Source organism: Suillus plorans, assembly GCF_016647745.1.
Source record: "Suillus plorans strain S12 chromosome Unknown HD556scaffold_20, whole genome shotgun sequence".
NCBI lineage: Eukaryota > Fungi > Basidiomycota > Agaricomycetes > Boletales > Suillaceae > Suillus > Suillus plorans.
Genome location: NW_024537404.1, coordinates 179,236 through 307,155, shown reverse-complemented (window position 1 = coordinate 307,155; position 127,920 = coordinate 179,236). Strand labels below are relative to the sequence as shown.

General features: G+C 47.6%; 30 protein-coding genes across 30 annotated transcripts; 16 read left to right on the top strand and 14 right to left on the bottom strand.

Moving 5' to 3' along the window:
• Positions 1 to 7,680: 7,680 nt before the first annotated feature.
• On the bottom strand, positions 7,681 to 8,121 carry HD556DRAFT_1362275 (uncharacterized protein). Its single transcript, XM_041302666.1, has 2 exons — positions 7,811 to 8,121; positions 7,681 to 7,737 (listed from the first exon to the last, which is right to left on the bottom strand). The coding sequence occupies exons 1-2, from the start codon at positions 8,110 to 8,112 to the stop codon at positions 7,719 to 7,721; spliced, it is 321 nt and encodes a 106-aa protein (XP_041161659.1). The 5' UTR covers positions 8,113 to 8,121; the 3' UTR covers positions 7,681 to 7,718.
• A 9,472-nt stretch (positions 8,122 to 17,593) lies between these two features.
• HD556DRAFT_1234915 (uncharacterized protein) lies at positions 17,594 to 18,107 on the bottom strand (the record flags this gene model as incomplete). Its single annotated transcript, XM_041297702.1, has 2 exons — positions 17,594 to 17,806; positions 17,859 to 18,107. Coding segments are annotated over 2 exons (462 nt in total), but the record flags the coding sequence as incomplete, so codon positions are not given.
• Positions 18,108 to 31,372: 13,265 nt separating this feature from the next.
• On the bottom strand, positions 31,373 to 32,203 carry HD556DRAFT_1362265 (uncharacterized protein). The gene is made up of 3 exons (XM_041302665.1): positions 31,817 to 32,203; positions 31,706 to 31,760; positions 31,373 to 31,652 (listed from the first exon to the last, which is right to left on the bottom strand). Exons 1-3 carry the CDS (start codon positions 32,051 to 32,053, stop codon positions 31,441 to 31,443), a joined length of 504 nt encoding a protein of 167 aa, XP_041161657.1. The 5' UTR covers positions 32,054 to 32,203; the 3' UTR covers positions 31,373 to 31,440.
• Positions 32,204 to 32,906: 703 nt separating this feature from the next.
• On the bottom strand, positions 32,907 to 33,375 carry HD556DRAFT_1362261 (uncharacterized protein). Its single transcript, XM_041302664.1, has 2 exons — positions 33,062 to 33,375; positions 32,907 to 33,008 (listed from the first exon to the last, which is right to left on the bottom strand). The coding sequence occupies exons 1-2, from the start codon at positions 33,250 to 33,252 to the stop codon at positions 32,978 to 32,980; spliced, it is 222 nt and encodes a 73-aa protein (XP_041161656.1). The 5' UTR covers positions 33,253 to 33,375; the 3' UTR covers positions 32,907 to 32,977.
• Positions 33,376 to 37,450: 4,075 nt separating this feature from the next.
• Positions 37,451 to 39,734, top strand: HD556DRAFT_1526464 (WD40-repeat-containing domain protein; the record flags this gene model as incomplete). The annotated part of the gene is made up of 5 exons (XM_041309312.1): positions 37,451 to 38,413; positions 38,466 to 38,582; positions 38,635 to 38,721; positions 38,770 to 39,129; positions 39,185 to 39,734. 5 exons carry the CDS (start codon positions 37,451 to 37,453, stop codon positions 39,413 to 39,415), a joined length of 1,758 nt encoding a protein of 585 aa, XP_041161655.1. The 3' UTR covers positions 39,416 to 39,734.
• A 719-nt stretch (positions 39,735 to 40,453) lies between these two features.
• On the top strand, positions 40,454 to 41,547 carry HD556DRAFT_1307220 (uncharacterized protein; the record flags this gene model as incomplete). The annotated part of the gene is made up of 7 exons (XM_041300012.1): positions 40,454 to 40,484; positions 40,508 to 40,564; positions 40,658 to 40,777; positions 40,854 to 40,972; positions 41,078 to 41,153; positions 41,326 to 41,405; positions 41,431 to 41,547. 7 exons carry the CDS (start codon positions 40,454 to 40,456, stop codon positions 41,545 to 41,547), a joined length of 600 nt encoding a protein of 199 aa, XP_041161654.1.
• Positions 41,548 to 42,877: 1,330 nt separating this feature from the next.
• HD556DRAFT_1307219 (uncharacterized protein) lies at positions 42,878 to 43,374 on the bottom strand (the record flags this gene model as incomplete). Its single annotated transcript, XM_041300011.1, has 3 exons — positions 42,878 to 43,096; positions 43,147 to 43,182; positions 43,261 to 43,374. 3 exons carry the CDS (start codon positions 43,372 to 43,374, stop codon positions 42,878 to 42,880), a joined length of 369 nt encoding a protein of 122 aa, XP_041161653.1.
• A 5,944-nt stretch (positions 43,375 to 49,318) lies between these two features.
• HD556DRAFT_1535572 (uncharacterized protein) lies at positions 49,319 to 52,401 on the top strand (the record flags this gene model as incomplete). Its single annotated transcript, XM_041309605.1, has 8 exons — positions 49,319 to 49,454; positions 49,559 to 49,687; positions 49,742 to 49,864; positions 49,914 to 50,064; positions 50,149 to 50,255; positions 50,309 to 50,427; positions 50,480 to 51,263; positions 51,320 to 52,401. The coding sequence occupies 8 exons, from the start codon at positions 49,319 to 49,321 to the stop codon at positions 52,399 to 52,401; spliced, it is 2,631 nt and encodes an 876-aa protein (XP_041161652.1).
• An 805-nt stretch (positions 52,402 to 53,206) lies between these two features.
• HD556DRAFT_1234828 (uncharacterized protein) lies at positions 53,207 to 54,793 on the top strand (the record flags this gene model as incomplete). The annotated part of the gene is made up of 4 exons (XM_041297692.1): positions 53,207 to 53,530; positions 53,629 to 54,276; positions 54,322 to 54,523; positions 54,603 to 54,793. The coding sequence occupies 4 exons, from the start codon at positions 53,207 to 53,209 to the stop codon at positions 54,791 to 54,793; spliced, it is 1,365 nt and encodes a 454-aa protein (XP_041161651.1).
• A 2,816-nt stretch (positions 54,794 to 57,609) lies between these two features.
• Positions 57,610 to 58,615, bottom strand: HD556DRAFT_1441827 (uncharacterized protein; the record flags this gene model as incomplete). The annotated part of the gene is made up of 4 exons (XM_041306359.1): positions 57,610 to 58,009; positions 58,064 to 58,427; positions 58,476 to 58,543; positions 58,593 to 58,615. 4 exons carry the CDS (start codon positions 58,613 to 58,615, stop codon positions 57,610 to 57,612), a joined length of 855 nt encoding a protein of 284 aa, XP_041161650.1.
• Positions 58,616 to 61,676: 3,061 nt separating this feature from the next.
• HD556DRAFT_1191412 (uncharacterized protein) lies at positions 61,677 to 62,122 on the top strand (the record flags this gene model as incomplete). Its single annotated transcript, XM_041296180.1, has 2 exons — positions 61,677 to 61,917; positions 61,977 to 62,122. Coding segments are annotated over 2 exons (387 nt in total), but the record flags the coding sequence as incomplete, so codon positions are not given.
• A 3,820-nt stretch (positions 62,123 to 65,942) lies between these two features.
• HD556DRAFT_1526462 (CHAT domain-containing protein) lies at positions 65,943 to 66,994 on the top strand (the record flags this gene model as incomplete). The annotated part of the gene is made up of 2 exons (XM_041309311.1): positions 65,943 to 65,951; positions 66,020 to 66,994. The coding sequence occupies 2 exons, from the start codon at positions 65,943 to 65,945 to the stop codon at positions 66,992 to 66,994; spliced, it is 984 nt and encodes a 327-aa protein (XP_041161648.1).
• Positions 66,995 to 68,697: 1,703 nt separating this feature from the next.
• Positions 68,698 to 70,324, bottom strand: HD556DRAFT_1307214 (uncharacterized protein; the record flags this gene model as incomplete). Its single annotated transcript, XM_041300010.1, has 8 exons — positions 68,698 to 68,871; positions 68,959 to 69,060; positions 69,273 to 69,332; positions 69,503 to 69,649; positions 69,999 to 70,037; positions 70,077 to 70,104; positions 70,202 to 70,233; positions 70,274 to 70,324. The coding sequence occupies 8 exons, from the start codon at positions 70,322 to 70,324 to the stop codon at positions 68,698 to 68,700; spliced, it is 633 nt and encodes a 210-aa protein (XP_041161647.1).
• Positions 70,325 to 73,808: 3,484 nt separating this feature from the next.
• HD556DRAFT_1471324 (uncharacterized protein) lies at positions 73,809 to 75,195 on the bottom strand (the record flags this gene model as incomplete). The annotated part of the gene is made up of 5 exons (XM_041308441.1): positions 73,809 to 74,175; positions 74,229 to 74,399; positions 74,457 to 74,626; positions 74,681 to 74,764; positions 74,823 to 75,195. 5 exons carry the CDS (start codon positions 75,193 to 75,195, stop codon positions 73,849 to 73,851), a joined length of 1,125 nt encoding a protein of 374 aa, XP_041161646.1. The 3' UTR covers positions 73,809 to 73,848.
• Positions 75,196 to 75,728: 533 nt separating this feature from the next.
• HD556DRAFT_1362181 (uncharacterized protein) lies at positions 75,729 to 76,691 on the top strand. Its single transcript, XM_041302663.1, has 2 exons — positions 75,729 to 75,816; positions 75,878 to 76,691. The coding sequence occupies exon 2, from the start codon at positions 75,884 to 75,886 to the stop codon at positions 76,337 to 76,339; it is 456 nt and encodes a 151-aa protein (XP_041161645.1). The 5' UTR covers positions 75,729 to 75,816; positions 75,878 to 75,883; the 3' UTR covers positions 76,340 to 76,691.
• Positions 76,692 to 76,767: 76 nt separating this feature from the next.
• Positions 76,768 to 79,169, top strand: HD556DRAFT_356851 (uncharacterized protein). The gene is made up of 17 exons (XM_041310368.1): positions 76,768 to 77,080; positions 77,138 to 77,237; positions 77,291 to 77,300; positions 77,361 to 77,380; positions 77,446 to 77,478; positions 77,528 to 77,624; positions 77,681 to 77,703; positions 77,762 to 77,786; positions 77,843 to 77,875; positions 77,936 to 78,012; positions 78,069 to 78,129; positions 78,181 to 78,267; positions 78,325 to 78,441; positions 78,499 to 78,539; positions 78,597 to 78,622; positions 78,678 to 78,917; positions 78,965 to 79,169. The coding sequence occupies exons 2-16, from the start codon at positions 77,196 to 77,198 to the stop codon at positions 78,847 to 78,849; spliced, it is 864 nt and encodes a 287-aa protein (XP_041161644.1). The 5' UTR covers positions 76,768 to 77,080; positions 77,138 to 77,195; the 3' UTR covers positions 78,850 to 78,917; positions 78,965 to 79,169.
• A 651-nt stretch (positions 79,170 to 79,820) lies between these two features.
• HD556DRAFT_1362158 (uncharacterized protein) lies at positions 79,821 to 81,174 on the bottom strand. The gene is made up of 6 exons (XM_041302662.1): positions 80,973 to 81,174; positions 80,884 to 80,901; positions 80,574 to 80,831; positions 80,314 to 80,511; positions 80,157 to 80,262; positions 79,821 to 80,098 (listed from the first exon to the last, which is right to left on the bottom strand). Exons 3-6 carry the CDS (start codon positions 80,829 to 80,831, stop codon positions 79,929 to 79,931), a joined length of 732 nt encoding a protein of 243 aa, XP_041161643.1. The 5' UTR covers positions 80,884 to 80,901; positions 80,973 to 81,174; the 3' UTR covers positions 79,821 to 79,928.
• A 136-nt stretch (positions 81,175 to 81,310) lies between these two features.
• Positions 81,311 to 82,566, bottom strand: HD556DRAFT_1362154 (uncharacterized protein). The gene is made up of 5 exons (XM_041302661.1): positions 82,416 to 82,566; positions 82,022 to 82,353; positions 81,769 to 81,963; positions 81,607 to 81,712; positions 81,311 to 81,558 (listed from the first exon to the last, which is right to left on the bottom strand). The coding sequence occupies exons 2-5, from the start codon at positions 82,316 to 82,318 to the stop codon at positions 81,356 to 81,358; spliced, it is 801 nt and encodes a 266-aa protein (XP_041161642.1). The 5' UTR covers positions 82,319 to 82,353; positions 82,416 to 82,566; the 3' UTR covers positions 81,311 to 81,355.
• An 83-nt stretch (positions 82,567 to 82,649) lies between these two features.
• HD556DRAFT_1307210 (uncharacterized protein) lies at positions 82,650 to 83,319 on the bottom strand (the record flags this gene model as incomplete). The annotated part of the gene is made up of 4 exons (XM_041300009.1): positions 82,650 to 82,700; positions 82,760 to 82,861; positions 82,972 to 83,134; positions 83,183 to 83,319. The coding sequence occupies 4 exons, from the start codon at positions 83,317 to 83,319 to the stop codon at positions 82,650 to 82,652; spliced, it is 453 nt and encodes a 150-aa protein (XP_041161641.1).
• A 761-nt stretch (positions 83,320 to 84,080) lies between these two features.
• Positions 84,081 to 86,470, top strand: HD556DRAFT_1535567 (Acetamidase/Formamidase family-domain-containing protein; the record flags this gene model as incomplete). Its single annotated transcript, XM_041309604.1, has 11 exons — positions 84,081 to 84,086; positions 84,169 to 84,295; positions 84,434 to 84,508; positions 84,865 to 84,879; positions 84,940 to 85,110; positions 85,160 to 85,194; positions 85,239 to 85,275; positions 85,305 to 85,399; positions 85,445 to 85,733; positions 85,990 to 86,095; positions 86,374 to 86,470. 11 exons carry the CDS (start codon positions 84,081 to 84,083, stop codon positions 86,468 to 86,470), a joined length of 1,053 nt encoding a protein of 350 aa, XP_041161640.1.
• A 5,332-nt stretch (positions 86,471 to 91,802) lies between these two features.
• HD556DRAFT_1441819 (uncharacterized protein) lies at positions 91,803 to 92,584 on the top strand (the record flags this gene model as incomplete). Its single annotated transcript, XM_041306358.1, has 2 exons — positions 91,803 to 91,967; positions 92,027 to 92,584. 2 exons carry the CDS (start codon positions 91,803 to 91,805, stop codon positions 92,582 to 92,584), a joined length of 723 nt encoding a protein of 240 aa, XP_041161639.1.
• Positions 92,585 to 95,889: 3,305 nt separating this feature from the next.
• Positions 95,890 to 97,693, top strand: HD556DRAFT_1362097 (uncharacterized protein). Its single transcript, XM_041302660.1, has 3 exons — positions 95,890 to 95,975; positions 96,028 to 96,229; positions 96,282 to 97,693. Exons 1-3 carry the CDS (start codon positions 95,942 to 95,944, stop codon positions 97,225 to 97,227), a joined length of 1,182 nt encoding a protein of 393 aa, XP_041161638.1. The 5' UTR covers positions 95,890 to 95,941; the 3' UTR covers positions 97,228 to 97,693.
• Positions 97,694 to 98,178: 485 nt separating this feature from the next.
• HD556DRAFT_356418 (S-adenosyl-L-methionine-dependent methyltransferase) lies at positions 98,179 to 100,380 on the bottom strand. Its single transcript, XM_041310367.1, has 12 exons — positions 100,253 to 100,380; positions 99,860 to 100,177; positions 99,629 to 99,809; positions 99,347 to 99,570; positions 99,277 to 99,291; positions 99,158 to 99,218; positions 98,966 to 99,105; positions 98,813 to 98,917; positions 98,663 to 98,759; positions 98,545 to 98,606; positions 98,372 to 98,487; positions 98,179 to 98,314 (listed from the first exon to the last, which is right to left on the bottom strand). Exons 2-12 carry the CDS (start codon positions 100,100 to 100,102, stop codon positions 98,233 to 98,235), a joined length of 1,326 nt encoding a protein of 441 aa, XP_041161637.1. The 5' UTR covers positions 100,103 to 100,177; positions 100,253 to 100,380; the 3' UTR covers positions 98,179 to 98,232.
• A 3,555-nt stretch (positions 100,381 to 103,935) lies between these two features.
• HD556DRAFT_1290262 (uncharacterized protein) lies at positions 103,936 to 105,702 on the top strand. The gene is made up of 3 exons (XM_041299380.1): positions 103,936 to 103,951; positions 104,004 to 104,715; positions 104,765 to 105,702. The coding sequence occupies exons 2-3, from the start codon at positions 104,091 to 104,093 to the stop codon at positions 105,655 to 105,657; spliced, it is 1,518 nt and encodes a 505-aa protein (XP_041161636.1). The 5' UTR covers positions 103,936 to 103,951; positions 104,004 to 104,090; the 3' UTR covers positions 105,658 to 105,702.
• A 1,794-nt stretch (positions 105,703 to 107,496) lies between these two features.
• On the bottom strand, positions 107,497 to 108,585 carry HD556DRAFT_1234785 (uncharacterized protein; the record flags this gene model as incomplete). Its single annotated transcript, XM_041297688.1, has 5 exons — positions 107,497 to 107,653; positions 107,702 to 107,936; positions 107,986 to 108,209; positions 108,260 to 108,453; positions 108,499 to 108,585. The coding sequence occupies 5 exons, from the start codon at positions 108,583 to 108,585 to the stop codon at positions 107,497 to 107,499; spliced, it is 897 nt and encodes a 298-aa protein (XP_041161635.1).
• A 1,241-nt stretch (positions 108,586 to 109,826) lies between these two features.
• HD556DRAFT_1471270 (uncharacterized protein) lies at positions 109,827 to 111,026 on the bottom strand (the record flags this gene model as incomplete). The annotated part of the gene is made up of 3 exons (XM_041308440.1): positions 109,827 to 110,427; positions 110,479 to 110,670; positions 110,730 to 111,026. The coding sequence occupies 3 exons, from the start codon at positions 111,024 to 111,026 to the stop codon at positions 110,311 to 110,313; spliced, it is 606 nt and encodes a 201-aa protein (XP_041161634.1). The 3' UTR covers positions 109,827 to 110,310.
• A 4,196-nt stretch (positions 111,027 to 115,222) lies between these two features.
• Positions 115,223 to 117,966, top strand: HD556DRAFT_1234872 (beta-glucan synthesis-associated; the record flags this gene model as incomplete). The annotated part of the gene is made up of 10 exons (XM_041297696.1): positions 115,223 to 116,016; positions 116,103 to 116,478; positions 116,558 to 116,634; positions 116,683 to 116,820; positions 116,939 to 117,178; positions 117,268 to 117,344; positions 117,393 to 117,553; positions 117,607 to 117,634; positions 117,689 to 117,850; positions 117,905 to 117,966. 10 exons carry the CDS (start codon positions 115,223 to 115,225, stop codon positions 117,964 to 117,966), a joined length of 2,115 nt encoding a protein of 704 aa, XP_041161633.1.
• A 596-nt stretch (positions 117,967 to 118,562) lies between these two features.
• Positions 118,563 to 121,027, top strand: HD556DRAFT_1526449 (uncharacterized protein). The gene is made up of 5 exons (XM_041309310.1): positions 118,563 to 118,777; positions 118,830 to 118,986; positions 119,045 to 119,217; positions 119,270 to 119,978; positions 120,031 to 121,027. Exons 1-5 carry the CDS (start codon positions 118,601 to 118,603, stop codon positions 120,918 to 120,920), a joined length of 2,106 nt encoding a protein of 701 aa, XP_041161632.1. The 5' UTR covers positions 118,563 to 118,600; the 3' UTR covers positions 120,921 to 121,027.
• A 740-nt stretch (positions 121,028 to 121,767) lies between these two features.
• HD556DRAFT_1362015 (PTR2-domain-containing protein) lies at positions 121,768 to 124,592 on the top strand. Its single transcript, XM_041302659.1, has 12 exons — positions 121,768 to 122,137; positions 122,193 to 122,227; positions 122,279 to 122,285; positions 122,344 to 122,360; positions 122,417 to 122,544; positions 122,602 to 122,929; positions 122,980 to 123,045; positions 123,092 to 123,431; positions 123,494 to 123,630; positions 123,683 to 123,897; positions 123,957 to 124,108; positions 124,162 to 124,592. The coding sequence occupies exons 1-12, from the start codon at positions 121,921 to 121,923 to the stop codon at positions 124,317 to 124,319; spliced, it is 1,800 nt and encodes a 599-aa protein (XP_041161631.1). The 5' UTR covers positions 121,768 to 121,920; the 3' UTR covers positions 124,320 to 124,592.
• A 1,298-nt stretch (positions 124,593 to 125,890) lies between these two features.
• On the top strand, positions 125,891 to 126,725 carry HD556DRAFT_1307200 (uncharacterized protein; the record flags this gene model as incomplete). The annotated part of the gene is made up of 2 exons (XM_041300008.1): positions 125,891 to 126,482; positions 126,538 to 126,725. 2 exons carry the CDS (start codon positions 125,891 to 125,893, stop codon positions 126,723 to 126,725), a joined length of 780 nt encoding a protein of 259 aa, XP_041161630.1.
• Positions 126,726 to 127,920: the final 1,195 nt, after the last annotated feature.

The following is a 127,920-nucleotide window of genomic DNA, read 5'->3' as shown; positions in this document are numbered from 1 at the left end:
TCCGTGCGCATATTACTTCCTATTTAAGCACGTGTACTTTACCTAGAAACTTCACTTCAATCTTACTAGGTTTCATCCTGAACTTCCTTCGCTTAAGACCTCCAATCTTAAGTCGTCTGAACCGATCTCTTAGTCAAAGCACCCCTTTGACCAAGTCTAAGAACCTCTTCTATTGAAGAGCTCTACGAATCTCAGCAACACGAACGCTCTATCGAGCCTTTGCTGTTAGAACTATCCTAGTTCGTAACAAAAGATTGAAGTCCTGAACAGACACCTATATCCATACGTGTCACGAACGAACTCGAAGAAACCAGAACAGAAAATCCTGACTGAGCAAGACAGCTAGTGCAGGCGAACAAGGGGCAACAATCTGACTTCACTCACCCCTACCTTCCAAGCCCTGAACCTTGGAACCCCAGTACCACCATTGAACATGTCGACCTTACCCAAGATGGCAACAGAATTCAAGATCAACCACCCGCCCGAATTCGATGGCGACAGAGACAGATCCAAATCGTTTTTGCTTTCGTGCAACGCCTATATTGATATCAACTCAGAAATCTACAAGACCGACACCCAGAAAGTAATCTTCATTTCCTCGTTCATGAACGAAGGAAACGCCCTATCCTGGAAAGAAGACTTCCTCGCCGACGCCCAAACCATCGATTCTAGCGGACAGAAAAAGGGCTATGGAACCCTGAGAAATTTCTGTGAAAGCTTTGAAAAAGCCTTCGGACCAATTGATCCAGCTGGTACCGCGCTGGCACGACTCCTGGAGCTGAAACAAGGCCCAGAAGGCCTCCAGACGTACATTGCAGACTTCCAGAGGCTGCTTACTCAAGCAAAGATCAAAGAAGAACATATGAAGATCTATCATTTTGAGAATGGCCTCAACGGAGGTCTCTTAACCAAGATGTTCAATGCAGGAGGCGTACCCAAGAACCTTGACGACTACATCACTGCAGTAATCGACTTAGATAACTGTTACGCAAGGTTGCGAGCCCGCAGGAACAGATTCCCGTCACAAATCCGCAGGAACAGCCGCGGGGATCAAAGATTTACCCCAACCAGAGATAAGGACGCTATGGTTATCGATCGGATCACCGACGAAGCCAAACAAGAACACATGAGAACAGGAAAGTGTTTCAACTGTCATCAAATCGGACATCGGGCACGGGAATGCCCACAGAAGAAGAAGATCCCCTACCCTCCGGTTAGGAAAGTAGAGGAAGAAGAAGCTAGGAGGATCAACGAGGATTTTTAACCAGGAGGCCTATATCGACGATAGTACCTCCAGAAGAACCTGTACGACTAATACAAGCAGTTGGTGAAAGAAAAGAACTTCGCGTTCCCATAACTCTTGTATCACGAACACGTCAGAAAAACGTCGAAACAACCGCGGTAATCGACTCCGGAGCCGCAGGAACTTATATCTCCGAGGACTTCGTAAAGAAGCATAGCATCGGAACCAGAAAACTCGAAAAACCTTTTTACATCAAAACGGCCGATGGAAGCTACTTCAGCAGCGGACCGGTAGAACGATATTGCACTTTGATTGTCCAAATCGACCAAAGAATAATGATCGGAAAATTCAATATCACCAAATTAGGACCGAAGGATCAGATCCTGTTGGGAATCCCCTGGCTCCGGGCCATGAACCCCGCTATTGATTGGACCAAGCAAACAATCTCTCTCCCTGCAACCGAAAAATCCATCGAAGTAGAAAAATACGTCAAGCAAACTTCTCGACCTCAGAAAACCTTCTTCACAAAGAAATTCGACACAAAGGAGGATGTCTGGAGTACGTCACCATCATCGTTAACCGAACTAACAGATGAAGGAGAGTACCTCCGACGAGTTGAGGAAACTCCCAAGTTTAGTAACAAGGCACAGGAGTTCGCCTCAGAAGAAAAAGAAAAGAAGAAGAAAACTTTTGAAGAACTGGTACCGGAATACCTCCGCGACTTCTCAGACGTATTTGCAAAAGATGGCTTAAAAGAATTACCCCCCGAAAGACCTGGCATCGATCATCGGATCGAAACAAAACCCGGATTTATCCCCAAGACGTCCAGAATCTACCCCCTTTCCTACAACGAACGAATCGCAGTAAGAAAATTTATTGAAGAAAACCTTGCCAAAGGGTTCATCAAGAAATCCAAATCCCCCCAAGCAAGCGGGTTCTTCTTTGTAGGAAAGAAGAGCGGAGAACTCAGACCATGCCAAGACTATCGCTTCTTGAACGATCAAACTATCAAGAACGCGTATCCCCTGCCACTCCCATCTTCCTTGGTCGAACGGTTATACGGTGCAATGATATTTACCAAGATCGATATCCGATCAGGATACAATAATATTCGAATTCATCCTGATGACACGTGGAAAGCCGCATTCGTTACCGAAGAAGGACTCTTCGAACCCACGGTTATGTTCTTCGGATTATGTAATTCCCCCGCCACTTTCCAAGATTATATGGACGATACGTTCAGAGATGAACTCAATCAAGGATGGCTCGTCATCTATATGGACGATATGCTTATCTTTTCCACAACGGCCGCAGAACACCAACAACGTACCCGCATCGTTCTAAACAAACTACGAAAAGAGAAGTTGTTTGTTAAACCGGAAAAATGCACGTTTGACGCCGACGAAGTGGAATATCTCGGGATGATCATCAAACCCGGAAGTGTGGAGATGGATAAAGGAAAAACGGCCGGTATCAAGGACTGGCCCGTCCCCAACACCGTTAAAGATGTCCGCTCCTTTTTGGGCTTTTGCAATTTCTATCGAACCTTCGTCTCTCATTACTCGGATATAGCTCGACCGCTTATCGACTTAACGAAGAAGGACGTCCCATTCTCTTGGACACCCTTGTGTCAACAAACGTTCGAGAAACTGAAAGAATGCTTTAGTTCGCACCCCGTCCTTCAGAACCCTGACCCCTGCCACCAGTTCGCTATCGCTACGGATGCCTCCCTTGTAGCGTCAGGAGGAGTACTACTGCAAACAGACACCAATGGCGTTTATCACCCGTGTGCATACTTATCGCAATCATTCTCCCCTGCCGAAAGAAATTACCCTATCCATGATCGCGAACTATTGGCTATCATCCGTGCTCTTACACACTGGCGACACTACTTAGAAGGACACCCTCAACCGGTCATCGTATTCACGGATCATATGAATCTCCTCTATTTTTCAAAAGCAGAACGCCTATCCAGAAGACAGGCCAGATGGCAGCTGCTTCTCACGTCCTTTGATTTACAGCTTTATCACGTACCGGGTACGAAGTTGGCGGCCCCAGACGCCCTTTCCCGTCGACCGGACCACGGCACCGGGTCCGGTGATAATGCCGATGCAGTTCTCCTCCCTGATTCTATGTTTGTCCGCCTAATCGACGACGAATTACGGACAGCCATTGCTTCTTCCACACCCCTCGACGATCCTCTGTTCTCTACTGCACAGGATGCCCTGAATGGCTTGTGTTTGCCCCCTATGAAATCGTCCCTGAACGACTGGTGTATCATCGATGACATTTTGTTCTACAAAAATAGGGCTTATATTCCCCCCGCTCAACGACCTCAGTTGTTACGGAAGCATCATGATCACCCTTCTGCCGGGCATCCTGGGCGTTTTAAAACCGAGGAACTTGTCAAACGGGAAGCCTGGTGGCCTAGCATGGGCACCTATATCAGGAACTATGTCGATGGTTGCGCCATCTGCCAGCAAATGAAGGTGGACACGCACCCCGTAACTCCCCCACTGCACCCTATCGGTACCATGGCTACCCGCCCCTTTTCTCAAATCTCCGTAGATCTGATCACCGATCTTCCCATATCATCGGGCTTTGATAGTATCATGGTCGTGGTAGACCACGGGCTTAGTAAGGGGGTGATCATTACCCCTTGTCATAAAACAATTACCTCCGAGGGAGTAGCGAAGCTTTTTCTGAAACACGTCTTCAAAAGATTTGGTCTCCATGACAAAGTAATCTCCGACCGTGGACCCCAATTCTTATCTAGGTTCTCTATCGAACTCGCGCGACTCCTGGATTATTCCTTAGCCCCTTCCACTGCCTATCATCCACAGACTGATGGACAGACCGAACGATTAAATCAAGAACTCGAAACATATCTTCGAATGTATTGCCAGAACAACCCCTCCGAATGGGTGGAGCATCTCCCCATGGCGGAATTTGTTCATAACCACCGAAGACACTCCGCAAAAGACGCGTCCCCCTTCTTTATTATGATGGGATATGAACCAAAAGCCCTCCCACATTTACTTCCGGAATCAGATGTCCCCGCTGTCGAGGAACGGGTTAGAACTCTACAAAAGATAAGAGAAGAAGCCATCTCTTGTCACAACATCGCTATGCAACGAATGGCGGAAAGATCCTTCGGACAGAAGTACCAACCATGGAAAGTTGGAGATAAGGTGTGGCTATCCGCTACCAATCTCAGACTAAAACTCCCGTCCCGGAAGTTGGCGCCCAAAAGATACGGCCCGTTCACCATCAAAACCGTACTATCTCCCATCACCTTCACACTCCAATTACCGCCGCAATGGAAAATCCACCCTACGTTCCATGCTTCTCAACTATCTTCCTATCGCGAAAATGACGTACACGGTCCGAACTTTCTAGAACCACCTCCTGATGTTCTTGAAGAAGAGGAAGAATATGAAATAGAAGCGATCCTAGCGCATAAAGGAACCGGGAATCGACGGCGATATCTGGTATCTTGGAAAGGATATTCTTCTGCCAGCAACGAGTGGCTTCCCGAAAAGAACCTGGAGAATGCCGAGGAGACCCTCAGAGCCTATAAAACCAGAAACGCGCTTTGAAATCACTCAATACCTTGACGACATCGTTCTCACTCAGATACGGAACCTACAACCAATATGCCCTTCCCCACATCCACCTACACTCTGCCATACCACTCCACCTTCGAAGCCTCCACCCTCGACTCCAATGACGAACGATACGAAACTTACATCACCCAAGCCGAAGACCTCACCCTTATTGAGGCAGCACTCCTCTGCCCCCAGCACGCCATTGAACTCACCAGAGTCCTCTTTGGAAGAAACGCCCACTCCATCAACCTCCTCATCAATATCATTAGAGCCACTGAGATCATCGAGCGAGTCTGTCGTCTCGTTGAAGACAACGCGGTTCGCCACAGTATCATGCATATGCAGAGGCGCATACGCAACTTTGCTCTGCGCCTTATTCCTGAAGAAGTTAAAGACGATATTAGAACGGTCATCCACATCGTCTCAGAACAAACCGCAGGGGTTGCGCGCCCACCTTCCCCCATGGACTCCACTAGAGGAGCCCCTCCTCCCTCATACCAAGACGCTGCTCCTACTCTCTCTTCTCATATTCCTAATGAGCTACTGGCTGCGGTCAATAATCTCGCACAGACAACGGAAGCCATGTTAGCTTCCCTCAGAGAGGAAAACCGCCAAGCGGTCCCCGTACCAGCTCCTACGGTGGAAACTATCGAACATCCTCCCCATCTTTATACTGCGTTCTCTGCTACCCGCGAAGAGATCGCTGCAGACCCAAACAACCAACACCTATCCCACTATGAAGTACAGGACTTGGCCAACGCATTGGCCTCGCTCCATATTCACCCCCCACTCGTCATTCCAGATTCGCTATCTTCACACACCTTCACGGATGGGATCGTACCTATGCAAGCATTGGGAAGAACTCAACCCGCCACTCCTGCTGAGCTAATCGCGGAGGCGGAGCAACGAGGTGTAGCCATTACGCATCCTATGCAACGAACCAATTTAACCAGGAAAAGAACACGAGCTCGGCGCATTGGTAAAGATAAAGGAAAGAAGCGCGCCACCAGTGCAGATGAAGCACTTAGCCCTAAGCCGGGCCCATCACCTCTACGAGCGACCTCCTCTAATCCCGATGAAAACCGCGTATGCAGATACTGCAAAACGCTCGGGCATAGGCAAGTTAACTGCCCCGAATACTACTGTCGCGTCTGTCGAGAATTATCTCCAGGCCATCTTTCATTTTATTGCCCGCATTATACTGGAGAAACCCCTACTTCTCTAACCTGGAAGGACGAAGGATTTTACCAGGCACTCGCAGCTTGGGAAAACGACACCGATGACGCATACGCAGCCTTATGCAGGGAAGAAGAGATGCTCTACGCGGAGGAACGCATGAAGGCTGGGCCAGAAGACGACTTAGAGTATTCTGATGATCCCATCTACTATGCTAACCAGGATGATTGAATCCGGTGGTTTCAACCCTAGTGAGGGGGTAATGTTACAATCAACTTACTCTTTACTTATCTATCGCCATGTACCATATTGACGCTTCCTGTCTTGACTTCCCTTTCTTGGTCTCACTTCCATATTCGGCTCTTGTACTATTATCCCACCATAGCCTTGGTCCGTGCGCATATTACTTCCTATTTAAGCACGTGTACTTTACCTAGAAACTTCACTTCAATCTTACTAGGTTTCATCCTGAACTTCCTTCGCTTAAGACCTCCAATCTTAAGTCGTCTGAACCGATCTCTTAGTCAAAGCACCCCTTTGACCAAGTCTAAGAACCTCTTCTATTGAAGAGCTCTACGAATCTCAGCAACACGAACGCTCTATCGAGCCTTTGCTGTTAGAACTATCCTAGTTCGTAACACACCGAGTTGGTAAAAGTCAAATGCAAGTGAAATTGAGCCAGTGGGTTTAGGGATCAGCAGGGGTAAACCCCTGGGTATCATAAGCCCAACCCACACCCCTACCCCTGGAGGGTCTTACCCCTCAGACCAAGGGTCAGGGGTAACCCAGGGGTATTATAAGGGTACAAGGGTATCACAAGGGTACAGGGGTATATCACCATCTAGGCTAGAAGATATAGCAGGCTGACTTTAATTTATGCTTCTTGAGTCCTAGCCAAGTGTGTAGATGAGACTCAAACCATGGGCAAGTAAATCTTATACATTATGAACCATCTAAACTAACTTAAATGTTTCCTTTGATTGTATTTTACTTATATCATACTCAAATAAGAGCTAACTCACAATATAAGATCACAATAAGCCCAATAACCATTATATTGTTGAGAACTTCAAAATTTTATACTTATCAATCACTCCTATGGTAATCAATTTGGGGATGTATTATGCCTAGGCCCAGGGGTACTACCAATTGTCCAGGGGTACAGGGGTCTCCAAATCCAAACCCATACCCCTACCCTCAAGTACCCTTACCCCTGACCCCCAGGGGTTACCCATACCCCTGCTGATCCCTAAGTGGGTTACAGTAATATGTTGCAGTGATCGCGGGAAGGATAATTTTTGGCAACTTAACGGTCGACCATTTTTATTTATTTTGGACATTCCTCACCGAAAACACATATCCGGGAGTGCCGGATGTGTTCGAGCAAGTGCCCATGCTTCATGAACAAGCGCGGCCTTCTCCAAACACAGATTATAATGCGCTATACACCCCTTCCTTCAATCAGTATAATGAAACCCCTCATCTAGCATGCTGACACTCACCACACCAGCTTGCCAATCTCATTTCTATACTGATACGACCTCAGGTCTCCGTCAGTCCTCTCGAAAAACACGGCCGCTGCATGGTTATACTACTGTTCTGCTTAAGGGGCTGGCATCAGAGACGTCGTAGACGTGCCATGACATATGATACCAGGCTATACTGTTAAAATTAAGCATAATACTCACTGACTAGAAACAGTATGGTTTTGTAAGTTTGTTTGTAAACTATCAATCCCCTATAATTAAGCTTAATGGCTTCTGATTCCTTTGGTGATTCTCAGGCTTCCAAGAATAGCGCTACCACCAGAAAAATTACCAAATTGGGATATTCCAATAATCTCACTATTCCCACATACCTCCCTGGCTCTACTGCTGCACCAGAGCTTTCCCCTTGCTCACTCATGTATATAAGTAGTAGAATGGCATGTACATACATAAAATGATACAATAGACCGCTTTTTTCATTGTCTGAGAGCTTGTACAGCAGTCTACAGTACTGACTACAATATGTGCATCCCAGGACTAAAACATATTCGGTTTTTTGCCCCTTTAGCAGGGAAGCAATTCTGACTGTATATATCATATATTAGAGTGTTAATGAATATATTACACCACTTGTTTGAGCCTCTGTAGTGTCCTACATCAGTAGATATGTTAAATTCATGAATACCTCTCAAAAAACATAAACCAGTTCGCATTTTTTAGTGTTTAGGTATATAGACTGGTGAATATTATTTCTAACATCTCTTTACTAGTATATACATCATATCAAGAGTATAGGTCAGCAGGATCAGTCCCTAGGGTCATATGTATTGTCATCTTCCTGGTGGTTCACTCCCTGAGAAAATTTTTCCTGCAGCTCCGGCCCTCTAGGATGGTAGGTAGTCTTTTACTATGAACATATGGAATATATTTATCACATAGGTATACCAGAACAATACCAGGATCCTTGTCTACAATCCAAAGTCACTTTTTGCCTACAATGTACCATATTTTTGCATTTTTGAGGTTTTTCACTACATTCTCACTACATAGACTATACCAGCTGTTCATATATCACTTATAGTACATATATGAAGCCTTCCCAAGGCCATTATCAGGCAGAAATATGTCAGAGTAATGATATCAATGATATAGGGGCAAATCCCACAATCATGCAAATGTTATATTTCAACCCTGTCTAGGGCGAAGATTTCATTAAAAATGTATAGAATACATTGTAAACTACTTAAATATACTATACTAATATATGTTGTGAAGGTAAAGGTGATGTGGAAGTGTTGTGGTCTCAATTTGTTGCATTATTATGGTCAGACCACCCTTGCATAGACTGTTGGTGCATAGTACTTTTTCGATGTTTGGACTTTTTGACTTCCACGACCTATTTCTTATCTATTGGATTCCCCTGCTGTCAATTATTCATGGATCCTTCTGGTAGTCGAGGACTGTATTACTTGGTATATATAGTGTACTCCAAGATAGTCTGATCATAATATTTTACTATATTCATGTCTGGGAATTCTTATCAGTGAGAATAGGAGATATGTGCTTGATATCATTACTCTGACATATTTCTACCTGATAATGGCCTTGGGAAGGCTTCATATATGTACTATAAGTGATATATGAACAGCTGGTATAGTCTATGTAGTGAGAATGTAGTGAAAAACCTCAAAAATGCAAAAATATGGTACATTGTAGGCAAAAAGTGACTTTGGATTGTAGACAAGGATCCTGGTATTGTTCTGGTATACCTATGTGATAAATATATTCCATATGTTCATAGTAAAAGACTACCTACCATCCTAGAGGGCCGGAGCTGCAGGAAAAATTTTCTCAGGGAGTGAACCACCAGGAAGATGACAATACATATGACCCTAGGGACTGATCCTGCTGACCTATACTCTTGATATGATGTATATACTAGTAAAGAGATGTTAGAAATAATATTCACCAGTCTATATACCTAAACACTAAAAAATGCGAACTGGTTTATGTTTTTTGAGAGGTATTCATGAATTTAACATATCTACTGATGTAGGACACTACAGAGGCTCAAACAAGTGGTGTAATATATTCATTAACACTCTAATATATGATATATACAGTCAGAATTGCTTCCCTGCTAAAGGGGCAAAAAACCGAATATGTTTTAGTCCTGGGATGCACATATTGTAGTCAGTACTGTAGACTGCTGTACAAGCTCTCAGACAATGAAAAAAGCGGTCTATTGTATCATTTTATGTATGTACATGCCATTCTACTACTTATATACATGAGTGAGCAAGGGGAAAGCTCTGGTGCAGCAGTAGAGCCAGGGAGGTATGTGGGAATAGTGAGATTATTGGAATATCCCAATTTGGTAATTTTTCTGGTGGTAGCGCTATTCTTGGAAGCCTGAGAAAAACATTTCCAGTAGCATCGAGATCACAAGAGAAATCCCGATCTTTAGAACCAGTGAGGCATCGTGCCTGTTAAGCTTCATGAAGCTTCATGTTGGTGACTCCGAGACAAACTTACAAAATGTACTGTGTATAGTTAGACATGGTTAAGTATCACCCTGCCATGAACAGGTGATGATACATTGATGAGGTACTGGAGACAAGTACTAGCATCCCCATGTTCGCATTGTCGAAACGAGCGCAGAACAACATACCTGCAGTCCAATATATCATCTTACTTTTTGTTCCCCACAGCAATATACACTCGTTGAGTTGTTCCCTACTAAAAGCAAATGAGGAAAAAAATGGAATTGACTCCGGACAGAAGCTTGAGCGCTCAGTTCCAATTAATCGGGGTTAAATTTATTTAACCAAGTTGAATCAACACGCGACGCTGGTTCAATTCTGGACCTCATGACTCAGCGTCACCCCTAGAGGCCCCTTTCGAACTTGGACATAAGTATCTTACTGACGTGACTCCTTTCCGCACGTCGCTTACTTGTCCTCAGAGCACCGTCTGCTCGTGCACATCCTGCACCAGTTGTTTTTCGTCTCTATTGAATTCTATAATATTGAATTCGGTCATACTTCCATTTTATGTCAGACCAAGCTACTTCTAGTCAAAATGCCACCAATACGTTGCAAACCCAATCGTCTCTTAGGGGACCCGCAATGCGAGGGTCTTCACTTGATGCCGAGTCTAATGGAGCGCATTTACCCGAACAATAGTGATGGACAGGTCCGGTTCGGTCCGGTTCTCTAGGAAATTCAGAGAACCGTGGACCGGACCATCGGTTCAGTTCTCTCAGTAAGCAGAACTGTGGACCGGACCATCGGTTCGGTCCAATAATGGTCCGGTTCCGGTTCAGCAAGGGTTTGAACCGAGAACCGGACCCAAAAAATGTCAAACTTCATATACATATCTTAAGTACAAACATTCCGTCCCATAGTCTCGTATGTAAGTTGATTTCTGTCTCGACTCGATGTTTCATATAACTCATGCATGTTTAGGGCCATTTGGCTCGCGTTCTCAGCCACTATTGCTATGTCCATTCAACTCTCGACAGCGCCTCGAAAACTTGCTCTGAATAATCAGCCCGATTGTTTTTGCATTGCTATACTAGGTCTTGTACTGCTACGAGCATTGAGTAAATCTTCAACCCCCGCGAGCTTCCTAACATCTGCTTGTTCAAGTCAAGGAATTCGGGCAAGTATTTGTTTGAAATGTCTATTAAGGTGCGTGGTCTACTTAGCATCATCTATTCACTGCAAATGACATGTTTTAGTGCTGATGTCAGTGCCCAGTCAGGTCCGCGTCCACTATGTAGGGAGTAGGTGAGGTTGACCTAGAGGTGGTGAGTCTTTCTACCCTTTTTGTCTCATTTGCTAACCCACTGAACGTTAGTATATCTAGTATGAATGCTGTCGTTATACACCACAATTCCGCACTCGCTCACCCATCCCTCGAACATGACCTTCGCCTCCAATGATCCCAGTTACTGGCTGTATATCGATTTGGATATTTTTGTCAGCTATTTGACAGGTTTGTCCCATCAAGAGGTCTGGATCCAACATTGACTTGCCATTTCACAGTTGCCGCCAGCGTTGTGGTGGTATACGATTGGGGTGAGCAGGACAGTGTTCGAAAATTGCTGATTTTCTTGTCATCATCATCGACGATGAGCACAGCCGTGTTACATAATATGCACTCTGCACTGCGCCTGGCCCATGTAAGTCTGGAGATCGAAATTTTTGTACCATCCCTTATTACTTGACAATCGGTTCGAACCTGTTCGGACCTGTTCGAACCAGGTTCGAGAATTCTGCAAGTCCTCGAACCGTGGACTGGACCGACGGTTCGGTTCCCCCTATTGCCCGAACTTTGAACCGGACTTTGGTCAGGTTCGAAACGGTTCGGGTTCGAACCGTGGTTCAGGACCGGACCTGGCCATCACTACTGAACAAGTCATGGCGAAAAGATGCCTTGACATCATCAAGGACTTCAGATCATCCAAAGTCACTAAGTTTGATGCCGTATACACCATCTCATGTAATGTCAGGGAAAGTTTACCCGGCGACTCAGGCGAAGATCCTGCTACAGTTGCGGCTATCTACCTCACCATGCTTGATGAATGGGAGTCCGAAGAAGATCACGCCAGACAGAGAAGGGCTGGAACGGTTAGAGAACGACATTCGGATGAACCAACGTCTACCTCACACTGTGAAGAAGTCACTTCTGCACAGACTGTCAGGAGTCGGGAAGCTACCCCTGAACCAGGAGAGCTCACTCGCAAACGAGCAAAGCTCGATTTCTCAAGCCTGGACCTCAAACCGGAAGTACTTGAGGAGCCGGCTAGACCCATATCCGCAAACCTTAAACGAACCATTCAGATCCTTCAGAACTGGGCGCAGGATCAAAAGCAGGCCAAACTCATGCTCATGTATCATGAACGAAGCCCAGAATTCTACGAGTCCGGATGGGCAGATATTGTCGCAGGACGAAGCCTTAATCTTGATGCAATCCACACCATCATCACAACTCTCGCTCCATCGACAAACATAGAGAGTCCATTGGAGATGTCGAGTTCACATACGGGGTCGCGGAAACATCTATGAAAAAGATTGCCACCCAACACCATTGGAACGCAGCATGGAACAGAGCGGCTAGAGCCCTCAAGTTCGCTTTCCCTTATCGACAGGCTGAACTTAACGCCTATTCGGAACATATCAATGAGCAATTCAACCAACAACTTGAAAGCTTTCATGGACGAGTCCTTCGGTACGACAAATCGGTCCGTTTCAGGGTTGGGAACTCACAGAAGTATGAATTGTCCGATTTCGAATGTTTCAGAGACCTTTATAGCTCACACTTCTCAGCCGGAGGGAAGTTGCATAATGATGGAGGAGAATCCACCAAGTCCACGCCTGGAGGATGAGACTCAACCGTTTGGCGAGATCCATGTCAAAAGTGGAATAACGGAGAGTGCACCCGCAGCGCAGCCTCCTGCCGTTACGCCCACGTCTGCAATGTCGAACAAGACGGCCGAGTATGCGGTCGCCGACATATCAAAACAAAACATATTGACGAATCAAAATCAAAATCAACTTGAAGGATACCTACCGCGTCCACGCTTTCGCCGAGGATTGATATGGTCTCCATTGGACCCCTCATTTAGTCCAATGGCTCGTTCGACTGAGTACGCAGACCCTGTTCCGTCGGCTCCAGCGTATCTTGCAAACAGTGACTCAGCTTGCACAGTCACAGATCATCCTCACCTCTTCAAGATAGTCACTCCAATTAATGTTAACCGTTTTCAAGACCTGTTACTCGATCATCCGAACCGAGCCTTCGTCAGTTCGGTTTGTCGTGCCTTGTGCGAGGGCTTCTGGCCATGGGCTGATTGTTCAGACGAATCCTACCCGTCCATCAACGATAATTCAATGCGCACATGCGCTAAATCAGAGGAGCAGGAGAAATTTATAGAGGAGCAACTCAAAGATGAGATTAGGCAAGGTTGAGTCTCTCAGAGCTTTGGTTCAGATCTTCTCCCTGGGATGTATAGCGTGCCTATGCACACTGTCCCGAAGCCGAACTCAGACAAGCTGCGGCTTGTCGTCGATCATACAGCCGGGGATTTCTTGCTGAATTCCATGATCGCTTCAGAAGATATTAAAGGTACCAAGTTGGATGGCCTACATTCGCTTGGCACTTCACTCCTCGAGTTCCGTCGAAATAACCCTTCTGAAAAGCTCGTCATGTTTAAATCTGATGTTTCCCAAGCCTTTAGACGTCTACCGATGCATCCTCTATGGCAAGTGAAGCAAGTGCTTACGGTACGGGGTCAGCGACACGTGGATCGCAACAATAACTTTGGCGGGCGGGGATCTCCCAAAATTTGGATATCATTCATGTCCTTGGTCGCTTGGATCGCCATTCATTGTGCCTTCATCGAGGCTTTAAAACTCTACATGGACGACTCGTTTTCATTTGACGTTGCCGGACGCACACGCTATTATGCACCTTACAAATGTGACTTCCCGGAGAAACAGACGCGCTTACTCGAACTATGGGATGAGATAGGTGTTCCGCATGATCAAGCTAAACAGCTTTTCGGATCAACTCTAACAGTGATCGGGTTCAAAATCGATCCTAATGCTATGTCGGCGACTCTACTGTCTCACAAGAAGAACGAGCTTATTCAACACTTACGACAGTTCTGCAGAAAGAAATTCTGATGGACGCTTTGTGAGTTCCAACAACTCACTGGCTGGTGTGAGTGGAGTTTCAACATTTTCCCGCTGTTGAAGCCAGGACTTTCAGCGGTATATGAGAAGATACGAGGGAAAGATAAGCCTCTTGCCCGTCTTCACATCAATAATCATATCATCCACGAATTAACTTGGATGGCCAACCACATGGAGAATTTGCCAGGTCTCTTATTCTACAAGTCCCTGGACTTTGACCCACGGTCGGATGACGTGGTCGTCGCCTATACGGACACATCCGGATTAGGCCTGGGATTGTGGTTTCCTAACGACAACTTCGCAGGCCAATCAGAGTTACCTATCGCACCACCAACGGAAACTATCTTCTTTGCCGAAGCTCTTGCTGTCTGCTCTGCAATATATGCCATCCCAAACATGTCAGAGCCTCCTGCGCAAATGCTGATATACACAGATAACGCAAATACTGTGGCAATGTTCCAGTCCTTACGTGCTCACCCTCCATATAACTCTATCATACTCGCAGCAGTCGACGTCTTACTCAAATTCAGTGTCGACTTGTGCGTTGAATTCATTCCCGGTTGTGAAAACGGGATCGCCGATGCCTTATCACGCTATCAGAACGAGAAGGTGTTGGAATTGGCTCCAGAAGCCAGCTTATACGACTTTGAACCCCCTCGAGAAGCGCTGGGGGCAGCCAAAAAATGATTACAGTGTCCGCTGCATCCAGGCAACCCGATAGGGTTGCCTGGACAAGAGAGCGTCTCCTATACGAACACTCTGTTGCTCTCGGATTCGCTATCGACTCTACCACGGCTTCAGCTTACAATTCCCACCTCAACTCCTACATCACTTTCTGCCGACTTCATCACCTTCCAATCGACCCCACGGTCGAGACTTTGTCTTTTTATGTCGTCTGGTTATCACACCACATCGAGCCACGCTCGGTGGATTCATATTTATCGGGCATCGCAAACCGACTGGAGGATACGCACCCAGCCGTTCAGGAAGCCAGACGTTCTTCAGTCGTAACACGGACGCTGAAAGGGTGTAAAAGGAGGATGTCAAAACCCATCCAACGAAAGTTACCTCTTTCGTTACTAGTGACGTTCCGGCCCGGCTTGGGCTCAAAGCCCCGGCTTAGGCTTGGCCTGGGGGGGCTTAGGCTTGCCATATTTTAAGCCTAGGCCGTGAGCCCAAGCCAGCCCAAAGCTGTGGCTTGAGCCGTACTAGGCCGCGGCTTGGTGGTATGCAAAGTTGTAGATTCGTAGTATAGTAGCACAAGAAAATACATGAAGTAACGCTACTCAGAAACCTCGTCATCATCTGAAATCAAAGCATCCCAAGCATCCTCCTTGTCTGCAATAACATCTCCGGTCCTCTCCTCACTGTCAGCTTCCAATTCAGAGTCGTCAAATTCCTCCGATTCCACAAGAGAGGATGGTCCAGGCTCGCGAAAGATAAGGTTGTGTCGTATCACACATTTGAGACATTGGAGAGCTTCAACAATGTCTCCTTTAAGCCGGTTCCGTCGTTTACTGATGGTTATGCCACCTTGTGAGAATGCATGCTCGATTGAGACTGATGACGACATGATGGATAGGTAATCTCGTGCGAGCGAGGCCCATACTGGATATCTTGGTGCATTTATCTTGAGCAAAATTGACATCAGTACGAATTTTCCAAGTAGTGCAAGCCATAGAACGTACCCCCCACCAATGAATAGCAGATACACCTGCTGTTAGAGCTGCCTCAACAGTCTCCAAATAGCTCATAAATTTGGCCCTCCATGGCCGTGATGGATCGCCAATGGAAGTAGGGGTGGGGTTCATAAGTAAGTCGTCCTCCGAATCGCTGATGACTTCGCGGATGAGTGACTTGAGACCACCTGCCTTGCTTTTCTTGGATGTGGGCTGGGATGACGACAAAAACGTAGTGTCTTCATTCAGCTCACGATAACGAGCTTTGAACTGGCAGCAAAATCAGACTATTGTGCAAAGCCAAAAAAAAGCTCGACTCACCACTTCCTCCGCAGTGCTTACCACGTCATCATGCAAATTTTCTGGCCAGTGGCGCTTGAAATAAGTCATTTTCCCTACTGGATCAAGCACTACATTTGCAAGCATTAGAGTGATTATTGAACAATGAATAACAACTTACAGATTGCCATTATATATGCAGGGGACTGCATTGTCTTCTCGTAGTACTCGTCTACCTTGGCAGCAGCTGCTTGAAGGGACGTAGCGAACGATGCATACTTTGACCTTTCGGCGCACGAAGACCAAGCCCTGTAGAGGGTTTCAAGCGCTGGGATTGCGAGATGCAGAGTCGAGCCACGTTCAGATGAGAATGCTTGCTGTGCGACATCGGAATACTAAACAAATTAACATAAGAAGTTAGTACACATAAATTAGAAACTCTCGTACTGAAAGAAGATCAGTGAATTGGCCGACACGTGTCCATTCACCAGCTGAGAGTTGAAGAAAGTCGATCTTGGCACGTTTTGCCAAGTCACGCTCTTGACGACCTATCTCGTATACAAAAGTATCAATGTGCTAGAGCCGATAATAAGCATCAATGAGTAGAAGTATGACAATATGAAATATGTACCTCCTTGTTTGTCTCGGCACAATTAAGCATAATATATGTCGAGGACCAACGAACTTTCATGTCAATCAACAGTTGGGTTGGTTGAGACACTCCTGCTTTGGTCTGCACACTCCGGTACATTTCCTTTCGCTTCGCGGATGACCGTTCCTGCAGGACATCAATATATCTTAGTAGTGTCATATGATTCTAACGAAAATGAATGTACCTTGACACAAATACTTTGAACAAGGGCTATTTCATCCCGAGTGGTCGGTTCATGACTTTTTGGTTCGTGTGGGTTGTAATACAGCGATTTGCTGTACGTGCTGATCAGACTCTGTGTTGCAAGATTAATGACGTGAGCCAAGCAGCTGCACAAATAATGAGTGTCATAGCGAGTTCGGACAATGACAGGACTTACTTGATTTTGCGCTGGCGCCAGGGAAACACTTTGTTATATTTAGCCTCGTATAGGCGTGCAAATTCTTGTAGTGTCGTCCCATTGTTTGCAGCATTGTCGCAGGTGACATGCCCAAGCTAAGTTATATGAGCGCTGTAGGATGTCATAGTCAAATAAACTGATTTACCTTCTGTGCAATCCCAACACGATCGAGAATTTTGAATAAGGCCCCGCCCAGCCGCTTGCCGCTATGTGCATTGTTGACTTTCGTGAACCCGAGGAGTGAGCTTTCAATTTCCCATTGCATGGGCACCTTCTCTTCAATGCCCCGTGACAGCAAAATAACCATCGATGTTCTCCGCTTGCCATGCGCCGCAGGTGGTATTAATGTTTCCCTTGACAGCAGCACTCTATGAAGCCCAATGAGACAAAATACAACAAACAGACATCAAACAGACATCACTCACATTCAGCGTGGTCCTTAGCCTTGTAAGGTGGTTTTTAAACATTCTCATAATTTCGGCACGAGTGCCCTTCCTACCCGGAATCTTGACTCCGTTGGTTGCGCGAGAAGCAACATGAATCAGCTCTTGAAATTTAGGGTGCTCAAGCGCTTGTATAGGCTAGAAAAATAAGCCGTCAGTCGTGGTTTTGAATTGAGGAAGGCAGACATACCTGATCAGTCGCCACAAGCCATTCAATGGCAGCTTGTCTGAACAACTTGTCAGAATACGGTACGACTCGTTCGGCCTTGTGTTCAGTGAGATGGGCATTGATCCTCTGCTGCGCAGCGTTCTCCTTGCGAGCCTTGACGTCGCCAGGTAACATTGATTCAAATGAATGTTGGTTTGCCCATTTGCGATACTTGCCGGAAAAATGGGCCTCAGCGTGGCGACGAAGGGTGGTGATTTCATTGACAAGGACACATTTTTTCCTACAAACGAGTGAGTGAGTAGTATGAGAGTACAAAGGTAGACTTACGGGCAAACACTGCACTTTCGGTGTTTCTTCACTTTGCCATTGGCCCTGGTTTGCTCAAATGTCGCTCCAAAGAATGCGTCGATATCAGTAGTTTTGCCTTCCCGAGACAATCCTGGGTCCGCAATAGAGACATCAATGTCGATGAGAACCCCATCTCCATCAACCAACTTGGGGGACTGCTCTGGGGCCTTCTGTTTCTTTCTACGAGGCTTAGGGTTGGTACGAGCATTCTCGCGGACTGAGTCGTGGTCTTTGTCAACAGATTCATCTTCGATGTCGACAAAGGCATCATCAGGATGCAAGCGTTTGTTGGATGAGGGAATAGGTGAGGGTGGGGGAGGCACGTTGGACGAGGAAATAGCTGTGGGTGGGGGAGGCACGGGCTTGGGTTGGGCAGAAACCTCCAAAGCACGCTTGGCTGCCTCTGCGGCACGGAATTCATTGATGGCTTTGGTTTGGGATGGAAGGGCGGCCTTCTCCGAGTGTTGGAGGAGAGCAGCAGTGGGTTTGATCCTGTGTATGGGACGAGAATGCACGATAGGTTCATCTTCACTATCTGTGTGGACTGTGCTGGTCATTGCAGGCTGCTAGGTAGATACAACACATATACACGTACCACATATAAAAAATCGAACGTGATTCAAAAACAGATTAAGTTTGCGAAGGCAGCGAAGTTGAAGCGCCAGGCAAGACTGTAAAGGCGCATGGATTGCTGAATGTTTGCTTTTCAAGACCGGGGTAAATATCAGCGAGCTTTAATAACATGACAACGGCGACTCACTGTGATCTCATTCTGACATACCTCATGGTATGATTGACTGAGAAGCTGATACCGATCGCAAGATGGCAACATAAACATAAACAGAAACTTACATACCGAAATAGATAGTGCACTGCTAAGCCACGGCTTGGGCCAGCGGCTTAGGCTTCGCAAAATTGAAGCCTGGGCCAAAGCCCTGGTCAGGCTGTGTCCTGGGCCTGGGCTGGGCCTGGCTCAATCAGGCCCGGCTTGGCCTGGCCCGGGGCTTGAAGCCGAGCCGGAACATCACTATTCGTTACATAACCTGTTGCGCATCAATGCGTCCATCAGGAATGATGCAGATCATGACGACTGTTTGTTCCTCGTGCTACTATTCACAGGGTTCATCATGCTGCAAAGGTTGGGTGAACTTACTTGGCCAGACGCAGCCCAACATCAGTCCTATCGCAAAGTCGCGCTGCGCCACATGCTGTCCTTGACGTCCACAGTGTTTTCTTATCTCCTGCCTTATCAGAAGACCGACAGTCTAGGGAGTGGGACCACCATCCTTGTCCTGTCGGATTCAGTCGTAGGTTTCGACGCACTGCCATTGCTGAAAAGATATTTGGCTCACCGGGATCGGGCGTTCCCATTCAGACCGGCCTTGTGGTTGACTAGTGCTGGGAGGATACCAACTCAGAGTTGGTTTCTACAACGGCTACATCAACATTGCGGGTCAGAGATGTCGGGACACTCGATGCGTGCAGGAGGTGCTACTGCTCTCGCAATCGCAGGAATGACTCCAGATCTGATTCAGGCTGCCGGTCGATGGTCCTCCAACGAATTTCAGAAGTATGTGCGGCTGCACCCCTTTCTACTCAACGCCCTATTGCATGGCTCAGCACGAGCGCCATGATCAACTATTGATCTTTCTCATTCATCCCTCCTATTTTCAACTTCACACAATGAAAAGGCACCAAGACCAGAAAATAAACGACAACATATATATATATATATATAAAAATTAGCCCTTTAGCATGTCCATCGTGCCTTTCATCACTCACGTTTTTTCCTTCTTGCCATAGTATTAGTTTGCTCGCTCAAGTTTCCCCTTTTCCGTTCGCTCACTCGAGCTTTCCCTTTTCGGAGCCTTGAGCTCTTCGTCATCGAGCCTCGCAGCTCTTCGTCATCAAGCCTCGCACCATTTTGCTTTACGCCGCTCTGTATTATATTTGACTCGTGGTTCGCAATAAAACTTGTTCGAGCCACTTGGCAGTGTCAGCACCCACCTTGTCTCCGCCATCTCCTTGTCTCAAAACAACCGCCTTCTTGCAAGTGCATCATATTGGGATAAAACAGTGCGTCTATGGAATCTCAATACCAAACTCCCAGTCGGACTACCCCTCCATCACTGGCACCAAAATCATTTGCGCTCTGCAGCCATTTCCCCTGATGGAAAGTCGCTAGTCACAATAAAAATGCTTACACATGGAACATTTATGCCATCCTCAAAGAAGCTGGCCTTGAAGACTTACTTCTCATGGGTACAAATATTGTGAGTGGCAAAAAATCATCTGCTCTCTCTCTCACTAACAATGTATGCTGTTAGGCACCAAAAGACAGACTCGAAGACAACGCATCTCAATACAGTTCAGAAATTCAGCACACACCTAGCTCTTCACTCAATGGCAAGTCGAAAGTATGTACTGTGTTTCGCATCCTTCTCGTCCATTGTAACAGTAACATTCCAGGCTGATGCTACGCGTTGTCCTGACCAGTTTGGCGATGTCGATGAGTTTTCATCAGCATTTTTTGCCAGTATGAAAGTTTATGTGCGTGATCAGTATTTCAATGGTTTAGTTCTCATCTAGACAAATGTGCTCTCAGTCCTCCCCAGTGGGTGGTGCACACCCCCACTCCTCTGTAAATGCACTTTTCGCTCTCCTTTCCTTGCTCCTCCACCGCTTTCGACCCCAAAATGATGCACCAGATGGGCTCCAGCAACCCTCCACACCTTTACGGTTGAATCCGCATGTGCTCCTAGCTCGCCTTTCCTCACTTTTACCTCAATCTCCACTCAGCCCTGACGAAGAAGCCAAACCTCATCCCACAATGCCTTTCAGTTCGCGTCCAGATGCACTCATCAGCCAGCTGTTCTCATTCTTCCACTCTCAACCCCGCACCAATGAGACAGTCGAACTCCCACAACACCCAAGCAGTCCTCGTGTTGTCAAAGTAGCTGCAGTACGGGACAAGCAGGTATGCCTCTCCTGAGTGTCTTTATCACCACTGTGGTTTAATGCTGTTTAGTCTTTGGTTGTCGCTCGGGGGCCAAATTTCATGAAAGCAAAACGAGCATATGACCAAAACCAAATCGCACGGCCAAGCCCAGGCGCTGTCATCGCACAATCAGCCTGCCAATGCCTCAATATCTGTGACACCTCCTACTCCAGGTGCTAGCCATGTCTAGGGATCAGCAGGGGTAAACCCCTGGGTATCATAAGCCCAACCCACACCCCTACCCCTGGAGGGTCTTACCCCTCAGACCAAGGGTCAGGGGTAACCCAGGGGTATTATAAGGGTACAAGGGTATCACAAGGGTACAGGGGTATTATCATCATCTAGGCTAGAAGATATAGTAGGCTGACTTTAATTTATGCTTCTTGAGTCCTAGCCAAGTGTGTAGATGAGACTCAAACCATGGGCAAGTAAATCTTATACATTATGAACCATCTAAACTAACTTAAATGTTTCCTTTGATTGTATTTTACTTATATCATACTCAAATAAGAGCTAACTCACAATATAAGATCACAATAAGCCCAATAACCATTATATTGTTGAGAACTTCAAAATTTTATACTTATCAATCACTCCTATGGTAATCAATTTGGGGATGTATTATGCCTAGGCCCAGGGGTACTACCAATTGTCCAGGGGTACAGGGGTCTCCAAATCCAAACCCATACCCCTACCCTCAAGTACCCTTACCCCTGACCCCCAGGGGTTACCCATACCCCTGCTGATCCCTAGCCATGTCACAGCAGGTACAGCAGCCAGGCTATGCTGTCATATTTATGCATAACCATGGCTAACTACAGGTATTTTGGTTATGCATGGCTGTTGCTAATCCCCAGACCCATGTATTTTATGCATAATGGTGCCTGCACCTCATTGATCCTTCCCACAATATTTCCACACCTCATAGCTTCGCATTTTTGGCCACCTGCCATGGGAATTACCCCACAACACCCAAAACATTACCCAATATGTTATACCCCACAATTTCAATTATTCCCACACCCTCCCCACTTCACTGCAGCTTCACCACCACACCACAACAGGTCCCCCTTTATATACAAGTAGTTTAGTATATATGTGTACAATATAACATAATAGACTGCTTTTTTTGTTTGTTTGTGTCACTGCTCCTCCTCCAGGAGCAATTCAACATAGGGTAGGGTACAGAACACTTTCGCATTTTTGCCAATAGATAAGAAATTGAGTGTGGGAAAGTTCAAAGACCCAAAACATCGAAAATGGTCAGTTGGGTAGTAGTAGGACTTTAATACTGAGTTAACTCAGATATACACCACATCCCTTCCACCACCCTCCAACCTCAGGGCAGTATGTAGTATAGGTTTTTTAGTAGTCTACCATGTATCCTACATATTTTCAATGAAATATCTGACCTGTACCATATATAAATGTGATTTTGTGTATAAAGATGTCAATTGTCACTTTTCACACATATGTCATTTTACTTATCATTCAGTCAGTCCTTCATGGATCTTTCTAAAACTTCAGATTCATTATCAGGGACATATAAGAGAGGTATTACAGGTCTCTGATTATTTATCACAGGCTTGATTACTATGTAGGATTCTTATCAGTAGAAATACCCCCTATACATCAGATATCACATTTGCGCCCTATGTGGGGCTGATCCTTGGTATAGAACATATGTGAGAATGTACTACTAATTATATATGAGCAGAACTGGTCATTTATGCAAGAGTAAGGCACTCAAAAACATCAAAAGTATCAAAAGTGGGATTTTCTATGTTTTTGTTCCTGTAGCAAGATCCTATGTGTGTCCTGGGCCAGCTATATGATGTATCTACTCCAAGTGTACATAGAAATAGAGCCCTCACCTCAATTAAGGTCCGGTCCTTCAGGAAAAATTTTCACAGGGGGTGAACCACCAGGAGAGGGGGGATGCACCACACAACAAGGTCTTGTCCTATGGTCCTGGGCTTCTGATACATTGTTACTATTGTTTAATAGATTCTGGGAATCATTTTTCCAAGTCTGTCCACCCAGAAATAATTAAATGGGAACATATTCTGTGTTTTCTTGCATATGTGCTATATCTATTGATGTAGGGCGCTTCAGGGGGTCAAATAAAGATGGAAATATCTTCATATATACTCCTAAACATGTTCTGAATATAATAGAACACTTCCCCACCAAAGGGGCAAAAATGCGAAAGTGTTCTGTACCCTACCCTATGTTGAATTGCTCCTGGAGGAGGAGCAGTGACACAAACAAACAAAAAAAGCAGTCTATTATGTTATATTGTACACATATATACTAAACTACTTGTATATAAAGGGGGACCTGTTGTGGTGTGGTGGTGAAGCTGCAGTGAAGTGGGGAGGGTGTGGGAATAATTGAAATTGTGGGGTATAACATATTGGGTAATGTTTTGGGTGTTGTGGGGTAATTCCCATGGCAGGTGGCCAAAAATGCGAAGCTATGAGGTGTGGAAATATTGTGGGAAGGATCAATGAGGTGCAGGCACCATTATGCATAAAATACATGGGTCTGGGGATTAGCAACAGCCATGCATAACCAAAATACCTGTAGTTAGCCATGGTTATGCATCACCCTGCCATGAACAGGTGCAGCAGCTGCACAGTCACTACTCAGCCAATGGTGTGTCCAGATCGTGCTGTTTTTCTGCTGTGTATCTCCGTCACATGCCAGTGGTCATGAATACAACTAGCGTTGCAGCATATGCGCAACTACTTCATCTTCGCTTCTGGTGATTCTGCACTTATATCTTTTGATTCATGCCTTTGATATCATCAATCTTGTCCCCTCGTCGTAAGACTCGCGCAATGCATCAAGCTCGATTATGCTAATTGTAATGAGTGAAGGACAGTGTGTTTCTTATTGGTGCACGAGTGCACGTGACGACGCGACGCGGAGTGCAATTGATAGGATTCCAAACTGAACCATATATTATCGTTTGTCTTTGTATCGTCTTTCCCCTCAGTCTGTTCCATCGAGACTGAGGGTACATTCATTTTATTATCTCGCCACAGTAACTAGACACTAACGCATATCTGTACTAGTGGTTACTGTGTCTAGGTACTTAATCTCAGTCTGTTCCATCGAGACTGAGGTGTTTACTGTGTCTAGACTTAACAGGTTATGAGCCCTGCTCACTTGTGAACGAGTGGCAGAACCAGCTAGACCAACAGATCACCCAGGAACTAACGTACCAGGTTATAACACCTCGGGCGTGCAGTGCTTCGCGCAAACTTCAATCTAAGTTATTGAACTGTCTCGTTGTTTCCGTTTCGAGCGAGAAGCATCGAACGCGTTATTTCAAATCATACGCTTATATATCTAGGGGGTCTGTGAGGATTTCTCCCATTATCACACTTTCTCCCCAACTTCGTCAATCTCAATGCCTGTGCATACTCGTACCAAAAGTAATACAAACGCAACCTCGTCGATGTTGGCACCCGCCCCTACCCCGGTCATGCCTGCTGTCACGGCTATAACTCTTAGTCAGACTGATTTGGAAAAGATCGAGGTATTAGACCGCGGAACGAATAACTGGGGGATCTGGTCCGACAAAATGCAGAATTACCTCCTTTTGAAACACGGAGGCGGATATATCCTCGGGCTCATCATGCGTCCCAACCCATCTGCCGATCCGGCGAGCGCATCCCACTGGGACCTCAACAACCTTTGTATCATCGCAGCGTTACGCACACGTTCCAGTTCTGAGGAACAAGAATTCCTTCGCCCTTTCACTAATGCGTATTTAGCCTGGAATGCGCTGAAGTCCCGTCATGAGAAGGTTGGCCCTATCGCCCAAATCCTCCTCATACAACAAGCTTTAGCGATCCGATACCGTCGTTCCGAACGCCTCTCTACTACCAGCACCCAACTCAGTGAACTGGTCAGGTGTATCTACGCCATCGGGATACCTAAGGAGGAGGACTTCATCACCATAATGATGCTTAACGCTATGACAGATGACCTCCCGCATGTTCGGAATCATGTCGCCGATGCTCTGTCCACCAGTACTTCCACGAGCGCCACTGTTAGCGCTTACGGCCCTTCCAATATCCGTGCCCATCTGGATGTCGAGCAACAACTCCTCGACACCGAGAGGAGCAAAGGGGGGGATGTCGCATTACTTGCTAATGGTAAGGGCAGTGGAAATACCTCTGGTGGGCGGTCCAAGACCTGCACAGAATGCGGGCGTCAAGGACATTCCTTCTGCTGCACCAATTGCAACAGTTGGGGGCATCTCGCCAAAGACTGTTTCGCCAAAGGCGGCAGCATGGAAGGGAAACGAGAAGAGGTACTTGCTCGAAAACGCGCTGCCCGGGGAGCCAATACTAGCAAAGGAGGAGCTACTGCGAAGCCCGCCACCAAGCCCGCGTCTACGGGTAATCCAGGTGGTGTATGTTATGACATTGGGGGGCGCGCATACATCCTTGATGGTGAGACTCATGAAGCCATCTATATCGCCTCCCCTTCTGCTACCTCTGCTTCGTCACCTCCTGCTCCCACTGACACAGTGTCACATGAATTCGCTGGACTCGCCTATGATACTCTCACCCCTGCCTTTATTCGTGAGGTCTCTGAAGTGGACGATGATGAATTCACAGCGCTTTACTCCGCACTAGACACTTTGCAGACTAGCATCGACTGGCGTCAGCACAGCCAACCAGTCGACTTTGCGGGCATTACCTACAAGGCGCCCAACCAACGCCAGCGCACGATCGTGGATCCCTCTATTGTCCCTTTCTTCCTCGACAGTGGAGCTTCTGTTCATATCAGCAATGCCGAATCTGATTTCTTTAGTCTGCGTCCTATTCCCCCCCGCACCGTCAGTGGCATTGGGGGGTCCTCCATTCAAGCCATCGGCGTTGGCACACTCCGACTCGTTGTAGCTAAAGGGATCCATCTCATGCTCGACCACGTCCTTTTTATCCCGGCTGCTACCATACGACTCATCTCCGTGTCAAGTCTTTGCAGCGCACACCGCTGTGTCGCCTCTTTTGATGCTACCAGCTGTTGGGTCCAGGCCCGCAGTGGCACACGCATGCTCTCCGGTACCCTCACATCCCGTCGCCTATATGCCCTATCTGGTGGGCAGCTCTCTGCAGATCACGCCTTCCTGGCGCAGCGCCTCCCCACCCTACAATCCTGGCACCACTGTCTTGGTCACACAAACTACCGTGCTGTCTATGACCTCGCGCGCTCTGGTAACGCCACCGGTATGCCTATTACCCTTTCTACCAAACCTCCCATTTGTGATGCTTGCATTCTTGGAAAGCAGACCAAGTCTAGTGTTCCAAAAGTTCGCGTTGGGGAAAAGGCTACTAGAAGGTTAGGAGTTGTACATGTGGATCTCATGGAGCATCCGGACACTGTATCAGCAGCAGGCAATAAGTACATGATGGACATCATTGACAATTTTTCGTCCTACGCATGGTCAATCCCTCTTTCGGCTAAATCTGACGCCTTCCCTGCACTTCATGCTTGGGAGAAGGCTCGTGAGCTCGAAACCAACCTGAAGGTCAGTATATACCGATCAGACAATGGCGAGCTCAAGTCTGAGGCCATGCGAGAGTGGCTCCTCTCGCGTGGTACTCAACATCAGTTCACAGCGCCATATACCTCGGCGCAAAATGGTAGAGTTGAATGTTTGCATCGCACCTTAATGGGTAAAGCACGTGCCATGTGTATCGCTAGTGGAGTCCCTGTGAATTGATGGGACGAGTTTGTTTTAACTGCTTGTTACCTGTCTAATCGCACCCCGGTCTCCTCCCAAGCTGGCCACACCCCCTATGAATGATGGTACGATCAGAAACCAGACCTTACCCATCTCCGTGAAATCGGCTGCCGTGCTTTTGTTCTGATACAGAACCGACACAATCCGAAGGTCTATGAATGATCAGTTGAATGCGTGCTTATCGGCTATTCCCTCAACTCCAAGGCTTATCGTTGTTATCATCGGGAATCCCGCAAAGTATTCGTCTCTTATCATGTATCATTTATTGAATCGCACAATTCTGCTGATACCCCACTCCACCCTGGTGTAACTATTGAGAATGCTTCTGTCCCGCTTGCTCTTTTGCAATGCGCCTCCATCACTGACACCCCAGATGAGGAGATCCTTCCCTCTGCTGCGTCACCTATCCTCCCACCTAACCCAGGACCAGCCCCCAATCCCCCTGCTACTGACTTACCTCGTCGGTCCACTCGAACACCCGTGCTGTCTGAGCGCCGTTGCACAGCAGAAGGTATTCCTTACACTAATGCGACTCAACGCAATGCTCTGTCCTCATTGGCCTCTGCTGATCGACTTCGTACCCTACCAACAGTGCATGAATCTGACGAATCTGCACTGGCGGCGCTTGCTCATGAGGACATTGCCGACCTGGAAGCTGAGTTGGCTCATCTGACTGAGGCCTTTGCAGCCATCCCAGATGACTTCGACAACGAACATCCTTCTGATCCTGTCACTTACACTGAGGCAATGAACTCTGCACACGCAACCGAATGGACTCAGGTGATGCGTGCTGAGTTTGACTCCCTGCGCAATCTAGGTGTCTACAAGCTCGTACCCCGTTCTACAGTACCCACCAGCCGAAAGATCATGAAAGGTTGCCCCGTTTTCAAGCTCAAACATGACCAAAATGGGGATCCTGTGCGTTTTAAAGCACGCTATGTGTGCCGTGGCTATTCCGCAGTCTGGGGACAAGATTATACGAAGACGTCTGCACCTACAGCCCGCCTGGAGTCTTTCCGGATCTTAGTGCACATTGGTGCTGCCCTCAATTGGGAAATCGAGCAACTTGACATCAAGACGGCCTTTCTCTACGGTCTTCTAGACTCCGATGAGGTCTGCTACATGGAACAACCCAAGGGTTTCGTGGAACCGGGATATGAGAACCACGTCTGGGAGCTACAGAAAGGACTATATGGGATGAAACAAGGCGGTCTCATCTGGAATCGCACTCTTAATGAGGCTATGCTCGCTTGGGGTTTTGTCCGACTTAAAAGCGAGCACTGCATCTACTACCGTCGTAATAGCGCCGGCATACTCCTCGTTGCCGTTCATGTTGACGACTTCTTCACCGTAGGCAGCTCAAAGGGTGTTATCTCAGATTTTAAGACTCAAATCAAGACCAAGTGGCAAGTCTCTGAACTCGGAGACGCCCACTTCTGTCTAGGTATCGGCATCACTCGTGACCGAGTCCTTCGCACAATTTCTCTATCTCAGACCGCTCTCATTGATCGTATTGTCTCCCAGTTTGGCCTCAAGGATGCGGTGCCCGTCTCTGTTCCTATGGAACCAGGCCTCCACCTATCCCGCCGAGACCATTCCCCTCGCAATGACACTGAACGCGAACTCATGCAACGTACGCCTTATCGTTCCCTAGTCGGATCTCTCATGTACCTGGCTATTGGTACTCGCCCAGATATCTCCTATGCAGTCCAACAACTATGCAAATTCCTCGACTCATATGGCCGAGTTCATTGGGAGGCTGCAAAACGCATTGTCCGTTATCTCAAGGGGACCTGTGACTTCTGTCTTGTCCTTGGCGGTGAACACACTGCTCGCCTCATTGCATACACCGACAGCGATCTCGGCAGCTGCATTGACACACGCCGTTCTGTCAGTGGTTACTGTTGTTCCCTTGGCAGTGGCTTTGTTACCTGGAGTGCACGTCAGCAAAAGACAGTCACATTGTCAACCTGCGAGGCTGAATATGTTGCAGCATCGGAGGCAGGCAAAGAAATAGCCTGGTTACGCATGCTGCTCAATGAGATCGAATTCCCACAGGCAACTGCATCCCCGCTGATGTGCGACAACAATGGCGCGATTGTCCTCACCGAGGACTCCTCTTTCCACGCTCGTGTCAAACACATCGACTTGGCACATCATTCTATCCGGGAACGCGTATCATGTCGCCAGCTCAAATTGCACTACGTCTGCTCCAAAGATAACATCGCAGACATATTCACTAAAGCTCTACCAAGGAAAGATTATGAGTGTCTCCGCAATTGTTTGGGCCTACGGTGATTCATTCGAGGAGGAGTGCTTGTCACGTCTAGGGATCAGCAGGGGTATGGGTAACCCCTGGGGGTCAGGGGTAAGGGTACTTGAGGGTAGGGGTATGGGTTTGGATTTGGAGACCCCTGTACCCCTGGACAATTGGTAGTACCCCTGGGCCTAGGCATAATACATCCCCAAATTGATTACCATAGGAGTGATTGATAAGTATAAAATTTTGAAGTTCTCAACAATATAATGGTTATTGGGCTTATTGTGATCTTATATTGTGAGTTAGCTCTTATTTGAGTATGATATAAGTAAAATACAATCAAAGGAAACATTTAAGTTAGTTTAGATGGTTCATAATGTATAAGATTTACTTGCCCATGGTTTGAGTCTCATCTACACACTTGGCTAGGACTCAAGAAGCATAAATTAAAGTCAGCCTACTATATCTTCTAGCCTAGATGGTGATAATACCCCTGTACCCTTGTGATACCCTTGTACCCTTATAATACCCCTGGGTTACCCCTGACCCTTGGTCTGAGGGGTAAGACCCTCCAGGGGTAGGGGTGTGGGTTGGGCTTATGATACCCAGGGGTTTACCCCTGCTGATCCCTAGTCGCGTCGAGGAGGAGTATTGGTGCACGAGTGCATGTGACGACGCAATGCGGAGTGCAATTGATAGGATTCCAAACCGAACCATATATTATCGTTTGTCTTTGTATCGTCTTTCCCCTCAGTCTGTTCCATCGAGACTGAGGGTACGTTCATTTTATTATCTCGCCACAGTAACTAGACACTAACACATATCTGTACTAGTGTTTACTGTGTCTAGGTACTTAATCTCAGTCTGTTCCATCGAGACTGAGGTGTTTACTGTGTCTAGACTAGTGATGGAAAAGTCCGGTTCGGTCCGGTTCTCCAGGAAATTAGGAGAACTGTGGACTGGACCATCGGTTCGGTTCTCCTAGTAAGCAGAACCGTGGACCGGACCATCAGTTCGGTCCGAAAATGGTCCGGTTCTGGTTCAGTGAGGGTTCGAACCGAGAACCGGACCATCCAAACTAATAAAAATTTCGTCAAGAAAAATTATATTGAAACACATACACGACCTCCGGTCCAACGACGTCCACCTGCTCGCCAGGTACCCCATGGTTTTTTCAATGGAGTCTCACCAGCTTACGTGTGTCATCACTATCACTTCAATTTCATTTTCTTGACCTCTTTGTTCTCAGTCCTCTGCACAAGGCCGTTCCCACTCCTCAGAACCGCAAAGATAAAACTACATACTGACTTGCCATCGGTTCAAACAGGTTCGAACCTGTTCAGAACCGGTTCTGCAATTCTGCAAGTCCCTGAACCGCGGACCGGACCAACGGTTCGGTCCTCCCTATTGCCCGAACCTTGAACCGGACTTCGGTCAGGTTCGAAACGGTTCAGGTTCGAACCGCGGTTCAGAACCGGACCTGGCCATCACTAGTCTAGACTTAACATTTCTTACTTACCTTTTCCTTAATCTGTTTTTTTTCCATTCTTTTTCACATAAAAACTTGAATTAAACAAGAGTCTGTCACAACGACCCCAGTCATCGGACAATGACATTACGATTGTGAAACAAAATGCCTGTGATCAAGGGCTGTTAAACACCATCTCACAAGTCTAGCCCGAGGGTCCGGCAGTAACATCTGTTACAAATATTGAGGCCTGGTCTTTCGAAGAGTGTCAATTTTTATGTAACTATAACCTAGCCACTTTCTGGCGTCTTCTTTTCTTCCAAGTTCTCCATCTCTCTTAACTAACTCAACCTCAGGCGGCTGGTCTTTTCATGCTTGAGCTCATTGTGTATTCCATACCACCATGAGAAATATTCGTGGCAATTTAGTGGAGTTCCTGACTTGGATGATAAGTGTTGAGTTACAGCTTTTACGACTCGACGATTACGATGAACAATACCGACGCCAGCTATGTGGACCATGACTTTGAATCAAAGCACAGCCGTCGGCCATCTCTGAGCAGAGCAGAGGGTCAGTGGTCAAGCGACGCACTGAAGTCTTGGGAGGTTGTTGGGGATGCGGGTCAAAAGAGAGCTAACGGTGCATCTCTGTTTGCGCTTCACAGAGGGATCTTATCGATGTTAAGTACTCAATATTTTTGGAGAACGATGTGACACATGTTGCTTGTATTGAGAGCAAAAATGACCGAGAGGTTCAACTAATTTAGGTACAGCACGACCAGCACCCGGGGCCCACAAGGTAAGGCGATGTCCCTACATATTGCTCGCAGCCCAAAGATTCTGAAGAGGAGGCACATGGGCCGTCGCAGGTTATACTCTGAGGGGCTCTTGCTCTACTTACCCCAGTGACACCAGCAGCGACACTGGAAGCGGCAAGGATTGTGAGGTAAACGATTTGAACGAGCTTCATGGTATCTGGTATGACTATGCGTCAGCCCATGATGCGAACGGGTGAGCAAACCACATACTGACAAAGTCTGACTGCAATGTGCGTGACGTTGCTATGAAAAAGTCGTAGAAGAGCTAAAACATATCGGTTCAATAAAGTGTGCATAGTGTGGCGCAAGAGGGCTACTCACTACAACAGGAGGCGTTCGTCTCTGAGGCCTTTCCAACCCAACCACATTGATTTTATACTTGTTCTCGTGAGCAATAAAACTGCACTCGGAATTTTTTTTACCAAGATATGCAGCTCTGTTAACTAAATCCATCTCATCGGTAATACGCATGCAAGCCTGAGACGTGTCAAGTTGCTGGCAGCCAAATCCAAGTTGAACCGAGCCAGCGGGTTGTAGTGATCCAGCAGGAAGGATCATCAGCAAATTAGTGTTTGCACAAGATGAAATCTGTTGAGCGCTGAACGTTCTTGGAGCCTCAACATGGCCATCTCTGAGTGGAGCGCAAGGGACCTGGTCTGAGTCAAGTATCAGCTTTAAGTTGTCAAAGCTCGTCCAAGTTGGCAGCCGTGAATCAGAAGGCTACGCAGCGTGACGTACATGTGCCACGTGCCAAATTACATAACACGCGGACGTCAAACAGCGTACTATTTTTCTTTCTTTTCCTTCAGACTTGTGTGTATGATGACTCGGCTCATTTCTCCATACGCACGTCCTACCACAAGAAATATGGGCCAAAGCCCATAATGACGATGACCAACTTCGTTTACCACGGTGATCGACCTACTGTATAATCCAGATTCATCTTCCTGCTAACATCGTCACTTGTCTATAATCCCCCACCTGTATACTGCCCCACCCACTCACAGACCTATGCAGGTTGGCTGGTGCTTTCCAAGTGGTAGTGTCGAATATGATTTGATCACTGGGAAGCTCCAACCCATCGAGCCTGTTTAACGTCTCCTTGCAACACGTGCTTCCATTGACACGAGTCAAAATTTTCATGCTTGATTCCCATCCCAACTCTATATTTCTGCTGTTCCATCTTAATTAGTATCCGGCAGTATGAGGATTCCGTACTCATCCCAGGCATTACTTGCCTATACGAGCCTCGAGGGCCAACCTCAGGCATTATTAAGGAGCTTACTTATCACCTTCGGCCTGCTGTATTCCACAATAATCTGTATACATGCTTTGCTCTGTTCTATATGGATTATCGTGTTAACCAGCGCCTTGGTACCTTCAATGGAAATTGTCGAAAAGAAACTCCCGCGCCTCATTTTATCCGCCGTGTCTGTATCTGAATTATCAAGTTCGACTGACTTTTTGCGATGTAGATGCAACTCAGCCAGCACTCAGGGACCCAAATGATAAGGTACCATTCCTGTCGAACAGTTCAAAAGTCATTTTCAATTGAGCTGCGAGCAGCACTGCCAGCACGTAGGGCCTATCTGGTAAGGCGACGTCCCTGACTGGCACGAATGCGGTTGAGTGGAGCACTCGTCTACGCAGCGTAGAGTTGGTTTGGCCAAAGGTGCTGTCACCACCATACTGGCACTACTAACTGTGACACTGGAAGCTGCAAGGAGTACGAGGTAAGCGATCTGAACGAGCTTCATAGTGTCTAATATAACTATGCTTCAGTCTGCGATGCGACCGACGAATCTAGGGAAACCACACACCAACAGAAATTTTGATTGTGCGTTGTGCGCGGCGTTGCTGTGACAAAATCTCAGAAGAGCTATTATATGTTGCTCAACGAAATATGCATTAGTGTGGCGTAAGAGTGCTACTCACTGCAACAGGAGGTGTTCGTCTGAGGTCTTTTAAACTCAACCGCATTAATTTTATACTTGTTCTCGTTAATGCTGGGACTATCCTTGGAGAAAGTTTTATACCCAGCTGATGCACACTCCGATAATGAAATCCATCTTCCTGATAATTCGCACACAGTGGCGCAAGACACCAAGTTGGTAAAAGTGAAATTCAAGCCAGCGGTTACTGTACAGTATGTTGCAGTGACCACGGGAAGGACTATTGGTGGTAAACTGACGAGTATTTGCGTAAGGTCCAATATTGGTCACCACTAAGCGTTCTTGGAGCCTTGACATCGTCGTTTCTGAGCGCCGGGTGCACAGGTATTTGCAGGGATGTGGTCGAGTAACACCTTTATTTGGCCGCGCGGGTCAGAAGTAAATCCTAATATTTTAGCACGGCGTGGTGCACATGGGACGTGCCATTATTGACACGGAAAACTTTTGACCGAGTACTGGCTCGTCACGACCGTATCAATTATACAGCGAGTCGTGTTTCTGCTTCCCCATTAGTGCAGTGTGGTTGATTGCCGCACAACATTCAAGTACTTTGTTGCGCTAGATAACGTGCTTACTCCACAAATTTCCATCAGCAATTTGCTGCCATGGCAAATGTTATCTGCTCTGTTATAAGTTCTGCGCAGAATAGTGTTAGGACATAAACGCACCCCGTCTTCCTACCAATTCATTTTCGAGATTCCAAATCATATCTCATAAATAATGCATATCTCCTTCCGAGTTGTCCTCGCCGTTGTTGCTGCTTTGACAGTGTCTATGACTGTCAGTGCTGACAGTGAATGCCATTTAATCGGCGGCGATTGCAACACACAGGCAGATTGCTGTCATCCCTATAAATGCGTGCCAGTAGTGGATCTGAAGTTTGATGAGGTGAGTATGAGTAGTTCCATCCAGAATTTGTTGACTCACTGGCGTGGTAGCCTTACTACGTACTTATGTGTGAAAGCGTTGAATGAGCTACAGTGAGTCATGTTTCTGTTTTCCCATTGGTGCCGTGTGATTAATGGCACCAACGTGTAAGTAGTTCGTTGCGGAAATGCTTGTTTCTGAACAAATGTTACTGCTGCTGGAGCAATGGAGATTTTAGGATAGATAAACATCTCAAAACTTTGAATGCATAACTCGTGACTGAATTTTTTACGTCGCATTGTTTTCTCCTCGTTGTGAACCTCAGGAATCTGCGCGGAGGTCAAGCACGGCTTTCTGGAGCGTCAGTCCTTGACATCTGTTGAATGTCATGACGTCACGGCGTAAGCCGGTCGGAAGGAAAACTATTTGCGATCAACAGCCCAGCTAAAACGCGTTAGGCTGAAGGAAAAAGCTATACGAGCAGGCAAGGGCGTGTTGCATCGGACTGTTATAACGGCATTGAGTAGAGCAGTGTGGGTGAATAGTTGGTCACATACATTGAGTAAATCAGCGAGGCGAGGATTTTTAGCTGCACTTGTCTGAAAGAGAATGTTAGCGCACGGACAGATAAATATATGCACGTGGATGTATACATTAGGCTGCACTTGTAATCTACATAAATACTGTCTGCGATACTGAAACATAAGCTTTCAGTGTCACTGGCTTTTGGTGTAACGGTTGAGCGGACGACAGTCTTGGCCAGTGTCGCAACCACGCTAAGAAAACTACACACTGATAGAATGTTTGAGTGTGCGTTGTGCACGGTGTTACTATGACAAAATATTAGAAGAGCTATTATATGTTGCTCAATGAAATACGCATCATAGTATGGCGTAAGAGTGCTACTCACTGCAGCAGGAGATGTTCGTCTCTGGGGCGTTTAAACTCGATCGTGTTGATTTTATACATGTTTTCGTTAGTGCTGAGAGTATACTCGGAGAAGGTTTTATACCAAGCTGATGCACTGCGATAATGAAATCCATCTCCTTGGTAATTCGCACGCAGTGACGCAAGACGCACCAAGTCAAATTCAAGTCAAATTAAGCCAGCGGGTTACAGTATGTTGCAGCGACCACGAAGAGAATAAATTGACGAGTATTTGCATAAGATCCAATATTGGTCACCACTGAGCGTTCTTGGAGCCTTGACATCGTCGTTTCTGAGCGGAGTGCAGGTATCTACATGGATGTGGTCGACCAACACCTTTATTTGGCTGTGAGAGCCACGTGGGTAAGAAGTAAATACTAATATTTTGGCACAGCGTGATACACATGGGACGTGCCAATATTGACGCAGAAAATATTGACCGAGCACTGTCTCGTCACGACCGTGTCAATTTCGCCCGACAGTATTCTTTTTCTTTCGGACTTACGTATCATGACCTTGGCTCAATGCACGGCTATCGGCCATCTCTGAGCGGAGCACAGAGATAATGTTCAAGCAACACCTTGAACTTGTCAGAGCTTGTCAGGGACGCAGGTCAGAAGAGAGTCAACGCTGCATCTCTGTTTGTGCTTCACCGAGGGAACTTGTCTGTGCTAAGTACTCGTTCATTTTAGAAAATGGTATTACACACATTTTACTTGTATTGAGAAAAAATGACCGAGTTAACCCAAGGTTCGACTCATTGCGCTCTAGCTACTACAGCACATCCAGCAGGTAGAGCTCAAAAAGTGAGGCGTCGTCCCTGGGTCGCAGTTCGAAGGCTGTTGAGAGAAGCACAGGCCTGGACAATGTAACTTAGAAGAGCTGTGATATGAAATGCGCATAGTGGGGCGCAATAGGGTTACTCACTGCAACAGGAGGCGTTAGTCTAAGGCCTTTTCAACTCAACTGCGTTGATTTTATACTTGTTCTCGTTAGTGGTGAGACTATATTCGGAGAAAGTTTTATACCGAGAAGACATGCAGCTGTGACAATGAAATCCATCTCCTTGGCAAGGCGCACCAAGTTACCAGGTGATAGCCAAATCCAAGTCAAATAGAGCCACTGGCAGCCAGGAAGGATAATAGATGTAGAAAATTAGCGAATATTTGCATGGTCCAATATGAGCCACTGCTGAGAGTTCTTGGAGCATGGCTGTTTTTGAGCAGAGCGCAGGGATAGTGGTCAAGTGAAAGGGACGTAGCTATTTTGACGCAGTGTGACGCGCATGTGACGCGGCATTGACGTGGCACTGATGAACCTTGTTGGTGCTTTCTATGTGTTGGTATTCCAGGACTCCGTTACTGAGACGTTCGAGCTTCAGCCAAGAAAGTTCTGCACATTTTTTCCACCGTGACTATCACTCGTGTTGATCAACATCTATAAGCACCCAGCCAGAGTAGAGGTTTAGCATCCATGTATATAGATAAGCATTCGGACTATCTGCGTGATCGTATCAGCTTGCGATACCTTCTCGTACCCAATTAAAATGCCATTGTTGATATCGGAACATCCAGTGTATGCTATAGTTCGGACATATAATGTGCGGAGTGGCAAGATGCTGTCAAATATTTGTTAAAAGCATGAGCGTACTCCTTAGATGCACAGCACGTAGCACTGGCCGCAGACCTGTGCGCTTCATCTACACAGCAATGAAGCTGTCCCACAGCAAACATCAAGACACCGCATGGGACACACCTTAAACGACCTGAACGAACGTCTGCCCTCAACTCCCAACCAGACACCCATTGATCGCTGGTGGTAGAGCACTGGGCTAGCATGAACATTGTTTTTCGTGAGTGATGCTCTAGACTCTTCTGCCGTTTAGAGCTGACCACTTGCTTACTAGCAACTTCGGATACCCACTAAGATCTATTGCGTGTTCTCGAATTTTGCTGCACATCCATACACTGTCTCGCGAGTGAGGATCGAATCCTGTAAGCACGCTGTCTCGTGAGCAATGGTTTGCGTGGTGCTGACAAGCATCAAATTGAAAGGAGATAGGCCTGGACTCACTAGCAAACTTTGCCACTGCCAGATTATCTGATCTCGTTCTAAGATCTCGGCAAACTTCTCGCGTACACAGTCCACGATCTTCCAAAGTTTGAGATTCTGAGCGCGGAGCATGTATTACTCTGCGCCATGCCATATAATGCAAGGCCATACCGACTGGATAAGCGGCGTTGTACACTTGCGGGGCGGACGACACATCGTCACATGTTCGTTGGATGGCTCACTCCGACTATGGAGCTTAGAGAGCGGTGCACAGATAGGCGAGGACTGGCGGGACGGGAATGATGCAGTGCGGTCCATAGCATTGTCTCCAAATGGAAAGACAATTGCAAGCGGAAGCGAGGACGGGAAAGTGAGGTTGTGGGACGTCAAAACAAAAAAGGTCATTGCAAAATGGGCGAGACACACCAATGTTGTGTGTGCATTGTGCTGGAGTGCAGATGGCGAGCGACTAGCGAGTGGATCCTGGGATGGGACGACAAGAGTCTGGGATGTTAGCAGCAGCAAAACTGTCCTGACAATCGAGACCGGGCATGATTGGGTGTATGCGGTAATGTACTCGCCTGACTCTTCAAAACTTGCGACGAGCGGTTATAAGGAGAACGCTGTGCATATCTGGAATGCGAAGACAGGCGAACGTCTCAAAACACTTGAAATTCAAACACACAGCTGGGCTTTCGGCTTGGCATGGACGTCGGATGGAAGCAAGCTTCTTTCCAGTTCATATAGCCTGATTAGGATATTCGACACTGCCACTTGGCAGCAGATTGCCACGCTTGAAGACGGTCACAAGGACGTTGTCTTCGCCATCTCCTTGTGTCAGGACACCCGCCTCCTTGCAAGTGCATCATGGGATAAAACAGCGCGCTTATGGAATCCTCAAACCAACCTCCCAGTCGGACCACCCCTCTGTTACGAATGGGGTTTGCGCTCTGCAGCCCTTTCCCCTGATGGAAAGATGCTAGTCACTACTTGCGAAAATAAGAACGTGTACACATGGGACGTTTACGCCATCCTCAAAAAAATTGGCCTTGAAGACCTAATTTTCGAAGATGATCAGCGCATATCCCGCTCTTCGCTCGATGGCAAGACATTTTTGGAAGTACGTGCCGTGTTTCCAATACCTCTCATTCATTATAACAGTAACATTCCAGGCTGATGCTACGCAATATCCTGGCCAGTCAGGTGGACTCGAACACAACACATCTCAAGGCGGTTTAGATATACAGCACACATCACGCTCTTCGCTCGATGGCAAGTCATTTTTGGAAGTACGTGCCGTCTTTCCAATGCTTCTCATTCATTATAACAGCAACATTCCAGGCTGATGCTACGCAATATTCTGACCAGTCTGGTGGTGTCAATGAGCTCTCACCAACGTTTTTTGCCGGCATGGAAGCCGATGTTACTGTACGTAATCAGTATTTTTATTGCTTAATTCTTATCTAGACCTCTCAGACCTCTCCCATTGGTACACACCCTCATTTCTCTGTAAATGCACTCCGTTCATCGTTCCTCCGCCGCTTTCGACCCAAAAATGATGAAGCGACTGAACTTCCGGAACCCTCCACACCTTTGCGGTTAGATCCGCATGTGCTCCTAGCTAGCCTTTCCTCATTTTTACCTCGACTTCGACCTGGCACTGATGAAGAATCTGAACCTTATCCCACAATACCTTTCAGTTCGCGTCTAGATGCACTTTTCAGTCGGTTGTCCCCACCCTTGCGCTCTCAACCCCACACCAATGAGAATGTCGAACCCCCGCAACGCCCAAGCTGTCCTCGTGTTGTCGAAGTGGCTGCGATACGGGACAAGCAGGTATGCCTCTCCTGAGTGCCTTTATCATCGCCGTGGTTCAATGATTTCTGTTCAGTCTTTGGTTGTCGCTCGGGGGCCAAATTTCATGAAAGCAAAACGAGCAAATGAGCAAACCCAATCGCACAGTCAGCCTACCGATGCCTCGAGACCCGCGACACCTCCTGTTCCAGGTGCTAGCACTACCACAGCAGGTACAGCAGTCGCACAGTCACTACTCATCCAATGGTGGACCCAGATCGTGTTATTTCTCTGCTGTGTATCACCATCACACGCTAATAGTCATTGATACAGCTAGCGTTGTAGCATATGCTGAACTGTCTCACCTTTGCTTCTGGTGATTCTGCACTTATATTTCTTTCGTTATGCCTTTCAGCACATCATCAATCTACTTTCCTCGTCGTGATTCGTTGTCTATGCGATATTTTTGATATTCGACGTTTTCGCCTTCAAACAAACGCGTGTCCTTCTGCACCGAAGGCCACAAGGTCACACTGCAGGAAGATTGTGACTTTGGCAAACACCACACCCACTGAATGTACGTTGTCAGCACTTTGAATATATTGCACCGTTAGTATGCTCCATACCAAGAGCAGTCCCTATCTGCCAACCGTGATATTAGGCGTTCATCCAAGCTACAGCAACATAACCTGTAGAGGGTTGTTTAGAAGTATTTCAAGAAATACTCACAGTTGGTGTCGCTGCTTTTCGAACAGATAACAGAATTGCTCTTCGAAGCTTCACTCTAGGTTCGTACCTTTACTTAGATGCCCTTCGAACATTGTTGATATTCTTCCAAAAACATCAATGTTCCTTTCGCTTTGAGAGCACCTCAAATCGGAGCTGCAGTGCCATCGCCTGGTCTTGTTTTCCTCGACTGACATGTGAGGAAATTCTGGCAGGCGATGGCGCTGCATTTTGAGCAGGTTGCAGAGTTGTTTCGCAGAGTTGAGTTTCACTCTAGGTTCGCACCTTTGCTTAGTTGAGTGATCCTTTGAATGCTATTGATATTCTAGCGGAAAAATCAAATGGAAGTACCTGAATTGAGTCGCAGCGTCACCACCCTCAAATCTATTTTGAAATATGAAGAAATTCTTGTAGGTGGCAACGCTGCATTTTGAATTGCATCATTGCTCCGTTCTAGGTTCGCGCTGTACCTTGGTTGTTGGACACAGCACTCACACTGACCACGTATCCCTGGCAGTTTTGCTATCTCTTTCACCAGTACCCCTCCTGGTACAGGATAAATGCAGCGCCACCCAGCACCACTGCGAGATGATTGTCTTCAGTCCACTTGGACTCGTTGCAGACCCACGCAGTAGCCCCAATGTCCAGCACCACCACTTGTTTGATCAATAGTCATTTCCTTTTTTGTTCGCAGGCAACACTCTGCCGCCTCCTTTGAATCTTGACGCTTTGATCTGCAACACCAAGGTAGGTCTCCAGCTGTTACAGTTGACATCCTCTCACAATTCTGCATATCTAGACTGTCTCTAAAGCTCAACAAGATCTCAAATCATATCTAATACAGATGGCGACACCTTCGTCCTCATTTCAAATTCCTTGTTCGATTCGGGTAGTGACATTTCAAAAAACCTGATGCACGACCTCGATAATATGGAACTAGCGGGAGAAGAAAACCAGTTACTATGTAAGTCACTTTCTGGCGTTACCGGTGGCTCATTTTCTTCTAAATTTTCCGTCTCTCTCAACCAACTCAATCATAGACGGCCGGACCACCTTGGTCTTCTCACGCTTGAGCTCGTTGTGTATTCAATACCACCATGAGAAATATCCATGGCGATTGAGTGGACACATGGAGTTCCTGACTTGGATGACGTGGCTGGTGTGTGCGTGCAGTGGGATTCGGAACGACAGGGCGATTTAGCAATAAGAAGAAGTACAAACGAGCATGGCCGGAAGTGAGAGTTGATCTGCCCGGCGCTTGAAGCTTGAAGGTCCAGGCTCGTCATCTGACTCGGAGATCTCTACAGCCTTGGATTTCCTCTCGCGCTTGGTTGGCGTTGGTAAGATGCCAATTCGTCGACATTGGTTTACATTGTGCACAGATGGCACAGATCCACCGTGCTCAAACGATTTCTCGTGCTGTGAACTCAATAGCTAGCCAGGGATTGATTGTACATATCGTTCTCTAGAAATTTATAGTGGTGAATTGTAGCGGCGCTGTCTGCTTTGCAGACCAATACATCCGGAGAGCAAAAATGACAGAAGATTCAACCAGTTTGACCACAGCACTGCCAGCACCCAGCCTGCGTATAGTAAGGTGATGTCCTTTCTATGCAGTCCAAAGATTGTTTAGAGGAAACGCATAGGCCTTCGCAGGTTATTAGAGGAGGCGATGCTGCCATCGCCCTAGTGGCAATGGCAGCGGCACTGGAAGCAGTGAGGAATGTGATGTAAACGATTTGAAAGAGCTTCATGGTTATGATTGATATCTGGTATAATTATGCATCAGCTGATGTGACCTTGTGAGGAAACCCCACACCGACAAAAGACTGATTGTCCAATGTGCAGGAAGTTGCTATGAAAAAGTCTTAGAAGAGCTATTACATGTCGGTTTAATGAAATACGCATAGTGTAGTGCGGGAGGGCTACTCACTGCAACAGGAGGCGTTCGTCTCTGAGGCCTTTCAATTCAACCACGTTGATTATATACTTGTTCTCGTTAGCGCTGGAACTATATTCGGAGAAAGTTTTATACGATAAGACGTGCAAAAATCCGTTTATAAGATCCATCTCCGCATGCTACCTGAATTGCACCAAGTTAGTTACAAGTTAAACCGAGCCAGCACAACAAGAACGATGAAGAGCAAATAACAGTATTTGCATAAGAACAAATATTGGCCACTGCTATGGGGATGCTGACACTTTTAAGGGGTTGTCAGCCACGCGAGTCAGCAGAGAATTTGACGCACATACGTGACATAACGTGGAGTGTGCATATCCGACTAGTCCTAGTGCTGTTTTCCGTGACCGTCTGGCTTATCGCGCCAATTGCCAATACCTCCAGGGTTCCAGTTTATCGGCCCAGGTTGTCACGATCCTCAACTCCTGGGCCTTTCCACTTGATAGTGTTCGTGAGTGTGAGTGTTTAGACATTTGGTATCTGAGCGAACAGGTTGTGGATGATCGATGAAGTACTCAACAGCTAGCCGGGGATTGATTGTACATATCGGTATCTGGAACTTGAGTAGGTGACTTGTAGCGGCGCTGTCTCATATGCAGACCAATACATCCTGGGACCTATGCAGCGAGGGAAAAAGTGGAAATACCAAGCAAACAGTAGAGCGAAAGTCAAGTGGGAGAATAACGAGCTCAGCATGCAATCAGCATTCAAACAGACATTTATGAATCGGTGAAGCATGAACTCAACTTAGCAAGTAGATCCCGGGGGAGGGAGGTCAAAGATGCCCGACACCCTGGAAAACGAGTATACCTCGAATGAATAGAATTGGATACGGAGTAGATAATTCTGAAGTTGCTTGTGCGAGTGCAATTACGATGAACGATACCGACGCCAGGTACGCGAACCATGACTCCGCCGGCCATCTCTGAGCAGAGCGCAGAGATAGTGGTCAAGCGACCATTCAATTCATCAAGGACGTGGGTCAGGGAGCTTGCTGTGCAGCTCTGTTTTTGCTTCACTGAGGAATCTTGTCTGTGTTAATTTTTGGAATACGGTACATGATATACATGTTACATGCATTGAGAGCAAAAATGACGGAGAGATTCAACCAGCTTGGCCACAGCACCGCCAGCACGTAACCATCCAGGAAGGCGATGTCCCTGATGGGCAGTTCAAAGATTCTTTAGAGGAAATGCATGGGCCTATGCAGGATATTTGAGGAGGCAATGCTGTCATCGCCCTAGTGGCACCGGCACCGGCACCGGAAGCAGCGAGGAATGTGATGTAAACGATCCGAAAGAGCTTCATGGTTATGATTGATATCTGGTATAATTGTGCATCAGCCTATGATGTGACTTTGTGAAACCACGTACCGACAAAAGACTGTTTGTGCAATTTGCGGGAAGTTGCTATGAAAAAGTCTCAGAAGAGCTATTGCATGTCGGTTTAATGAGATGCGTATAGTGTGGCGCAAAAGGGCTACTCACTGCAACAGTAGGCGTTCGTCTCCAAAGCCTTTTCAATTCAACCGCGTTGAATTTATACTTGTTCTCGTTAGCGCTGGAACTATACTCGGAGAAAGTTTTATACCGATAAGACATGCAGAGATCCGTTTATGAGATCCATCTCCGCATGCTACCTGAAGTGAACCAAGTTAGTTATAGTCAAATACAAATTAAACAGAACCAGCACAACAGGAAGGATGGTTAATGATTAATTAGCAATAACAGTATTTGCATAAGAACAAATATTGGCCACTGCTGAACGTTTTTAGAGGCTCCATGGGGACGCTGATCAAGCAACACTTTTAAGTTGGCAGACAGGTTGTCAGCCACGCGAGTCGGAAGAGAATTTGACGCACATACACATAACGCGGAGCGTGTGTATCCGAGTAGTTCTAGTACTGGCTTATCGCACCGATTCCCATCCTCCTGTTCGATTTTGTAGTTTTGTAATTCCCAAGGAAGTTCAAGTTTGCCCACCATTGTTTATGGTTCCACTTCATTGGCCTGGGTTTTTGCGATCCTCGACTCCCAGGCCTTTCCACTTGATAGTGTTCGTGAATGTGAGTGTTTAGACATATGAGTATGCTGAGCGAACGGGTTGTACATGATGCAGATGCATTCAGAATTTAATTTCAGATAATGATTGGCTCGGTAGAAGTTCGCCAGGCTGTGCGAAATTCCCACCGTGTGGAATATGGCGCAAAAACCCAACCTGGGAGTTGCAACATCAAGAAATGAACTGGGTTCCCAACGCGCACATCCCACCACAAGAAATACGGGCCATAGCCCATGGATGATGACGACCAACTTCGTTCACCACGGTGATCGGCCTACTAGTGATGGACCAGTATCATCGGGCCGATTAGTATGATCATCCAAATGCATCCTCTTGCTAAATATCACCACCTGTCTATAATCGCCTGCCTGCAAACTGCGCCGTACACCCACGGACTTATGCGGATTGATTGGTGCTGCCCAAGCGATTGTCGAACTCCAAACCATCGTGCCTGTGCAACGTCTCCTTGTAATACTTGCCTCCATTGATACAAGTCTGCTCTTTCATGTTTGAGTTCCTATACCAGCATTGTATTTCTGCTGTGCAATCCTAATTATTATTCTGCTAGGATGAAGATCCCATACTCGTCCCATGGCCCGGTCCGCCTGCGTTCCTTGCCTGGGGTTCCTATATGAGGGCCAACTTCAGACTTCTCGAGTATCATCGAGGTGCTAACTTATCACCTTCAGCCTGCTGTATCCCACAATCATCTGGTACTTACTCATTTATTGCGGTGTACAACACAGCCAGCACCCAGTCCGCTCAAGGTAAGGTCGTGTCCCTGGCCATTCCTTGCACTCCAAGGATTGTTCGGAGGATTCACATGGGCCTGCACAGGATGTACGAGGATCAGATGCTGGCTTTACTCTAGTGGCACCGGCAGCGGCAGCGGCACTGGCAGCAGCGAGGATTGTGAGGTAAACAATTTGAACGAGCCTCATGGTATCTGGTATAACTATGCACGCATCAGCCTATGATGTGACCATGCTAGGAAAGCCACACGCCGACAAAAGTCCAATGTACGAAAAGTTGCTCTGAAAATGTTTTAGAAAAGCTATTATACGTTGGCTCGATGAAATTGCATAGTGTGCCGCATTAAGAAGGCTACTCACTGCAACAGGAGGAATTGATCTGAGGCCTTTTCAACTCAACCGCGTTGGTTTTATACTTGTTCTCGTTAGTGCTGTGACTATACTTGGAGAAAGTTTTATACCGAGAAGACATGCAGCTATGATAATGACTCATGATAACCATCTCCTTGGCAAGGGCCGCAAGGCGCACCGAGTTGGTGACAGTCAAATGGAAGTCGTATCGAGCCAGCGGGTCGCAGTGATCATATCATGTACTCCTTCCACCCAATACTGCCTCTGCTCATTTCTCATTCAGCAGTGTTCTGCATATTGCTATATTAACAACAGCACCAATACAAATGTAAAAGTACTCACCAGTTTGTCGCTAGGTTTTTGGTTGGGCCCCCCGCACGTAAGAACGCAGTCCACATTTTTATCGCAACAGTCGCTAGCCGTCTTGCAACTCTCGCCTTCAGGACTACAGCCTGGGACTTGCCTTGCTGTAACAGACATCATAGATGCGGTCAACGCAATAATAATGGCGGGGAAGAAGAAACGCATTGTCTGTTTAGGGTGGTATGATCTACTGAGGTACTCGAATGATCTCTTTGAGTCTGAGATGGGTGGACGCTGGTGACAGTAGGAAGATGACTCGCTTTTATATTATCAACAAGAAGGTTTGGTAAAATGGTTGTGCCCGGCGGATGATACTGTGGGACTCGGGAGAACCTGTTCCTTCTGGTCATTTAGTGGGTATAGTGATTCCGGCGGCCATGGAGTTCTACCTTTGTCATGATTCACCAGTGACGCGGTTGTGATGAGGCAAAGATGCCGCGTCAAAGCTATTAGCAGCATACCCAACTAGCCTACAATATTAATTCCTGATATTATCGTCTACTCTTCCTGTCTCCGCATGGTTTGACGCAGCCTTGGCATATCATGGAGTAAAATTGATGCGGCATAGCCAAAGCTTTATGCAGTTTTGCTGAGGTATGAGAGGGAATGGATACGAGTCATACAACATGAATGAGGCTCGCCGCTCGATACAGCGGGGACAAGGCTTGACACGCGAATAATGGTGAACCATACGTGATCATCATATCCAAGCGTCTCAGGCTGGTTGGCCAATGTTCACTGGATGAACGTTAGTGCTACTAGAGGCAAATACAGAACGCGACATACTGCAAGGTGACATATCCTGGTATAAGTCCATGCATGCATGATTGGTCTGCACTGGTGAACGTGGACACTTAGTTACTAATGGGACTCAAAAGGGCTGCTCAATTCTCAAAGTTCGCGTTCACTTGGCCCTTGGGATCCGAGCAAGTTACGACACTTTACTAGTAGAGTCGTTCGTACTAGTGTCGTGGGCAGAAAGGAATGACAATTGCAAGTGGAAGCGAGGAAGGGAACGGCCACCTCTTCAATTCAATCGCGTTGATTTTATACTTATTCTTGTTAGCGCTGGGACTATACTCCGAGACATGGAATTGTTGGTACTTGCAATTAGCAGAAGCTCGAAGCCAAAGTAAGTGGCTATTTTAATTTTTGAAGCGGCGCCTCGCACACTGCTGACTCAACGATCCACCTGCCCCCCGTTCATGGGCATCCCACCACGAAACATGGTCCATGCACATGGATGACCAAATTCGTTCACGGTGATCGGCCTAATGGTGGATCAATATCAAATTTTCTACGATCAGCATAATCCTTTTACTCCCCGTACACCCATGGAACTATGCCGGTTAGTTGGTGCTTTCCAAGTGGTTGTGTCAAATATGACTCGCTTACTGGGAAGCTCCAACTCGTCGGGCCTGTGCGACGTCTCCTCACAATATTTGCCTCCATTGACTCTCCCTCTTTCATGCGTGGAAGTTTTGACCTATCGGGTCTGTGCAACTTCTCCTTACAACGTGTCCGTCGACTCTTCTGTATGTGAGTTCCCATCCGAACGCCACACTTCTGTCGTGCCATTCTAATTGCTACTTTGCAGTATGGAGAACCCGTGCTCATCTAGGTATTATGTGTCTCCAAGCGCCTTCTCGAGGCGTGACATTGCAGTATCATCGAGGAGCTACACATACATCACCTTCGTTCTTCCGCTTTCCGGGTGCTTCTGAGGTCACTTTGATGACCATGTGATGTCGAATGCGCTGAATCCACTCTAAATAATGCTGTGTTCCTGTCTGATGCCATTGTCGGAGTCTGTCACAGAACTGAATATAAACTCTCCCCAGAGTCAAGATACTGTCGCGTTCGCTGTCCCGAGGCGTTCAGCTAATTAAGATCTGTACTCGCTGCAGGACTTGCATAGTCGTCCGAGAACATTTCCTCAAAGAAGAACGGTCCCATCGCTTATCTAGATATACGAGCTCCACCTTTTTTGTGTTTGTGCTGATATTACATAGTCCTAGAACTTTCCCTTGACGATAATACAAGGATCCGCTGAAGACATCAAGAGTTATCAATATTGTGGGGATGTTTCATCGCATAATGCCCATGCTATGCTTATTGGTTGATGCTTTCTAGGTGTTGGTGTTCCATGACTTCAGCCCCCATCACGCTGGCATGGAGACGTCTGAACTTCAAGCTTCAGCCAACAGTGAAACTCGGACATGATCGTTTCCACAAGTAGACTATTTTTGCTTCGACTTAGCTTGATCATCATACGAAGTGTCATAGCCACAGTAAACCTGCACGTGAAAATGGCTATATCCGATTTTCGCTGGAGTTGATAGGTGAGAGATCATGTAGGCCATCCGAATACTATATCCATCGACGCTATAGATCAGCTTGCATACCCAACCGAAACGTGCGGAATTGAGAGGAGCACGAGACGCTGTTGAATGTTTGTTAGGAGTATGGATGTATAGGAGGGTGCACGGTGCGTAGCGCCAGTCGCAGACCTGTGTGCTGCATCTACGCAGCAATGAAGCTGTGCCACAGCAAATACGAGGACAACACATAAGACGCACCTTAAAGTGGCATAAACGAACGATTGCTCTAAACTCTCAATAAGACCAATTGATCACTGGTAGCTGGACACTCAGGCTGGGCTGGCACGAACATTGTTTTTCGTGAGTGATGCTCTAGACTCTTCTGCCGTTTAACGAGTTGCTTACCAGTGACTTCAGATACCCACTAAGATCTTTAGCGCAATCTCGAATTTCGTAGCACTTGCATACGTTGTTGTGGGCAAGGATTGAATCTTGTAAGCACGCTGGCTCGTGATCTATGGTTTGTGTTCTTCTGATAAGCATCAAATTGAAAGGAGATAGCCCCCCGGACTCACTAGCAACCTTTGTTTTTACCGGACAATCTAGTCTTATTCCAAGATCCCGGCAGACTTCTCTCGTATACAGTCCACGACTTCCCGTAGTCGAGATTCCGAGCGCGGATCATGTCTTCGTCTACCAGTGAGATGCCAGTTATCAGGCCACGCCGGATGATGCGAGGTCATACTCACTGGGTAAATGGTGCTGTACACTGGTTCTTTTGTAATTATTATCATTGCTTTGTCCACGTCGAGTGTCATCAAACTCGGACAAGTTAGCATGGTATTTGATATATAACAAAGACCGATCATGAATTCTCGTCTTGCAAATTCCAAGTCCGGCGTTGATTGAATCAAACTTGGCACCTGCACAAGGTGCTGCACACTCACTACATGTAGACCAAATTCACTGGACTGACGAGACTCCGATTCGGACACTTCAATTTGTACCTCCTAGATCTGCGGTGACACGGCCTAAGCTTCTATTACATAGGTGCACGAGATAGGCTAGCCTACCACAGCTAGAAACTATAGTAGCGGCAGTGAAGCAATTCGATGTGATTGATGCCTGCAGGCAGAAAACGAACGAAATGATGCTCCAGCTGTGGCAGCACAGCGTCTACACATATTTGGCCGTGGAAATTCATTACAGCTTGATCCGGTGGCCTCCTTACCGATTACTAATAGCCGCATGACTCCCTGCTTTGACATACAACTTAAGTTCTTCTCAGTTCCATGCCTTCTCCCACAATCATATCACAGCAGTAGGATTCAGGCAGTAGTAGTCCAGCTTCGCAATACGTGAATTCTCGTGAAAGCGTGCAATGCCCTGCTCCGAGTCTTCAGCCTCGCAGGCCGCAGCCTTCTCCGAGTCGTTTCGGCTGCTTTAATCAACATCGCACCCTACAACGTGCCTCTGCTGTACAAATCTCATGTAACTAAATGAGGCTCATGATGGGTCGCTCTATATCCCGCGAGTCACTTACGTCTCGACATTAGCGCTGCACGGTGTGGATGCCACATGCATCCTGTGAGTCTTTCACTTATAATCTATGAAGACCTCCCGTGATCTGCAGTATTTTCGTGACCTCCAGCACACATCTTATTCTCAACTATTATTTGAATTTATCCTCCATTCGCATGTCAAGATTCGTCCCTGGACATTTCAGTGACTGCCCTCCACATTTGGAAGAGGGCCCGAGCCACCCAGAACACCCCCAGGACACTGGGCAAGAAAACCTTGTGCTCAGCGAAATGCTACAAGTTTTTGTCTTTAGTATGTGTCACATCTATTGTCATTTAGCACATACCAATCATTTCCCAAAGCAATTCTGGCGACACTTTGTTTCGTCATTAATATCTTGTTTTGTTTCGCGACAGACTCCGCGCCAGACTCACCCGGTGATACCGTCCAAGCCTTAGGTGAGAAGTCAGGCCAACTGGAACAACCCCAGGATCTGGGAGACACAAACTCGGTGATCAGTGAAGTGCTACAAGTCGCCACCAGCAGTATGTGCTATCTACCTCCACTCAGTAGGCGGTGCCTATGATTTTCCATGACAGATTCTTTGTCAGACCAGCTTCATGACACCCTCCCGGCCTCGGGCGAAGAGTCCAGCCACCCAGAACACACCCAGGATCCAGGACAGATACACTTCAGTGGGGTGCAACAAGTCGTCATCACTTGTATGTGTTGTTTGTCTCCGCTCAGTTCGTGTTGACAATTTCCCTCAAGCCATTCGCGCAACCGATCTCGCTCTTGGTCTCCGACGTATCCCTGCCGGCTTTCATGCGGTGGTCAAGGCTGACGGTGCTGAATATCAGACAAGTAATCAATCTGTACACGTAGACCAGGCTGTCGTCGAATGGCACGAGCGCATTCTTCTGTAAGTGGTCTGCAACCTTGTCTGTCTTGCAGGTATTGAGAAAGACTCTAGACCGCGCGATCCATCATCTAAAGTTCGGGTCAGCGTGTATGCCTCATTTGAATTGGGTCCCATGGTCTGTCACGGAGAACTCCTCCGCACATTCGAGATCTCCGTCAGAGAATTACTGGATCGCAGCGAAAGGTCTCATCGTCAGTATTATCTATTGCAAATAACAGCTCACGGATGCTAACGAGTATTACAGCCATAATGTTTCAGCCAAAGCAGGAGGACGTCGTATCCGCTTGCACTTCACTGTTCATGACGGTGGAGCAGCGACTTCCTGATCAAAATGATGGCGGTGTTCTGTGTTCCTTTATTACCGTGAGCGATCAATGCAGTCTTGCAGTCTGATTCTGATCGTCGTAACATGTAGCTTACATCTCGCGATATGGATGGGTTAGCAGTAAGGACGGATGCCGGACATAGTCTTTTCGCACGATACCGCAGGACGCAGAACAGTACCGATCTGGACCAATCCATAAACCACTTTGAACGGGCCTCGGATCTCTGCCCTGTGGATCATCCCTATCGCCCCGCAGCACTGTTCAATCTAGCCACGGCAAATTTTATCAGTTGCCAAGCTAACGGAAGATACCTCGACCTCGACAAACCCATCTCTCTTTTTCAAGACGCACTGGATTTGCGTCCTGCTGGTCATCCAGACCGACCCACGACCCAACTCCATCTCGCTATTTCTCTGCTCTCTCGCTTTGCGAGGCGGGGATTTCAAACAGATGTCGACACGGGTAAAGAGCTACTGAGCGATGTACTTGATGTTTGTCACGCCAACAGCCACATTTACAGAGCAGCTTTGACTGCAATGGAAACATCCGCTGTGCATGGAAGCATGTATGCAAATTATCTTCAGCAGGAGGGGCCTGCCACATCCATGCTTCCGTTGTCGCCGAATCAACTTTTTCATCGAGCAGAGCGATGTTTGCAGAGAGATGAACCGCGTGACTTAGATGAAGTGATATCCCTTCATTATGATGCACTGGTGTACTACAAGACCGGACATGCTTACCGAGGGCAATTGCTATGCAATCTGGCCGCAATGCTGCACACTCGCTTCGAGCGTCGAGGCAATGACAAAGACTTGGATCAAGCCATCGCACTTCAAATGGAACAGCTGGCCTTGTGCCCGGTCGATGACCCAGGTCGGTCCACGTCATTAACCTCGCGAATCGACTCTCCTCCCGCTTTCAGCGCCAAGGCAACGACGAAGACTTGGATCAGGGTATCGCACTGAGCAGGGAAGCGCTGGCCTTGTGCCCTGTCGGTCACACACATCGGTCCTTGTCATTAAATAACCTCGCGACTAAACTCTCCTCCCGCTTTGACCACCGAGGCAACGACGAAGACTTGGATCAGGGTATCGCACTTCACAGGGAAGCGCTGGCCTTGCGCCCGGTAGGCCACCCAGATCGGCCCGGGTCATTACATAACCTCGGGAATGAACTCTCCTTCTGCTTTGGCCGCCGAGGCAACCGAGAAGACCTTGACGAGTCACTAGAGAACCTACGCTGTGCATTGACTCTATTGACGCAACATGATCCTCGTCAATTAGTTGTCCACAAGACGCTAGCTGCGGTCTACCTATCATTCCATCATTCAAGGCTTGACGGCACCGGCGCGGGCGAAGATCCGGAGTGTCTGAATGTTGCCATGCATCATTTCAAGGCAGCAGCAGATGTTGTCTCTGGAGGCTTGCTATCCCGCCTGCAAACAAGTCTACTTTGGGTTTGCCGTGCTGATCAACACAGACATCATACTCAACTAGAGGCTTATACGACTTCCATGCAACTTCTCGATGCTTACATGTCTAACACGGCTGCAGTATCATCTCGTCACAATATCATGAAGGACTTCCCGAGTACACTTGCCGTCAATGCTGCATTGTGTGCTCTTTGTAGTGGTGATGTGTGTCGCGCTGTTGAGTTGTTGGAACAGGGCAGGACCATCATCTGGACCCAGATGACACGACTCCGCACCCCTCTTGACAGCCTCCAGACCCGCGGTGATTATGCAGTGGCCCTGATGAAGAGATTCAGACACCTCAGTTCCCTCCTTGATAAACCTCCCGCGAGCCGTGCAGAAGGGACTCCAATAGTCAATCCGGAAGCAGAAGAAACCAGGTACAGACGTGTAGTAAAGGAGTGGAATGAAGCTGTAGAAGAGATCCGGAAGATCGAGGGCTTCTCCCGCTTCCTCCTTCCCCCCTTATTCTCAGATCTTCAAAATGCACCTCAGGCAGCACTTCTCGGTGCCTATAAAGGGTCTAAGAGACCCGGTTAATATGTTATGGGAAACTAGTCTCTGAGACATACCCTCCCACCATCTATTAATAACTCGCACCTCTCGTCCCTCTTGCACCACCCTCCTGCACCACCCTCCGATACCTCCAATACCTCCTGCACCACCCTCCAATACCTCCAATACCTCCTGCACCGCCCTCCAATACCTCCGATACCTCCTGCACCACCCTCCGATACCTCTGATACATCTTGTGCCTCACTTGCACTTAGCTTGGCATCCGCTACTCTCTGATTTTTCAAGTGGTATGTCCTTCTCTTCTTTCCACCACTATGTCTTTCTCAACACCCCATCCCACTTGTAAAGCTCAAGTCGCAACTTTTGGCCTAGGCCACCACTTTGTGAGCCCCAGGAAAGCTCGAGATAAACGGAAGACTCAAACATTGGTGGAGTTACCAGGCGCAGAGGCGAAACGCCGCCGACTTTTGGCTGAAATGAAGGAACTTATGAAGCCACGGTATGAAGAACAAAGCTCGCAGGTGTTGTCTCCTCATCCATCACACGATGATACTGCCAAGCACCCTCAACACATAGAGAATGATGATACCACAGCACTTCACTTTGAAGATGTGGAAACGTTCGACCAACCATCTCTCGATACCTCAGCAATCGACACTCCAGTCAAACGACGGATTGCGTCAGACCGATCGGCTAGTTTACTGTATAGTCACTGGAGCGACCTCATCCCAACTCTCATCGATCCTCTACTTCTCTACTTAGGGCGAACGCAGGGAAAACCACTGGAAACCACTCATTCAGTCATATCTGCATGTACTGGGACACTACCATGTACACCAAAACGAGCAACTTTGATGTGTTTGTTTTTTTGACCGTAAGCTTATATTTATCTATCACAGAAGCGGGCACTGATACTTGCTTAGGATACGCGTCTATAGATGTGCTAAGCTGTACATGCTCCACTCTCCCGCAGGTACTTCTCCACCATGGTCTATTCCCAACTGCACCTTCACAGCCTCGAATGGCTGTATCTGTTGATTTACTTTCATTCTACCGTGCACTGTTTGAACGCTCATGCGACGCGATTAACGCTCTCGCATCAGCGCTGAAAAATCATTACTCTCGTCGGGGCTTCCAGGTGACCGACGCACAGGTAAGTTTCAATTACATACTCGAATTACTACTGACAAGCTTTGGAAGGGTCAACTTATTCAAGACCCATTTCGTCGGGGTCTCGGTTATGCTGTTCAGTGGTTCGACATCCTGCAAATTCAAGTCGAACGACAACTTGAGATGCTTCTCCAACAAAGTCGCGATCACATAACGAAATTCCAGGCCTCCTTGCACGGCACCAATTTCCCTCCACCAGGTCGATGCGTGCCACTTCTGGTCCAACGATGTCCCGCCTGCTTTGGGGGCGTACTGCATGGCAGGCCCACAGATGAAGGAGGCGATGTACACGTTGCAACAGACGGGAATTTCCACCACCGTCATCGCTGCGCTGCTGGTGATTGTCCTCCATTCTATGACCCTACCTACTTTATCCCGAAAAACTTTGTTGATGAAATTGGTCGCCATATAGACACCCAACGTAAGCACCCCCCAAAGGCACATACCCCCATTGTCCCTGATGAAGCTGTCGACCAATGCGAGACTGCTTACGAGGCTGCTGACGGCAAAAAACAGAAAACTGCAATGGATAATTTTGATGACACCGGGATCATGGCGCTGATCTGTCGTCATGACATCCCACTTTTCTTTGCTAACATTGATTCGCCTGGAGAACAACAAAAATATTCTGTAGCCCTTCTTCAGCATTTGTTTTCACTTCTCCCACCGGAGGCTACCGTTGTTGCCCTGTATGATGTTGGGTGTGTTCTGGCCAGATCACTCGCAAAGGTATGCTGAGACTTATGTTCTATTTACACACTCACACCTCTCTAGTATAATATTCTTCCTGAGACCGTAACCAAACGACTTCGTCTCGCAACCACAGCAATGCATGCGTATGGCCATGAGTGGGCTTGCCAGCTCATCTATAATCCGCGAATGTGCCTTGGCCTTGGGTTGTCCGATGGGGAAGGGACCGAACGACTTTGGTCACGCTTTGTCCGGCTGATCGGTGTTGAGAGGACTTCTTCTGTGTGTGCCACCTCATTTTAATTACGATCTTACTCACACAAGACGTTAGCGCCAGCGCCGCCTGTGGCTTATTGATCGACAAGCAGCAGCCATAGGATCCGAGATGCAAACAGATCTCGGTGACTGGATTAAGCGCCGCCTTAGACGAGGAATCAAAGAGCAAGGTTCAGCAGCGCAAGCTATGCTAGAACGATGTGGAATTCCCATCGCTGAATTGAAGTCTGAGTGGTCCCACCAACGTCAATCGCAATTATCTATTCGTGCTCGTAAGTAAGATTTATTAGAAATTGATCAGTGTTAATAGGTGACCTTGCAAGATGCTCCTGCTCGTCTTAAGAAAGAGCTGGACACCGTATTGGCTCTCCAGGCAGACCTGGACACATCAGATAGAGCACTACAGACTACGAGAGCCATGTTGGAGAAAGAATTTGCCTCTGACGACACATTAGAGGCGCTGGAGAGCCTCGAGAGGGGACATGACCGACTGATGGATAAAGTCGAGGCCCTTTACTCATCACTCAATGTTCATGAGAGGTTCCCCAAGCTTCATGATGTCAATCTTGAGTTTGTCCGCACTCTTCTAATGGCATGCGATCTCAAGATGAACGTTCGTAAGCGCGCCATTGCTAGTTTCTTCGAGTGGGACAAGCTTGACCGAGCAGTTGGTGGCGCACAGCAGGCTTTAGGTAAAGTTCTTCCCTTTTGCCACATTATGCTTTATTAATTTTTTGCAGGGACTAAATTACATCAACACACACGTAAAGCTATAGCTAAGCGTCAACCTGCCCTCATGACTGCTATCCGAAAATTTAATTCCTACTGTGAACGACTGGAGTCATTGTACGACCCCACTTGGGGGATTCCACTTCCTGCCCCACTTCCCACAAAACTGACTGAACTACGCTCCGATCCAAGATTGATGGAAGACGTATGGATCACACCATCAGTCGGAGAGGTTCCCCGATGGTTGGAGGACTCAGACGTGAGAGATGGTATCCGTGCGCTACTAAAGCAGGAACGCTGTCAAGAGGAGCAGATCCGCCTTGGCATTGAGGCCGAGAATCTTTGTCGCTTCTTCGGAGATGAACTTGCAGCACTTGAACTTGCAGTTCGGTTGCCGGAAAGTAAGTTAATTTAATTTTTCTGATGTAAAGTTCTTTTTTTGATTCATTTGTACTAGGTCAACCTTTTGCTGTTCCATTGCGACAACGGCTTGTTAATTTCCTCCGGCTCCAATTCCGATGGTCCAATCCCCTAGCTTCTTCGGCACGCTTCGCTAGCCAAGTGGACCGAGCACTAGACCTTGCTACCACCCTCTCAGGAGGCTCACGAACTATAGGATCTCACTGGAACAATACTGGCACGCTCACACTACCTGATCCTGAGGTTGATGAATTCCCTGTTGTTGATCCTGACCATGCCCCACAGGTTGACTCTGAGCAGGCTGCACTTGTTGATGTTCTAGAGGACGAGATGGGCACCCTGGAGTTAGATGAGGACGACTCGACTAATTATGGGCGCGAAGCTAATGCCGTCATCCATTGGGATCTTCCTGAGGTACGTATATGTTCAATGTCAGGAATATGGTGCTAATAAATTGTCGTAGAATCTCCTTATGGATGACTTCCGTGTTCCGTCACGCACCCCACCATCCGCGCCAGGCTCTCAGCCTAGGAAGGTTGCTGCCCGAGTAAGACCTTCGCACAATGGAATCCCTCCTCAGGTGTTTGAGCCGAAAGACATTGATATGCTTAGATCTCCGACGGCACGCCTCAATGACGTATGTATTAACAGTTGCGCCATCCTTCTGTGGTACTCTCAGTGGGATACATCGACACAGATCGCAATGTTGTCAACTCACGATCTTCCCCGTATTCGTTACAATGCGCCAGATGATGTCATCTGGCGCAATGCATCGTGGGTCCGCTATTGGGACAAGGATACATGGGTGCTTCCAATCCATCGTCCATCAGTCATTGGGCACTGGGTGTTATGTGTCATCCGGCTGTCGCACAAAGAGCTTCACCTGTTTGATAGCCTTGGCGATAGGAAGCCTTGGCCAAGTGATGTTAAAGTAAGTTGATTTTAATTGCGTATTTTGGTTTAACTGACGTGCGTCATGCAAAAGGATATAATGAAACTGATTGCTCGATTTCTGGCAGTGGCGCGTCAACATGGCCATCACGTTGATATTGACCTTGAAGGGTGGGTAGCACGACCACTGAATGTAAGCTCACTTTGTGTTTTTATCAGGATTCTGACAGTTTGTATTATTTAGATGGAACACCTTCAAACCAATGGGTATGACTGTGGTGTATGGGTTTTAGCTACCATTTTGGCCATTGTACGTGGTAGATATGTTACAGGAATGCATGAGCGAGATATGGACAATATGCGATACTATCTCCATACTATGGTTTTTGCCCTACCAATGATGTCATAGTGTAGTTCAATATCAATGATAGGCATTGCCCCACCAAGATGAGAGGATACGGGAGAGTAACAGAGGGGGCAAATGATGTTGGTGCATTACTCTTCAACGAGGTTCTGTGTGTTCAGAAATATATATTGCTGCATTTACACTATTTTACAGCATGATAGACGTTGAATGACATTGGATGCTTAATGTAGCAAGTCGCGAGTGACCAAATGTATTCAAAAATCGAGTCAAAAGGATGGAAAGTCAAGGGAGCAAGCCATGCAGCTTTCTGAAATTCATGCAAAGTAAGACAAGCATCATGGCCCAGTTAAACACACTGCCATTTTGCCCGTTACCTATTATAAGGCGTGCTCAATTCTTAGGATGTCAAGTTCAAGATGTGTCAAGTTCCTGCCATAAGCCAAATAAGATAGCCATTTGGGCTGCCGAAGCCACCGAAGTGCTTTAGACACTGTCACACCGATGGACTTACAAGTTTAAGTGAACATAGAAACTTCGATGTAGTCAACTGACTAATGATGGGCTATCCAGCGCAGAATGTAGTACAACACTATTAGGAAGTCTTCACCGCAAAAGTAGCATTTCTATAAGATAACTCCCAGAATTCTAGCACCCTTCTATCACGCCATAACAAGAAGCACCACCTCTTCCTATCGGGTACCATCAGTGCTCAACATCCCGTTTTCTTCTGAAACGCATGATACGATGTTGGAGAGAGAGAGAGAATTGAGCTCGATCATTGCACATAACTTCTCGTGTGGGGACAGTGCTGAGAGTCGCTGGTTATCGTTGGGGGGCTCTTGCTTGTGCGGACTGAGGATAACATCTGCCAGAGAATCAAAGCTGCCATCGCCGATGGTGGCTGGGATCTCCTCGAGCTCTTTAATGTGCTGTTGGATGCGTGCTTCGATGAAGCGATCGCGCTCGTTGATGATCTGGTGCACGTCGAGACCTACAGGCATTATGGAGGGAATGAGGAGGCGCTGGAGGCGTGTTGCAACCATAGTTGGGTCGACGTTCGGTGGGCGCTCAAGGTGGGAGAAGGGAAGCCTGAATGCATTATACGGGTACACACCCGAGTTAACAGCTTCCTCGAAGAATTACGACTTCAACTGGCACAGGTGTTTCGGTGGGTGGGGGCAGGACAATGTGGCCTTTCTGTATTTTAGCAGCACTGTTGACTGTACAGGGTACACACCTGAGTTAACAGCTTCCTCGAAGAAAGGGCCTTTGGGAAGATCAGCAGGGTCGATGGGAGAACCATGCTCTTCTCCATTTATGACTTCAACTGGCACAGGTGTGTCGGTGGGTGGGGGCGGGACAATGTGGCCTTTCCGTATTTTAGCAGCACTGTCGACTGTACAGGAGGGGATGTCTGGGCCCTGGAGAAGCTTCTCGAGATCCGGGACGGCAGTGTTGGAAATGTGAATTGCATGCTGTATGTGGTCTGGGATGGGAGAACCATTGACTTGGGAGGTGAATCAGTCACTGGGCGTGAAGATGATGTAGAGCTTACTGGATAATGGTATCAAGGACTCATCGCGCCCTGCATAGCGCCACTTGCGAAATAGGCCTCCCAAAAGGCTATGAAAAAAATTGCAACCCTCTCGAGCCTCCAGAAATGAGCTGGCACCAGGTACCAGTCCCTTGGGTCATAATTACTGTTTCAGGTATGTCCTGGCGCTTGAACCGTTCTTCCTCTTCGATTTCAACGTTCCAGTTTCGCTTCTTCAAACTTACTACAATTATCCAAGTTCCAAAATTTTCATGGTTTGCACATTATCGTTTGATCAATCAGTACCTACCGGTACTTCTGTACATTAATTGTACGTTACCTCCTGCAAAATGGCCGCATCCACCGGCACATCAAGATCATCCTACCGGCGTGACCTTATTGATGTTGCCATGCTCACAGACTCACAGTCTTTTTTGGTTACTCGGATTGTAAGTACTGACTGTACTATGGTTGTATTTTCGGATTTGCTGATATGCTTCCAGATGGTGGATAAGGTGGTGTCGACAGCGGACGCTGAACTTAGTGAAGTCACCGAAGGCTCCCAAGTCAGTGAAGGATGGAAGAGCCTCGATGGGATACCTTGTATCATGGGTGGGATAAAGGCGCTTGTCGGTAGGTTCGTCACAACACATTTACACTAATCTTGACATCATTGTAGCATCTCTTGGCGGGACACTGCGTGGGCGCACAGGTAGTGACTTCCCCTGGAAAACACTTCCAAAAGAATTAGCTCGCCTTGGGTATGTTCTCGTCAATTATCCTGACGAGACCTTGATGCCTGGCGAGCTGCGACCCACTATCTCTCGTTCTAAAGGCATCCACGATCTGACCCAACAGCATCGCGTCAATCTCATCAATTGCCTCAAGGCAGGTACCCTCACCATTCGAGCAGTTACGAATGATGCTGCTCGCATGCGTCTCACTACTTCAAAGGACCCTGTCATCATCGGAGATGCCCCCTCAGCCTGCTCCATGTATCCCCGTGGGCGACGTGCATTTGCTGATGGCCACATTGACCAAAAGGGTCTTCGTCGTCTACAACGGCTTCCTTCACCTGTTCTTCAACCGTCTCCTTCACCTATTCTTCAACCGTCTCCTTCACCTGTTCTTCAACTGTCTTCTTCACCAGTCTCTCATCGTCGCGTCCAAGTCATTGTGGAGATCACACAGCCGCCTCCCCGCCCAGTTTCTATCACACAACCGCGGATCACACAGCCGCCTCCCAGCTCAGCTTCTATCACGCGACCGCCACCCTGCCCAGCTTCTCGAGCAGTTCACAAACCATCTAGTACGCGCACCGAGCATCTTATTCCCCCAATTACTTCCGTCAATGGGGCTGAATCAAGCTCTGAACATGACAGTACTGATGATGAAAATGATTGTGAGGATGAAATTTGCGAGAGTGGTCGTTACCCTGTGAAGCGCCTTAGACGCTGATTGAGCCTATCTCTATCCTGAGACCAAACGTAGATAGGACGTGTACGTAGCCCAACATAATCTGTGCTCATACCTCTAACCTGATTTTGATATCCCGCTGTATTCGGGTACAAACTAAGGTTTCAGCCTCATTGTCCTCAACGTGATCTTTAGTAATAAATCTGCTTTTATGCCGAACCCTCTCTGGAGCCTCCGGAGCCTCCCAAAGACCTGGCTATTCGACGAGTCGCCCTCTACACCCTCTTCAGCCACCATTCTTAGACCTCCGTAATATTTTGCACGTTGAGTTTCGCTTCTGTACTCCTGCCTGTTCTAACTTATTTAGTCTGAATGAAATTAAAGATGGCCTGCAGAAACAGAGACCCTGTACCGACTAAATCTTCCATAAGTATGAGGCCTTGTGTCCGTTTTTTTCGCCCACTTTCAGGACCCCAGCTGCCCACCTAGTATCTCGTATAATACGTTCAAAGGACAGTGCCAATTTCACCCCCTCTGGGCAGGTAAGCAACGCCCTCCTGCCTGCATCCAATCTTCTTAATATTCATATACATTTTGCTAGATATTGCAGATATGACCCAGAACACCCGTGATAATCCTGCCAGTGACCAGTGGTCGACCCAGAACACCCATGATAATCCTCCTGCTAGTGACCAGTGGTCATATCCTAACCCCTTCATGGACTCACCTCCTACATTCGACTACACTCAAGAGCAGTTAGGCGGAGGACGATATCAAACACCACCTGTTGAGTTGACACCCTCCCGCCTCAGGAGCAAGCTCAAGCCTACGGCACGGGACGTTGGCATTATCAGAGGGGCCACTCTCCGTCGCCAGGCCTGTCAGCAACCCTCTGAGGACAGCGCACAGTCTGATCCACCAGGCTTTAACCACGAGGGGACTTCAACAAGCGACACGTCATTGCTTGCGCCTAATGTTGCTGAACGTCATCATGCCTCACCAATTCCACCTGCTTCACCTGCCCCTCCACAATCAAGCGATTTGTCGTCGCTTACGCTTAACGTTGCCCATAGTCGTCAGGCCTCGCCATCTCCATTTGCTCCTGCTGCCCCCACACAATCAAATGATGCATCATCACTTACGCTTAATGTTGCTCACAGTCGTCATGCCTCGCCGTTCACACCTGCCCCTGCACAATTGCCAGATCTATTTTATGGCTCTAGTATGAGCCACCAAGCTGCTTGGATGGAGCAAAACTCTGGCGCTGACACCTATAACATGTTGGGAGGTGACACCTTCCCAGCCGGGTTACTTGAGGATCAAACTTTAGACGTGGTTGGAACGTCTGTGCCTGCTAATGTGCAAGGCGGCCAGCTCACCACGCAAGATGTGTCCCGCCTACCACCTCAGCCCTCGTTTCATTTTCCTCAAAGTTCAATGGGACCATCGATGGCACTTCCTCGTGGATGCTCGCAAGGCCCTGCGGGTCAACAACCTTCAGGTTTTCCCCAGGATTTGTCTCATCTCGCCCCATTTGTACTCCGTCCCGTGCCATCCTCGTCTCGAGACCATGTGCTCCCCCTGCCAACCACAAATATAATCCCACCAACGCCGCTGCAGCATGGCGCCAGCAAGACTAACAACACCAATTCAATGAACACTGCCGCGACTCAGGCACTCCCTATTGTGACGAGAGATCCCAGTCCACGGTTGGACCTGGGGCATTATCCTTCTGCTGCTGTCTCCAATAGTCGGTTTCCTGAGGAGAATGAGCCAGTCACGCATAATGATGGTCCCACTGTTACAGGACGCAGGTCTACAGAACTGAACGCAACCCTTGATGCCGGGTTTGCAGAAGTTGAACATTGCTTTCTCAATCTGTCAACATCTACCACACTCCCCGTCAACCAGCTGATCAATTCATTCTTGAAGAGCCGTGGACGCACGGTGGTTAGTACCAATTACTGGAATCTTTACGCAAACTACTTTAAAGATAACGTCCGGCAAGAACTTGCTCGCATTGGCAGAGTGGCACCTGAAGGAGGTGGTACACCTAGTGAGTACAATTTCACTGGAATCATGTATATCATGTTTATCGTCTTGCAGGTGCAACCGTGCGAACACAATGCTACGATAAGTTCAAGGAAGCCTACCCCGACACATATCAAGACATCCTGTCGATGCACGAGGAGGCATCTCTCCTAGGGTCATCTCCCCAAACCATTGCGCAGCGTGGCCAAACTTTTCAAAAACAATATCGAAGGGTTATCAATATTGTATGTTATTATATTATCTACTGACACCACCTGACTCTTTTTGTCGTAGCTTGAGTCTGGTTCCGTTAAATTTGGCTTTGAAGCAGCTATCGTACTCTGTGGGAAGGTGGTTAATGAGGACGGATCACTCGGTCACAACTATAACACACCTGGCGCTGCGGGGGTAAGCTTATTCATAGGTATATGTACTGATACACACTCAACAAGTAATAGTTTTGGCAGACACGGTGCCGCGCCAGTAATGATGCAATTATAGGTCATCTTAAGGCACATGTGTAGTAAGTCGAAGATCAGTTATGTTTACGCAAATCCTCACGTGGCTCTAAACAGCAATACGACATCTCTATCCACAGTCGATGACGCATTTAGGGACGACGTTGATGATAGTCATGATGACCCAACCACCACCACCAACCTGGATCAGTCTTCTGACATCATTGAGGGACGCGACGATGGTTTGAAGTGGGTGAAGAGCCAAATCATCAAGGCAGTCGGTATGTTTGATTATCGTCTGTCTTTTCATTCACTTAAACTAATGTGCCATACGTCACACCAGCCCGAGTTGGTATGTTTGATTATCACCACTATTTTTTTACTCACGTTAACTAACATAATCTTATCATGCTAGCTCGACCTGGCGCTGGGTTCAATGACAAGAACTTTCCTTGGAAACTTATGCCGTCGGCCCTTGTGGAAGCCAATCTTTGTATCAAAGGATACCCCGCTCACAAGTGTCTCTTACTGGGCGAAACTCACAATGAGATTTCCAAGAAGAAAGGTATTGCTGCGCTGACACAGAAGGAAGTCACAGCACTTGCAGATGCTTTGAAGGCAGGAACTATGGTAATTTGCAAATCTGAGCATGAGCGATGTACGTGTCAACTACGCTATGCTAGCGAACTGATGCGAACTGATTTTTATGACATGTAGCGGTAATGATTGCCTCTGAGAAGCCTGTAGTCGTGGGCGAAGCGCCTCCATCAGATTGGCCGCATTCTGGTGCCCGACAACTCTATCTTGATGGCCACACGGATTACAACGGCCCTGCTCGCCTCAAGCCCAGCACTGCGACCACAAAAATAAAGAAGGGTAATAAAACACTCAAGGCCCCTCTTCCTCCTCTACCTTCTATCGATGAATCGGATGATGATGATCGAGCTGGACCTTCTGCTTCAAAGCGCGCACCTCAGGCGATCCCCCCGAAACCAAAAATGCGTGTGGAACTTGATCTACTTCCACCTCTACCCTTACGTCCTTTCAGAGTCGTTCCTAGGTCGGCTATCCCCCAGGCTCGGAACGAGCCATCTGTCCCTCAGAATCGGAGTGAGCCAGCTGCCCGTCAAGCTCAGGGTGATGTTATCGAACTAACGTCCACTGAAGAGAAGCCCTCCGAAGAACCTGACACGGAATACGAAGAAGCAGCACTGTGGGAAGAGGAAGCTTAAGTCGACAAATACATCGCGTGCATCAAAGAAGCTTGCCTCATCGACAGAGAAGACTGACGCTTCGAAAGTGGGGAAGAAAGGAGTAGGAGCGAAGAACAATCCCCAACCCAAGGGTCCTCCCTTGCAGACGTCAAACCATTCTCCAACAAAGGGCGGTCCACTATCCCCATTGACAGTGGGTTCATCGAGCGTAGCAGCCTCGCCGGAAAGTGAGTATTATTTGCTTCTATTTAAGTCCTGCTTATTTCAGATTTTACAGGCACAGCAATGCGACTTCGAGATGGGCCAGATGGGCCAGATGGGCCCTCAAACTGTCTCGGAGGGAAAAAAGAGTCAGTTTATTTTATTTGTTTCTTTATTTCTATGTCTCATTGTCTACACTCTAGAACATGTCAAACCACGACCAGTCACCAAAGGCTCTAAGCAGTCCTATGAAGCGTGCTCTTCGTATGGTATATAACGACTCGGACTCTGAATCCGAAGAGGATAAGGACGCGAAGGCAGCTACTGAAATCTGTGGCAATGTCGAGTCCTCTGGTGCGGTCCATACTCAGGCAGATGATGTTCCAGAAGGAGGGGCACTACACAATGAAGTACCAGTGGGTAATACACACGAGGAAGAACAAGTTCCTGCTGTCGCACCTACTGTTCCAAACCAACGGCCTCTTCATGTCCCTCGTCCCCAGGTTCCGCCTCTTCGTGATGTGCCTCGCTCCGATAGTCCTCATGACTCAGAACCTCTTCGTGATGTCCCTCGCTCCGATATTCCTCGTGACTTAGAGCCTGACGTCCCTCATCCCAATACTCCTCGTGATCCGGAACCTCTTCAGTGATGCCCCTGGTACCCAGATTCCTCGTAACTCGGATCCCTTGCATGACCCACCGCGCAACCTTCATGAGCCTTCACACAACCCTCGTGAGCCTCTCCAGTACCCTCGTGAGCCTCTCCATTACCCTCGTGAGCCTGCTTGGCACGACCCTCGTGGTGCCCCTCCTGACCCACGGGATGATATTCAATATGACCTTCGTCATCCTTCCCATGGCAATTCTCGTGACCCTCTGCACCCATACGACCAACGTTACCGTGTGCGTCATCGCGAGGTCCAGAGTCAGCGTGAAGTCACTCCAATTACCGACCATGACTCCCTTCACCCCCACGATACCTTTTACCCGCGTGATTCTTGTCATCCCCGCCACCTTAGTGGTTACCCACATCCGGAGAGTGATTTCAATACTCGGGATAGCTCTCCTGTATCGGATCTTTTTGGTCACGGTGAGCAGGAACGCTCATACCCAAGCAGGTATAGCCCTGTATTTGATCCAGGCTATGCTCGCGAAGCTGAATATAGTCGACGCGAGGACCGTGATGAGCGTGGGCACTTATTGGCTCCCTATCGTCCAGTTGGTGCAGGTGCTTATCGTAATGGAGGATACCCCCAAGACAGAAGATACTACGAGTCGAGGTGGACAGACCGTGAGGATCCCTATGTCCGTGACGCCGTGCCACGATCCATTCGTGATGCAACTAACCCCCCGCGAGCACCTCCCCCTTAACCAACGCCCACCTTACTTCTTAAATTCATGTCTATGTTTTCCCTGTCGTTATGGTGTCCTGTCATATTTTGCTCATGCCTATCCCCATCATCTTGTTGCTGTGTCGTGACTCCCTGTTATACCTCACATTGGTAGCTACTATGTTTTGTAATCTTTTATGTCAATATCAGTATAGCGGCTGCACAGCCTGCTTTTGTCTCGTTCGTAATGTTCACCTGATCACGAAGAATGTTGCACAGGAATGAAATCCTCAGACAAATGATCACACTGCCAAGACTTCTTATATCTCAGAAAACTTGAATCAACGGAGATTTCATGATTCTCATCAAACATAAGCATTAGATGGAGGGAATAACCTAACCCAACATAACATAACATAAGTAATGACATAAACAATGGGAGGCTACGAGAGGGTCGTTATACCGATGACGGCGGGACAGGTTTATATAACACGTTGGGCTCTCAGAGAGGCCTCTAGAACCGGAGAAAATACAACATAAGTAATGTCATAAATGATGGGAGGCTACGAGAGGGTCGTTATACTGACGACGGCGGGGAGGTTTGTATAACATGAAGTTGAGGGCTCTCAGAGAGGCCTCTAGAACCGGAGTGGACTACCCTCCAGCGACAACGGACGAGTCCATGGGGTGACCTGCGAGGGTGTTGTTGAGCCTCTTGAGGGGGTTGAAGGGGAGGCCCCGGGGAGAGGCAGGTCTCAGAGATGGGTTTCGTCCTACAACGAAACCAGGTCTAACAGACCGTGAGAACAGTGCAAAAGTGCTGCCAAGGGTGTCAAAATGCAGCTCGTGAAGGGCCTATCATCGTGCTCATCGCAAGCCGGTCATCCTGCCACGCCATTATCATCCCGCACAAGCAACCTCCTACTGGCATTCAACTCCCTACCGATTGGCGGAAACTCGCTGAATTGGTGATCGCATTTCTAGCAGCAGTTGGAAAAGAGGCCGGTCCCAAAGGGAACCAGACAGCGCTGATAAAAGCTTTGAGAGAGCTGTGGGACGCCGTCGTCTGTCCAGTGGTTGAGAATTTGGAAGGATTTGCAGGACGAGGTTCTCGCATATGGTGGTGCCCGACGTCTCTATTCAATTTCTTGCCGTTGCATGCTGCTGGCGAGTATAGAGCCAAGGGAAAGTCCGTTTCGCAGCAGTACATATCTTCATACACGCCATCTCTCACCGCGCTGATCAAGGCTCGTGCAAGTCATGACAAGTCCCCGTCGGTGCCCTTCGTTGCCATTGGTCAGGATTGCCCAGCCGGTGCCGAATCCATTTTGGATGCTGTGGAGCCTGAGATAGAATTGGTGCGGGGACTTTTGCCCCCTCCCCCAACTGTTTCGTTCTCCAAGATAACCAGCGTTGATGCCACTAAATCGAGGGCACTACGCGCATTTCGAGACAATACTTGGCTCCATCTCGCGTGCCACGGGACACAGAAATTTGACGAACCCTTTAAGTCGGCCTTTCTCATGCGCGACGAGCCGCTCTCGCTCCTCGACATCACGCAGACGGATCTGTCCCGGCATGAGTTTGCATTTCTTTCTGCCTGTGAAACCGCAGTCGGCGACGTTAGTACGCCTGATGAAGTGATACACTTAGCGGCTGGCCTGCAATTTGCCGGGTTTAATAGCGTCGTGGGGACAATGTGGAAGGTCACAGATAGCACCGTGCAGCACTTGGTGGAGGCATTCTACAAAAACATGCGCGGGGATGGTCCAATGAATTCTAAACGAGCTGCTTGGGCGCTGCACCGAGCGGTCCAGTCGTTGGCTTCTGACAAGGATATTCCAATGACCTTGGACCAGCGCATAGTCTTCGTGCATATTGGCATATGATTCGTTCCGTGCGTCCTCCTACCTTGATTAAAGCATTCTTGAGACAATCTGACGGCTTCTCATGTAGCGTCCAGTTACTATGGCCACGCACAACCTGTTACTTGCCAAGGACTTCGATATTGCGGACTTTGAGACTACGATATGCACATTCGATTTAGACTTCAATTTGTATTTTCCAGTTTGTTGCCTCGGAGTCGAAGGTGATCGTTCCTGTGCACTGAAGTACCGATGATTTGTGGATAAGATGAAGTTGCACAACGCTGATCTGGCATGACACCTCAGCAAGACAGAATTTGCGATGGACAATTGAGGGCGTTGAATGCACTCCCACCCATCATGCTGCAACGAAATCCGGTGCTTATGCCAAGGAGCCTAGCCCTAGCACGGTAGTGAGACCATAGACGAACGAAAATATGTAATTTCGTTCGTTCTCTTTTCAGAATAAATGCTCTGGCCTGCTGTGTCTGATGTGTCGTGGTGTATGGACAGCTTTCCTCGCCGAGGTCCCACAATGGATATCCACGTCATCAAGCCAAGATGATCGGAGTCGTGCATGATCAAGAGAGACAGGTTAATGAATTCTATTTTTGTAATCAAACTCGGACTGCTTTTTAGACTCTTCTACCGTTTAGAGCTGACCACTTGCTTACTAGCAAGTTCGGATACCCACTAAGATCTTCTCCGCGTTCTCGAATTTCGCTGCACCTCTATATACACTGTCTCGTAAGTGCTAGTGAGGATTGAAATATTGAACCCTGTAAACACGCTGTGTCGTGAGCCATGGTTTGCGTGGTTCTGATGAGCATCAAATTGAAAGGAGATGGGCGTGGACTCACTAATGCGAGGCCATACCGACTGCATAAGCGGTGTCGTACATTTGTGGGGCGGACGACACATCGTCACATGTTCGTTGGACGGCTCACTCCGACTATGGAGCTTAGATAGCGGTGCGCAGATAGGCGAGGACTGGCGGGACGGGAATGACGCAGTGCAGTCTATAGCATTGTCTCCAAATGGAAAGACAATTGCAAGCGGAAGCAAGGACGGGAAAGTGCGGTTGTGGGATGTCAAAACGAAAAAGGTCATTGCAAAATGGACGGGACACACCAATGTTGTGTGTGCATTGTGCTGGAGTGCAGATGGCCAGCGACTAGCGAGCGGATCCTGGGAAGGGATAACAAGAGTCTGGGATGTTGGCAGCAGCAAAACTGTCCTGACAATCATGAGACCGGGCACATATGGTTGGGTGTATTCGGTAATGTACTCGCCTGACTCTTCAAAGCTTCAAAACTTGCGAGCGGTTATAAGGAGACCGCTGTGCATATCTGGAATGTGGAGACAGGCGAACGTCTCAAAACACTTGAAACCCACCTGGACTTTCGGCTTGGCATGGACACGTCAGATAGAACTTCGCCTCATGTTAGGTAAGTAGTGGCTATTTTAATTTTTGAGGCGGCGTGGCGCCTCGTGGCACCTGACTCAACGATCTCACCTATGTACCCCCGTTCCTTTTTTTTCAGGCCTATCATGACCATTAAGACTTGGGCGAGTTTCACGACGCACACATCCCAACACGAAACATGGTCCATGGCTACACGGCACTCTGCCGGTTAGTTGGTGCTTTCCAAGTGGTTGTGTCAAATATGACTCACTTACTGGGAAGCTCCAACTCGTCGGGCCTGTGCGACGTTTCCTCACAATGTTTACCTCCATTGACTCTCCTCTTTCATGGGTGGAAGTTCTGACCTATCGGGTCTGTGCAACTTCTCCTTACAACGTGTCCATCGACTCTTCTGTGTGTGAGTTCCCATCCGAACGACACACTTCTGTCGTGCCATTCTAATTGCTATTTTGCAGTACGGAGAACCCGTGCTCATCTAGGTATTATGTGTCTCCAAGCACCTTCTCGAGGTCTGACATTGCCGATTCCACAAGTATCGTCGAGGAGCTACACATACACATACATCACTTTCGTTCCTCCTCTTTCTGGGTGCTTTTGAAGTGACTTCGATGACCACGTGGTGTCGAATGCGCTGGATCTGCTCTAGATAATGCTGTGTTCCTGCCTGATGCCATTGTCGGAGTCTGGCACAGAACTGAATATAAACTCGCCCCAGAGTCAAGATACTGCCACGTCCACTCAAGAGATGCATGGACTACTTATTTTTGACACTTTCACTTCTCCCCGCCCAGGATAAATGCGACTTGAGCGAAATCCGCAAGAGCTGCGACAGGTGAGTGCTCGACCACTGTATTCAGACTTGTTGCAGATACTCACCGGTACCCAAGCTACACCACTTGTGCAACCGTGGTAGTATACGCCAGGCTGGTCATGAGCCTACGAGAACACCGCATAAGACGCACCCCAAAATGGCATAAACGAACGATTGCCCTCTACTCTCAATTGATCACTGGTAGTTGGACACTCAGGCTGGGTTGGCATGAACGTTGTTTTTCGGGAGTGATGATCTGAATTCTTCTGCCGTTTAGAGCTAACGAGCTGCTTACCAGAGACTTCGGATACCCACTAAGATCTCTGACGCACGCATTCTCGAATTTTTTAGCACTTGCATACGCTGTCTTGTGCGTGAGGATTGAATCCTGTAATAACTTAGGGCTCGTTCGCCGACCGCTCGTTTGCGTGTGGTTAATATACTATTACTTTCAACCAATTCATGACAATCGATTGGAGTGTACATGTGGTTCGTCGATGATTATCTTTCTTACCAGGACAACTGCCGTGCTGAAGACGAGTCCCCGCGATCAAGAACGGCTCATAGAACTGTTTCTTTAGGTCCACTCAGAATCCAAAAAGGTCATCCTCTCCTTCGTCAACACCACAGCCTCCGACTTGAACGCTCAGTCGAAATTCTAGACCCGTGACCCATCTCTAACTCAAGCTTGGTAGACCACGAGCAAGACTACGCACGGTCGATCATTTTCAGACAAGTTCAAACATCCACATTGCTCGAGCAGCACGAAAATTTGTCCGAAAACAACTTACAGGCACTAATTGACTCCGAACTAGGTATTGCACCATCAACTGGCATGATACGAAAGCGAAAGCAGAAACATGACTCACTGTCCCGACGTCCTGCTCAGGCTGCCGGCTCGATTTTCAAATGCAGGTGGAACCTCCTTTCTAAGACGCGCAGGTGAGTCTGGTTGAATCTCGGTTTCACAGCGACATGTTCATGCCGTACTCACCTCAGGAGCACAAACCATATCTTCGCAGCAATCTACAGTTGTTACGCATTTTGATGTGCTACATGCACTGACAGACATAGATACTGTCAGAGCAACAACAATAGCGAGGAAGGAGAAACGCATTTTCTGTGCGAGGTGATATAGGATCTTCTGGAGGGGATCTTGAATGGTATCCCTGAGGATGGGGGAATACTACAGGATGACGGCTAGTTTTTATATTCTGCATTCACTCTTGGGCATGATTCTGATCGATTCGACAGAATTTGTTATTGCTATCAGATGGCAGAAATTTCGGTAGAACCTGCAGGAGGGTGTTCAATTGTCACGACCCTTTGTATCACAATCCGCTGGCAGGCATCGACAATTCTCTTCTTCGTCGTCACAGAACGCTCGAACGATTGAATAACCGGTTCCTCATCTCGATCTCTCACCCATCGCTTCATCATTTGAACATGCAGTGACCCTGCGCAACGACGAAGTTGACAAGTTGATATTCATTCTCATCGACACTTCCGATATGTATTCGGTCGATATTCCGTGTCACTTTCTCTCATGCATCCGTTGCTCCCTTACATGGGGTACGTGCAATTCGCCTATGCCATTAGTAGGCCGATGACTCTGCAACTGCTGCACAGAGATAACGGGTTATCTTTCGGACATGGATACTCATTCTCATTCTTGACATACGCTTGGTCAAAGGCCCCGAGTACTTGTCTTTGTCGCAGCCATCTGTAAGCGTACTAGCTTGCTATAGTTTCCATAATCTCATGAATATTGTCCGCGACACAGGCTTTCGTTTGACTACCTTTTGGCGTAACAGTTAAGTGGACAATCTTGATTAACTTACACTATCACAGTTCACTTTCAAGGTTTTAGTCTTCATCAAACAATCACGATGATATCAAGTTGGTCCATGGCATACCCCGATGACGCTGTGCTCCCTCGGAGACAAGGGACGGCGTTGACGAAACTAGCGACCATCAGCCAGCGCTCTACCAAGTTCCTCTTCCTCGTCAACCGCCCCTTGTACCCTATCCAACACTCGCTCGATGAAAATCACTCTCGAGCTCCCCACGGTACTCTGTTGGAAAGTGTCGCACAGTCAGTAGTATTTGTATTTGTCCTCTATCCTCATATCTGTCGATTTGTCCACTCTCATCATAGCGCACCCTCCTGTATGACCTTGGGCTTTGATTGCAGACCAGAAAATAACACGTCTGTCACGAATCACGAAGTGGCGTCTCGTTAGCGCCACCACACCGGAGAGGGCTAGCTTTCGAGGCCAACATTAGACGAACGGGTCCAAGATTGTCTGCACAGTGCGTTGCATCCTCCCAATACTAATCATCAACAGCAACAGTTGCTCGTTTCGACGGCCTCTCGAACTCAAGATTAGCGGACCACGAGAAAGACTAGGCACGGTCACATTTCCAGTCAAGTTCAAACATCCACATCACTCGAGCAGTACCAAAGTTTGTCCAAAGACAGCTGTGCTAATCGACTCCGGACTAGGTATTGCACTATCAACCATGATAACAAAGTGAAAGCAGAAACATAACTCGCTATTGCCACGCGCCACTCGGACTGCCGGCTCAATCATGATGTAACCCATATGTGCAGGCCAAAGCTGCCGTGGTCTAAAGCGCGCAGGTGAGTCACGTGGTTGAAGCCTGGTTCCACTGTTCATACTCACGGCATTAAGTTGACAGACCCAGTATAGGCAGCAATCTTGATCTGTTATGCATGGTGTTTCGCTACATGCGCTGACAGACATAGACGTTGTCAAGGCAACAACAACAGCGAAGAAGAAGACACGCATTTTCGGTGCGAGGCGATATGTAATTTTCTGGGGGGATCTCGAATGATATCTCTGAGGATGGGGGAACACTGTAAGACTTTGTATACTGATGGGCACGATTCTAATTGATTTGGCAGAATCGTTATTGCTATCAAATGTCAGAAATTCCGGTAGAACCTGCAGGAGCGTGTGTAACTGCGACCCTTGTGTCATAACTGGAATCCTATTGTGTTTTAGGGGTATAGTTTATGAGAGTTCCCGCATGAATTACTGATTTGAACAGTCTGCTATCAGTTGACGAGGCACGTTATCGTCAAGCCTAATAAGGCGCGCTATTCAGGTGCAACACGAAACTTCAAATGTAGAAAATCCAGGCCTAGAACACGGTCGATCATATTCAGATAAGTTCAAACATCCACATTGCACGAGCAGTACGAAAGTTTGTCCAAAGACAATCCTACTAATCGACTCCGAACTATTGCACCATCACCATCAACCATGATATCAAAACGAAAGCGAACCGTGGCTTACTGCTGCGACGTGCCGCTCGAACTGCTGGCTCAATTTTCAATTTTCAGAGGTCAAATGTGCCGTATTCTAAGGCGCGCAGGTGAGTTACAATCCTGGTTACACTGCTCATACTCACGTCATCAAAGTCACAAATCCAAACGAAGTTTACGCAACAATCATCATTTGGTGAGCAAGGTGTTTCGGCATGTGCACTGACAGACACGGATGCTGTTAAAGCAACAACAACGGCAAGGAAGAAGAAACGCATTTTCAGTGGGAGGCGATATGGAATTTTCTGATGGGGATTTCGAATGATATCTCTGAGGATGGGGGAACACTGTAAGACGACAGCCAGCTTTGTATACTGATGGGCACGATTCTAATTGATTTGGCAGAATAGTTATTGCTATCAAATGGCTGAAATTCCGGTAGAACCTGTAGGAGCATGTGCAAACGTCGTCACCTGCCCGCATTTGAAATGTAGGAAATCCTGGCAGGTGGCAGCGCTGCGTTTCGAACAGATCGTATAATCGCATTTCAAAGCTTCACTCCAGGTTCGCACCTCTGCTAGATGCTATTGATGCTCTCCCAGAGATGTCTTTTGGCAGTTCCTAGTAACATCAGAGCCACAGCAACACCACCTGCTCGTAGCTCAATCACATGAAATACGAGGAGTTCCTTGTAGGTGACGGCGCTGCATTTTGAACAGATCATAGAGTTGTTTTTCCAAGCTTCACTTTCTAGATTCATACCTTGACTTGGTTGGATGATCATTTAGGCATCATCGCTATTCTCCCAGAGATATCAATATTGGAAGTGTCTAAAATTGGAGTTGTAGCATGAAGACGAAATATCGTTTGAAACCCAGTTGACTGGCAATCTGAGCAAACTAATATCCCTTCAATGGCTCTCTCCTCATCTCGACGTCTTTCAAAGATCAATATCAATGAAGGGACCCACTCGAGATCGAGTTCTTCTCTTAGTCACTGCTACTCGACGCCAGACCACTAGGTCCGGTTCACCGATGCTAGTCAAACAAATTACATAGTTCAGAGCTAGGTGGACCGCATCAATGCAAAAAATCGTACTAGTACTGTTGATCCCACCACGTACGTGTTACTGCATATCTATTAAGCAGAATTGGCCCTCATTGGCGGTGCCGAACCGAGACTACAGCAGGGAGAGGGGAGCAACCTTGCTATGGTTTCCTTTGATTTTATTAGCACTCGGTGCTGGTACGACTCGTGCGAGCAGCTCAGACGTCAGACAAAAATGGTGCATGCATTTTCAAACTTACGCTTATAAATCAATGCACCGAACTTCATGTAATTGCGAGACACTAAGCAATCAACGAGGCGCATATAGACAAGACAGTCATCATTGAAGATAGTTGATGCACCGGATCTCCATTGCATTTCAGACTTCCGACATTGCCTCCTGCTGCTCCATCGTATTTGTCCAATATCTGCGCAAATGCCTCGGATGCGCCGCTCATATACAAAATTTGGGAGATACCTGCGTGTAGTGCGATGAGATGAGGGTTAGGTAATGGCAGGTCTTCCGTAGGGGCGTCGTGATTCTGGAAGGTGATAGTTTTACCGAGAAGCTTGCGAGGGTGCATCCACGGCCTGCCCCCAACCTCCTTGACCACGTACTCATTTTCTCGCTGGAGCATTGATCATTATGAGGCATTGCAATGATGCAAGACTACAGGCTCACCTCCGTCTGCTCGAGGTATACTTTCAGCTTGTCAAAATTATCGTGGGTATTCCATTCCAGCATCATGCCATTGGAAGGGTCGTCTACAAGCCTTTCCATGTTATCAATAGTTTCTTCGGACAGTCCTGAGTAATGCCGAATGATATTCCACGTTGCAGCCGCGGTATGTGTCTGCATAATCCAACTTGAGGGTCGATATTAATGATAACCTAACAGAGACATCCTTACCCGGTCCATGGTGAAAACCCCGACAGCCCGTTTCAGGATGTGCGTTGCTTGTAGGTTCACCCAACCCTGTTCGACACCTGCGGGTCTGTGTGCTCCATCCCATATACCTGAAACAACGCATTTATAACCATCTCGTCGATTAACCTGTTGGAAGTTAACGTCAATAGCTACTTTTTAACTAGTAGAGCGTGCATCGGTCCTGAATTTGCTACTCCGTTCCGTACCAGCAAGGCTGCCATAGGTGTCGTCAATAGTCGACGTGAACTGACCAGAAACCAAATCTGATGGTTGGTGGGCCCCGGCTGTGACTATCAAGGGAAAAACTGTGTTAGTGTCCGTGGCAGACATTTCCAAGTTCTAACTTACATGGCCATAGCAGATACATGAACCAAGTCCTCGCGAGGTTGACTTGCTCGTGGATCTTTTGGCATGCGCAAATAGCGCAGGCGGTATAACGCTGGGAGCTTTCGCCACCAGTCCCGCGAGCGTTCCTCAACATCGCGTCTAGAATCCTGGATGCATCCACATCATGCACGCTTGGTGGAGTCGTGATCCATCTGTTTTGATTAGTCGCTAGCTGTTCTATTATTTGTCGAGCCTGCTCCACGTAAGTCGCAGTGGATATAGTAGCGTTTTGCATGACCAAATACACATCCTCATTGAAGCTGATGACGGATTCAGGTTCGCTGATGGTTTCGTCCAAGTCGCTGATGTCACTCGCGTTTAGTGAATGATGCATGTGAGACGTTAGAACAAGTAAGATGCCGGGGTTGTTAGTCATAAATTTGCCTAGTAACGGGGCTATGATCACGATTGATATTTTTTTTGACAAGATATCTTCTTGGGCTGTCTGTGCTCACCGCTTGATACTTACCCTCGGGTTGAGGGTGATTTTTTTCGAACTAGATCTTCAAGGGTGTCGCACTGCTAGCCACTGGTTGCGAAAACAAAACGTGTATTACTGGTAGCTATGATAGCAGTACGCGTCAGGTATGCGTGGGATGTTCCGAGTCAAAGAAGCTGGCCCTGAAACCATACTTCTCATTCTCATTGGTACCAATACTGTCAGTGTCGACATATCACTCACTCTTTCTCACTGATAATGTCTGCTGTCTGAGACACCAAACGATAGACTCGAACAAAAGGCACCTCGAGATGATGATGATTCAGAAATACAGCACACATCCCGCTCTTCGCTCGATGAAAAGTTGGTTTTGGAGGTACCTGTCGCATTTCCAATTCTTCTAATTCATCATATCAGTGACATTTTGCAGGTTGGTGCTCACGTTGTACTAACCAGTTTGGCGGTGTTGACAAGCTCTCACCAACGTTTTTTGCTGGCATGGAAGCCAATGTTGATGTGCGTAATCAGTATTTCAGTATTTCTATTGCTTAGTTCTTATCTGTACCTCTGCTCTCAGTTCTGAATGGGCTGTGCACACCTCCGTTCCTCTGCAAATGCACTCATCGCTCGCCTTTCCTCGTTCCTCCACTGCTTTCGACCTAACAATGATGAAGCAACAGAACTTCTGCGAACCTCAAGGCCTTCGGCGTTTCATCTACATGTACTGCTCGCTCGCCTATCGTCATTCATTCACCACTCTCCACCTGAAAGTGACTCACCAGACAAAATTCACCAACTCGCCATGTCTTCGCAGTTAGATCCACGTGTGTTCCTAGCTCATCTTTCCTCATTTCTGCCTCGACCTCGACTCGGCACTGACGAAGGAGCCGAAACTCATTTCCCACCGCCTTTGAGTTCGCGTCCAGATGCACTCATCAGCCGTCTCCGCTCTCAACCCCACACCAATGAGGAAATCGAACACTCAAAATATATACACAATTATACAAGCTACACCAATGCACCAATCGGGTACATATAATGTCGCTGGGCTACTGTAACCAGAACGACAAACGATCATTCGAAGTTCAAACACCATCACCATCACTCCAGGCAGTGCTTGCTGTCTTACCGACTGAACCTGACCCGTCCAAGTATCAATGTTTTGTATATCCTGTTAGCCGCCCAATTCTTTAGGAAATTGCAAAAGGCCGTGGTCAGTTAACTCTAGTTGCATGATCGGTATTGTATCGGATACTAACGGTAACATAGGACGGTCTTCGGCATGTATTTTTTGACGATTGCAATACGTGGCGGAGTACCTGCGGTAAGCTGAGCGAATCAAAACTGACAATTCAGGCGTTTTGGTAAACCTGGCCAAACGCAACAATTGCAATACGTGGTAGAGTACCGGCAACCAGCAAGAATCCAAGCGAAGCAAACTGATAAGATATCGGTGAGGACAGGCCGGGCAGGCACTTTGAGAAAATATTGCAAGATACAATCATAGATGTATTTGAATCCGAGGATGAAGATGTCCGTGGAGTCTGACGCATGATGGTTCCTTACTGAGCCCCAGTCACTGGGCCATATAAGGAGTCATAAAAGCTATGCATAGCACTGTCCGCAGCGCCAATGAAGCTTTGAAGTAGCAACCAGGGTCACGAACATATGCAGTCACCAATCACAAGGCGCTCCGGTTTCCGTTTTTGTCCTATTTTGAATTTTGCGTGTTATATCGATTCAACAGCGCCCGTTCAAGATGATCACAGATGTTCAGAATGTGTGGGAAGCTCGGTCACGCGTGTGTCAACAATCGTACTTAAAGTGAGGTTTGCAGTGGTTCTGGACCTTTCTGACTCGCAGGCGAGTCTAGGCATAACATTTTGATCTTTGAGATGTCTTATGTTTCAGAGGTTGCGGATTTGCAGATATCCAAGGTATGCAAAGATTGCAACTTGATAAGTTCGATGCTGACTGGCATTTGATTCAGTACACCAATAGTAAGCACTTGTGGATCGTTCGTGAAGCAGGTGGAGATACTGACTATGTTGTATCCTAAGTTGGTAGTCTTGCAATTCTCGTGAGTACCGAGCACATTCGTCATGTTACTATCAGCTCAAATGATGACTCTTTTCGGTGTCTTAGGTATTTGATTACTGCATCACGTTTCAGGATGAGGTCAAGAACATGATCTGTCTATGACTGTGATTTTAATCACTCTCTACAGGTACACTGGACCTGGTCCAGGCCATGGGGTTTAATTCGTGTCGTCTTCACCATTTCTCGATATCTCCCTTTCGTTGGCTCTGGATTGACTGCATATGGTGAGTCACCCACTCTGGTGATCCTTATCTTTGCGTATAGTTAATGGCTATCTTAGCTGCACTGCGTGTCAGTGGTCCAGTAAGTATACGCAGGAAACAGCTTCTAATGATAGGCTGATTGTACTTATGGCACAAAGTGCCCCCCTAGTTTGGCGGAAAATGGTAAGTCATCTCACCCAGTGGTTAATTTTGTCTCAGCCTATCAACGCAATCTTCAGTTATTCATATTTTAAGTATCGTTGCTGCGGAAGGTGCGAGTTGCATACCTCACGTCCTTGCCAAGAACAGGGTAGATCATGCTTCTGTGACAGGCCTGCTAGTTATTCGGACCTGGGCATTCTGGCAAAAGAGCAAAAAAATGCTGATTGGATTATTGATTTATAGCACCGTGCGTGTTCCACAGGGTTGGTTTAAGGGCATACTAGATCTGACTTTTCTCGGTAGGCCACAGTAATTGGCGCCGTTGCTATGAATGTCCTTCCTAATCACCAGTTGATTTCAACAGGCGAGTTCGTTCATATTTGTCAACACGTGTTTTTTTTAATATGGCCATCAGATGTATCTATGATACCCGGGCCATGCGGCTTTGAGTCGTCAAGAAACTCTGCACTGGTATATGCTATATTGGCACTTTTCGAATGTGGTCAGTGGTTATGCAGGCACACCGTTGGGCACCTGACCTACAAGCAAAACTTGGCAGTGATACTGGCCCTTACTGCGTATAAGTGGTTCCACGATTACCGAGACTCAGAAATTCAGAGCTCGATCGTAACCACCGTCTACGGCGGTAGCATGCTTTATATGTTGTGTATCATCGGTACGTGGAAATCGTTGGCTTCAAAGTTAACATTGTTGTGTATTTCGTTTCGTAAAGCCATCACAGTGACCAATGTGGTTGTCGACGCAGCATTTCCGGTGCGTGTACATGTCTGTCAAACTATAGTCACTTATCTTCTGTTACTCGGCTTGCAGGTTGGCTTCACAAATCTGTTTGATACGTATGTCTCTGGTTAAATTGAGATTGGCTGCCAACTACGAACTCACTGCGTTTAGGCTACAACTTGTCATCCATAGCGTCCTAGCCTCGCGGATTCTATTCCACCTTCGGAGCAGCGACAGTCGTGCCCATGAGACAGATATACCATTGATGGTTTCGGCTCCCCGCTACGGACGACCTTCGCAAATGCAGACGAACGAGATCAAAGATGAAACTAATGAATTTTGAGGCGACTCGGAGCTTAGCAGTTTGTGCTTGGAATTGGACACGATTGTGTTGAGTAGCCCTCTTTGATTGTGACTACGAATGCGCAGTATATGGACAATTTTATGATGATGCATAGGCAGGAGCCAGCCCATGAACAGGCTCTAAACATTATTCATGTACAGCTTGGTAAGCTTCAAGTTCATTCACCTCAGCTTGCTTGGCCGTCGCAGGCCGCTAGCTCTGCTTCAACGTTTCCGATCGTCATCAAGTCATTTACGTCATAGTTTTGCGATCTTGTTTCGATCACTCACTTGCTCCAAATGTGCGTCCAAGCGTGCGCACTGCGATCGAAGAACCCTTTATGCGGTGTAAGCTTCGTGATGCGCATGTGTGTATGTTGATGTAAAGGTGGCTTCAAACCATGAGGAATCAAACATGAGCGCTAGCGTGTGGAACTTACAAAGTCTAACGCATGTCGCTGGTGCCATATCGCTCTAGAAACTCACCGTCGCGTTCAAATTTCGGCGTTTCATTTCTATACCACCTAGAAATGAGAGTGATTGGGTGAAGGATTGGAACAGCTTTCCTGCAAGTGAGATTTTGGATGGTTGATAAAGCGGGTTCGAGCTGTAAATCTGATAAGAAGGACGCAGATAGAGATACTTACACCCTGATGGCAGCTTCAGTCCGCGGGCCCTGACGCTTGTGATGTATCGATACGTACTATAGCTTGACATCGTCAGTGGCTGGCAAATTAATTCATGATCGAGCAGAGCTGACAGTCATGATGTAACATGAACAGAACAATCGTGTTGTCTTTTCGAGTATTGGGTTGGCCATAAAGGCCACCTAGCGGTCGCTACATATCGAGTCGCTCTCCGAATTGAGAGAGGAATGAATAGCATTCAAGCCATCATATTCTGTGTTGAATACAGCAAGTAGTGTCTTGTTTGAAGACGTCGACAGGGCAGGCTCCATCAGAAGATCGAATGGTTCGGCACAAGTCGATTAAAAGTGTAGAAAAATTAGATAAACAAGCACATAGGTATTAAATATCAAGAGTTCTACCAGAAAAGCAAAACACCAGAGGTATATCACGATTATGTGAAAAATTTGGAATAGGCGAAAATGCCAAACCATACACTAGCAGACAGAAGACATACCAAACTGACACGACGCTGCATAAAAAAATCGTCCAAGAATTTGCCGAGAGTCACAACTCCTGTAAGAGAGTTAATGTAATTAGCCCCCAGAAGGATGATGGAAAGAGCTGCCAGGTAGAATTTCAGCGGGTCAACACCGAAACTGAAACCAAGAAATATGCATACCGCCCAGGATAGATGCCACAGAGTAGGCAAGACAGAATTGCGACATACGAAACAAGCCAACGTGATACAAGACATCGTAACGCCCCAACCCAAACGGTTTCTTGTCCTGAGTATTATTTGGGTCAACGACAGCTGGACGAATCGAAAAATTTCCTACCTTTTTACCAATTTCATAAAGCTGTATCATCAAGTTTGATCTGAAAAAGTACACCTGGAAAAGTAGTCCTATGACAGAGAAGATGGACGACATGTGTAGCAGCACAAAACAATACTCGATAGAAGTGGCGTCGAAATTTTGAGCGTCGTGTGGTATATTCCAGATGCACGCCATGCTCGCAAGAAAAACCAGTGCTTGCTACGAATGTGAATCACGTCAGTTTTGCAAAAAAAGAAAGATGGAATGAACGGTAAACTCACGCCCACATGGAGACCTACTGCCTCGTGGTGCAAGTGATCGTTATACTTCTGCCAGCCCGTTTCCTTTTCCATCTCGCGCCATAATTTCTCGAGATTAGGCTGGTTAAGAATGAGAGCGCAGAGAAACGCAAAGGTCTGCTGAGCGCGGGACCCCAAGGGAGGTTTCCAATCTTCAGGAAGTTCTTGGAGTTGCTTCTTGACACTCCCTGACTTTGTGTTGGACATGATTGGAGGTGGCTGTTGTTGGGTAGGAGTCATCTAAATGGAGAACGTTCGTGAGAGAAGGTCGATGGGAACAGCGTATACTTACCTCAGAGTTCAAGTTATACTAACTCACAAATACAAAGTGAGTTGCAAAGGCGGGGAACACGCGAAGAAGACAGAGAAAAACCGACTTACAAAGCCCCGAAGTGCAGATTATTTAAGGGGGCGCACGGACCTAGTATGTAGAAGCATCGGAGTAGACGATCTCCGAGGAGGCGCAGCACCAGGACCGGGTATGAGCTGCCTATGAGCAAAAAAGGAAATTAAGTGTAGTTATACTGACAAGGATATTACTGTGCATGCACGGTACACACAACAAGGAGCGCGCAACTCACGATCACCCACCGGTAATACCCGAAAAACCGTCGCGCTTGTCTGAGTGCTAGATCGATCGATCGACGCGTCGCTGTGTCACTCAATGTTTCCTACTGAGAGTCAAGTGATAAGATGAATCGACATGAATGGTACAAAATGTTTGAATATGTAAAAGAAACGGCTTCAGTATACTACGTATTCCACTAGGGAATAGTATGAATTGCTATTGAATGCCATAGAAGATAATGTACCAAAATGCCGAACCACACGTACCCAAATCGTCGATAGTACAACAAAGTAAGCTTTGATTGATCCTTCATAAAGGTGGCGTCCAAGAATCTACCAATTGTGACAGTCGCCATAAGAGAGGCAAAAATATGTGTCCTGGGAACAATAATGCAAAGAGCTGGAAGACAAGTCAGTACCGAGATGAAATAAAACGAGGTATGCTTACCGCCCGCGAGACACCCGAAAGAGTAGGCGAGAAGAAACCGTGCCATGCGAAACTGGCAAACGTGAAACAGGACATAGCAACGCTCCACCACGAACGACTGTTGACCCTGAGTAAACAATTTTGGTCAATGATAGAGCTGAATGCTTTGGGAAAAAAACCTACCTCCTCACAATTGTCGCCTGACTCCAATAACGTGGCGGATGACCCAAACAACACCTGGAAAAGCAGTCCCATAGAGGACAATATAAACGACAAAATTAAGGACACGAGATAAAATTCCAGGGAATATCCTTGCAGATATTTAGCAGCCCATGAACTCATCAGGCATGCAAGACTCGCAAATAATACTAATACTTGCTGCAAAAACAAATATGTCAGTCGTACAAGTCAGAATGGTAATAAACGGTATACTCACGCCTCTACGAAGACCCGCCAACTCATCATACATGTGGTTGTTATACGTCTTCCAGCCATTTTCCTTTCTCACCTCCTGCCATACTTCATCGAGATCGGGCTTGTTGAAAGTGAATTTACATATGAAGGTGAAGAGATCCTGAAAATAGGGATCTGAGGGAGGTTTCCAGCTATCAGGAATGTCTGGCAGCTGTTTTTCGCTCTCTCCATGAGTTGCGGAAGGCGAGACGGCATCCGCCGTTGTCGTGTCGAACGAGGAAGGAATATCAACCAAGCTATCTGGATCTGTGTTATACATGGTCACAGGGATCTTGTTGAGCTTTAAAGATTGGCCTGTTCAATTTAGAATGATTATGATAGGAAGTCAGCGGGAACAGTGCTTAGGTTGTACCTACCTAGCGTGTTGAAGTAGCAAGGTTGAGGTTCTAATCAGGGGACGCGGGAATGGATGTGGGGTGTGCGCAGCTAGAAGAGAAACAGGGGAATTGCAATTGTGAACCCTGAGGCCTGAAGCTTGAAGCGGGGATCCTTTGAGGTAGTCGAACGAAAGGGGGCTATATGCAAAAAAGGAAATTATTGTTAATGAGTGACGTAAGTTACACCGACCATGCTGGGGAAGCACTCCTATCTTAGCCACTACGCGCAAATGCAATCTCCTCTAGACCACATATGTTGTATGCCTGTCGCAGCCCAAAATCGTGACATTGAAATAAGACTCGGCTCTGTCACGCTCGCCTACCATGAGCTCGATACATGCTGAACCATAATATTGGTCGAGCACCTTGCTATACTGATTGTCCCATTTCTTGAGCAGCATGGATGGAGACCAGCCTGCATGTTGCTATGCAGCGTTTGCGAGTATGTTGATGGAAAGAGGGCGAAAATTGACAAGGTCCTCTGTCTTCTTTGGCTTCGCTATGACTGATGGTGTGGCGATGAATTTCAAAGAACACTCAGCTCGTTGAGGATGGCATTCATAAGAGAACTCTTTCCCATGCTCGCCGGACCAATCAATCCAATATGCTTGTCATTGGCGACAATGTTCGTCACCACCACAAGATCATCGCGGTCACACAACATGGCCGGCCGCAATGGTGGCTCAGCTGGGCGATACCTAGTTGTATTTAGAGGGCATGCACAACCCGCCAAAATGGCAGCTTACTTTGGATCATTGACATTAGTAGTATTGAGTCCCCAAACGAGCTTGTCCACACTTATTACAATGCGAGTAATCACTTCAAGCTTGATATCAGCGGCAAATTTGAAATCGTGACAGAGAAGAGCCTCTACCAAAATCATTGCTCCAGCTTTGAGGCTGCTTCACTAGTCTTGGAGCCAATCGAGCCGACTGGTATCGTCAGTTACTATTGACAACCTGGTGTCATGGATCTTAAGGTATCGGCAGGCTGATTGTGCGATGACCTTGGCTGTGCAATCGCGTTTGTTCACATACTCATTTTGCCTTCTTAATTGTGGCCCCCGAGTAACAACCAAAGTTTGAACGAAAATTATTGAACCACGACAATTATAATCGCACCAAGGAGACATACCTTACTCGTCTCACGCTGCAGCCACTTCGACAACACAAGGACGGCTTGGGCATTGCGGGAGTTCGAAGTCTTCATTGTGTGGGGTTGAGAGTGGAAGAGCGAGAACAACCAGCCGAAGAGTGGCATATGGACGCGAACTGAACCTAAGTTCACAAGTACAATTCACAGGAGCGCAAATTAATGACCATCGGCAAACCGGTAATCTGCAGGTGACATGTCTCACCAATAACATGTCTATATAAACTCAATCCTCGGATTCGGACATCCGGTTAGCTAAGTAGAGTTAGTGTGTATATACCTGGAAAAAAACTAGCGCACCGTAACACCAGCCCTGGAGCTGACAAGTGTTGGAACACCATTTCTCCTCCGCTCTAGTCACGCCGGGGCCCTGTATTGGACCTTTGTTCGCCTGACTCAGGCCCTGAACAGCCTATCTGCGGTAAATGGGACCCGGCTCGTTTGTCCACTAGTAAATAGAAGGTGAGATAAAAAAAAAACTGATCAGTCGATATGAAAGTAAGTGTAAATTCCTGTGAATTCATGGTTTCTAGGTAACTTACTAGTAGCATTTCGTTCTCGAGTCCGTAAGCAATCCTAGACTATCCCAAACCGAAAAGTTGTACTAGTAGGTGCAACAGCGTCAATTCTAGGGTTCTGGGAATTAGGGTATGGCGTCTGGTTGACCGGCAAATTAGCATGGCCCTCGCAGAGGGCCAAATTTACAGGTGTGAATGACACAAAATTCATGCAAATTTACTGACGGGGGTTCGGGGGCAGAGCCCCCGAAAGCTCTAGCTTTTTGACGCTAATTTGCGTTAATTTGCAGGTGAATTTCACCTAATTGACTGTAATCTACTCCGCAGACTCCCATATCTCCCACTCGCCATCCATCGGTGTCGTCGACGAAGTCACAGCGTCAGCTGTCAGCTTGGATGGAGGTCCGTGACTCACGGGAGCCGGCTCAAGCTGCACAGGCTGGTCTGAGAGAAGATCGAGAAGGAATCCTGATGCTAAGTTAATGTGATCACCAACATCGAACCTGTCGCTGTCTTCTCCATCGAGGCTCACATCATCATCATCATCAGGCCACTGTCCCTCACTGGTCTCGTCATCTGAGTCGCTCATGGCTAGTGATGTGCACGGCTCGGCTTGAGGCCCTGGGCCGGCCCAAGCCGGGCCCAAATAAGCCGGGCCCAGCCCAGGCCTAAGTCACGGCCTGAGGAAGGCTTGGGCCCGGGCTTGAGTTTCGAAAAGCCTGAGCCGGCGGCCTAAGCCGCGGCTTTGGCATGTTCAGTGGCACTCACCGGAGGTACGTTTCCCGACTCTATTTTTGTCTTTCTAAGCTTCTGACTCCCATCACCTTTATCAGCTTCGACTCGAATCACCTTTATCAGCTTCGACTCAGATTTAAGCCCACTATTTCCGACAGCGAGCGATGATATCAGAGATGTGGACCTGACTAGCGTCCATAATTTGTCCGGTCCAATCGCTGTGGAGGGCGCCGAGCCTAGAGACTGTCTTGTAGTTGATATTCTTGATGGTATGTCGTACCTGGTTGCTCTTTTGTGTCTCTTTTCATTTGTTCGTAGTCAGACCGTTTGATAAAATGCCCTGGGGCTACACCGTAAGCACCCTCACAAATTCAGCCAAACGCCTAAAGTGCAACAGGGTATTTTCGAACTCAAGAACGGCGGCAGATTGTTTGGTGAGTGAAGCCTACAATTGGATCCAAAGTCGGCGAGTGGTTCGTCGACCGTTCGAAATACATCCCTCTTCGACTCACGTACTGCGAGCGCAAGTACCTACGCCTCCTCGACGATGCACTTCAGGTATCTGAGTTATAGTATTCAGTGCTTACTCTTCCGGGCGTGCAGAATCGAAGCACTCGAGTGCTACCAATCGTCCATCTCCTCTCTCTCGTTCTCATTCTCCTCCTTGTCTTCTTCCCTTCTCCTGCTCTCGTCCATCGTCCGTATTCGTCTGAGCCACGTCAGCAGTTGCTGATGTGTGCTGGGCGTTTGCGCATGGTGTTCGTGGTGTTGGGAACAGCATGGTGGAGCTCAGACATCAATTACATGCAATTCAGCATGTGGGCCGCGGCTTGCATGGGCCTAAGCCCCGGCTTTGGGCCGGCTTGGGCTCACGGCTCAGGCTTGAAATCTGGTGAGCCTAAGCCCCCCCCAGGCCGAGCCTAAGCCGGGGCTTTGAGCCCAAGCCGGGCCGGAACATCACTACTCATGGCAATATCTCGTTTCATAGGTGGTCGGGCAGGTGGTGGAACAACTGTTGGCTTCTCAGGTCGTTGATCACCAAGGATGTCATATTTAAGCTTTTCAGGTGTTCTGGGTCCAGTAGACACAAATTCACCCAAATTGACACTATGTTTTCGAGGGTGTGAAATTGACACTGTCATTCACAGTAAATTTGCAGGGTAAATTTGCCGGGCTAATTTGCCTGGTGCAAATTCCCGGAACCCTAGTCAATTCATCGGGTCCCGTCTATGCGATTGACAATTTGAGAAGTTGGTCTGTGTGTGAGCCTTGGACATGTTTCTCCAGTAATAAATTTTAAGTTGGATATTGATGTGGGACAGTGAACTCGGGTTCTACCGCAATTATGCGATATTGACGTACTGCCTCAATTCGACTCAATTCGCCTTAGCAGCAACACGACAAGGAGGCCGAGTCGACTCTGGAAGGCTCTTGTTTCTAGATTTTCGATTTTCGGATGCCGTGAGATAGCAAAAACAGCAAAGCTCAGCCCTCAGAAATGTTAACCGTGACACTTTTTGAACTTTATCCAGGTTTTGGTCAAGATATAATGTAACCACTCACCTGGTGAAACGGTTTGGATCGGGTACCGTGAGCAACAAGACCCGAACCGAGGATACGTCGGCCTAATATGTTCAAGTACACCGTCCGGCCCCCCTGAGGTAAGAGTAGGTATTTATGGGTAAGCCACTGAGCCCAATCCAATATAAAAACCATACCGTCCTCCTCCTTGGATTCAATCAGTTCCTATCAACATCTTCGTTCGTCTTTGCTATCTGCGACTGATACCAAAGCTCGCAGCTGCAACCATTCTTAACTTTGATAATGCAATTCTTCCTATTCTGAAATAGTTCAGCTCCGGATTTCAAAGTAAATGAGGTATAGTGAGTCAAGACCTCAATCACCACTCATCAAGTAGTACTATATCTTCCAGTCAGTTAAGGAATAGTTTGTGACTCGTTATCTAACTCCGTTGGACCTTCTTTGCGCCCGGTGATGCTGTTTACCTGGAGAATCACCTGCTCTGCCTCTACTCGCTCATCAACATTACCTTTCTCGACAACTCCCGGTCCAGAAAGTTCCCTCCTGGTCCACGATTTCTAAGCTAGCCTGTCTAGGAAACTTGGCTTTGACAGTCTGTGGCGAATGTTCTTACTTTAATAAAACCCTAATCATCTTTGAATCTATACTCAATTAGCATGTCCGATGTATTATTTATACAAGAGAGCACCCGCACTCTATCTGCGAGCCCATAACAATACTAGCGTTTTGATCACCGTTGCTGGTTCGCTGATACAGTGCAGAGATTTGGAAGTTTTGATCGCCCTTTTCCCGACAAAGCTTTTGTTTACTGTAGGTATTAGTTCGCATGTATGCGGATTGATTCGTGGTTCTCAATCACAGTGACTCACCTCTTACTCACAAGATGGGCCACGATAGCAGCGCCAGAAACGCCTGCATCTGAGAAGACATCCCCTCCTATTCAATATACGAAAAGCTTTTGTCAGTCTTCACACGGGCGTTGAGCGTTGAGCTCGCCCATACTCCCTATCATGAAATCACATTTACACTCGGCGATAATGTGCAATGCATGGGCGAAAGGTTATTCGTCCAACATTTAATGTAGTAGCGCTGAAAAAACAGCGTCTCCCCTTGGAATGCATCTCAAGACTGGTCCAAAGTTACAAGATTAGGATACGCAGAAACTGGATGGTGGGGTGGGCGAGAGGGCTACTAGCAAGTCATTACTTGGGGGATTGAGGGAGAGGGTGTGTATAGTTGGCCGTGAATATTAATTGAGACTGCAAAGCCTGAAGACCATCGTAATGGAAATGGTTGATTAGTGATTCAAGGTTTGGGGCGAGTAGTCGTACAGATGCTGCAACGCTGGCTGTGTTAACGACCATTGGCATGTGGTGGAGATGCACAGCAGAGAAACAGCACGATCTGAGCCCACCATGAGATGTATGGTGGTTGTGCGACTGCTGTACCTGGAGCAGAAGGTGTCGCAGATGTTGAGGCAGTGGCAGGTTGAGTGTGCGATGACGACGCATGGGCTGGGCCGTACAATTGTATTTGTTGCTCATCATATGCTCGTTTTGCTTTCATAAAATTTGGCCCCCGAGCGACAGCCAAAGACTGAACAGAATCACTAAACCACGGTGATTGTAGAGGTGCTCAGGAGACACCTACCTGCTTGTCCCGTATTGTAGCCACCTCAACAACACGAGGACGGCTTGGGCATTGTGCGAGTTTGATTTCTTCATTGGTGTGGGGTTGAGAGCGGAAGAGTGAGGACAGCCGGATGATGAGTGCATCTAGACGTGAACTCGAAGGGGTTGTGGGATCTAGTAGCGAAGGCGTGGATTGTTGCTGAAGTGCGCCTCATGGATATCAAGTCTGGCTGCCCGGGCTCATGCTGGTGCATCATTTTCAGGTGAAGAGCGGTGAACGAATGACGACAGGCGAGCGAGAAGTCCATTTACAGAGGAATGAAGGTGCGCACCACTCATTGGGGAAGACTGGATACAGAAGTCTAGATAAGAATTAAACAATAGAAATACTGGCTACGCACCTCAACATCGGCTTCCATGCCATTAAGAAATAAGTGTTCGTCAAGACCACCAAACTGGCCGGGACATCGTGTAGCATCAGCCTGAAATGTTACTGTTATAATGAGTGAGAAAGATTGAGAACACGGCACGTACTTCCAAAAATGACTTGTCATTAAGCGAAGAGCAGGATGTGTGCTGTATTCCTAATTCAGAATCATTATCTCGAGATGCGTTCTGTTTAAGTCTGTCTTTTGGTGCCTAATAGTCGATATTATCAGCGAGAGAGAACGGGGAATATCTGAACACTCACAATATTGGTACTAGTGGAAAGTAGGTCTTCCATGCCAGCTTCTTTGAGGATGGCGTGAACGTCCCATGTGTACGCATTTCTGTTTTCGCAAGCAGTGATGAGCACCTTTCCATCTGGGGAAAGGGCTGCGGAACTCGAATCCTTTTGGTGCCGGAGGGGAGATCCGACTGGAAGGTTGGTATCGAGATTCCATAGACGCGCTGTTTTATCCCATGATACACTTGCAAGGAGGCGGTTGGAGATGGCGGAGACCTGGTCCTCGTGACCTCCCGATCTGCTTCCGAGTAGCGATGTCGAATATCCTAATTAGGCGATTTGAACCGGAGATGGGCCGTCCGATGCCCATGCCAAGCTGCGAACTATATCGAAATTATAGTGTTTGAATGTTTTGAGAAGCTCGCCGGTTTTTGCATCCCAGATTGTTACAGCGTCCTCCTGGTCTCCACCCACCGCAATTTTTGATGAGTCAGGCGAGTACATCACCGCATACATCCAGTTCTTCCCAGTTTTGATTGTCAGGACAGTAGTGCCGGTGTTGACATCCCAGACTCTTACCGTCCCATCCCAGGATCCACTCGCTACTCGCTACTCGCTCACCATCTGCACTCCAGCATAATGCACACACAGTTCTGGTGTGTCCTGCCCAATTGGTAATGACCTTCGTCGTGTCAACATCAAACAACCTCACATTCCCGTCATCGCCTCTGCTGGCAATTGTCTTTCCATCTGGGGACAATACCACGGACCACACTGCGTCATTCTTGTCCCGCCAGTCCTTGCCTATCTGCGTACCATTCTCTAGGTCCCATAGTCGGAGTGAGCCGTTCAACGAACATGTAACGATGTGTCCACCATGCAGGTGCGCAATACCGTTTATCCAGTGGGTATGGCCTCGCATCGTCTGGTGTGGCGTGATCACTGGCGTGTTGCTGGTAGAGGAAGACATAGTCTGCGCTTGGAGTCTCAACTACGGCAGATCGTGGACTGCGTATACAAGATAAGTCTGTCGGGATCTTTGAATGACTAGACCGGATTGTCTGACAATGGCTATGATTATCAGAATCACAGAAGGCGTGGTTCATGAGACATCGTGCTTACAGGATTCAATCCTCACTCACAAGACGGATGACGTATGCCGGTGCTGCGAAATTCGAGAATGTGTCAGAGTATCTGAAGTTGCTGGCGAGCGAGTCGTCAGCTTCAACTGCATAGAGTATCATTCACAGGAAGCACCGTTTGGAGGAGCACAGTGCACAATCACCAGCAATCAATGAATGTCTGGTTGGGAATTGAGGAAGCCGGGGGGTCGTTCATGCCGTTTCTAAAGCTGTGTCTCATCCGGTGATCACTTCACAGCAATGACCCTGCTATGTAGATGAAACGCTCAGGTCTGGACCGCCTTCCTCGACATAGTCTCACTTCCTGCATGCTCGCACCTCCGTGATTTTTTTATCATTGTCTTTCCTTCGTTACATCGACTTCGTCCTTCACCCATGCTTGTGTTTCATTAGTCAGACTACTGCTATTGCTCTATAGGACTGTAATACCTCGAGTTTTCCTATCATGGTGTCAAACGTCCTTTGCAAATCTGGCTTAACATTGCGATATAGACGTCTTTCGAAGCATGTGTTCGAAGCACAGGCACATTCCGCTCGAAATTGACGACGCATAGACGGTAAAACCGGCGACGATGATCATAGGCGTTAAGTTGGTATAACTGGCGTCAGAGAGGTGAATCTTATACATATTGTCATCAAGTGTGGATTTGTTACAGTGTTAATGAAGGATAGCTAATATGCTAAAAGTTCGAGAAAGAGATAAGCTAACATGTCGAAAATGTATATCGAACCGACAAATCTGAAGGCAGAAGAGGAGAAAGAGAAGGGAAACATGCGAGAAGTGAAGATATGTTGAGGCTACCGCTCGATGATGTGGTTGCAACTTGAGCTTGAAGCTTGAATGTCGAGTCTGGGGTCTTTTCATTGTGAATGCTGTGAAGAGTGTTCGGACTGTGTTTGCTCAGGGTCCAAAGTTGTTAGATAACAGGGGACCGACCAAGTGCATTCTAAAATTTTAGATCAGAGTCTAGCGTTGTTTTAGTTATATAACTCCTTTGGACATGTCCCATAAGCGGCCTACTACCCTTCAAGTTGGAATGACGTCCAGGGGGTCACTGATGCGATGCAGCCTCCCGCCGGTACGGAGCATGCATCCAGCGATTGCGCTATTCGCTTCCTCATTCGTTTTCCCTTTCCGCACTCCTCCCTCGGCGCTCTAACAATCTTTCTTTAGACCTGCTGCCCACCACTCCCTTATAGATTTCGTCGTGTCGTAGTAATTAGTAATTACTCCTGATACTTCGTTAGTCAAGTGTATTATAGTTTTTGAATGCATCAATTTATATTTTACCGTCCCCCATCCCCTCGCTCAGAGTCATATAGAGCGGCTCCACCTGCTCGCGTCCGTGGACTCCCGGGCTAACGCTCGGTCCAATTCAACCTACAGTATGTTTTTCAAAACTCGGCCTCGCCACCGGAACCAGCACTTTTACACCCTACTCATTGATGTGACATATTACCCCAGCCAGGGCCGCCGCTTGATGAAACGAAACCTCAGTCAGTTCGTTATGCGACCATTCACTAGCCAGTAAATGCGCCAGAATATCGTATTCTGGCGGTTTGAACGGCACAGGACAGCTCTTGAAATATCTCAGCTTGTTCAGTGCTCGGAGAGGACAGTATACAAAATGACACATCCCTTGACCTAGTAATTAGGGTGTAAAAGCTTTGCCGGTTCCGTTAGCGAGGTTATATTGTAAAACTTCGAGACGGATGTACATCATGTATATTCGTCATGGTGTTCGGTCAAACCCGAGTTCGCCGCGACATTAAGTTCTATGAGAAACCCTAGGTGAGCTATAATAATTTCGGGTGTTCGTGCACAGAAAGACCGACCCGAAGATACTCCATCCTGCACTAGGTAAGAATGAGTATCATATGCAAGTAACTGAGACTGTTACAATATAAAAATCATACCTGCCCCCCGCGAATTGATCAGTTTCTATCAACATCTTCATAGCACCTCCAGGCCAAGTACCATGAGTTTATTGAAGATCCCCTTCATCCTAGCTTCGGCCATTGGAACTCATGTATCGTTCACTTCCCCTTCTCCGTCACCGTCATCTAAAGAGAGTGTCGTGCCATCCTTGTTCGAATTCATCATTAAATGGTGTATAAAACTTCGCTGCCCGGAGTTAATGAAGGTGGGTCAACCATCTAAATACCTGTCGTTGTTTGTATTAATCTGTGGAAAATATAACAGATCAACATATGGGCAATATCGCTTGTTGAAGTGGCAAACATCTTGGCCACGCGTATAGGCCCCTCAGATATTCCAGAAGGCATCAGTGGCACTAGAGCTGTGCAGCTTTTGCATGCCCTCCACCCTACACCAATCACCCCCGCTTTCCTCGTCGGCAGTATTGCGATCGCACTTGGTGGCGCATTAAGGTTTTATTGTATGTCGACGTTGGGAAAATTTTGGAGCTTCAATCTCAGCGTCAGAAAAGAGCACAGGCTTATGACAAGCGGGCCGTACTCGGTGGTGCGCCACCCAAGCTACGCTGGTCTCCTTCTCCAAAGTGCTGGGACCGTTGTCGCGTACGGAAGCCAAGGATCATGGATGAGGCAGTCCGGGATCTTGCAAGTGCCTTTCATCAAAGCATTAACGAGTATCACTTTCGTACTTGTCATAATCCACACCTGGATTTCCCTCAGCCGTCCTGCACCGGAGGACCAAATGTTGCAGGGTGCCCTGGGAGAAGAATGGGAGACTTGGGCAAAGGAAGTAAGATACCGGCTTGTTCCTGGAATTTATTGATTACACACATGTGGGTACTAGCTATAGGCGCTGTGCGTTTGTTGAAAATTAACCTGTTTCAACAGTCCATCATGATATACGATTTTCTTTTCGTTTACACACCTTCGCTACCCTCGTTTGCTGTTTTTCCCAAGTCTCTTATATTCAGCTTTCCCTAACGGCCCATTATGCTGTAACATTTTATAACTTTACTTAGTTCCTTGCTCGCTCTTCATTGCAGTTGAACCTGAGTTGTTATTATGTAACACTGTAACTGACAAGAGTGAGAATAGCCCGCCGAGGGGTGCATCTGGATGTGAACTCAAAGGCGTTGTGGAATGATATTCGGTTTCTTTGTCAGTGTTGAGTCGAGGTCGAGGCAAAAATGAGCAAGGGTGGACTAGGAGCACGTGTGGATCTACCCGCAAGGCATAGAGGGTTGCTGAAGTGCGTCTGGTGCATTATTCTCACGTGAAGAGCAATGAATGAATGATGACAGGCGAGCGAAGAGTGCATGTGGATGGAACGCCGAAGGCCTCGAGGGTTGCGGAAGTTCTGTCGCTTCACCACTGTAGTCTGTCGGATCGAAAGCGGTGAGGGAGCAAAAAGGCGAGCGAGGAGTGCGTTTGCAGAGGAATGAGGGTGGGTACCGCCCATTGGAGAGGCCTGAGAGCACGGAGGTCTAGATAAGAACTAAAATTTGAAATACTGATTACGCACACCAGCATCAGCTTCCATTCCAGCAAAAAACGTTAGTGAGAGCTCATCGACACCGCCAAACTTGCCAGGACATCGCGTAGCATTAGCCTGAAATGCTACTGTTATGATGAATGCAAACACAGCGCACACTTCCAAAAATGACTTGTCACTGAGCGAAGAGGGGGCGTGGGCTGTATTCCTGAATCATCTTGAGATCCCTCCTGTTTGAGTCTGTCTTTTGGTGCCTAACAGCAGACATCGTCAATAAGGTAAAGCAGGTGATATGTTGTTACTGACAAGATTGGTACCGACGGGAAATAGGTCCTCAAGGCCAGCTTCGTTGGGGATGACATGAACATCCCGTGTGTACGCATTTTCGTTCGTGTAGGCAGTGAATAGCATCTTTCCATCGGGAAAAAGAGCTACAGAGCGCAAAACCTCTTCGTGCTGGAGGGGTGGTCCGACTGGGAGGTTGATGACGAGATTCCATAGACGCGCTGTTTTATCGAATGAATCACTTGCTACTAGGCGGTTGTTCCAATAGATGACAGTGACAGCGTGTGTGACTTTCAATTTGTTCAAAGCTTCTGCCAAGTGGCAGTGTCGAATATCCTAATCGGGCGAGATGACCTGGAAGAGTCAAGGTTCGGTGCAGGAGAAACATCGCCCGTGGCTCAGGTAAGTTTTGTTTGAATAGTGGGAACGTGAGCTGATATATATATCCAGCTTATACCCGTGACTTAGGATGGCGTGGGGGAGCTCAAACGGCACTCTTCCCATTGCCTTCAATGGCACGCCTACGCCTACCAAAGGTAGCACATTCTTACGCTCCTTTGCCCTGGTTCTTATCAAAGTTTCAATCTAAACACATGGGTCGAAATTGCGGCCTAGGGAAAGTTGCCGTGTTTGAGTGAGTGGCAATGTACAGCGGGGGCAGAAGAGCTACACATCCATCACCTGTTCCCCTCGATTCCTGGAGTCCGCCACACGTTACATACTACAGTAACGTGCACTCATGTACTGGAAAGGTACGAGTGAACTCAATCATATAATCAAGTCAGTGGCGATGGTGACCTCGTGGACATCTTCGGTCAGCAGCTCGACACCACCATCCTACCGTCGCCTTTCTATTCGCGGTTTTATGAGATGTGGAGGACAACAGACTATGTCGACGATGACGATGAATTGGACAAGGAGCACAGTACTATGAAGAAGGTGGGGGCCCTACATAAGGTTCATTTCCAGCTGTCTTCTCTCTGATGTACCTGTCCTGACGTTCTATGAGTTTCATCCTATCAGCTAATAGTGTCGCATCCGAAAGCGGACTACGAACCCATGACATTTCTTGATGCAAAGGAACGCATCCCTAGATCTTTCAGGTGCAAGAAATTATCTTTATCTTTGTATCATCTAAAGATCTGACCGCTACTACAACTGCTTGTAGTCATAAAACGTTGAAGCGCCACTGTCCAACTGATCAGTCGGGGCAAAAGCGGCGACCATCCATGGCTTCCTGTTCATCAATGGTTTAAATGCTTCAGCCACAAGATTGATGGTGCTCGTACAAGCTCTGCTTGTCATTTAACGTTCAACGTTCAATGATGACGATCAACCTTTCTGTACGACGATTGGATACTGGACGGGCACATGATGATGGAGTCCGGCGACCATTCCCTATAAGAATGAACCAAGATTCTTATGGCCGTGATCGTGACATCAACACACCCCCGAAAATTTGTTATTCGGCGGGCCGACCTAACCTTCGAGAAGAAAGCACTGCGCGTTCTATGATAGAATGATGCATTATGAAAATCATGCGAACGTCTACATGTGACGACAAGCAACGTTGATCATGTCGTAAACGTATGTTGGAGGCTCTGTGAGATACGGGAATCGAAACTACCGGAATGCTTTAGAACGGGCTGTATCACTGGTTTGGGGCCGCTGATATCAATACGACCTTCACAAGTCAGAACAAACTTTCAGAAAGCACAGCAACAGCAACAGCAACTGCTGGCCATGGGGCAGGTTCTGGATTAATTGCGATGATGTAAAACGGAGTGACTGGCATTCGACCAACACTCCGACGCATCATGATAGCGAAGTATCATTGACAATAATGAGCTCATGTGGGTCTGATAAGTAACCACATCCTTGTGTAGAGAAGACTTCTTTTCACGCAAAGAACGTCGGAAGAATGGATGCGTCAGTCAGCAGACCCTTGTTATCGCGAATAAATGAGAAATGCGAAGCAAGGTGCTGAGAAACCCAGTGCCCTGCATGAAACTCGTGTGGAGATCAGGCTGGACGAAATGGGCTATGCTCCGAAAGCACTGCTAAATGTGAGAACGAGAAGATCCGATAGGTCTGAGGCCAGGGATCGATGGTTGGTGATGAATGAATGATGGCATGCGGCCGGGTACGCTTAATTCAAGTGTTGGGGTGGCCGTGGAGAACGTGTGATCACTGTGATGCGTATCGTGAGGATGACCATCGAAGATGCCGGACTAGCGGGACCATCGGAAGGGTCGCCAAGGACTGGTTTAGTGGTCTGCAGTGGACCTTCGGAAGCATTTCGGTGGCATTACACAGCGCCTTTGGTAAAGTTATAACCACACTCAACGAACGTTTTGTTCACTCATCCAACACAGTCACAGTTCCGACGACATCCACAGTATAATGTCCACTCATCCTTCTCCAGACCCATTTCAACGTAGGTTTTTATCTTTTTTTCTTACCTTTAAAAGCCTGACGTTCGTTGGTAGCCATGACTATGTCGCCATCTTCTAGTGTGCAACACTCGCCCCCTGTTGATCTCAGACGTATGACGTCCAACTCGACGCTGCTTACTCCCCAGAAAGATTCAACTAGGGAACATAGACTCTCAACTCATACTTCTCAGCACCTGAATACAACAAGGATGGGCTCTCGCTCACCTTCTTCAATTCCTTCATCGCCGACATCTGCGTAAGCCACTCCACTTTCATCAAATACTCACTTATATTTATCGCAACTACAGTCATTCATCGTCATCCGCAATTTTTGAGCGTGATATTGAACCTATGCACCCTCCTTCTCCTCCTTCTCACCCGAATCCCCATCGCATTGCGCGTGCAAAAGGCACTGAACAACTCGAGCACAGCGTACCTTCTGTGCTCGATAGTGCTGCTTCAATTCTCGCAGCCTCCTCTCCCATGGAGGAAGATCACATTTCTGTCGTCAGTCCTTCGCGAGATCGTGATCGCCTCACTACCAGCGGTTTCGCTAGCCCAATCGGTAGCTTGAGGAGCAGAAGCCCAAGTCCATCAGGAAGGACGAGCTTGTTGCTGAGCATTCCATCTCAGCAGGGGCCCATTACCCCCCTTAATATTACGCCGGGTGTGGGAGCGGGCAGTCCGCAGCGGTTGAGCATCCAGACGAGCCCACTCGCTTTTCCCTCAAAACAGGGTACAAGTGGCAAGGCGTCTGCCGCACCTTCTATCAGCACGCCTGCATCTGTATATTACTCCACGCTCTCATCAGTCGAACCATCACCCACGACCACGACTGCGGAGCATCCTTCCTCTGCACTTCCCCCTATCGCCATATCAACACTCTCGCCTTCATCAACATACACATCTTCACCTTACATACGTCCCATCACCATCTCCCACCCTCCGTCTCCAACGCACGGACCCACTAAGCGTCTCTCGTTCATGAGTTATGCCGATCTGCTCGCATCAACACCGGCATCAATGGTTCCGTTGTCATCATTCACTACCTGCGCAACTCCTGAGCCGCCACCTCACATTCCTGGTGTGGAAGGTTACGCCCTCAACCAACATGATGCTGCGAGTCTTAGTGGTCGTGAGCGTGACAGCATCGCCATGCTCGATGATATCGGTGGTGAATGGCAGCGCGAGGGTCTTGGACGAGGCCTCGAAGAGAGATTAGAGGCCTTGATGATCGTCCCTAGTAAAGCATAAATCTAAATCTCGAGGCGCTGAAGTCAAACAGTCCCGCGTTTTTGACTCGAGCCCGACATGAAACTAATGATATCTTACGATTTCACGCTGTACTAATCTGTCGTTCGTTCTATGCATATCTTTCGCTATTCCTATTCTTATTCCCGCCCTCGATACCGGCTACCTACTACTTCCTTGTTTTCCACGACATCAAGTCAACAAAAATATCTATGTATGATCGTCTTATTTTGTTACTTATGATATGATCGATTTTTCGCGTTTAGGTACTAGGGGATACTTTTACTCTTGTGAAGATTTCCCTTGAAGTTGATGTTTAGTTTCGGGTATTCGTAAACTAATACGATACAATAGTTGAGATAGTTGTTGTCAATTTTAGTGTGGTTTAGATGGCATGCCTTTGATCAAGCCAAGCAAGCATAATATTATGCACAAGGACACGTCTCGTCTAATTGAGAGAATATGTGGTGGGAAAAGGAATTGGTCGCTGCCATGAGAGTGTTCTCCATTGAATGCGATCCATGAAAGCCACGAACTGGGAGTCATCGATGCTGCGGCCGCTGCGGATTGGCTGGAGATGCGAATGTTTGGTCATGACTTCACTCATGGGTGTCGGCCGCCAGAGTGCTGTTTCTCATGCTCCGAGGACTCCCAATCCCGAGCAAGCGCAGCGTCCGCACCGCATGACGTCGTGGATTGGCAATAGCCACCGAGCCCCCTTTACAGCTATTTTCATATCGAGACAAGAATCTCGAAAATACACTTGACCGCTTTCGGAGCGAGGCGATCCATTATGCTGGTAGCTACTTTTGTAGGTCGTACGTCAATTGTGGGGCTGAGCAGGGCGGTGTAAATGTAGTGACGAGATTAGATCCCCAACTCAGCAGTCTATCCAAGTAAGCAGGTGAATAGTCAACGCAAGCCTATTGTCGTCTTGATTAAATCATGGAACGATCGATTGGGGAGGGTAAAAGTACAATAACAGAAGATCACAAAATATGTTCCGCATCAGTCCTGAGCGATTCTGAACTCCAAGAGCATCGTCTCTACAAGATCATAGGTCTGGGTGAGCACTAGACCAGCACTGGCCCTGTAAATTATAACAAATCAAACATCGTCAATGTGTCCAAGCATGGAAGGAACTTGCCCAATGGCCTTGTATTCCTTCAAGGTTCGCTCCTTGCCATTGAAAAGAAACCACATGATCATGTCCATTTTGTGTGTTAGGTGGCTACCGAAGTTCAGTAATGTAGGTTCGGGCGCCTTATGATCCTGGACGTATGATCAGACCTTAACCATCAAGCTGAACTCTAAACTTACCTTACTGGACTCGTTAGCCCCTACGTCAGGCTCTTCGAATGCGCGCGAGAGCACGCACTCATCTATCACACGATATTGATTATGGAGTAAACTTCACTTTAAAATGCAGCGGACTCACGAATCAACACTCGGCTGTTTGGTCCCATTGCTTTGCGAACATTACGGAGAATCACCCTTGACTCCTCGTCCGGCCAGTTATGAATGATGCTCCTTAACTTCATCGATTATTGAGCAGTCTATGCTGAATGGGAACAAACTCAGCACGTACGTAGTAAACATCCTTTCCGACGACAGGTAACTCCTCCAGGAAATTCAGCGGCACGAACTCTATACGCCCGTCGAGCAGCACCTCAGGAGCGTTCTTCTCCCATGTCTGATCAAATATAAATTTAACTTGTCTGCTGTGGATGTCCGGACTCACATTTATTGACAGCTTTAGAGTTTCTGGGAGTTCCTGATTGGTTATTCTGAGATGAGGGAACATTTTCGCCAGAGGAATGGACATTGCTCCGGTTCCAGATCCAACATCCACCACAGAGGATACATTGTCCCAAGGGTAATCTTATGGCCCGCTTCAGTCATGCCGACGGTTAAAAAAACGGTGATCACTCACAATGCAGCACCGTAGAAAAGCTCAGGATCTCAGAATAGCCCATCATGCTTTTTTGAAACACCTATGTATAAGATTCTATGAGCCTTCAATTAGTTATGAGCGGATAGATCTGCACGTACATCGCGTGCCTCATCCTGTACAATATGGTAAGGTAAGGCATGAAAGGCCAGTACGATGACTCAAACTCACGTTCATCTCCCAGAAGCTGTCTTTTTTGCCTTCATTTCTGAAAGTAAATATCCGAGGGGCTTTGTCGACCTTGTCCGACCTTCCAAACTCTTGGTCGACCATAGTCTCATAGAGAACCGCAGCATATTGTGGGAGTTCTCGCTGAAATTTTATATAACACCCGACGTTGTTTGTCGCCTTGAGCATGAGGGAGAGTCGTGTGTTTGCGAATACGTCTCGCTTAACTATGGAATACGAAAGGCCTCAGAGAGAATTGTCAACGGGCAGTATGATGCAAATTACCTTCTTTGAAGCAACCCCTGAGGGTCAAAACGCGCAACACGCGTGCGATCTTGGTCTTATCTAGGTTGACTGCGTCAGCCAACACATCCAGGCTAAGACCTTCCGGGTGTTTGTCCAAGACGTCTGCAATACGTGATTGCATAACGACGTCCATGCATGCCGAATTGTGATTATTGACAAGCTAGGAAGATTAGCAAAAGGCATACAGGGCGATCTATAATCGGCACGTACATTATATACCGTGTGTTGGGGGGGAGCCAGTATTGTGTTCAATTGCTCGCATGCACCTTCGAGCAGCCTGATTGCCTTTCTGAGGGCAAGTGTATCTGTCGCAAAGTCGAGGGGGTGGAAGGTGCCTGCATCGACACTAGGGACTCCATGTTCGGTGTTCTTGTATTCTGCCATTGCTTTGCGTGCGGAGGAGTTGATGATGTCCAAGAGGGCTTCAACCTTGAGTTCATTTAGCTCCGTCATATTTGGGAGTGTGCGTGATTCCTTATTAGCCGTTCAACGTTCAGGTTTTATATTCCTCGACCAAAAATCATCTAGCTGCTTTGCCACGGCGAAGACATTCAACATTAATGGAAATGTGGAAGCGAAGCTGAACCTAGTCTGACCACTGACTCGCTTCCAACTCGGATGACACTGGTTGCTACTCGTGCAACGGCTAAGAGCCGGCACATCTAACCTGAATGTCATCATCCGTATTACTTGAAGCAAGTACATAGATAAGCCGAGGTTCGAACGTCCAACGTTAACGTTCAGGTACTATCGGCTACCACAACTTCGGACATTACCACTCGTTCAGATAGTCACACTTATGTAATGTCACATCCGCCGAAGACAAGCTCCGCTCGGCATCCAGTAGCTGGCACAGGCAGCACTAACCGATAGTTGAGTCTCACTGTTTTACTGATACGGTAGCGAGCAGTTCGCCCGTCTTTGCATCGACTGCAATCCTCCTGTCACAATTTGTGATCGGGCGAGTATATCCGAGTCGCCGTACACATACCCGAACCCCGGTCTTCTCTTGCTGTCCCGTCCCAGGATTCGCTCAGCACTCGCTTACCATCGCCACACTCAAACATGTGCATGATTATATGACAGTTCCTAGCTTAGCCTGGACGTCAGACGGAAAGAAACTTTTCTCCGCGGGATATATTGGTCCGAATAGAATACAACTTAGGAGCAGATCGCCATTCTGGAGGGTCACGCAGACCGAGTCGAAGCCATCAAGGTGCCTTACTTCAGAACGACCGTCTCCTTGTGAGTGCATCATGGGATGGAATAGTGCGTCTATGGAATCTTGACACCAACCTCCCAGCCGGTCCACCCCTCCAGCATGAAGATCATTTAAACTGTGCAGCCCTTTCCGCTGATGGAAAAGTGCTGGTCACTGGTTGCCGGGACAAAAATGCATATGTATGGGACATTCACGCCATCCTCAAAGACGCTGGCCTTGAGGACCTACTATCTATTCCTCATGTGAGTCCAGGTCCCTCGTGCTTTTCGAACCACACTAATCTCTCACTTACAGGTCCAACTCAAAAGTCGCTAAAGGACATACGTGACACATTATTTTACCCTGTTCAACCATTTTAAGATCGAATTCTAGACTGATGCCTACCAGACGTCTACCTATTCAGGCCCGTCGAATACCACCAGGTTTTTTCGACGACACCCAAGTGAGTCCTCTACCTTTTTTGACCAGCTCTTTTTCTGATCTCTCTCAGTCCTCTACAGCACGTGGTACCCATACCCTCTCTCCTGCGCACAATCCTCGCATTCATAACCCATCCTTTTCTGCCATTCCACGTGCCATTCTCGAACGCCTTTCGTTGTTCTTCCACCACTCTCATTCCGATGTCGATGGAGCAACTGAACTTCAGCAACACCCAAGGCGCTCCATCTTTTCTCGCGGTCCTCGTATTGTCGAAGTTGCTACAGTACAGGACAGAAAGGTATTTCTTTCTCCTCGTCCATTTCCTATTGCCCTGATTCAACGATTTCTGTCTAGGCATTGTATGTTGCTCCACGGCCGCGGCCGCAGCAGCAAAGGCAGTTGCAAGCCCAAGGCTCGTCGTCGCAATCTCAGCCTACCACCACACCTGCTCAGGGTACCAGGACTGCCGCACCAGGTGCAGCAGCCGCCTGTGAGCTCGTTTTGTTTTGTTTATCTGTTGCGCATCTCCCCCGCACGCCAATGGTCATTAATACAGGAGCAGCACATGTACAATCATCTTACTCTTCACGTCTTCCGCTCTTCCAACAACCTTGTTTCTTCGTCGGGACACTAGTCTAATCATGCTAACAGTCGCGACAAAAAATGTCATACCTGTGTTCAAGCTTAGAGTCCTGGTGTGCGACAGGTATGCAGAGCAGCAGCACCTGGGTACAAAATGACTGCCACCTTTTGGGTGACCTTGTCGTCGCAAAACCATTTCCTCGGACTTGTTCTTCGCAACGATGTTTCATGTTTGAAAGGCATGAGTATTTTGCTCCAACATTTTTGTCAGTGGTAGAGCTAGCCACGGTTCCATTGCAGACTCGTTTCGTTCTCTTTTTTTTTGGCCGTGCAACTCCCACACGCACAGAACTAGTTTCTGGTTCTTCTATACTCTTATCTCGTTCTTCATATCATTTCGCAACTACGTACATTAACATTGTTTCCTTGTCGTAAGACTCGAGTAATGCATCGAACTCGACACCAACCGTTGCGAGAAAAACATTGTAAGATCAATTAAAAGGATGAAAGCCTGGAACTTAGCACGGATGATAGTTTGTTTTCGTACACAATCCATTCTCCGTCTAGATCTTCGTTTCGCAACTCAATCTCGTCACCTACTAGGAGAAATTAGAATATTCAACGCGATGAAGATCTTTCCGACCGAGACCCAGGGAAATTGGATAATGAACACCTGGCCACAGACCAGTTTACCACGCTCGGCGTATCGTCTGGAGAGTCAGGGCAGCTCGAGAAGAGAACGATTCTACGAACGAACGAACAATTATGAATGTTCACCGAGTACGTCTTGTCCCCGAGAACTGAATCAATTTGTCTTCCATAATGATCAGCAGATCACGGTGCGAGTCTGTCTTGTGAGATATAACTCCAGGTCTTACCGTCTGATCGATGACTGAGAATGTGGTGTAATGCAATTGTAGCCTGCGATGCGCAACGGGGAGAGTATTTTGCCACATATTTTTGGTGGGTAGGATGCCAAAGACGCCAGACGGTGGATAGGCAATGTTTTCTTGCAACGTGGTGACACGGGTCAATCTCCAGTTGGGGGGCTTGTCAGCAATGTCTCCAGTTTATCATCTGGTTATTGAGTAGTGTCAGGGTGTTTAAGTAGCCCGTATGTCATCGAAGACTCGGACAAATGAACTCTCGAAGGCCGTGTGGCAGGGTAACTTCGCTTTGCTGTTGAACGTTGAGATATGGGGGACTTTCAAAGTGTTCGAAGCATAATGCGGGGTTTGAAACTATACGTGCATGTTCCAGACGGAGGTACACTACTGCTTACTAGTAACTAATTAATAACCAGGCCTATCGATATATATGGAAATAGCTGTAAATATTGCCCGCTGTGTGTTTTCTCGGACTCTTACGTAATCAAACTTGTTTGTTTGTACCTCAGCAGTTCTCTCCTGAACGTTAACTCTGAGCTTGTCCTTTTAGCTTCGTCTAGCTTCGTCTACAATACAAATGTTTGAACCGCTCCGCCTTAACTGCTTCACCTTGGGTGATGATCCTCCTAATAATATTTACTCAGTCCACATTGCGCAGACGCAGACTGTTGGTGACCTCAAAGGGGTCATCAAAGACAAGAATAAGCATCAATTCGATGGTTTTGATGCTGACGATCTGGAGCTATGGAAGGTGAGTGATCTGATGCCTATGATTGGATGTTGATAATCTGATATTTTGGAAGGTCGACCTGCCTGTCGACGAGACGATCAAGGACAATCTCAACAATCTTACACTTGACCCAATGGAATCCCTATCACCTGTGGATGAAATAGTCGAGATTTTCCCCAATGCTCCTCGACGCAAGTGTCTGCATATTGTTATCCGGGCCTCACCTGCCGGTGATTTGTCTTTCGATATTGCCACCCTTTCCTCCTTACTGATTGCGGTCTGACCTAGTGTCTTCTGGACCACTCCACCTCAAATGCTTTATGATGGGCGATGATCCTCACCATGTATTTGAGATCGAGATTGCACCGACAGAAAGTGTCAGCGGCCTCCAAAAGGTTATCAAGGACGCGAAGATGCGACGTCTTGACCGTGTTAACGCGGACGATCTCAAGCTATGGAAGGTAAGTGATCTGACGCCTACGATTGGATGTTGACGATCTGATCATTTGGAAGGTCAAGATCAATTCGGACGACCTACACTTACTCCATACGATCGGAGGCGAATCCGTGGAGTTGAAGCCGTCAACCAAACTGTCCACAATGTTCACGGATGGAGTTGATGACAGATGTGTCCATGTCGTCGTACAGCGTCCTGCCGTTGCACGACTCTTTCCAATTGTTGAACAACGTCTCGCGTATCTCAAGAAGGGCGCAGGTACTCCGTCAGCTGGTGCAAGACCGGCCGCATTCTCTCAAGAGCAGAACAACCAAGAGTACCTTTGCAATCGTCCTCGCGGAGCGGCGAACCCTGTTCCAGTCACTCTTCTCGAGCCTATCTTCGCCGAGTTCGTGGATGATTGTCAAAATCGACAACCAACTGACCATGATAACGACCTTGTTTGGCAACTTTCGGAAACGATGTGCGCCTTCTATAGGGATGAGCTCGCGCGGATGGATGCATTTCGGGATGTGCTCCGCAAGTACGGTATCATACTCGATCCCTCTATGGTTGACGCGACAAAATGTGTAACAGACGGACATCTTTTGTCCTCCGACGGAATGTTTGTACAGGTGATACTGAAGGGGAAGAACGAGATCGGAAGCGGCGCTGCCGAACCATTCCTGGAGGCAATGTTGTACCACCGCAAGTTCATGGAAGAGTCGAAATTTGAGATAGCCAAGCTCTGGTCCGTCTTTCCGTGCATCCATATCATTGTCTTCGGTAGTTCATTTCATCAGATTCATTGCTAAAACCGTTTATTGACCACAACTAGGGGCATGCATTGGCTTTGCAGGCTCTGTTTTGACAAACAAGGTCCAGTCTGAGATCCTGGGCCCTATCATTCCTCTGTTTTGGCATTCGACAGACGTCCATTTGCAAGTGATGGCGGCTCGTACTTTTGGGGCTCTCAAAATCGCCGTCGAGAAACTCACAAATCTGTATTCCTGTCACATTCCGACCGTCGAATTCAAAAATCAATCTCCAGGATATCCTCATCCTCGGAGTTATATCATCAATCCAACCTCAACCGATGGCATTCAGGAGTTCTCGTATGATGAGACTCAAATCCTCAGGGATCAACTTATCTTCTTCGGGGAAACCTTCGGCGATGCGGCTGGGAGCAAGATATGTATCAAGTTCGTCAGGCACTACTCCCCTGAGGCCCACAAATTCTGTGCCGGCAAGGGGCGCGCTCCCAAACTTATCGCCTACGATCCTTTACCCGGCGGCTGGAATATGGTGGTTATGGATGCCCTTGATATTGACGATGATTACTTCCCGCAACGGCCTGGCTCATATCGACAGCTCAGTAAGATGGCTGTTGTGGACCGCCAGCCGCTGAAGGCGGCCATCACCTCTCTCATCCAGGAGTTACACAATGCCGGCTACGTTCATGGCGACGTTCGGGATGCCAATTTCGTTGTGAAAGACAACAAAGACTTCATGCTGCTCGACTTCGATTGGGCTGGACCGAAGCAAGAGACCCATTATCCTATACGTGTTAATCGGACGGATATTCGACGTCCTGATGATGCGCGGGATGGAGAGAAGATTACCACAGAGCATGACTTGGAGATGCTAAATTTTGTATTTGATCCTGAGCAAGATGGTTGGAAGTCGTCTACAAAGCGCCGCCGTGTATCTAGTAGTGAAGGGTTTACATAATACCAGTCTGTTTAGTGCACCGGGTGACTGCGGGACATTCAAGACAACTCTCTCAATGACAATTGGGACTGAGCCAATGAATCAAGATTCACAAAGTGATTTGTAGCGTCAGTGGGACATGGAAGTTATTACGAAGTAGAAATTGCCCGGAAGGGGGTAAAGAATCAAAGAAGACGATTGCCGAAAAAGCCAAGGGATGATGGTAGTAGTCAATAATGTTATTGGAGTTGTCGGTTCGTTGCTTGCCACTAGCGACAATGGATGGCTCATCGTTGTTGTCGCCCCGGTTAGGCTAAACCAACTTGCTGTCCATCTTGAAGCTGGTCTTCGCAGTGTGCATGCCACGGACGGATGTCTGTCACGACTAGTGTAACATTCATCCTGGAAGGGTCAGGAACAGTTCAACGTTATTCATCCTTGATGCAGACTTGTCACCTGACCCAGTGGGCATGATAAGCACCCGCATGTCGCGGTCCTCGATGTCAAGCAGAATTAATCCCCTATCTTTCTTTGCCGGCATTTACAAGAGTGCAGACGCCCTCAGGCCTGTGGACAGGTGAGAGATATTGCATAGTGTGGAATGGACAAACGGTGGCGAGGCGCTGGATCGAGGGTTCGTTTTGGATATTAGATGAGTTTTGCTGATCAAGCTTGGTGCGGGACAAGCTGGACTGGTCGTCATCAAAAGGGCAATCAACATATCAACAGTATCGTGGTCTTCTTTTCCAGACTTTTGTTATTGAGTCCTGGGCATGGGATGAGGGGTCTGCATTGAATGCATGAAGATGATGCTTACCAGGAGCACAGCAGAAGGATTTGAGGTAGGCGCTGACTTTTAGAATACTTATCAAGCTCACGCAATGAAGAAGGCGTCATGTTTGATCGAGGCACACGATTAGAGACCATGCACATGCCGATCTATGACACACATCGTCACGCACTTCAATAATCGAATTGAACAGGGCTGCTTACAGCCACGGATAAAGCATGACCAGAGCAGACTCAATCGCTCAACCACTTGCGGAATCTTCCTAGCTGCATGTGAGTGACTGTCTACCACTCGCCACGTAGAACAATACATCACCATGACCAGGGGCCGTAATAATTCAGCAGGCCATCGGGCTGGTCCTCCAAAGCTTGTGTAAAGTATCATCTCACAACGCTGAACACGCCACAAATTAGTTTCACGTACTGGCCAAAATAGATGTGTGTACCCATTGGTTTCCTTGTTTGTGAGGAGAAACGACGTCTGGACTTGCTCAGCTTTTGTGAGTTTCGTTTGTAGCACAGTGGGGCTGATGATGATGCCAGAAATCTTTTTTATCAATCTGCTTCCATTTTGAAGACCAACAACGCAGTTAAATAAAGCAGAAATTGCCATAGTAGTGAGGAAAGAGGAGAGAGAACTATGAACGAGCACATCGTGCAGTTTGCAACCTACTGGCACTAGTACTGATCATACTGCATCGGACGTGACGCGTGACGGATGCAATAGCACTCTTTGCAATGCTGGCGGTCATTCGTGCTTTTACAATACTTATTTAGCAGCGACAAACAGTTCTTCCTGATGCATGAGTAGTGTCGCTGCTATTGTAACTTAGCCAATATTGTAACTTTCAAAATTTCGCTACACAAGGCACTTCGTCCATGTAACAAGTGTTGATACTATTCCAGCAAAATTTTGAATGATTGCACGTATATATACAAAGTGGCACGAATTGGCCCTTGAGGTAGCAGTAAAAGCATTCGTGAATGATCAATCGTCGTCGTTGTTACTATGAGAGGTATTTAAGAAATGTGCAGACTTTGTGAAGGAGTAACACTTACTCGGGATAGCCGTCATTGAAAACACCGAAGTCGCCATGCATCTCCTGTTGGAGAGAGATGGATCAAGTTGAGTTCCAAATAGAAAAACTGAGAACGTACTGCATCATAGAATTCGTCCTCTTCGCCCTCCTCGTCGAGAGGGTCCCAAGGTGTATCGACATCGTCCCACCTACAAGGATGTCATTGACTGCTGAGCCACGAGGCGATTTCAACTCACTTCTCGATCGAATCGTCAATCTTCTCATCTCCGCGTTGACTCCAAGGCAACCAGAACTTGTTACGAGGCTTTTTTAGCCTGTACAAGGGCATGTATTTTATGGACGTGTTGCTTCCTTCACGGTAGATACCATGGGTAGTTTCTGAAGACCAGGTGAAACCCGCTGTTCCTCCAACATTGGCAGCTGGCGAAGGAGGCCCCGTGACTTGAAGTGTCACGGAAAACTTTTCTGCTCCTATGCCAAGTGTGAACAGCGCAGAAGAAGTTACATATACCAGACTTACTATTGGTAGACATGTACATCATATATGCTGCACAACATATCACTTCGGTGACGATGTACTTCCCTTTGAGTTTCTCAGGTCTGCACTTGAGCAACTCGATGATGCGCTCATCCTTGGGAAGGCTGATGTATCTTGGCTGATACATAACCATGGCAGCTGCTCGTTTCCTACCCTCGAACTCAAAATCGACTTTGAGGGCAACATTCACTACACCAGACACGGCGCTGCAACACAGTCAGATATAAACCCGAACACTGCATATTGTAACACCCACGCTTCAGTAGCCACCTTGGTTTCCCTAGTAGTGACACCCCACGATTTGACGATGAATTTGTCGTCCCCTTCCTCTTCTACGGGGTGTAGTGCCGGATCCGTCATGTCGATATCGGTAATGGTCTTTGATGTGTAGATGTTCCCTTCCCATTCAAACTCTCCAGTTGCATTGTTGATCATTCCATAGTCGCCCACCTGCGTCTGTCAGGTCAATTGGAACCAAGTGATGGCTTTACATACATTGATCGGTTTTGGTGGATCCCAGTTGGCCCATTTGGATGTAATACTTTGAATGAGGTCGATGTACTTCCGTGACTCATACTTCATCGCAACGATGATGCCAGAAGACGGGAAAATTCTGGAGGACCATGGGCAGCATAGGCGTCCTTATATGCCTTTGACTGGCGCTAAGACATGAACGTTGAACCGTGAGCGATCTTCAATGAGGCTTGAACGGGTCATAATTACCTATCTTAGTCCAAGCTCCACAGGCTCAGCACGACGATCTGGGTTAGTAACTGTGGGACGGAAGCCGCAGCATAAGCTGTATTCTCACGACTTCCATAACCAGACATCCATGTCACATCCAGTGTGTGTTTTCTGTCCGAATTTCCGTGAACGTTGCAGAAGGCTTCAAATTGAACAGGTTCTCGATCAATCAAACATCCAGAACGACTCGGAGGCTGTGAATACCAAGCGAAAGGCATCGGACGCGTCTGATGAGCACTCCATACCTCGATAATCGAATCAGTGCCATGTCATACAGGAAAGTCACGTACGTATCATACTAGCATTCGATGAAAAGGGTACTTGATTTTTTTTGTATAGTGATTCCGGAACCTAGCGAAACGTGCAACTCGAACCCCCGGATCTTGCCAAGCGCCCGAGACCTAAATAGTGCCAGACTACTCGGTCTGATGTATCATGGGGTAGATGCTTCTGATGCGGCACAGGTTCTTACTGGAAGACACCACTGTGACTTTGGAATACTTGGCTTAAATCTGGACACAAAGGTGGTGCACATCACTTAAGCTGTTGGTTAACGTCGATCAACCAATGTGTATTGTGCACTAGTTCACGCATTATGTGCATTTGCTGAAAACTCGTGCTACTGCATGGTCGACGTGGTAAAGATACCCAAAGCGCTAAGATTGAATACTATCTCTGAAGCTGAGAACTAGTCGTTTGGAAATACTTCTGAACGTCTTGCTGCCCAGATGAACCACGATATGAACATGATAACAACCACACACCCACCAACATTCGTCGAAACTTTAGCACATTGTACAGAAGCCCGATTGTGAAGCGGGTCATCCTGGTGAAGGGCACATTACATTGCGCATGGGAAACTGTGAACGGTGGCAAGGGTTTTCACTCCAAAAAACGTGCCTAAGCAGATTGGTTAGCGTGGCAGAAATGGCAACAACTTGGGCTGATTCAAAACCGTATCTCTGATTCTGACGTACCAGAAAGATCGATCGAGGCGATCAAGGAACTGGTGATGAAGATAATCGAGAGGCAGGAAGCAATGATTCGAATCGACTGTGACTGGCCGATTCATGTTCGGCACTGTGAGGAAACCGACGTCTACGGCTAACATAACGGTTGACTGGGATCGGTAATCGAATTGTGTTGAACAAAAGATAATTAATAATGTGCTATGAAATGTATATAATATGAACGCAATAAGGAATCGAATGTATGTGAAACAGGATATCAGAGAAAAGGGAGAGGCGGGTGAGTGCAAAAGAATGTAGATCCAGGAGTGATCGATGGCTACTAGAACACCTGTCAGTGCCCTTGCGGAACCTCTAGCACCGAATGCTGAGGCGCCGCCCGCTTCCTGAGGTCATTCGCCATTCTCGAGGCGAAGAATGTGGACGCATAGGTTTGAAAAATGGTGGTAGAATGGTGAACCCAGAATCGCTACCAAATGACAAGTGGCAAGGAAAGCGAATGTTATGCTCAGATACATTTGGACAGTTTCGGACTGAGATGCAAGCCCTGTGAGCACAATAGCTGATGAGGAACTGTGTAAGTCGCGATCACATATTACGAGGTGAACTGCGCACATATGAGCAAAAGTACCACTGATATGGTAAAAATGATGATTGGCATTGCCATACCCAGGAGGTGCCAGAATATTCTCCAGCGCCTCTCGATTATGACCTGTGGTGAGGTCAGCTCTGACCTACCACCTCGGCAATAGACGACACGTACTTTTGCAGCACTACGTCGTTGAAAAATGATTCCGGAGGCAGATACCTTCAGCTGGAACAATAGCCCAAACAATGAAAAGATAAGCGACTCCGCCAAACAGGCGTAAGATGAGTTAGATATATAGTTGACATCTTTCGCAAGTGGTGGATTTGAGGAGATAAAAACCGCCGCAGTGGCAAGCACGAGTCCTTGCTGCGCAAGAACACATTAATACGATCAATTTGAATGAATGACGCCCATCATCGACTTACCACTGTGCTCACTTGATTGAGCTGGGTCAGATATCGACTATGCAGCTCTTCCCAGGCGTTTCCTTCTCTCAAGAGGTCGTGCAACCAGTGCAGATCGCTGCGCCAGGTAAATATGAAGCAGCATATCTGGAAGATATGCCGAGGAATAAAGGATTTTGGAGCATCCCACTTGGGTGGAAATTCGTTGAAAAAATCATCTGGGGGAGTGTTCAGTTGTGGTAACTGCGAGTACCCACTGGCAACTCGAGTACTTTGACTTGGGATGGGCATGGATAGCGGTAAGGTGGCAGCCGACATACCTGAGAGGAACAATTATGAGGATACTATATAGGTAATGGAAAGGTGCTTGTAAGTATGTAATTAATACGTACCGGCGTTGAAGCAAGGCTATGTAGCACTGGACGTTACATAAAGAGTTAGAGTGGCTTCAATTGGGGGGTTAGCAGAAGCGCCAGCGCCATTTTCCTGCAAAGAACAGAACTCGCGCGCTCAACTGAACCTAGAATGTGAATTTGATCAAGATTGTAATGGATATACAATGAGAGAAGAAATATACACTGGAAAGGCATGCTGATAGCATGTACATTCCGAGGCAGTGATAAGATAAAAAATAATAAGCGCGTATCGTAAAAGAGGCTGAGTGAAACGATAGAACCCTCTCGTCCTGTGTCTTCAACATTCGTTACGGAAAACACCCTAATACGAGTTAGGAATGATTGTGATATGCACCGGTGATCGCAATGGGCCTGAAAATATAAAGTTATCAGTGCCATTGATACGAACAATCAAAATCGGACCTGCCAAGAGCCAACCTAAAGAAGTATTAAGAAAATAGCTAGCATCCAGCGTCTCTCTTCAAGTTCCGTATTTCATAGGTCCATTCACTGGGAAGATGTATTTTCACAGGTTTTTCAGAGACAAACAACTGCAGGAATAGCCCGTAGCAACAGGGAAGACAAGCGGCTCAGACAAACACGCATATGAAGTATCCAGAACATAATTCAGGACAGGCGATGGGGCTGTGGTTGAGGTGAAGACAGCTGACGTTGCGAGGAGACTTTGTGGGCGCTCTTGTGCAGTTATGTAAGTAGTAAGAACGATCTGCTTGGTTGCAAGCAGAAAGTTTTTTGGGCGGAAGCCCCGAAGGGGCAACCTGGACCCGATAATGACCTCGACCTGTGCAAAAGTGAGCCGAGGTGAGTTGGGATTCTCAGAGTAGTAGGGAATACGATGCAGAGAAGTGCTAGTGAACCTCGGATCCCAAAATCGTAGGAGCTGCAAGGCGACACATCAAGGTGAGGCTAGATGAGACCGTTAGTAACAAAAGTAGTAAGAGGGCATCCGCGTCAAGGCAGGGATCGATGCTGATGCAAGCACCCACGTGAACACAGGCATCTGCGTCAATGCAGGCATCCGCGTTCACGAAAGTGCGGGAATCCGCATGTGCACAGCAGCAGGTGTTGGCAAGGACAACATTCTCGTTCGCCACTGGCAGAAGGTGTCATAGTGACTAGGTGAATGATTCCTCGCCCTATTGGGTTCTCTGGTGACGAAAGTTCACAACGGTCAACTTCCTACTTGAGTGAGCTTGAGAGAGCACTGCCATAGCACCTTTGAGTGCTCTCCGCTCATGGCTGGCTTCCCCACCAGACTTGCCTTCGTTGCATGCGGATGCACACAATGATCTAAGCCATCAGAACTCACCAGAATTTTTAGCAGAAAAGAAAATTCGAAAGGCTGCGGATGGGGCGCCGGAGCTTGCTGTCCGCTGTGTGGTAAGTGGAGAAGAGAAGCCATATGCTGCACAGCCGCTGCACGAAGCCCTTGTTCTAATCCTACACTCCTACATCGCCTCGAGGTAGAATTCCAACAGTTGAGGAAGTCAAGATACTCAGCATGGTAACTTTTCTAACCCTTCGAGTCGTCTACTAACTTTCTTCCAGAGTTCGACTCTACCATGATAACATAGCAAAGGGTAAGTCACGACGGCAACTGCCGATGAGGTGGCATACTAAGGGTTTCATCGGGTTGTTGTGATTCGAAAATTTGCATAAGAAACGAGCTCTCGCTGTATGTGATTTCTCTGGACATCTGTCGGAGAAGGAGGGTCAGTTAAAGGCCTGGAGTCGAGGTTGGTTACACCTGACATTAATATTCACAAACAACACCAAGCATACATTTAACGTACCTTGGTACATAAAATCTCTTCGTTTGGGATCGGGATCTCACTCAGATCACTGAGGTAAAGGAGATTTCCATCATGGATCATTGCAAAAATGAAGCATGTTCACGAGGTAGCTACACGTCATTGAGACCACGCAAGACGACAGGCCACTAGGCAAAATAATTAGAAAGTCTTTGTCGAACGTTGTACTGTAATATTCGAGATCGACGTTTGTGTAGCAAAACCTGCATACAGCATGCAGTGTGGCGCAAGGCTGTGCAACACCGGTGCGATAACGCATATGGTGGGTGGTATATCTGATGTGCCAGGTACGTTAGTCCGATCCGATTACAATGTCACTGACGAGTCAGAACGCAGAACCTACAGCAAATCCTACAGCCACCGGTGTACAAACACGTTGCAGAGTTCATCTCGAAGCCGAATAAGCAAGGAATTCCTGTAGGAATGATTGATTGCGAGTCGAAGCCAAGTGGAAGCGCCGAGAATAACAAGGACGCACTATGACCGATGCATGACGAGTGATCGGCATCGATATAATACAAACGCCTAAGGAAATCGTCCGATGCGAGTACTATCAGGATATGAATGAAAACGGGTCAGTGAAGAGGTGTCTGGTAACTTTGGTTGCCTAGTCGACTTGGATACTACCAGACGCATACTATGTCGAGTATGTAACCTCTGAAATTTTGACGAGAATCAAGCTGATGAGGAGGCAGTGTTGTGAAACGAATGCTGCGAGTCAGTGAGAGTTTGTACTGAGGAAGAGCGGACAAGCGCGTATATGAGTTGGGTCATGGGAAGAAAGTTGAAGAAACCAGCATACACATCAGTTCTTCCACGTAACTGTCCATGGGTAGTGCTACTAGTACGGTACTAAGATCAAATTCGCGCCAGCCTGCAAAACATTTTCCACATTTTTTCGCCCATTTCTTTTTTTGGGTGTAGCTTTTTACATAAATGTACCTTGTTCTTGTTAAGATTCGGGAGACTCGGACAAAGTACTTCGGAACGGCAACAGGTACCTAGTAGTACAACTCCGAGTACAGCCGCTAGCGCTTGAGGCCCATGGAGAAACAACCGTATAAGTGTTCATGTTGGACGTTCAAATGTTCATACTAGACGTGTCGCACATCCCGTGCATCATTACGTAACAGGATAGCATCGTCCTTCCCACGAACGACTTCGACAACGCAGACCAAGTCAGTCCAAACGTGGCTTGGCAAATGATCTCCTGCCAAGTCAAATCTGTCATGATGTCATTGAGTTCGCATAGGCCAAGTCACGCTACTACGGGACCCAAGAAGGATGGTTTCGGTCATCGTGGCCGACGGTAGCTCCCATGGCTACTTGACATCTTCTATAACGAAGACTTTGATGACGGCACTGGCCAGAACAATTGCAATGAACGTCGACCGCGTCAACTGTGTGATTCTGTACGAGAAGGAACGACCAATATTATTCCTTGAACTGCATAGAGGGATCAGAGCTTCCTCATAGGCAGCTGGGTCATTGAAAGGCGTGATCCATGTCGCATTCAGGTACTTGACTCAAGGCTTGGCGTAGCGCCATGTCAGACGTACTACTGCCATTCTCCTGAGTCATTGTGCATGTCCTTGTCAAAATGAGAGTGGTGCATGAAGGTGGCAGCCTGAGAAAATCAGTTGTGGCTATCACTGCCCGGCGAGTCGTCGTGATCCATCATGTCGCTTATCCTCGAGAAGCTGCCGCAGCGTCTAGACCGTGATGCATGTCAAAGCTGCACGCACACCCGTACATAGTAGCCACCTCGCCCTTGACCACGTACTCGTTGAGCGATATCCCAGCGGCCATACGTTACAGGATCCTTTGCCAACTCGGTGCCAAGTAGAAATTGCCCTGGCTCTTTGCGGAACCTGTCAGCCGAAAAAGAATGCATAGCATTTCTCCGAATCAACGGAAGCCGAGGAACCAATAAAAGTGAGTACATCTTCGCTTATTTACATAAATAAACTTATCCTTACGCGCGGGTAATGTGATAGCGATCTGGGCTAGCCGTAAGAAAGCATGGGTGGAGGCGAAGAACGGACCTGCCGCTCAGTTCTCACAACTTGTATTCCCGCATCCTGCGGCGTTTACTTGCTACCTTGGCATCTCAAGTACTCTGTTGAGGCCGTCGTGAGCAACGACAGCCACCGGTGGATTGTCAACTAGTGCAATGGAGCCAGAACGGTCTAGTTCCTCTAGCGGCGAAAAAGAGCACTTGGATAACTCCACAAACAACTCTGTTTGGCATGAAACGACCTTCTTTGATTCACAACGTGAAGATCGCATGGTCGGTCCACGCGATACTGCAAACGACCAAACAGTTCAGTATGTTGACCGCGATGAAGCACGACATCCGGAAGTCGCCCAGGACATGCAATCCTCCCAAACACCCAGCTCGTCCAACTTTGAAATGCCCCTCCTCCCTCCAGATTCACCTCAGTCCAGGCAGACGCCCACACGTTCCTTATCCCATAATGCCAACCTGAACTACATATCCTCTCCCTTGAACCCCAATTTCTCCATTTCGGCTCCTCAAGCCAATCCACGTTATCGGTCGCAGTCTCGCCAAAGCATGCAATTCAACCGCGTGGCTTCAGAGGACTCCCAAGTCCTCGCTGCATCCAACATAGCCTCCCTTCCTTCTGGTCAGCGTGGTTCAATGATATTATATCGTATAGCCGCAGAAGACAACAGTGGTCCATTGACCGGACCGAAGCCATTCCCTCAGCGCGATTCGGTCCTCACTACCTCGGCAGATTCCACTTTCTCACTTTCATACGATAGCAAGTACCCTTCTGGTGCTCGGAATCCACGTGGTGCTCTCGTACCCTACGTCTATGACCCAGCCCTTGACGAGCCAGATCAGGATGGTCCCCTTGATGCTAATGACGATACTTTCAGCAGCACTGTCTTTCCCCTCAGAGGTATCCTCAATGTTGGGGTGCTCTCCCTCCTCATTTTGGCCCTCTTATGTCTCTTTATCCTCTACCCCGTTGTCAGTTATTATCGCGATAGCACCCAGAGAGATTTGATTACAGGCAACGTATTCGTCAATGGAACCGGCCAGGTTTCGTTTCTGTGCGTCACACCACTTTACTATTTTTCTGCTGTTCTATTTTCTTTCGTATGATATGGACTACCTGACTGATTGTATTCCTGCCCAGATTTCAAATGGCACAGCTCATCGATCCTGATACGCCCAGTAGTGCTGCAACGCGGACAGGGTTTGATGGCCTCCCTTATGAACTGGTCTTCTCGGACGAGTTCAATACAGACAACCGCACTTTTTGGCCTGGGGATGATCCTTTTTGGGAAGCCGTAAACATCTGGTACGGGAGTACTGGCGATCAGGAGTGGTATGACCCCGGCCAGATAACAACAAGGGATGGGTACCTCAGCATCGTCATGGACCAGATCCCTGAGAATAACTTGCCTTATCGGAGTGGTATGCTCCAAAGTTGGAACAAGTTTTGTTTTACGGGCGGCTATATTGAAGTGTCAATCAGTTTACCGGGGCCGAACCAGGAGACACAGGGTTATGTGAGTGGCTGTGGCGTTAAGCATGCCTCTCAACAGGAGTGGTTCAGGATGTGTGATACTAATTAATGGATTGATTTAGTGGCCGGGTGCATGGACGATGGGTAATCTTGCGCGTCCGGGATACGGTGCGACTACAGACGGCGTTTGGCCTTACTCGTGAGTTCAATTGTTTGAACACCGATTCAAGTACTTACTCTACTTCAGCTATGACTCTTGCGATGTTGGCACTTTCCCGAACCAGACAGAGCCGGATGGTTCTGGGCCTGCTGCTGCTCTCCAGTCAGTTGCCTCGAAGGCCAAGTACAATTATGAACTATCATGGTTGCCGGGACAACGCCTCTCGTAAGTCATACCCGACTTCTTCTCCGACGTTTGTTTTGTATTTGCCCCTCCTTGCTGGCGCACATACCCATTATTCACGCTCAACATTGGACACGCACACCACTAATACTCTATCCAGGTCATGCACCTGCCCAGGAGAAGATCATCCCGGGCCATCCGTAAATGTTGGCCGTGGTGCCCCTGAAATCGATATTCTCGAGGTCGAGCATAATAAAGTGGGCTCGGGACAGGTTGTCTCGCAGTCCGGCCAGTTTGCACCCTTCTCGCACGATTACACCTATCTCAATGCCACCCAGGATGAGTGGTTTATCAACACACCTAGTATCACAAATGCGAATCCTTATCTCGGGAGTGCAGTGTGAGTAGCATTTGCATTGTGATTTGTGGTCTCCACATCACATGGCCGGCTGTTGTTTCCTTTGGGACTAACATCTCTTCTGCCACCAGCCAGCAAGCAGTATCTGCCTTAACGATTCTTCCCGATGATATTTTCCAAGAATCTGGCGCGCAGTTCACGACTTTTGGTAAGCGATTTTGCGAACCCAACCTCCTAGTTGTCTGACATCTTTCAGGCTTCGAGTATTGGTCGGATCCCTCAAATCCTTCAGACGGGTATATCACATGGCAGACCGCCGGCGTCGAGTCCGCGCGTGTTGGCGCCGCAGCACTTGGTCCCGATCCGTTACCAGCAGGCACAGGCGTGTCGCAGCGACTAATCTCCGTAGAGCCAATGGTCTGTCTTCGTCTTTTCCCGTGTCATTCCGCCTCACGCATCCATTCTACTAGTCCATTGTCCTTAACTTGGGTATCTCACGTGTGTTCAGTTTTCTTCCCCGCAGAAATACTTACTTACGTACGTTCTTTCCAGCGGGTTGGCAGACGATTGACACAAGCACGATGATCTTCCCTGCTGAGATGCTTGTTGACTACGTTCGTGTGTATCAACGGCGAGGGCAGACGAATGTTGGGTGCAGCCCCGCAGACTTCCCTACGGATGACTATATCAAGCGACATATGGATTCGTATATGAGTTCGTAAAACTTACCGACTTTTCGAAGAGGATACTGATGGATACCACCACCAGATCCCAACCTCACGTCATGGAATTATCCAAAACCGCAAAACAGCTTGGTGCGTCGTCCTTGAGTTTCGACTGATATGGTGGTTCATATTCCTTATAGTATTCTGGCGGGTGCTAAGCTAGCTCGAGCTGTTTTCCGATCCATCCCCCTGATCCAGCAGGACTTATACTAAGCTAACGTTATCTCGTCATGCAACTATTTACTGACCGGGACTATTTCACGGCTCATATCTTATCCATTCCATTACTTAAACGAGCACAACCGTACGCTTACCCACACAACTAGACACTCGCTTGCATAGAACTTCGGACATACTGGGCTGCACATACACACATCTACATCCTATCAGACGGTTGTTGTCGACTGATGCCATGATGGTGCGATTTGGGCATGGGCGGCTAACCGCATCCACCAGAGTCAGCATGTTTAGCAGTAGAGGAAGAATCTCGTATCATTATCCGGCGAACGAGCCTAGCTAGTTCAGAAGTGTTCAGAAGTGCGAATGACCAGAAACATTATGTTTAACCTAAAGTGTGACGTGCGTATGTCCAAAGTACTCTGAAAGACACAGATTATTGCAATCCCCGCTGTGTGTTTTCTCGGACTCTTACGTAATCTTACTTGTTTGTTTGTACCTCAGCAGTTCTCTCCTGAACGTTAACTCTGAGCTTGTCCTTTTAGCTTCGTCTACAATACAGATGTCTGAACCGCTCCGCCTTAACTGCTTCACCTTGGATGATAATCCTCGTCCTAATAAGATTTTCCCAGTCCACATTGCGCAGACGCAGACTGTTGGTGACCTCAAAGAGGTCATCAAAGACAAGAATAAGCATCGATTCGATGGTTTTGATGCTAACGATCTGGAGCTATGGAAGGTGAGTGATCTGATGCCTATGATTGGATGTTGATAATCTGATATTTTGGAAGGTCGACCTGCCTGTCGACGAGACGATCAAGGACAATCTCAACAATCTTACACTTGACCCAATGGAATCCCTATCACCCGTGAAGAAATTGCAAAAAGTTTTCTCTGAAATACCTGAGGATGAAAACCTGCATATTGTTATCCGGGCCCCACCTGCCGGTGATTTGTCTTTCGATATTGCCACCCTTTCCTCCTTACTGATTGCGGTCTGACCTAGTGTCTTCTGGACCACTCCACCTCAAATGCTTTATGGTGGGCGATGATCCTCGCCATGTATTTGAGATTGAGATTGCACCGACAGAAAGTGTCAGCGGCCTCCAAAAGGTTATCAAGGACGCGAAGATGCGACGTCTTGACCGTGTTAACGCGGACGATCTCAAGCTATGGAAGGTAAGTGATCTGACACCTACGATTGGATGTTGACGATCTGATCATTTGGAAGGTAAAGATCAATTTGGACGACCTACACTTACTCCGCACGATCGGAGGCGAATCCGTGGAGTTGAAGCCGTCAACCAAACTGTCCACAATGTTCACGGATGGAGTAGATGACAGATGTGTCCATGTCATCGTACAGCGTCCTGCCGTTGCACGACTCTTTCCAATTGTTGAACAACGTCTCGCGTATCTCAAGAAGGGCGCAGGTACTCCGTCAGCTGGTGCAAGACCGGCCGCATTCTCTCTAACGCAGGACAACCAAGAGTACCTTTGCAATCGTCCTCGCGAAGCTGCGAACCCTGTTCCAGTCACTCTTCTCGAGCCTATCTTCGCCGAGTTCGTGGATGATTGTCAAAATCGACAACCAACCGACCACGATAACGACCTTGTTTGGCAACTTTCAGAAACGATGTGCGCCTTCTATAAGGATGAGCTCGCGCGGATGGATGCATTTCGGGATGTGCTCTGCAAGTACGGTATCATACTCGATCCTTCTATGGTTGGCGGGACAAAATGTGTAACAGACGGACATCTTTTGTCCTCCGACGGAATGTTTGTACAGGTGATACTGAAGGGGAAGAACGAGATTGGAAGCGGCGCTGCCGAACCATTCCTGGAGGCAATGTTGTACCACCGCAAGTTTATGGAAGAGTCGAAGATTGAGATAGCCAACCTCTGGTCTGTCTTTCCGTGCATCCATATCATTGTCTTCGGTAGTTCATTTCATCAGATTCATTGCTAAAACCGTTTATTGACCACAACTAGGGGCATGCATTGGCTTTGCAGGCTCTGTTTTGACAAACAAGGTCCAGTCTGAGATCCTGGGCCCTATCATTCCTCTGTTTTGGCATTCGACAGACGTCCGTTTGCAAGTGATGGCGGCTCGTACTTTTGGGGCTCTCAAAATCGCCGTCGAGAAACTCACAAATCTGTACTCCCATGACATTCCGACCGTCGAATCCAAAAATCAATGTCCAGGATATCCTCATCCTCGAAGTTATATCAATTCAACCTCAACCGATGGCATTCAGGAATTCTCGTATGATGAGACTCAAATCCTCAGGGATCAACTTATCTTCTTCGGGGAAACCGTCGGCGATGCGGCTGGGAGCAAGATATGTATCAAGTTCGTCAGACACTATTCCCCTGAGGCCCACAAATTCTGTGCCGGCAAGGGGCGCGCTCCCAAACTTATCGCCTACGATCCTTTACCCGGCGGCTGGAATATGGTGGTTATGGATGCCCTTGATATTGATGATGATCACTTCCCGCAACGGCCTGGCTCATATCGACAGCTCAGTAAGATAGCCGTTGTGGACCGCCAGCCGCTGAAGGAGACCATAACCTCTCACATCCAGGAGTTACACAATGCCGGCTACGTTCATGGCGACGTTCGGGATGCCAATTTTGTTGTGAAAGACAACAAAGACTTCATGCTGCTCGACTTCGATTGGGCTGGACCGAAGCAAGAGACCCAATATCCGATACGTGTTAATCGGACGGATATTCGACGTCCTGATGGTGCGCGGGATGGAGAGAAGATTAGCACAGAGCATGACTTGGAGATGCTACATTTGGTATTTGATCCTGATGGTTGGAAGCCGCCTGCAAAGCGCCGCCGTGTAGAAGGGTTGGCGATGACTCCTCTTTCATAATTCATTGTATCACCATTCGCTGTATCACCAAAAGTCCAATTTGCTTACATAATACCAGTCTGTTTAATGCACCGGGTGACTGCGAGAAATTCAAGATTGGCTTCAACATACATATAAAAATAGTTGGAATTCTGTTGGAACGCCAGTTAATGTATTGGTTTGACTACATAGAGTAGTATAGGACTCTGACGGACTCGGAGAGCTTGAGACCGTGATCTAATAGAAGGGAAGGTGTTCTTGATTGACTTGATCGACACCTTGAATACGGTCGAATTGAAAAGGTGCAGGAGAGCATACCAATATCACCCGGTTCTCCAAAGAAGACACGATCCTCAGAACCTCATTTCACGACAGGAGTGATTGAACCGCAGGCACATGGAAAAGAAGCATGCAGGCAGCAGCGTGATGGCACAAATCACCAAGGCACTGAAGATGCAATGATGCGACCGAGATAAGTCGTTGGGCACGCACGCGGGCATGCACACAGCCGTTGATACTGTCACATGGATCGAAGATAAGACCAGTGCCTGGGAGTTGGCGCCAAGCTCACAACTGTTGTGGAATCCTTTTTTTTGATGGTGGGTGCAAGGCTGCAGCTCGGACGCCGGTTCAACAGAATTTTTGATTGAAGAGTTTGTAAAATGACAATGACATGGGAATCACCTTGACGTTCGCTGATACACCCAGGCATGGATCCAGCGGTAGAATGCAATGATTGAAAAATTCAACTGCTCATCGTTTAGCTAGACGCTGAAGCACATGCGGATCATGCACGAAATGTAAAACACGTGTTAAGAATCAGAAGAGAGATGAGCCGAATTGAGTGTAAAAAGAGCTTATCATGTAATCATTTAGGAACCAAGCACATGTGACACAACCCATACGATTACTTCTGGGCCAAGTACTTGCCTTCATAAAAGCAAATCCTCACGACATGATTACTCTCGACTTCGACCTTTCACTCTCCGCCCCCCACCAGAAGAGCGGCTAATCGCCCAGGATGGCAGATGGTGATCTCATCGTGGCTCTTGCCCAAGCTAGTACGATTCAGCATAGTGGCCGTGTTTATGACGCAGAGAAAAAGCCCTTGGAGAGCATGGTTGCTGATTCTTTGGAAGACGATGACGACAGCATCCACGAGGGCTTACTGTTCCCCACTGCCGAAGAGATGCTTACTCTCAGACGTGTATCTGATGCAATTCCATGGAATGCATATCGTGAGTTGTTTCTTTATGCAGATGTAGCCCATTAAAGTCCACATTAATTTCGCAGTGATCGCTGTCGTGGAGCTTGCGGAACGATTCTCTGTGAGTTTATCTTGTGTCATATCATGAATGCTCATTCAACTTGCCTTTCAGTACTATGGTATGTTAGATACCTTGATCGCTATTACATCGTGCCGATTTTAATGTCACCTTCAAAGGCTCTAGTGTTGTTTTCGTGAGTATTCAATCACTTTTCAATGAATCATTTATACGAACGTCTATCTCCTACAGACCAACTACATCCAGCAACCCCTTCCTCCTTTCTCCCGTACCGGCGCAGGTGGTGAAAATGGCCAATCTGGTGCCCTTGGCGCCGGTCAACAGATGTCTACAGGCCTTACCACGTTCTATCAGTTCTGGTTCGTGTATTTTTGCTTATATCTTGTTATCAGTCTCTTGATCGCGGTTTCATTTAGGGCTTACATCTGTCCAATTGCTGGCGCCTATATTGCTGATACCTACTGGGGTCGTTACAAAACAATCTGCTGGAGTGTCGTTGTTGCCATGTTGGGCCACATCATCATGATCGTCTCTTCAATTCCTGGCATCATAGGCGGTCGTGCATCGCTTGGCATATTTATCCTATCCATGATTATCACCAGCACTGGCACCGGCGGCTTTAAGTCGAATGTTTCCCCTTTGGTTGCAGAGCAATATCGAATAAAAAAATGTTACATCACTACGACTAGTTCGGGCGAGCGCGTCATCGTTGACCCGGCCATGACCACTACGAGAATCTATATGGTAGGCCGAGTTCAACGCACATTTCAAGCTGCTACTGACACCACCCGCAGTATTTCTACCTTTTTATCAACATCGGTGCTCTCGTTGGTCAGATCGGAATGGTTTATGCGGAAAAGGTACGTTCCCAAATGAGATCCTGAATTATCTCATATGGTGTTCTAGTTTGTTGGATTCTGGCTGGCCTACACATTGCCCACCGCAGTTTTCTGTATTTCTCCTCTGGTCCTTTGGTATGGCCGTAATCGTTATCGCAGATCTCCACCGCAAGGCTCCGTTCTTCCAGCCGCGCTGCGCATCTGGCGGTATGCCCAGCGCGGACGATGGTCGTGGAATCCACGCAAGACCATCAAAAATCTCACCTCTGATGACTTCTGGGAAAGTGCCAAGCCCTCTAACCAGGTCGGCGAGAAGCCCGGATGGATGATCTTTGACGACCAGTGGGTTGACGAGGTCCGTCGCGGTTTCAAAGCTTGCAGCGTGTTCGTCTGGTTCCCGCTTTACTGTGAGTTCTCCGTACTTAATCTTCTATATTGCTTCCCATGTAGCTTATTTTACGCCATACAGGGCTCTGCTACAATCAACTTAATAATAATTTGGTCTCACAAGCTGCAACAATGACCACCAACGGCCTACCTAATGACGTTCTGTCTAATCTCGATCCCTTGGCTCTCATCATTTTTATCCCGATATGTGATTTGGTGGTAAGTATCGTGAAGGAACATAATTTCCGTAGTCTTATTATGACAATAACAGGTATACCCAGCACTTGCACGTGCCGGTATCCGGTTCACCTCTCTGAAGAAAATCGCTTGGGGTTTCGCCACAGCAGCTGCGTCAATGATTTGGGCCGCCGTTTTGCAATATTATATCTACAAGACAAACCCTTGTGGGCACCACGCTGCAACCTGCGAAGACGCCAATGGAGACCCACTTGTTTCCCCGCTGAATGTGTGGATTCAGAGTGGCTCGTGAGTTACTTTCTCAAGTTTACACCCTCTTTGTGAATAGATGTTGATGGTGCATATAGATATGTGCTCATCGCCTTCTCTGAAATTTTTGCATCGATCACAGGTCTCGAGTATGCATTTACCAAAGCACCCTCGAACATGCGTAGTTTAGTCATGTCTGTGTTCCTCTTCATGACTGCAGTCTCAGCTGCCATTGGCGAGGCTTTCGTCCGTACGTCACCTTTGTTTGTCCGTCTGCGAACGTACTCTCACACAATGCGATAGCACTCTCGATAGATCCACTACTCGTATGGAACTATACTGCCAGCGCCGTCCTTGCGGGCGTTGGTGGCCTCCTGTTTTGGATCGCCGTTCGTAAGCTCGACAAGGAAGAGGATAAGCTCAATAATCTTGCAGATGGGCACTTCGTGCATGAGCTATGATGACGCTAATGTACCAAAACCAGATATGTTTTTATTCTGGTTTACATTCATGACTTATGATAATGATGTCCTGGGCTCCTTTTCAAGATTTCCTCCGCGCTACGAATTTAGTATTTCATTCAAGTACCAATTATTGGATATCTGCAAACGTGTTGTTACTATGGTCAATTTCAATTAGAAGGCACTTGCTTGAAGTGAGGGCCCAAGGCGCAGCATCATACTAGGACGATGATAGCTCAACTAAGTGCTCGTTTCACTAAAAACAATACTGCATACGATATTGCTGATGATACCAGTGATCCATGAATTACTTCTCGCCATCCGAGTTGCTCCTAGGCGGGTGGGGACTCAAGGCTGAGCGCTGAGCCCCAGATGTAATCAATGCGGTGCGAAAGTCTTTCAATTAGGGACGCTCAAAGTTGGGGGCGCTCAGGTCGCCCACGCCTACCGCCCACGCCCATGACCCCTTTGGTCTACCTAAAACGTAGCTTACACAGTATTATATAATACGGATATGTACAAAACGAGATGGTGTTGTAAGCCAAGGGGGGTCGTAGGCGTGGGCGACCTGAGCGCCCCCAACTTTGAGCGTCCCTATTACAGTGGGCGTGTTCCGAATCCGGCGCTTCTTGAGCAACTTGCGGCTTTCGCAGGGGTAAAGTGGAGAATATGAAGGCGGGTAAGGCTCGTGTTCCAACATGTGTTCCAACCCTACCGCCGGCAGCCCAGCGCCAGATCATGCTGAGTGCTTTCCAGGAAAACATGCCAACGATGTGATATGAGAGTATGAATCTAGTACTTACAATCCGTAAGGAAAATGACCGATAGCAATAAATACTGACGTCCAAGCGAGGAGAAGTAGAATGAGATATAGAGGAAGACATGTCGACAAAACTTGCACCATATCAGAGTAAGTAACACAGAGGATGACAAGATTCTGGGACCTTTCAGTGGGAAGGGAGCGGCATGGCGGTCTCACCGTGATCCGTGGAGGTCGCAGATTGACTTGCCATACGTACATATCAATATTATTTAGATATGAAATACTTACATATTCCCGTAACCTGTCTGACAGGGACCAGAGCGCTGGGGTCGAGACCTTGAACCACAGGCTAGTACGTGGTAGGAGAAACGGAAGGATTTGTGTAATGTATTACACTATTACAAGTGCGACGGCTCACTATTACGACATAACTTACTCGTTAACTTTTGCAGTTACTCTTGGTCGGTGATATGTACGGCTATGGTGCTGTGTCGACTCTTAGTGATGGGAATGTTTTGTGTTCGACAAAGCCCCCCTTGCGATCGCGCTAACGCGGGAGTTGGGAATCCTCTTTTCCGTGATCTTTGTGTGGTGATGCACATGCACAAGGGCATGGCCTCAGGTCCTCAGCCCCTGGCCTGGATATTTTACAGGCCCAGGCCCCTCTAAAGGGCCTGACCTGAGTTTCTCTAAACCCATCCCTGATTTGTTCCTCGCAAGAAATAAAAGTCCGTACGACGTAGTGTCAATAGTATATATAACATATTGGTCGCCGTCATTTGGCAAACCAACCACATACTGCTTCACGATGGAATCTCTCCCAGACAAAACTTTCTTGGGGACGTCCTATGCATTTTCTCGCAAGTTCAATACTCGCAACCTCGAACATTACTGGTACCCACTGTGGGCTCAGACACTCTCCGATCTAGTGGCAAAAGCGCCAAAATTGATCGTGGCGCCCCAATTTCCAATTTGGTTTGTGGATAATCATGCATCCCAAGAGTCGCTCGATGAAGGCGATGATCCCAAAGACATTGTAGAAACGGCCCAGGAAAAGCAGGATGACTTGGGAACCATCGAAGTTGAGAGTGGGGCGGTTAACTCCTCTTTCCTATCCAAGTCGACCGTCCCTGAAAAGGATGCCAAGGAAGTGGTGGTGGATTTTGCGATCATCCATCTTACACCACAGAAGGATGATGAAGAGTGGAAAATAGCCGAGGCGAGCGTCGAGCTTCTCGTGGAAGTGAAGAGGTCTGTGAGCCGAGGTGTGGAAGGTGATAACCTGGAAGCGAAAGTTTTGGAGCAGTTGACGAAAGCCCAGAATGATCTGAAAAAACAAGCAGCGCATCTCTTTCTCAGTGATGCAAACAAGCAATCCATCCAGACCATTTCCGCCGCAGGTAAGTTTTCCCTTCTGAATATCTGTATTACATACCATGATTATCATATTAACAGGTCCGTATTGGAGCGGGACAATAATCAAACGTGCCGACGTTCAATTCACCATGCAAGATCTTTCAGCAGACTACGAGCCCGGCGAAGGACTCAGTGACACGTTGCTGTATTGGACTATACCCGTTTGCATCGGCAGTCCAGAATCCGATGCATGCCTTGACATCATTCTCAACGAATTCAAAGAGTGATATTGGAAAATGCCCACCCTGGATATAAATCACTCTGTTTTAGAAGTAATGCGTACGGTGCCATGTACTCGAAATTGACAGAAAAACACTGTGCTAGCCTGAGTACTTAGTAAAAGTACGACAACGATCGATCACCTGCCTGTCTAGGTTTGTTCCATGGCATCGGTCAAGATTGATAACGCAGTTTAAAAACTTGAACCTTGTTCTCATCCAGGTCGACTTGTCTCTAGCGCTAAACAACTGTTATGAGAACAACGGAATATCCGTGATAAATTATTCACAGCAAGACTGCGGAGCCACATTATCTAGCCAAAAAACGACTTACCAAACACAATGAGAATGAGCCTAATCACTCATCTCCCTAAACGCAATACACCACGCAGGAAGCATCGAAGCTCTCAATCGCAATATATCTTCCACCAAACTCTTGTACGACTCCTCAAGAAGGTACGATTCTCGGTGCTTCGTGTCGATATCGATATGCGCAGAAGAGTGAGAATACGCTCGCTAAGCTCACATTTCTGGTTCCGGGTTTCCGAAGAAGCCACCGACATTGGTTGTGAGGAAGTGGGTCATTAGAAATGAGCGTGAGGGTGAAGGAGAGGAGGGAGGACTTATACCCAGCAAAAAGCATCCTGTCCACTGTGACCAAACTGTGTGGCTTAGTACGATTGGCTACCTTGCACGCGACAATCATATAGTTGTAACTTGTCGGTGCTCCTGAGGGTGAGCGCTGAACGCTTCTTTTCGTTGTTGGTCTTCTGAGTCAAATGCGTAGCGCCATTCCTATTCCTATTTGAAGCTTTGACAACGTGTATTCGGCGTGCAGCGCACATGAGGTGGGGATCAACAAGCGCCAGGCTGCAGCCACCGGGTCGCGAGCGGTGGCGCACGTGGCAGTGGAACAGTTCAGGGTTTAGGTAAGAAATCAACGAGACAAAATGGAAGAGAACTTTAGATCAGGCACACACTTCAGTGCTTATTACTGCCATCAAAGCATCGTGCATCATGTATGGCAACCTGGCTAGATTCAATTCAATCGTCACGCTGGCGACTAGCCCATCCCGAACAGTGCGCACCCGGCGAGCTCTAAAGCAAGTCATGTAACTGATCGATGTAAGCGACAATATGGCGATTTCCTGATCACATTCGTGCTTCCAGGTTCCGAATCTTGTTATATTCTTGGAAACTAGTT

Coding starts and splice junctions, on each gene's coding strand:
- HD556DRAFT_1362154 (XM_041302661.1), bottom strand. CDS start 82,318: ATGTATAACACAGATCCAGATAGCTTGGTTGATATTCCTTCCTCGTTC. Junction 81,713..81,768: donor CAGGCGACAATTGTGAGGAG/GTAGGTTTTTTT, acceptor TTGTTTACTCAG/GGTCAACAGTCGTTCGTGGT. Junction 81,559..81,606: donor TTTCGGGTGTCTCGCGGGCG/GTAAGCATACCT, acceptor CTTGTCTTCCAG/CTCTTTGCATTATTGTTCCC.
- HD556DRAFT_1362261 (XM_041302664.1), bottom strand. CDS start 33,252: ATGAAGCTCGTTCAGATCGCTTACCTCGTACTCCTTGCAGCTTCCAGT. Junction 33,009..33,061: donor GGCCCTACGTGCTGGCAGTG/CTGCTCGCAGCT, acceptor CAGGAATGGTAC/CTTATCATTTGGGTCCCTGA.
- HD556DRAFT_1362097 (XM_041302660.1), top strand. CDS start 95,942: ATGTCCACTCATCCTTCTCCAGACCCATTTCAAC. Junction 95,976..96,027: donor TTCTCCAGACCCATTTCAAC/GTAGGTTTTTAT, acceptor GTTCGTTGGTAG/CCATGACTATGTCGCCATCT. Junction 96,230..96,281: donor CCTTCATCGCCGACATCTGC/GTAAGCCACTCC, acceptor TCGCAACTACAG/TCATTCATCGTCATCCGCAA.
- HD556DRAFT_1362181 (XM_041302663.1), top strand. CDS start 75,884: ATGGGCTGTGCACACCTCCGTTCCTCTGCAAATGCACTCATCGCTCGC.
- HD556DRAFT_1290262 (XM_041299380.1), top strand. CDS start 104,091: ATGTTCACGGATGGAGTTGATGACAGATGTGTCCATGTCGTCGTACAG. Junction 104,716..104,764: donor CCATATCATTGTCTTCGGTA/GTTCATTTCATC, acceptor GACCACAACTAG/GGGCATGCATTGGCTTTGCA.
- HD556DRAFT_356418 (XM_041310367.1), bottom strand. CDS start 100,102: ATGACGGAGCTAAATGAACTCAAGGTTGAAGCCCTCTTGGACATCATC. Junction 99,571..99,628: donor CAGGGGTTGCTTCAAAGAAG/GTAATTTGCATC, acceptor CGTATTCCATAG/TTAAGCGAGACGTATTCGCA. Junction 98,607..98,662: donor AAACAGCCGAGTGTTGATTC/GTGAGTCCGCTG, acceptor ATCGTGTGATAG/ATGAGTGCGTGCTCTCGCGC.
- HD556DRAFT_1362015 (XM_041302659.1), top strand. CDS start 121,921: ATGGCAGATGGTGATCTCATCGTGGCTCTTGCCCAAGCTAGTACGATT. Junction 122,930..122,979: donor CCACTACGAGAATCTATATG/GTAGGCCGAGTT, acceptor CACCACCCGCAG/TATTTCTACCTTTTTATCAA. Junction 124,109..124,161: donor CATTGGCGAGGCTTTCGTCC/GTACGTCACCTT, acceptor ACAATGCGATAG/CACTCTCGATAGATCCACTA.
- HD556DRAFT_1362265 (XM_041302665.1), bottom strand. CDS start 32,053: ATGATCCTTCCTGCTGGATCACTACAACCCGCTGGCTCGGTTCAACTT. Junction 31,761..31,816: donor GACGAACGCCTCCTGTTGTA/GTGAGTAGCCCT, acceptor GATATGTTTTAG/CTCTTCTACGACTTTTTCAT. Junction 31,653..31,705: donor ATTGCAGTCAGACTTTGTCA/GTATGTGGTTTG, acceptor TAGTCATACCAG/ATACCATGAAGCTCGTTCAA.
- HD556DRAFT_1526449 (XM_041309310.1), top strand. CDS start 118,601: ATGTCTGAACCGCTCCGCCTTAACTGCTTCACCTTGGATGATAATCCT. Junction 119,218..119,269: donor ACGATCTCAAGCTATGGAAG/GTAAGTGATCTG, acceptor ATCATTTGGAAG/GTAAAGATCAATTTGGACGA. Junction 119,979..120,030: donor CATCCATATCATTGTCTTCG/GTAGTTCATTTC, acceptor GACCACAACTAG/GGGCATGCATTGGCTTTGCA.
- HD556DRAFT_1362275 (XM_041302666.1), bottom strand. CDS start 8,112: ATGATATATACAGTCAGAATTGCTTCCCTGCTAAAGGGGCAAAAAACC.
- HD556DRAFT_356851 (XM_041310368.1), top strand. CDS start 77,196: ATGTCTTATGTTTCAGAGGTTGCGGATTTGCAGATATCCAAG. Junction 77,787..77,842: donor CCCTAGTTTGGCGGAAAATG/GTAAGTCATCTC, acceptor CGCAATCTTCAG/TTATTCATATTTTAAGTATC. Junction 78,442..78,498: donor TTATATGTTGTGTATCATCG/GTACGTGGAAAT, acceptor CGTTTCGTAAAG/CCATCACAGTGACCAATGTG.
- HD556DRAFT_1362158 (XM_041302662.1), bottom strand. CDS start 80,831: ATGACTCCTACCCAACAACAGCCACCTCCAATCATGTCCAACACAAAG. Junction 80,263..80,313: donor TTTATGAAATTGGTAAAAAG/GTAGGAAATTTT, acceptor AATAATACTCAG/GACAAGAAACCGTTTGGGTT. Junction 80,099..80,156: donor TGTGGCATCTATCCTGGGCG/GTATGCATATTT, acceptor TCTACCTGGCAG/CTCTTTCCATCATCCTTCTG.